The sequence below is a fragment of the Phalacrocorax carbo genome, chromosome 1 (assembly GCF_963921805.1).
Source record: "Phalacrocorax carbo chromosome 1, bPhaCar2.1, whole genome shotgun sequence".
Taxonomy (NCBI): Eukaryota; Metazoa; Chordata; class Aves; order Suliformes; family Phalacrocoracidae; genus Phalacrocorax; species Phalacrocorax carbo.
The window spans coordinates 77,669,332-77,802,450 of NC_087513.1; the positions used below are offsets into that span (position 1 = coordinate 77,669,332).

The 133,119-nt window shown below is 43.3% G+C and overlaps 1 protein-coding gene across 4 annotated transcripts; it reads left to right on the forward strand.

Moving 5' to 3' along the window:
- Window positions 1-5,232: 5,232 nt before the first annotated feature.
- On the forward strand, window positions 5,233-96,581 carry PRR5 (proline rich 5). Of its 4 annotated transcripts, none has more exons than XM_064461181.1 (11): window positions 5,233-5,410; window positions 5,935-6,017; window positions 28,607-28,744; window positions 44,613-44,726; window positions 55,101-55,181; window positions 61,487-61,535; window positions 62,205-62,262; window positions 66,598-66,689; window positions 67,503-67,643; window positions 92,523-92,661; window positions 95,422-96,581. In XM_064461181.1, exons 4-11 carry the CDS (start codon window positions 44,623-44,625, stop codon window positions 95,970-95,972), a joined length of 1,215 nt encoding a protein of 404 aa, XP_064317251.1. In that variant the 5' UTR covers window positions 5,233-5,410; window positions 5,935-6,017; window positions 28,607-28,744; window positions 44,613-44,622; the 3' UTR covers window positions 95,973-96,581. The 4 variants fall into 4 exon arrangements, with proteins under 4 accessions (XP_064317251.1, XP_064317259.1, XP_064317265.1 ...); XM_064461189.1 differs by having other exon boundaries at window positions 5,935-5,953; XM_064461195.1 differs by lacking the exon at window positions 44,613-44,726 and having other exon boundaries at window positions 5,235-5,410.
- The last annotated feature ends 36,538 nt before the right edge of the window (window positions 96,582-133,119 follow it).

Here is a 133,119-nt window from a genome sequence, read left to right on the forward strand (position 1 = left end):
CCACAGAGTACTGCGCTACTGCTACTGTCAGGGCTGACATAGCACTGAATTGCATCATCAAAGATGCTGGTTTTTGAAATGTCAGCTGAACTGCAGCTCCTTTTCCTCTTCTGCCAACTGTAAAGTTGAAAACTCTGGTTTATTTCATATAGGCAAGATTTATTTCTTATGTTGGCCAAAATAACTTCAAAATAAAAAATGGTTCTAATGTCCAAACCTGTCTGTTTACGCTGAATCCTTGGTGGCAGCCATCTACTGCTGTACTGACATTTAACTTACCAGAACACTTGGAGGTATTTTGAAGTTGGAAAGTTCCTGGACCCACAAGAAGCAATATGAGACCAGATACAGGATGTCTAAGACACATCAGTGGTACGTCCCTGATCTGCTATGTGCCCTTCAGCAACTCATACCTGCTTTTACATCTATTTTGGTGTAAGTATGCTTATATGTACATGTATTTTGGTGTTTTACTTTTTGCAGCTATTTTGCAAAACAGCTATCAGTGTCTCAACTGTATGCTTTGAGAGATCCAATTAATGTTAGTGAAGCATTTGGTGTTCTTGGATAAAAGACACTACAGAAAAACAAATTATTATCCCTTACATTGTAAATCAGATTCTACTCCATTCCTAAATACTTGCTTTATCTAAGGCTGATAGCTTGTTGAGTTTTGCTCATAAAAAAAAGGTAAGATACAGTCACCTGAGGGCATCCTTAATCAGAAGATCTTTCCATTTCAGATAAAAGAGACACCTACACTGAACAATTTCACTGGCCAAGAAACAATAAAGAAAAGTCTTCCCATGCTAAGTTAAATAGGTGGTAATTACTTTGTGGCTAGAGGAGTGTGGGAAGAAGGCTGAGACAACCATCCCACTTCTGAGCCACTTAACCTATGAAGGAAGCCAAAGTCCTATGGCTCCATTAAGAATCAGAAGTTGGAGGTCTGCGTCCCAGCTGTCGCATAGCTGAGAAAGTTATTTAATCATCTACTTGCACCTTGGTTGCCTACGTAGGATTCCTCTTCCACTCTCTGCAACAGTACCTTTGTACTACAAGCCCTATTTAAAATTTTGTGATTACGACTCATCTTCACTTCCGCCGAGCTTCCCGTCCTCAGCTCCCCTGACAACAGTCCCTTGTGTAATTTGAGGAGATGCAGCAGCAGGGACATGTAAAAGAAGTGTGCACATAAACCCCATACCTGTGTGCAATAAAGTAAATCCATCCTTGTATTAATTTTAACCAGCTGGTGAAAACTGAGCTTTCTCTGTGCTCTTACCTCATTATTGAGACAAATGATTGGCTGGTGAGGGATTGTTCTTGCAGATGGAGTGAAATTTCTGCCTCCAGTAATATCTGCGGAATGAAGCTGCCTGAAGTGGGCATGCTACAGCTTAACCGAGGACACACTCTGGCACTCATACTCTCTGAGAGTGGTAGTTTTCCACAGCCTTTACCCAGTATCAGGACATCAACCTTTTTCCATTAACTCATCCTTTCTGCAGCTCTGTGGTTTCCTGTGCTTGTTGCAGTGTGAATTTCCTTCCATCCACAACTTTGTTGTGCAGCTTTTACTTCAGGACGCAAGAAGTTTGCCCTTGTTTTGATAACAGTGAATTGCTGAGGGCACAAAAAAAAAAAGTGCTGACAGCTAATGTCCTACATTTCCAAAAGCCCTACATGTTCTTTCTGCTGCCATAGCTGAGACATCTGAAAAACGTGCTGCCTCAGCATATCTAGGCACCAGGAAACACTGGCTTAAAATTAACTTTACCAATCTCCTGTCTCTTCGGCAGCCTGACAACATGAGCACCAGAGTCTCCAACAATGTGTGGATGACCGGATTTCTTGCGGAGGTGTCTCGAACCTTGGCAGCCTGGATCAGCGCGGCTTATGCAGGCTGTTCTCGCTGCTCGTCTCAGCCTTTGCTGCTGCTGCTCAGGCTGCCCTGGTGATTAATATTGCTGGTGGGGGTGGCCGTGCTCCATGCAAATATTCTACTTGATTTTTGCCATCTAATCAGGTTTCCCTTGTGACATCACTAGTGGGAAGGAAACGGACCCCATAAACCTGCTTATCTAACTTAAAAGCTGCTGCTGGTTCTAACCACATCTTGGTTTATTTGTGTGTGATGATGCTGCTTGCTTTGGTCACCTAGTGCAGGAAAACAAAGCGAGATGGAAGTTAGATGAGGTCCTGTCAGCAGGATAGCTCCCAAGACCTGGGCCCTCTTGAGAGGAATCATTACCTTGCTGCTTAGCACAGACCCTCTGCTAGACAAGCTCACTCAGAGAAATCTCATACTCTGGCCGTACAGACTTCTGCCTCCTGCGAGGGCTGACCAAGAGCCTACTGGCGTGTCCAAGGCAGCAGCTGGGGCTTTTGCAGTGTGAAGGTGCCCCACCAGCTCTCACATGTGGCCCGCTAGCAAAGCCATCTTTGCGAGGAGGTGAAGAGCAGTGAGGGGACCCTCCTGCATCACCACCCCAGCCGCCTGGCTCCACGCGCCTCCTCTTTTGCTGGAAGCACATTTTTGGATGGGAACCTAAAACTGGCTCTGGAAAGGGGAGGAACTGAAACACAGAGAATGCAGCTGAGCTGCCTGTTGCTTTGGCTTCTGCTGCCTTCCTGGGCATGCTTTAGCTGATCATTTCTAGTTTTATACAGCCACTGAAGAGATCTTGCTGTGTCCTTTAAGACAGGGGAAATTTAACAATTGGTTCCTATGTACATATAACTCTACACCAGACTATTTTTGCTGCCGTGGGCACATGGGCTGACTACAGTTATAGAACTCCTAGTCTCTTGCTTGATGCATTTATTGGTATTGAAGTGACGGGAGCAATAAAATCAGTTGACACCTTTCTCTGAACTGTTGCTGTCTCCATGTCAGCACTGTTGCCAGTGTACTTATGCCATATTAAACTCTGCATATCACTTCTTGTACTTATACTAATAAAAAGTGTAAGTATGTAGACTAAACCTTAGGAGGAAGATGTTGCGAGTGTGTTTTGGTTTTTTTTTTCTGAAGCAACGGGATGTATTTGGCTGTGGGCAAAGGATTTGAGTGTATTCTGGCTGATGTTACTCCATCTGGCACTGAGGTTAAGTCGAATTCTTTAGTATTTTCTCCTATTGTGAAAACCAGGCATAACTAAATTTTTCCCACACCAAAATACCATATCACGGTGGTATTTCACCTACCCAGAGTAATCATAAATTAATACTGCAAAATGAGGCTCTGATCCCATAGTCATCATTAAAACCAATTGTAAGTACCAATTCTCTCATTTTCATGCATGCTAGGGAGTATGTAGTTTTTAAAGCAAAGCTTCCAGAAATAATGTAACCTGTACATTTTTTTTTTTTTTTGCTTTGTTAAATAATCAAATTAATGTATTTGAGGCTTCTGATGATAAATTCAGGTATCAGTTCCTACCAGACAAGCATCACTTAATAGTGACTCTGGAATACTTATGGATCAAAGACCCAGCTGCATGTTAATTGGTTGTGTTTCAGTCATTAGGTTTAGATTTTTTTAAATGGAGACAACTTAAAACAGACACTGATGAAAATGTCTCTTCCAGGGGCTTTAATTTGTCCTAGACACCTACTGTTTGGAAAAAAAAAAAAAAAAAAAGCCATATCTGGAGAAGAAACAGCTCCCTGATCCTCAGATTAACTCTTCTTTGCATTCAGGGACATTCCTGTCATTCCTCCACCACAGGCTTAGAAGGGCAAAGTTGTCATCCCCAAATTTCTGGGTCAGTTAAGCTGATAAGAAATCATGGCTTTCTTCTATGCAGGAGTATAATTTTATAGGTTACATGACTCTGGGACTACTTAGTTGTGAACTTGATTATCTCTCCATTTAATTGCAAAAGACACCATGAATTCTGCAGGTATAAATACCCAGTGACAAGTCTTGCACTGCTGCTGTCTCTGCAGTCAGAAAATAGGCAACAGTGTACTTATTAATAGCTTTTAAAGTGCGACAACTTGCTCTGAATGCTGGAAAGGAGGACTCCTTTGTATGATCCTTCCTTCTCCTCTATTAGAGTCCTTCATCTGGTGTTACCGTTCAAAGTAATTACAGTCTGAGCACATACGGGATCAAATTGATACGATAAGTCACTGATGTCCAGCTTCCCCTGAAACTGGAAGAAAGTGAAGCACAAACAGCCTCTCCTGAGATCAGAAGACCACATATTTTGAAGCCTATGGTACTGTGACGTGATGTCGTGGCATTAACGCCCAAACACAGCCGTCATTTGACTCTGCTGCTTGGCAGTGCCATTCCCCCAGGCAGGACAGCTGAGGCAGGTAGGAAACCGAAGCAGCGTGCCTGCCAGATACCCCAAATGAGCTACGATTTGATGTGGCTGAAACTTGTGGTGGAATTGATTTGTATAAAACTTCCTTTGGTTTAAATCCCTGCAGGGTGTATTTTTAAATCCCATAACTCAGATCAAAACTAGCAACTACAGACCAGGCGAAACCGCAAGTTTTGATTGATACGCAGCCATAAAGCGAACTTCAGCCAGCCGGCGTTACGCTGTCCCTGCGTGGGATTTCACGCTCCGGCGAAAGCCTGGCCTGGGACCCCCGCACACGCGAGCCCTTGGGCCGGTGCCCGGTGCGAGGTGCGATGCTGCCCAGTGGGCTTCCAGCAACTCGGGCACCGGAGGGCCTGGAGCAGCATCTGCTCGCCCCGCGAAGCCACACCTGCGCTTGACACCCGTGGACGGGCTCGTGTGTACCCCTGCCTCCACCGCACCCCTGCCTCGGTCAGCGCCCTTCCCGTAGGAAATCAGCGTTTGCTTTGCCGCCCGGGTACTGCTCCCTCTCCTCCCCCCTCGGCAGCCGCGGCCCGGCAGCTCGCCGGGGCACGCAGGGGGCTCATCGGCCGGGCTTCGCCTCCGCCGCCGGGGCCGCAGAACGACGCGGGCGGCCGCACGGACCGGCTCGGCGCTGAGGTACCACGCGCCGGGGCACCCTGCCCAGCGGGCCGCCGCAGCGGCGGGCGGGGAGGCAAGGGGCCGCCGTCTATCTGTCTGTCCCCGGGCGGGAGGGGGGGGCACAGCTCGGAGCTCCGGGTGGGATTTGGGGGTTTTGAGGATCCGTTTCTCCCCTCGGCTTCCCTCCCGCCGCTGCCCCTCCCGCCGGCTGGGCGGGCCCCGCCCCCCCGCGCCCCGCCCCGCCCCGCCCCGCCCCGCCCCGGCGCGAGGCTCCCGCGGCCGCGCACTGTGCATCGCGCCGCTGCTCCGGGCGGCATCGCCGGCACCGGCCCCTCTCGTCGGCTGCGGGGCCGCTGGACCCCCCGCCCCCCCCCCTCCCCCGCACACACCCCACGGGCCGGGCCGGGCCGGGCCGGGCATGCGGCTCCTTCCCCCGGCCGCGCGCGGTGAGTGGGGGGCGGCGGGGCCGCGCAACCCCGGCGGCGCGGTCTGAGGGGAGCGGGCGCTGCTGCTGCTGCCGCCGCCGCCGCCGCCGGCGGGTCTGTGCCCAGCCTGCGGTTCGCCCTGGAAAACTGGGGAAGGGAAGGGGATGGGGGGGGGGTGTGTCCGTCTCCGTCCCGGGGGGGGCGTGGCGTGGCGTGGCGTGGCGTGTCCCCGGGCGGCGGGGGGCTCGGGGAGCGGGTCCGGGGACCCGCCGCCCCCCCCAGGGCCGTGCGGCGGCGGGAAGCCGGGGGTTTGTAGCGAGGCGGCTCAGCCTGCCGAGGAACCGTCTCCCTGGTCGAAGTGGGGCTCCCGGCTTTGTTTATTCCTGTGAAGTGCGGTAACACGCAGCCCGCGTAGCCGTTTGGACGGTTTCTGCTAATTCTAGACCTCGGGCTCGCGGCTTTCGCGCACAACGTGAATGTTAAATTAGTGTTTGTGCAGACACTCATCTCCCTTCTTTTTTTTTTTTTTTTTTTTTTTTTTACAGTCTGAAACAGAGCTCTCAGGTAACTGGAGTTGACTCTAAACGTGATTCCTGTGGGTTGACTGCTGTAAGCCTTATTCACGCAAGTAAGATCTGTGTGCATGAGTAAGATGATTTTTTTTTTTCAGAATGATTTTGCATGTTTCCACCCTGAAGTGTAGAGTCTCTGATAGCTTTTGCAGAAGATGGGCTTGTCCGTTTCAATTTGCGTGTGTGTGTGTGTGTGCAGTCGCTGTTCATTTTGGCAGCTCGTGAGGGATCGTTGGTAAAGGGCCGGTGTCTTCGTTTTCTTCAAGAATACATTAAGTTGGATGTTTGCCAGTGCTTTTATATTGTGGAAGGAACAAGAGAGACAGCCTTAGAAAAAGGATCAAGGGAATGATTTAGCTTTTCTAATGTTCATCGTTTCCAGCCAGTATACTCTTCTCTTTAAGCATTTCATTTTAAATTACAGGAAACAATCCGTTTTTGCATCTACCAGCATGTTGATTAATGATGGAAAGGCAGGTCTAAAACTAAATGGTGATGCTTCGTTTAAAATAAATGCTTCTCGTTTTTTCTGTCTTGCACGCTTATTTGCTCTGAGGAAAGAGAGGGATAGTAGGTGATGATTAGGCAGCTTTCCTTCAATTTGAATACAAGAAATAGTTCGATATAGGCCAGCTGTAGAATAATGGGCACACTTGGCATCTGGTGCGTAGTTGGATGTAGAGCTGTGGTGCTGCCTTGCAAAACTCTCCTTTGTGCATAACTTTTCCTGTAGCCAAAGAATAGCATATCGAAAACTTAGTTCTGGGAGTCAGATGAATACTGCATGTAACTCTAGTTTCTCTGTGGTAGACTATTAATGTGTTACTTGCTATGACGCACGTGTTGACAGGGATTTCGTGTTTATAATATAAAGCATTGATTGAATGACTTAATGCTTCATCTTTCTTTTCCTCATTAATAATCTAATTAGGGGAAGACTCTGGAAGCAGTATGGAATTGAGGCACGTTCCCAGTGGGTATGCAGTGAAAAAGACACTGCAAAGCAGACAGTGTAAGAGGAATTTCCAAAAGTACTCATCACCTAAGACAGAGCCAGATTTTGAACTCTCCTAGGCTTGTGTTTAGGCTCCAGAGTAAATTTCTAGATTTTCAGTTTGTTCTTGTTAGTTCTCAAACTTCTGTATCCAGAGTTCTTTGGGGGATCTTGAAGAAGTGGCATCTGTAAGCCAAGTTGTGAGTCTTTCAACGCTTGAGGAAATCAAGCCCTGAGCACTTAAAAAGATCTGATCCTTGCGTTACAGTCATACCTCCCCCCATTTCCATGCTAGAGGCGTTTCCTTTTAATTTTTATAGCAGATAGAATTAGAGCTGTAAAATGCAGCCACAATAAAGCAAGCCAGTAAAATTACTTGAGGGTTTTTTTCGTTTTAAATGTAGAAGCCAGCGGGATTAATGAACAGCTCCATAAATACGTGTGATAAAATGCAAGATTGGTAATAGAAGTATAAGTGGCACTTCATCTGTGAACAAAAATAATAGGTAATGGCTAAAAACAGTATTTGCCGTCTCAACAATAGAGTTAAATATTGTAATGGATATTAACTGCAACAAGGTAGACTGGTCCAGAGCTGGAGGCTCTGACCATTTGTACCGGCTGACCTTCTGTCCTACTTCTTTGTTTTCCTTTAAAGTATCACTGTGTGTTTGGTAATAAACCACAAATGCAAACAAAAAAAGCTGTTCTTTAAAGGCCACAGTAGTGGCACTATAATTTCTGGAACGTATTCTGATCTTGTGTAGCTCAGCGCAAACTGCTGAGCTGCATTCAGGTTGTGCCTAGGTTTGCACAAGTGGTTGGTCCCACGCGTGGGCGACAGCTTCCTTGTGCCAGAAAACGCGCTCCTAGGTCTGGGTCTGATCGTTTAACAGTGTTTCAAGTGTTTCAACATCACTGTTAGAAAAATGCCTTCATATTAAGGTCAATGAAAAATTTGCTTCTCTGGTAGCCCTGGCTGCAGCCTCTCAAGGAACTGTTGAATTATGAGAGTGGGTAATTATCTGCCTACATCTGTGGCCTGGGACTCACTGACACTGAGCACAAAGAAGAGAAGAAAATGACAAATGCTTGTCCAGAAGCATGTCCTCTTGGTGGTGTTTACTTCCACCCTGGTTTCTTAGGATAAGACTGGCGAGTTTGGGGTGTGGAGAAAACAGTGATTAATTAGCTAGTGCATATTTAGCCCTTGGAAGATGGAAAATACTGTATGGGGATGATTTGAATTAAGTACTGGTTTTCCCTGCTATTAAAGAAATTGCTTCCCTGCTCTATGTTTCAAGTTGGAGTTGTAGGTGATTTTAAAGCACTGTGTGAACTGTGGTTTATGTGTCTCAAAGCAGAAAGGTCAAGCAATAGGAAAAGTAATAGCTAAAGATTTTCTTGTTTAAGCCTTTTTCTTAGCTGCAAGATCTGTGTATATGGCAGGGAAGAAAAGGGAGTCAAACGGAGCCGAGCAAGGAGCTGTGGTGTGAGGTAAAATTCTGATATTGTTCTCTCATGCCACCCTGCAAATACATTTGCATTTAAAATTTTCAGGCAAGCCAAATGGAGGGAGCGGCGCAGAATGCTAAACAAAACCTGACAGCTAACTCGGAAAATGCCACATAACGATGTGTTGGGCATTCCCTCGCTCGGACAATTGAGTTGCAGATTGTCTTGCAATGATTATAGATCCGAAACAAAGACAGGTGCAGGAAAAAATGGGACATCAATTTTATTCCAAGCAGTTTTCACTTGAAAGATGTTTACTTTCTGTCGTGTTACCCTGTGACCGCTGGAAGACTCAGAGGAACTGTAAACCCCAAATCCCTTCCTGCCCATCAGCTAGCCACAGCGTACGCCTTTGTGTGGCTCAGGCTGAAATTCATTCTGCCTGGGAGGCTGACAAGTGGTTCTGGGCACAGTTGTGATCTGAAAGATAGTGGGTACGGCCAGGGAGGTACCCTTTACGTCGCTTCTGCAAGCAAGCAGGGCAGCAGCTCTTTTGGGGAACTCGGTGATGCATCTCCTGTAGAAGAATAAAATGTATTTTTGTTCGGTGGTGGTGTGATGTAGAAGCCAGGATGATGACAACCGAGGAAGAGACGTGAAAGGCATCAGAACAGCTTGGTAGGTTTTACCTTTTCATGTGTTAGGACTTGTGTGTCTGCAGTTATTGGCAATGAACTGTCCCTCTGCAGACAGACCGATGGTGCAGAACAGTCTGAGGAAACTGAGGGATGGAAATGGGAAAATAAAATGAATGATAGGTTAACGTGTGTATTGGGTGTGAAAGAGCACACGCAAAGCCACAGGGATGGAATGAATCAAGGGCCTGTGGTCAGGCGTGGCTGCTGCAGTGAAGCAGTAATACAAGGTAACTCAGTTGTCCGTGATAGCCCAGTAATGAATGAAAGAATAACAGGTTTATGTGTGCTGTGTGGATGCATCTGGCTCCCTGGCTTAAATGTAGGACGCCTCCCCTTTGAAAGTTTGAGAGGGAAGAGAAAGAGCTGATGAGGAGAGCAAAGGGACTAATTTCTGAGGAGTTATTAGAAATGCTTAATATAGATTATCTAAGAAGCAAAGATACCAAGAGTTTCAGGTGTGGGTAATCAAGAAATAATCACTTAGGCTTTGCAAGGGGGCGCAGCTAGGCTTAGCGGGCTGTAAAAGAGAAGGTAACGTCAAGAAAAGCTTCTTTATTGAATGAAGCTAAATAATCTTCCATGAAAAACGCTGTTAGTGTTGTTGGTTGGGGTTTTTTAAAGCTCATAGAAAGCCCTGGAAAATGTTCTGCAGAGCTGGCAGCTGAGGGTCACATCTCCCCTGGCTGAACTGTGCCTGGGGATTAGGATGGAGGTTTTAGAAATGAGGCTTTTTAGTCAGCAGGCCAACTCCTCTGCTTGGAGTCAACTTCTCAACTCCCCTGTGTGGTCTGCTGGAAGGGACAGTTATTCTCTGCTAGCTTGGATTATATCCCTGTGGGGAGGGAGGTGGACTGGGTGAATTAATAGATCTTATTCCATCTTTAGCTCATAGGAGCCTGTGATCCAGGAAATACATGAACACTTATCTTGCTGGCAGCTGAAATGCATGTCGTTATTCTGTAAAACAAATGCTATAGCATCTCATAGGCCTTTCTGGTCACATGGCGAGGGAGGATGGGAGGAGGGATGTCATGGAAGACACTTTCCTGTGGCAAGCACAGCAGGCTGGGCTAGAAATATTGCTCAGTTTACATTGACTGTTATTTTGTGTCCTTGGATCCGTGTTGAATTCTCCCCTTGAAGAAAAGCTAGAAAGCAGTAGCCTCAGGGTGTTTTCCTGCTTTAAGTTCCAGCCATTATCGGGGGGGAAGTGTATTTTTGGACAGTAGTTACCTCTTCCTTTGCTGAGTCTTGTAATAGACACAACATTGAGTACTTGCTGAAAAGTGAAGAGCATCTTCAAAAGGGTGTGTGGCAATGCACAAGCAGATTAGAAGGACCACAAAACACACCGCAGTTGGGGGAAAGACTGCTGCTTTGGATCAGCTCCAGCAGTTCTTCAGTCCAAGATCTCATTTTTGCTTATGTTTGGATTTAATCAATTTATTCGGGATTAAGGTATTTTTTTAGAATGTGGTTCCAATAATATAAAGAGGTTGCAATTTTGACCTTAATTAGTTTTATGGCATTACTCTCTACTAGTGATTATTGTCCTGTTCTTCTTTTCTGATATGAGGTGGGTCAGTTTGTGAAAAGTCTGATTAAAGAGACCACTGAACAGTATGATGTATGATAGTACAAAGACGTAACTCTCGCGGGTGGTTTGATGTCCTAACATGTAATCTTTCCTCTAGTGGATTTCTTTTTGTATCCCAGAATAAACCAGAGTTTATGTATTAGACATGCTCTTACTGCAGAACAGGTGGAGTTATAAGTGCTCCAAGATGGTATGTTGTTGCTAGATAGGGAGGAGTATTTTTGTTCTGATTCATAGTGGCTGCTTTAAAAATTGGAGACAGTTTGACTGTCATGAGCATGAATTGTTTATTGGAGGCCAGGCAGGGAAAACATTGACAAGCATTTACAACACTGGCTTAAGGGGTCTCTCCTTTAATTAAGTGTAACTTGAGCCTCGAAATTTCCTCATCTGGTGACTTGGTACCAGCTTTTTACTTCCTGCATTGTCCATTTGAAGTGGAAAGTCAGAAGAAAAGAAGCTATGAAATTTTGTTTTCTTGATTGCAGAGGAAATCAGAAAGCTGAGAAAGATTAAGCATTCTTCCAGAAACTGCATTAACCCAGCTTGGATGTGCTCATCCAGCCCCACTGTAAGCCAGTACTGCTGGCTTTCTTTTCACGATCATATTAATTTTTCTTTCTGTAAAATATTCTTTCAGGCATCTCTCTAGGAAGAATAGAGGGTCATTTCTCTTCCTTTGATTAACTACTTATAACCTGATCCAGAAAAACAGCAGCGAACTGGTTGAATTTGGTGATTTTCATTTATTCCAATGAGTAAATTAATTTGACATCCAATTGTCCCTGTAAGAGGAACACCCACTGCTGTCTGCATTAGTTCATAGGTATGACTTGGTGTATAGTATCAATTACTTTTTAAAGTATGGGCACTGGTGGTTATATGCAGAGCCTCTTGATTCACTCCTGACCGCTTGCTCCACTGGTGGTTACCATGACTTTGTGGTTATGGTTTTGCCTGTTTGTTTTTCTGGGTTTTGTGGTGGGGTTTTTGGTTTGGTTTGGGGTTTTTTTAAATTTATTTTAGTTTCTGCTCTGAGGACTAGGCAAAGGCCACTGCCAGCAGGCTGTCAGATTAAACAGATGATTGGGTTGGCTTGGCACAACAAAACCTCTACTCCTAAATAAGGTATCGTTCCTGGTATAAATTATCCTGTAGAGTATCCTATCAGTGAGGTCTGAATCAATCTAATTCAAAGTGCCAGGAAAAAGACGTTCTTGTGGTAATTCTGGCATGCCTGAAGATAGAAAGTATTGGAAAATTTGAGAGAGAGCTTGTTCTCATAAAATGTCCAAGCCAGTTTTGTATAACTGAGAAGCAGCTTGGAAGGTTCAGATAAGAAGCCAGATGTTGGCCCAAACTTGTGAGATTTGCTTGCACGGATCAAATTTGGTATTACAGCATGCTTCCCAAATTAATTCTGTAATGTTTAGTTCTAGCTTGAGTCAAATTTCCCTTTTATTCTGCATGACTTTTGTTCATTTATCATTATTAAACAATTTCCTGGGGATACTCAGGCTTATATATGTGTTTGTATGACTACCAGAGTTGTCTGTGGTTATACAGACAGGACAGAAAACATTAATGAAGATTGGAAGGTAATTTTTTCCCATCTACAACATTGTATATGCCTTGCTACGGCCATCAAGGATTTCTTAAAATTTACCAGAAGATTTAATTTGAACATCTCAGTTCCTGGCCAGGGACAAGATGCAAGGTTTAAGCTTAGCATACTCATATACAGCAAATTCCTCTTTCTTTTGCTGTTTTTAGGGTCAAGTTTTTAATGTTGATAATACACCACATGCATCATCCCTTTTTATTCTTTTGCTGGGAAAAGATTATCCAAAAGAATATTTATTAGCTGATTTGAATTCAATTAACTTCATTTCCCTTCATGGAGTTTTTAACAATGTTTAATGAGAGATGCAACTGAATTGCAGAGCTATTATCTCCCCCTGAACACATCGAGGTCTTTCTTGAATTCCCACAAAGGTTTCTTGATTGGTCACATTTTAATCCTGGCCCTCATAACTATTTTGTAGCATATGGAAAGTCCTGTAGATGCTAATTCTGGTGGCCTTAGTCATGCCTATTTAACAAACAGTTTCAGTCCCCCATTTGTCTGCCTTAGTACCTATTGTTTATTGGTGATTTGATTATTTTTCTGCCTTTAAACCCTTGGGTTGAAGAACTAAGACCACACTGTGCTAGGCAGAATGCGAACACATAGCAAAGTGCAGTCCTTGCCCTGTACATCAGCACTATTTTTATGACTGAATGAGGGAGATTCCTCTTAACTGATCTGTACTCAGACCTCTCCAGACCCAGTTGCCACTTTAGCAGAATTTAGGTATCCTAGAAAGTAAATCTCCAGCTTAGGGATAACAAATTAATACTGAGTACCACTACTGCAAAAACAAACCTTGTGCTTCTTGGAAGCTGTAAAGATTTAATTTCATAAAGCCTATGTATCATCTGTGTGCTTAGGCAAAAATGTGATGCTCTTTCCTCTCTTCTTTGCCTTGCTTTTCCTCTCATTCAAGCAAATGGGCTGATGAATGCCTAGGGGAAATGTGCCCCTCCTATTGTCTGTCTTGTTTGCTTGCTACCTTTCAACAGCTTCTCTATTCAGAGTTAAACAACAGGAGAAGAAAATCACTACTAAAAATTAAGATATTCTATTACCACATTAACCTGTGAGGAAGGATATCCTGCTTCCCCCACAAATGGTTAAACTAGAGAGGATTTAGGACCTTGCAGGTCCTAAAATCTGCAATGGCAAGAGGGAACAGTAAAAACACATTGAAATTACAAATCACTGCATTGCTGAGCACAAACTACTCTATGTGGAGCACTCTGTACCCTTTGAAGACTACAGCCTGGAGTGTGATTTTGTAGGCAGCAGAGGTTCAGAGGCAGAGCTTGGGATGTCAGAGGGCAGTTAACCAAACTAGGCTCTATTCTAAGCATTTCTTGGTTTTTCTTTGGTTTTCCATACAGGCACTTTTACACATACAGACATATATAGATACACATGCAGACCACAATGTTTAACAGACCAAGCATGAAGGCTGACTTGCTGCTCTTAAAACAGAAGCCACTGCTCTGCACGTTTTGCAACATGTCTTCCCTAGTGCCCTGTGTAACCTTGTATGAGGCATTCCATGGAAAGTGACTCCTGGAAGGATACGCCGGGTAGCTGGATGATGCCTTTCTTGTATTGGCGCAGCTGGTGGAAAAAGTGTATGGGGCTTGTCATTCTTCTGATCCAGGAGAAGGCACGTCCAGACTCCAGATGGCTTCTGTGTGGTGATGCCATCACCAGCAGGTGCTGGGAAGGGTGGATACTTTACACTGGTAGGACATACCCTTTAAGGGTCCTTTTTTCATAGGGAATGTGAGGAATGCTACATTGTCATGAAGACTAATGAAACAGCTAACACATCTATTGGGATTCATACTCTTTCAGCCTGAGCTTTCCAAAGCCTGGTGAGATACATCTGGCAGAATCCTGAAGAGCTCAGAATGGCTTTTTATCCACAAGTCCTACTGAGCGATGTTTACATAATATGGGGCAGGATCCCCTGTGGTTTGACCTTTGGGCATGACCCAACTCTACTATTGTATGATCCCATATAAAATCTAGAGGCATGTTGTGGTTTGGGACGGCCACAGTGATCAGAACTTGTCCTGGAGGGGCATGGGGAGCTTAAGCAACCACTGCTACTGCTTGGGCTGGCCCCAGCAGCTCCGTGCACGCATTCAGAGATCCCAGATGTAAGCAAATAAAAGCCATTTGCTTAGGTTCCACCCCCCACTGCCTTTTTTTTTTTTTTTAAAACTCCTGCATCTGCTGTGTTGCACAGTCTCCTGCCTGCTGCTACAAATGAGACAGTAATGGAGCACATTTATTAAACTGATAGATTAAAGAACAGAATATAACAGTGGATTTAGTGGAATTTGAAGACAGTTTTAACCTCTGAGGAACACAGCATGGTGTGCTGGAATAAGGCTCAAAGATGGTGGTGCCCTTGGTCAGGGTGCCCAAAATCATGGGGAATTTGAGACACTCACTGTGCTTATGTTTTAAAAACACATTGTTGTTTTGCTGACTCTACAGCAAAGCCCCTATCTTCCTACCCTGGAAACAAAGTACAGAATCTTTAGCGTGCTAGTGATGCAAGTCCCTCTCAGACCAACACTCGGTTTAGTTCTGAATTTATTATGATTTTTGCTTACTGAGGGGAAGTCAAATGGATTGTGGTGCTTTGGGTGGTGGCAGGAGGTGTCAGAGAATGGTGAGTCTGGCACTATTGCAAACAAATCTTGGTGCTCGTGGCTTGCTTTGTAGCTGCCAAGCGGGGTGTGATGAGCCAGGGCTTATGCCCTCATGTTATGGAGTGGAGTGAATTCTGGGAGAGCACTCCAGTAAGAAATCTAAGTGCACAGTTTATGTGAACAAGTGTGAGAAGTCAAATAACACCCATGCATTTAGCCTAGCTAAAGGTATCGGTTCATGTCACATTCAGTTTTTAGGCATGAATCTGGTTTATCAGCAGCACCACGTGCCCTTTTCCTTGGGCCTTTCCATGCAAACAGTACTATCTCATGCTGTAGCTGATGCCTGCAGTGCGGACAGCCAAGTCTTGTGTGGGTCCTATTTCCCATCCCTCCCTTTTTCTCACCCCCTCTGATTACTTTTCAGTTTCTTCTATTTAAGAACTGTAAAATACTACAGTAAACCTATTACTCTCTGGGGTTATGTTTATCTGTTGCTGATTTGACTGAACAGAGCTGTGGAGCAGCCTAAAAGATAAGACCATGTGAATTAGGATACTAGGTTATGTTGGGGGCTTTTAGTTTCTACGAAGTGGAAGAGCAAATACTGCAAACTTAAAGAAATACAAGGGAAATATTTACTGCAGCCTCTATGCATGGAATCACTTCAGGGGAGGATGCAGATTTTCCAGCTCTGCTGTACCTCAGTACACCAAAGTGACACGCAGCACAGCTCCCTGGTACCTAAGTGGAAGATGGACATTTGGCACAGCAATGCGTGATGCAGCTACAACCTTGTGCCTTGTCCCAGCAAGGTTGTGCACTGGGGACAGTGGCAGCAGAGAATGAGGACAGATGGGAAATGGCCTTCCAGTTTTCTCTCTTCCCTCCCAGGAAAACCTGGGCCACGTGAAGTGACCCCTGAAGCTAAAGCAGTTTAAAAACTCACTAAGTCAAGCCACCACCCTTGCCAAAGAGCAGAAATCTTGTCTTCATTTCAGATAATTCTGGTTTGACCACCAAAACCCCCTTTGTATTTGTCCCTTAGGGTGATATTCCAGCTATTTATATTAAAGAGCCAGTCTGGTTAATGCCTTCTTGGGGGAAGAACCTTCCTCTTATAAGGGATACCAACCCTGGAGAGTCCAGAGAGGACATTTATACTCAAATAGAAACAAGCAGAGCTTTTTCCTGAATCAAACATCCCCCATCTCCAGTGTGTTTGCTGGCTGACTGCTTCAGCGTCTTATTTGCTGTGCTTTCGTGGCTCCCTGGCAGTGCTCTCTGCTGTTGCATTTCATTGTATGTTTTCTGTTAACACAAAGGCATATGTGTTAATCTCTCATTTTCCAGGCGATTCGGCGTTCTCTTCCAGCCTCTGGCTGTCCCCTTTTTCTCAGCTCTTTCCCAAGGTGGAGGGCAAATCTGGTAAAAATCTGCATAAGGGGGGGATTGACCCAACTTTTCAAGACAGTAAAATTACTGCAAAAGGAAACCAAATGGGCTTATGCCCTTCTTTATTTCTGTTTGACTTTTTTAATAATAGAAAGTCAGATTCAGCCCAGGCTGTAAGTCTCCATGACCATAGTAAGTCAGACAAGGCAAGAGGGGGGGGCTCTTGCATTTCTTTCCTTAGCAAAACCTGTAGCCTTGTGACCAAATCCCACAACCTTAGAAAGGCAGCGAAGTATTTCAGCTCTTAAAGGCCTGCCTGCAGACTGCTCCATCATTGAAGAAAATGCACTTGGGGGACTGTGGGGGAGGGAGCGTCCCCTAGTCTTTGATTTTGGGTTTCACTTTTGAGGGTTATTTTTATCACTTCCTTGAGCATCACTATCATATCAGAAACTAACTTTTTAAAGCATCTTTCTTCTCCTGCCCTTTAATGAACAGATAAGCGCTACCAAACATCATTCCATGAATATTTCATCAAAACCAAGACATTCCTGGTGTGTGTATATAAGGTAAACAAATGGAAGGAAGAAGCAGGATTTTATAGCAATCATATAATATCAATAGTAGGCTTTCAACGTCTTCTGAGGCTTCAGAATTAATTGAAGGCAGGGAAGTAATTTTTAAATTACCTTTAAATAGAGCACTGAAGAATAATAAAAAAAGCTGTGTTGACTCTGCATGGGGAACAGAGCAGCAATGATCTGGCCCATCTTTCTTTGGGGATGTTACAGTCGCCTCGGTGAGGTCTTCAGTATTCAGATTTGTATACTGACTCAGTGTGAAACAAATGGAGTCCGCCAGCCTTTTGTAAAGCCTTTTTTTCCCTCATTGTTTGAAAATGAAGGGAAATAGGAAGGAATTTTCAGGTTTGTTTTTTGAGTCACCTGGCTTGCTGCTATGAGATTATGTGAAAACGCTTTTGCTGCTCTTTAGTTACCCATGAATGATTGTGACTAGAACATATCCCAAGAAAACATATGCTTCTGTTTTTGCTTATGCTTAATTATCTTTTTTGCGCTGCCTTCCCACAGCGCCTACATCAGTCAGGTTTTGGTCTGTGAGTCTATGAGTGAGGCTCTACAGTTTGAGAATAATGCAAAAACCCTCAACAAATAATAATTCAAAAATCCTTAAATACAACTGCTTTTATGCTATTTTGTAGATGCTTAAGACCCTGCTTGATAAAGCTTGGAGGAAAAATCATCCAACTTGTAGTTAATTTTGATTGGGGTGCAATTGCCCTTGAAGCTTGGAGAGTCTTCCCCGAATAAAAAGTCTGAGAAGTGATGCTTAGGCTTGTGCAGTCTCTCGAGCAGCTTTCAAGTTTGGTTCTTGGGGGTTTCCCCTTCTTCATTCTCTTTTCGTCTGAACCGTTTGGCAGCTTTCCAGCATTGTTCTCCAACCTGCTGTGAACAAGTAGAGGAGTGGTGTTCTCACCGCTAATTCAGCAGAGATTGAGCGATAGCATTCCGCAAAGGTTAGAGATGCCAGCTGAGGATAGGTTCAGAGTCACCCACCCGGCCACGTGCCTCAGCTTGTGGTTCCTCCCTGTTGTATGTGCCTGTTTCTTACCCAGTGAAGACAAGCGTTACCAAAGCTGGCCATCGCTTTTCAGGATTTCTCTTCTGATTGCCTATTTTTTCAAATATCTTTTTTATTTTTTGTTACATAAGTGAAATAACTGATGCTCCAGTGTAAATACTGTGGCCCTGGCAAAAGCCTCTCCTCTCTCTCTTCATTATAACTGCTATGCATGTGACTGTGTCTCTGTAAAGCAGAGCAGTGGCAAACAAGACTCCAGGTGAATTCGTCATCAAAACAGTTACCAGCCAGTATTGTCCACCAGCACAGATTTGACAAGCTCCACAGTATGCCTCAATACCCACATTCCTCTTTCTCTTTGGTTATCACCTATTATCACCTATTATCATTCCAATTTTGCTATTGGAATGCAGAGTTTTCATAAGATTCCCCAAAGTTTAGTTTCACACGTAGCAAGTTCTTCTGTTTGGGTTGTGCTGCTGGATCTGAAATCTAAATCATGTTGCCCTTCAACTACTTGTGATACTGGATCTCCAGTGTTTCCTTTGTTTTCACAGAAGCTTGAAAATTCGCCGACTATATAATCTTTTGCTGAATAAGCAATTTTGTTCAATTTTAAATGACTCCTCCTACTTGCATAGGGTTGTTACTTGCTTAGAAAAGGGTTGTGGAGATAGCCTTTGAAAAGTTTGTAGGTTTGCATTCTCCTTGCTCCAGCAGAAAATTGCATTGAGGGTCTGGATGGATGACTGGGATAAGGCACAGCAAAGATGCTGTGCTGCCATCCACTTTGCAAACTTCTGTTTCCAGTTAAAATATGGAGAGGTCCCCTTTCTCCCAGCTAGTTGATAATGCCCCTGCCCCTCTGCCAGCAGTTAGTCTTGCATGTGTCTGCTTAGCAGAATAGACTGTGTGAGCGCTCCCTAACCCACCTGAGGCAAAATCAGAAAGCTCAGGTTAAACTGCAAATGGGAGCTGCTTAAATGAGGATGGCTGCCTTGGTATTGGTGTGGCGGCTGCTCCTCTGCCCCAGGCAGGAGGGATGGTTGGACCTGTGGACTGCTTTAACCCTCCCACTTGCATCCATAAAGGGATCTGTTTGCACAGTGTGATGGTATCTAAGCAGAAGCTTAGACTGGTTTAAATAAATACATTTAACACTAGTGCAGCAATCATATTTTCGCAGAACTACAGCGTTCCTGTGAGCCTGGATAACATGTTAGTTTGCAAAATGTTCACCTTTAAAGTGTCAAGTATTATTTTTCTAGCAGCTCTTTCCCTCTCCTGTGCCTGGTCAAGGGGTTAACACTTGGGCCTTTAATTTATGAGTAGGTTTTTTGTCCACGTGCCTTGGTACATGTTCCCAGAGCTCGCAGTGCTGTGCAGGTAGCAGGCTGCCTGTGGTCTCTCAGCAGGTGATAACTCTTCCTTTGCTGGAAACAAACTCATCCATCCATTCATGTGTGTAAATCTCAAAAGTAATGGAAATTTCAGTAGGAATGAAGACATGACAACGGAAGTCTCTCAGGACAACCTGGCAAAATAAAATGGGGAAGAGAAAGACTCTAGCACCCAGACTGAAAAGGGTCTTATTTTAAAAAGTTTAAAGCTGAGTAGAAGTTCAGCCAAGTTGGGAACCAGTTGGGTAGTCCAGGATAACTCCTTGGTTTTACCAAGTGGAAGAGAACAGAGAACAAATTTTAGATTTTTCTTTTTCATGATGAAATATGGTTCCTTTTTTTTTCTTTCTTGTTTTTGTAAGAAGGATGTTTCCTTTCAGTTCAGGTGACACCAGTTTAGCACTCAAGATGGTCTTGAGGCTTTCATGATTGTATGCTCACAACAGTGGCAGGTTGGGATAAAGCAATGCAGTGATGGATGATGAAGTGATGTCGTATTCTGGCTATAGAATGACTAAAGGGGAGACTCTTGGTTATATTGCTGTTGGTTACTTGATCATGCTTGTACTTAAGCAACATGTTAGCAGAACTATTGGACTTTACATAAGTACATGGAAATAGACACTGAAAATACGTATATATTTGTACATACATTCTAAGTTAACAAACAATAAAAGGTCTGGTAAGATCTCCTTGGAGTGAGAAGATACCTAGAGCCAGTGCCAGTGAGGATGCTACAGCCTCCTTCAGTCACCTGGTAAATGCCATGGTCTAAGTCTTAATGGACAAGCATATATTAGATTTTTCTTTGATTAAACCGCCAGCCATCCTGCAGCAATGCTTCCAAATCATGCTCTCCTCAGCTGATAGGCTGGATTTTCTTCCTTGATTTCTTTGCAGCTGGTGAGCCAAACCAGCATCACACCTGCCTGCCATTCATCCGCCAGCTTTGCTGGTGCCAGACCAGCTGTGCAGTAGCAGTTGCCATCTGTCCAGGGTAAGGACAGATTGCTAGTACAGACACTCAGGAAGTAATTATAAGGCGAATTTAATTTGCTCTTTGAGCATGTTGAGGTCCAAGTAGTTCTCCCTCCCTCCACCAAAAGAACTGGGGGGCGAGGGGGGGAATTAAAGGAGGGAGATGGAGGAAAGAATCAAGCTGAGTCCTTGCCATCTGTCCACTGCGACTCGTGCAGCTGCTCTGCCATTGACAGGTTGCTGTCTCTCTATCCAGTGCAGGCAGCCAAATGACTTGCATCGTGAACACAAACCACTGAAAATTAATGCTAGTAAATAGCCTGGTCAGAATAAACAGTACCCAGAGGCAGAGCCTCTAGCTGCTTGAAAACCTTCAGTATCCTCTTCCTTCTTCTCTCATTTGTTCCTTCTCTCCACCCAAGATGATATAGCACCCATCTGCTCCCTGGGGCTGCATGGTTTTTGACAGTCCCAGCTCCAGGGGCATGCAGAAGGTGTCCTCCTTTTACATGTGAAGAATATGTATTTTGCATCTGTTGCTGTGGAAACATGGCAAACAGGCAAACATGGACTTCAAGGTAACAAATAGTAGAAACCAAACAACAATTCCAAGGGTGTATTGTGCTTTTGCAAATGGCTTTAGATATCTTTCTTGATAGAGAAAGGGGGTGTGTGTGGAGTCCACCTCTCCTTTCAGAGAGGCTCTTTGGGGTGATCTCATAACAACCTGGTATCTGATTCAGTATCTGTTGACATCAATAGAAAAATACCTTGTATACCAATATAAAAAAATCCAGCACAACACTATTTTTGGTTTTTCTCTCCTGGTATTACTAATGATCATAGAGATTTTCCAGAGATTAGTCACTGGCAAGTGTCCCTTCCTGAGCCTGAAGGACCATTCAGGCAGTTGTTAATCCCCAAGAATGACTCTGTGCTTTAGTCATTACTGAAAAATTGAATATTGTTTAGAGGCTCCATGTGTGTCTCATAACTGTTCAGAGAGGTGTCACTCCACCATCATCAATGCTCCCTAATGTTTGCACTGTAGGATTTTCAATTTTTTGTGGCAAGAGCACAAAACGATAGCTGAGTTGAATCCAGGTGCTTTTTGTGATAGTCTTGTAATTGCTGCTACTTCTGTTTACCTCTTGTTTTCTGAAGTCAGTTTATTTCCCACAAAACCCTTCCCTACCTACTGCTTCCAGCACACCAAGTCCTGACATTGCTGCACATGTAGCCTCTGGCTGGTTTCAGTGATGAAGGATTGATGGAGCCGAGAATCTGACGATTTCTGTATGGTAAATCCAAGCCCAACATTCATGTCTCCCCAGACTTTGGCAACAGAGATATTAGAGACCCAGTCTGTCTCCTTCCAACTATACTTTACTCTCTGCTATTCAGGCATATCATCCTCACTAGAGAGGGGTCAAAAACTTCTTTTGTATCCTTTTCCCTTTTTATTCTCGAGGGGTTCAGGCGGCAGTACCCGCCTTTGAGAATGGCAGCAGATGCAGGCTGTGGAGCTGTAGTCTCATGTTACTAGGCTTCCTCGGGAAGCTTTTGACTAAGCAGCTGCCGTCTCGTGTAGTCAGAAGCTGAGTCTGAAGGTGTAGTAGAAACGTCAGAGGAAATTTAAGAAGCCATTGTCTCCAGCTATTTGCTACCTTTCTTCAAAATCTCAAAGGCTGGTAGAACAGAAAGTACCTCAGTACTGTATCTGGCAGCTTCACCGGAACCTCACCTTCTTTGGCAGTGTGGCTGACACCACTGGATTTTGCACAGAAACAGAGTATAACACATCCTCTCTGCCAACTTTGCTTTGGTAGAGCAGGGGAAGAGGCAGAAGGGGTAGTAGTGTCATCATTTCTTCAGTTTCTCTTTCTAGACTTGGAAAACCACTATACTGAGATTAGGATGAACCGCCTACTTATTGTTCTTTTTCTTTTCCCTTTTCCCTCACACTGTTAAATGCAAGTGGTAATTACTTATGCTTTCAGGGTGCATGAATGTAGAGTACTACCATGCAACAATATGAGACTTTTTCTTTTTTTTTTTTTACCCCCCTTTTTTTCCCCCTGCAGTCATAGTGATCCTGGAAATGGAGAATTATGATGTTTCACATTCCTTTTGCCACCATGCCACCCAGCCTAAATTTTCTTTTGCAGCCAGGCCTTTGTGAGCATCTCTTTTCTTGTAAAACTCTGCTACAGGTCCTGCATACATGTCTAATCTGGTGCCAATGCCAGCATCGTTAGGCTTGGTTATCCTGACTGTGGCCATTGGTAACCCCACCTCTGCTCTAAAAATAGAGAAATGTGAGTGGCTTTTGCCCCGGTGTGTGCGTGAAAGGTGCTGAGCCAGAAGCTTGGTGATTTGAGTGGGGAAGTCCATGTTAATGTTGGTGGGCTGTAGACCATGTTCAGCAAAGTCTACAGATCTGTGAAAGAAGACAGATAAAATTGTCGAAGGGGTTTGTGGGTCGTGACCTTGTAATTCCTTTTTGCCACGCAGACTTTAAATTCTTGCTGTGTTGGAAGTCACTTTTGGCTCTGCTCTGCTGTCAGATGCCTCTCTCTCCCTCTTCTGTCACTTCTTCCAAAGCTTGCTTATCGCTGGCCGTGCCAGGAGCAATGGATCAGATGAGAAGGGTGTGATTTGTTTCTCTAAGCTGGTTATGCATCTCAGTTGCCCAGGATCCATCGGTCTCTTAATCCCTCCAATAGAGGGTTGCTGTTGTTCTTAATAGGAAGCTACTGTTCACAGCGGATGTTTTTCACATAGGCTTCAGAAGCAGCTGCCTTAAATGTGGTCTGGCACCTCTGCAGACAGACACTGAGCAGTGGGCTCAGAGAGGGGCTGGGGCTAGGATGGCTGTGGGCAGGACCTCCCTGTGGTGCAGGAGTTGCTTATAAATAGGAAGACAAATTTAAATGCTCCCTTTTTGGTTTTCTGCCTCCTGCAGTTCTTAGGAAGGAGGCGGCCAAAAAGAAATGTTGGTATTTTAGTCAAAAGCAAAGGCAGCTGAAGGGGAATGCCTTTTTTTTTTTTTTTTTTAATGAGAAATGTAGCTGCAGAGATAGTGCCAGGCTGCTGTGCAAAAAATCCTGCCTGGATTTGCTTGGTTTTCAAATACAGGGGTGAAGCAATTGACAGTCCCTGTCCATGAGATTACCTAAAGTGACTGAGGAGACCCAGCGGTGAAATTCTTCCAAAATGCCCTCATTTACACTCACCATATCCTTTCCCAGTAAAACCCATCAAATGCTGCTTCAAAAATTCATACATTTGAGTGCTTTAATGGAAGCAAAGGAGACATCTTTCCATTTTGTCCTGAAAGAGCCCGTGGAAAGTTCAAAGGGAACTTCCAGTGTTTAGTTATGCTGCGTTCACCCATCCAAGAACTCTTGTCCCTGAGTTACTTGAAGTGTTAATGTTTTATTGAAATCACTATGGGATGTTGACTTTCATGTGAGACCTGTAAAACCAAGGCAGTAATATATCAAATATTAATTTTGCTTAAAATGATGCACAGTATGAATAGGATTTTCTAGTCTTCCTGCTGAAATTGTTGAATATTTTTCTATGATTTTCATTAAAGCAGGGCCAGGGCAGTGGAGAGAGATTTAAAAATCTCTGTCTATAACGGCATTATGAATTTGAGGAGCACTGCTGTTGGGAATTTTTTCTTTGTCTGTTTTGTTAAGTCTTGACAAACATGTTACTGTTCTACCTCCAGGATTAAATTCACAGCCTGCTTGCAGTGTGAAAACGCTGGTAGTGGTGCCGTTGCACTTGCATGCATTGCTTGTGAGATGTTTTCACTTAGCCAAATACAAATTAAACTTGGGGTACTGTGAAATCCAGTTCACAAGGTGATCTCTGCAAAATGAAGCATCACCACCTACGTCTGTACAAGCACGCTTGCAGTAAGCTGTGCTCCTCTTGTCAGTGCCATCAATTAGTCCTTACTTTTAAGATTCAGTCTACGAGAAATGAAGAATGAGAAGGGTTTTAAATATGAATTATTGGAGTTTTGAGTGTGGAGAGAATCATAATCTAAGATAAGAGGGAAGATCTTTTGGTGCTTTTAGACTAGGTTAATCCTGTAATGAGCCCCTTGAAGTTTTATTCTTGTTTTTGGTATATTCTAGCTTTTTCTTTGTTTCCATGGAGTTACACTGGACACTTTTTAATGCAGAGCTCTCTGTAACTTTCTCATCCAGCTTCTTGTAGGAGTAACACCAAGGATTTTAAGGAGAAATTATTACCCTTAGGTTTCTGTCTTCGTAAGTTTATGTTCTCAGAGATATAAAAGCAAATTAAATGTCACTATTGCAGCAGAGAAGAAACTCGACAATATATGCAACAAAAACAGACTGTCAGCGAAAAAAAATCAGCTATGAGAAGTCAGCATTAAAAACAATCATCTTATTTGTCTGAAGTACTATGTTGCCCCAGGGAAAGTCAACAGGAGCTTTCCGATCCATTTCTGTAGCCAGAATTCATCAGAATTCATCCTTTAGTTATAATTTGAGTTTATAGTATGAGCTTTAATTCCATTAAAGTGAAGTATTTTTTAAAGGAGAAAGATCAGGGAAGTAAGGCCCAGAAGGCATACTGACATCTTTTTCTCTCTGGGGAAGAAAAGAAAAATATTTTATACCTGCAGATCTTTCACAGGTCTGAAAAAGCGAACTGAGGTGCTTGGGAAGCCAGGTATAGCACAGGCTGGTAACCCCGTGGTCTTGCCTGTTGGGACCAGTTGTAGACTGGCTTGTTAAATGGCCAGGGAGGGGAAAGCCAGAGCACAAAACGCCACTTGCTTTATAGACTGAAATAAGGCTTAGCTAACCTAAAGTAAAATCTACACGTATGTAACTCGAGGAATAAAGCCAAGAGTACAGATGGTATGTTTTATATCAATGTCTTTTCACTTCATTCTTCCTATGTACTTTTTTCCACACTCCTGGTGGATTGAGCTGAGCTTGCAAAACTCTGAAAGTAGTGACCAAGCCTTTGCAATTTCCAGCCATTGATATGTTTCCCAGTCATTGCAGCCCCAAATTAAAATCTTCAATAGAAAAAGGTCCATAATGGTGCTGCTGTGGGTTTTCACACAACAGACCTTGATCACATCAGCTTGCCAGGCTGATTGTAGTTTTAACTGCAATCACCATTTCCAGCCAGTGTGGTGATTCTTGGCTTGCATCATTGTGGACTTCTGTCAGTGAAATGATAGAGCTTATTTGCCACCCACTCAGGGCTGCATTGAAAGACACATGCAGTAACACCCGAAATTAGAGTCTGTGTGACTTTTCTCTCTGGCCATAGCTGGCTGAGCAGTAGGTGTAAGTGGGGCAGCTGGGGCAGCTCCACTGAAATACTGGTGTGCAGCAGCTCTTGTTGTTGGTCCTGAGGAGGAACTGACAGTCTCTTCACTGAGCAAGTTCGTGCTGTATGAAAAATTAATTTCACTCACAAATAAGTTAAAATACAGCCACTTAGAAAAGGAGGGCAGTTATGTTAATGTTTTATTTATAACGCACCTGTGATGCATGATCCTGCATTTTACCCTGTATTTTTGAATACTCACTAGTAATTGGACAACTGGCCTCTCTGCCAGAAGTAGCGTTTTAGATTTGGACAAATGCCAAAATAGCTGTTCTTTTAAGCGGCATCACCAGCCACACTACATCTTTTCCTCCTCTGCCTCACACATGCAGAATACACCTGGAAATTAGACTGACCTGTGCCTCAGAGCAGTTTGAGACAAATCTGGATTTGTGTCAGCTTTGGGATCTGAAAACCTCTGGAGTCATATTTATTTTCCATGCTGGTCAGGAGGTCTCTAAAGCTACTAAGTGACAATTATGTCTGCAAAAGTGTTTTGAGTTGTTCACTGTGGTTCCCCTCAGAGACTTCTGCTGCTTTCCCTATAGCGAGGCAGAGGGATGGATAAGTGCTATGCACCTGAGAAAACTGTAAAGCAGTTCTGAAATTCTGCCTCCGGGAAATGCTGGTTTAAGGCATGGCATCAATACTTGATAACAAAAGGCTACATGAATTCTTGATTTCCTTACCTGCCAAAATAACATACTGATTGCTCAGCTGGTGCAAGGAATATGCTTAATTACAGTCTCCTGGAACTTCTGTACAACAGCATCATGGGTTGGTTTTTTTCAGGCATTCTCTTTTCTCTTTCCCCAGAACCTATAAATAGTTTAAGATATACGGGATATTAGATGAAAGCAAGATAAAGGTAATTTACAAGTTTTAAAAAAATAATTCATACTTCATACATGCATTGATGGAATAGCTGAGCTTTGATCATCAAAGTTAGGTCGATTTAAATTAAAAGGCAGTGAAGTTTTATTCTGAAATAACCCCCTCCAATACTGAAGAATAGCACTGTGATGTTGGTTTATTACCCTGGCTTATCAAATTGTAACAGGTTATAGGCAATTTGGAGGATTTTTTTTTTAATCTGCTAGCATAGAAATGTCAAAGCAGGATCACCAAGCAAAACACTATTTTTATACCTATAAGCATCTAATCTTTTGAGAACCAAATAGCTATTATTACACTTTATGTCCATAATATCTGTCTAAAATCAGTGGGATTTCTCATATACTTTAAATTAGAAGATTAAGAATCTTCGTCAATTTGCCTTTTAAGCAGGGAGGGGTAAAAGCCAAAATTCATGACAAGGCCTGTTATTTTAGATACTTTGATAGTATCCACTTCCAGCTGAGATAAGTTGGCCATAGCTCTTGGAAGACCTCAATGTCCTGACCACTCCAGCAGTTTCGGCAGAAGCTCCTAATACAAACCCCGCTATGTCAAGAAAGCTCCACTCTGATACAGCTTGCTTTGCTCAGAGCAGTTTTTTATGTAATCATACAATGCCTAGCTGCGTCTACAGGAGTTTTTGTTGGTATAGCATGTTCGCAGCCAGTGTACTATGCTCGTGTCTTGTGGTTTTGCTATACATCTCTCACTTCCAATTTGTTCATGTGTCATTTCTTAGATGTGCATGTGCTGCTGGAAAGGTTGCTTTCCCTACCTTTCCCCCAGGTACTAAAAATATCGGTTCGTGGCTCTGTAGCCTACAAGCTGCGGATAATTTCCCCCATTCTGCAGGCTGTCTGCTGAGCTGCTTATGTGTGCACTCCTTAACGCATTGCAGTCAAAATGCACTGACTTTGCACAACACTGTTATTTAAACTAACACCTCTTATTTTGACTAAAATGAGCGATAACAGAATGAAGCTCACACCCGTAGAGCAGACAAAAGGTGGGCGTGTAGGGGGATTACTTAGTTCTCTCAAACACAGGAAGGATTAACCTGAAAATACATACTTTTAATAACACATGCAGTTATTTACATCCTTGCAAAGTGGGTATGAAATGCTACAAAACAAAAGCAAGGGCAGTTTGTAGCCACGATAAACTGAGTCAAAAAGGATATTCCTAGTTCAATTTAGTGGTGTGTTAGAACTGGGACTAATGACTATGCAAGTGCAAGGTATGAAGAACCATACTCAGGAGGTGGATGTGTGTGAATACTGCTGAGTGTCTGTGTGTATGTATGTGTATTTTAATTTTTTCTGATAGTGTTTTGTATTTATCAGTGATTTTTAAAAAAATCTTTAAAATATGAAGATGTTTGTATTGGGATTAGAAGTCACATAATAATAAATTCCGTGTTGCACCAAGATATGCACTCTGGGATTGTTTATTTTGTTAATACTCATCTCAGAGAGGCACTTCAAGACCAGCTCAGGACAGACAGTGATGATATGACCATCATTTGAAGCCCTAAAGAAAGAATTCCCAGTATTTCTAAATGATGCATTTAAGGTTTTTCTGGGCTTTATAGGGCATCTGCTATCCAGAGGTGATCACCACAGGTCATGCAGCATATTTCAGACCTTCTTCTGTCACCTCTTTAGTGCTAGAACACAGAACCACTTGCACTGTGTGCGCTCAGGGCAACTCTTATCCTCTTTAGTGATAAGTGTAGCTCTACCGTTGATATCAATGTGTTGCTTCCCCCCGAAGAAAACAAAACAGAAAAGGGAAAAGTGCAAGAAGAAATGTTTATTTCTGTCAGTGATGAGATGGAACAGCACTTGTTTTACTTCTGCTTGTGTCATGTATGTGCTGATTAGTGCGCTCTTGAGAAACAATTTCTAGAATAGCAATACGTGCAATACTATATTTTGTTCATCTTCTCTTGCAGAGCTGCCTTCTTTGCAAGGGGCTGACTTTTTTCAACCAAATTGTATCATCTGTCAAGAATTTTCATGTGACTCTTGGAAACCTGCTGCAGAGTCTTCCCTATTTGCTATTCAGTCCTGTTTTCTTCTCCCTTTAGCAGGTAAGCACATGTTTCTGCAACACTATTTGCAACTGGAAAATGTTTCCAATTTCAGACACCTGGAGAGTTTCTTTTGTTGGACTCACTAGGGTTAACATTTCTCTTCAAAATTTCCCACAGAACTGACTGTATTTTCTGCCATAGAAAAATATCTGAATAACAATGCAGTACTTTGGGATTTTTAACATCAGCTCATGTCAGTCTACGTCCCTATAGCTTTAGTGCAGCTTAAAAAATGGTATGCGTGGACTTTCAGCTGTGAATCTATTTACAGCTGAATCAGGGTTGTGAGCAAGCAATACAGAAAATTGCTTGAATTTCTGCTCTCTGAAAGGAGCCTCTAAATAACTTTATGTCCTTGGGAAAAAAAGCCCTGAAGTAGAGAGCCAGAATGGGTGATGCAAAAGCTTGGGTGTTATCCACCACAGTGAGCTCAAGCTGAATGAGAGGGTTCAGAGACTGTTCACCAAGACCATAGCCACACAACCACTGCAGAAACAGATTAAGCCGCCCTGTCTGACTGTGCACTGAAGCATATGAGGAATTCTCAAATGACCTATATATGACTGACATATATATATACGGGGTGTGGCAAGAAGCGGCGCTGAACAGCTGAGTGGTAGTAATATCTTACACAGCTGCAGCTATTTCTGCAGAGGTGCTTGGCACAGCCCTCTAGAGTTCCTTAATATTCATTGCTAGAACTGGATCCACATTTGAGATTAAAGGTTTCTAGGAAGGACGAAATTGTATAGATTTCTTGAAATCACTTTCAGTAAAGGCTAGTCATTAATGGAGAGTGTGTGTGGGGGTGTGTGCGTATGCATTTATGTGAAAGGAAAGTAAATGTGCTTAATCTGTCTTTGACGTTCTGTTTTTCTTTTAACATTATCATCGCATGTAGAGGCTCATTTTTTTCAAAGCAGCTTAGAAATTTTCTCAAAAAACAGTTGCCAGTTTCCTCCTCCAAAATAATTTTCTTTCTCAACATGTTAAGAGACTTATTTTCTCTTAAAGATTTTTTTACTTCATCACTAAGCTGCAGAATCTAACCTCTGCCATGGCTTCAGGTTTTTCTCTGTGTTTTTTAAGCAAAGAGGTCTTTTCTAAAGGGTTCACCCTTGAAGACTTCTGTTTTGATTTATTTGGCAGTAATATATGCTGTCTTCTCAATTTGTGTCACGCAATAAACGACGGGAATGCCTATTCCATGCTACTTCATTGCAATGGTAGCTGGATTTTGCTACAGTGGTTTGCTACTTGATCTCATCTCAAGCTGCAGGAGTAAATGGTCCCTTATAATCTGCAGCTCCCACTGGGGCGTGCACCATAATCCAGTGCAAAGCTATGGCCTACAGCAGGATTTAGCTTGGTCTTCAAACTGGGCACAGATGTTTAAAAGTGAGAGAAATAATTTTCACTTGCGCTGCACTTTTTTCCCCAAGGATTTCCAGGGTGTTGTTACCTACTGCCAGTCTGGATTCCCTGAGAAGTGAGTTAACAGCACTGGTAGCAGAGCGAGGGTATTTGATAGATATGCAATGGGAACTTGATCATCCCAGGTCATGAAGAATATGGGTGTGGGCATCGTTCTTCTCCTTACAAGTGATTCCTCTGGAAAAATTCAGGAATGAATCTGAATACAACTCAGTCAGGAAATCCCTGCTACCTCTGCCCGTGTTATTTCAAGCATACCCAGAAAATTTCTGCTTGTGAACTTTACAGCATTCTCTAAAACAAATACCCATGCCTGCTGTTAACTAAGTTAGCAGTCTACCAACTAATCTGTTACCCAATGTGAATTCTGTCAGCAGCAACTCCAAATACTGCTGTTCGGAGTGTTCAGCCATTGCCAGCAGAACTAAAAGTTGCTCTAATACTTTACAGAAATACTTTGAAAAGTCCACTGTGAACACTCCATCTTTTTGTTCGTAGTTAAACTTTTTACTTGTGGTATTGTAAATAACAGCCCCTCAGAGTGGAGAGAGGTGTGCGTGCTTTCTGTTTTCAGTAGAGCATTTGCAAACTATCCCACTGTAAACTCTTTATAGATTACTACGTAATCTGTAACCTTGCTATGATGGTCAGTCAGATCAGAGTTCCCATCACGTGAGGAGGCGTTATTAGACATTATGCCTTGTGCAATTTACCACCACCCTGACAGTGTGCTTGTTGACTGGAAATACCAATGCCTTATGAAAAAACACTGCCTGCCTGCTGCAAACCCAGCATTTTAAAACCACTTGGGTTTTTTTCATTGCAAAAGCCATAACTTCTCCCTTGCTGGCAATATAATAGACTTTAAGTGATGCTTATGGTTTTAAGTGCAGTGTTGTATTCAAATTTTATATTCCAACAGGGTGCCGATTTTCACAGTTACGTTTATTATTTGCTCTTCATCATGGTATGATATAATTTAAAGGTCTTAGGAGTCTGGTCCTACTGTAACAGGGACAATAGAAAACACATACTGAAGGTTTCAGACCCCCATTACCTTACATGTGCAGGCCATGACCTTCATAAATGGTTGTACATAGGTTTTACTTTCTGGGTGTGTAGAGTCCCATATTATTCCATGGGAATGTCAGAGGTTTCAAATCGAGCACATAGAGAAGCCTTGGCATGGCAGGGGCCTAATCAGAAACAGCAAAATAATGTGTTTGCTGTGCTCACAAGGAGACAGAAGTCGGTAGGAGAGTGTTGTGATAATGAAGGAGGTTAGCAATGTTTACTGTGTCACAGCCGATAAGTGCTCAATCTTTTAGTAATTACTGTTATGAAAAGTTCCTGGCACAGCTGTAACTCTGCTCCCTTTTTTTCTCTTTCTCCAGTACAAAGAGGAGAGCCTGACAGTATCTATCTTTATTGTTTAATTCTCCTTGTCCATTGCTAGAGCAGGTGTTACTCTCAACTCAACTCAACTCTTCCCTAAAATCTCAGCTGATTCCCTAGCCAGAAAATGCTCCTAACCAGCAAATCCCATTTCCTTTTCTGTTGAGGCTGTCCCATGAATGCTGCAAACTTTGCCCTTTTCTCACAATCCCATAATGCCTTTGGTCAGCAGCAGACTCTCCTAGACTTACTCCTAATTTAATATCTCCCTACTTGAAATATCAACTGAGCTTGCAAACCAAAGACTTTTCCAAAAGGTCTCTTCATCTAGGGTCAGAGCACGTACTTGAGGAAGTGAGACATTCATTAGCTGGATGCCAGATTATTTACATTTGTATCACGATGAACCAGGCAGTAAGAGACTGGGGATGACATTCATCTCATCTAACTTTAGGTATTTACAGCTTGGAATACCATATCCATATCTGAACTACTCACATTATGTTCTCTTTATAGTCGGTGGAGAGAACAGGCATGTCCCCAGCATGGTTTACCTGACCAGTTTTAAATATCCTTTATAGGATGCAATGAAGGGCACCCTGGATGTGCCTGGTTTTCTCCAGCAACTACAGAATAAGGCCTGGATTTTCCTGTACATCTCTACTTGTACACTTCTCACACATCCCACTCCCAATGTCCATTACCCGATTTCCTAGTAGCTAGTGCTGAACGAGCTTAAAAAATGGAAAGGCCAAGCTGGAGTGACTGAACTTTATCGCAAGAGTGTCTTAATTGCACCTTCTAGTTCTGACCTCCCAGGTCACTACACTGCTGTCACTGTGGTCACAAGTGTCTCTTCTCTCTTCATAGCTCTCACAGAGAATTTAATCAAAAGGAAGAAGATATTTCAAATGTTATTCCCCGTTTTCTTCTGTTACTTATTTGCCATCTTGGTAAAATACAGACAGTAGTAGATAGAAGCATAAATATTCTATCTATTCTATCTGCCTGTCTAACTGTGTGTAAAATAACTATCAACTATATAACAGCTGAAGTCTTACATTTATTACATCTAATTTTGCTGTAAGTAAAAGCAGGCAAAAATGGTATGTTTCTTTCCTCTATTTTTCCCCAACTCCACACAAATGCAACCCAAACAACTTTCATAGAGCTGAGCAAAGGAGGACAGGTTACCTCACTGAGGCTTGAATAATCTTCCACAAGTAAAATAATGACAGTTACCAAAATGCAGCCTTAAAAATCATATACAGGAAAAAAAATATCATGACGTGGGCTTGAAAAATGATTATATTTTTATTTCTTTAGAACTTGTGTTCTGCTTTTGAGCTGAAATGGGACTGTTTCAGCACCTGATGTTAAAGACTAGATAGCATTTCTTGATAAAGTAGTAAGAAAGGATTCAGCCTATACTTAGGCTCCTATACTTTTTTTTTTTAACACTACTGGATACCAACAGTAGGGTTAGAAAGCCTTTTTGCCTTTTAAAAAAAAATGCTTCAGAACATTTGAACGAAGATGATTTTCTGTTGAAAGCGTAGGTAGGAAGCAATGCACTACAGTAAATGAACAGTGAAAATTTCTATTTTATTCCAGCAGAATAAATCTAGATGGGTTTATGTTTCATATGGCATGCTAAATTCTTGTACTAAACCCAAGGAAACCCAAATGGAGTCAATGAACCAAAAACCTGGACTGAAAAAGCTGTTTATCTTTATGCCAGTCTGAGTCAAAAGTTCAGTTCTGGATACTCTCCTACTCTACTTCCTCAGAGTGTTCAAATCTGGATCAAAAAGTTTCTGTTGGAGCCAGTCTCTAAAACAGATGACTAATAGAATTAACATAATAACACGCACATATATATACGCACATATCTCCTTTTTAACATGCAGAGTATTAGCTGAGGGCCAAGGTTGGTTTAGGTTTATTTTATGTATAACGTGATTCAGCTCTTCCGTCCCTGGCCTCCTCCCTTCTCCCAGTCTGGCCAAATCTTTGTGCTGGCTTCTACTGCTGCATAGGCAAATATTGCAGAAAAGAAGATGGCTTTTTTTTTAAAAAATCCTTTTTGGTTTGTTTTTACCAAAATAGTAAAAAGGTTTTACTCTTTCTCCCTGTGTTCATCAATCAAATTAAACAGACAGCTTAAAAATTGATGCAAGCAAATGGCATCCCAAGTGCCCTTGTGCATTTTATAATTGCACCCAGCTGTGATTACAGTCCCACAGAATATATTTTTGCATTTTCTTTTCTTTTGGTACACTTCACTGGTGACTCACTTCCCAGAAGGGATTCACCCCTTTTAGGAGAGAGAGAATTTACTGGTTTCATGACCTTTTATTTCTGCAGTAGAAATGGGTGAACTCACTTGGAATAAATACGAACCAAGCCAAAACATTACACAGGACAAAATTAATTCCAAATCTGACCTTTCAGAGTCTTAGGGGGGAAAAAAAAGGAGGGGGGGGGGGAAAGGGTTGCTTCCCTCCATCTTGTGATCAGTGCCCTACAATTTGCAAGCACCAATATATCACAGCAAGGACTAAAGCTTTATGGATATGTATCATGGTGAAAAGCAGATGAACAGCAAAACTGGAGGACTTGTAGTGTTATGGCTGCTTTTTAGGTTACGTGTCCAGAGCATGGTGGGGGAGCCCCTGCGGCCATCTGGAAATGCCCAGATGCCCTGTCTGGTTTGAAGCTGCCAGTATGCTTTGCTGCTCTGACCTACCTTGCCATGACCGCTCTATAACAGCATCTCTCTTATAAGGAAAGGCTGAGAAGCCTGGGTTTGATCAGCCTGGAGAAGACTGAGGGGGGATCTCATCAATACCTATAAATATTTAAAGGGTGGGTGTCAAGAGGATGGGGCCAGGCTCTTTTCAGTGGTGCCCAATGACAGGAGAAGGGGCCATGGGCACAAGTTGGAACACAGGAAGTTCCACCTCAATATGAAAAAAAACTTCTTTCCTGTGAGGGTGCCAGAGCAGTGGCACAGGCTGCCCAGAGAGGTGGTGGGGTCTCCTTCCCTGGAGACATTCAAAACCCACCTGGATGTGTTCCTGTGTCCCTGCTCAAGCAGGGCGGGGGGTGGGTGGGTTCGACAAGATGATCTCCAGAGGTCTCTTCCAATCCCTGTCATTCTGTGATGACCGCTTGTGGTAGCTGTGGCTCAAAAGTGTGGGAATGAGAAAAGCAGCACTTAAAACCATAATGGTGATTTGTGTGTTCCCCCCTTGCCATTCAATGCTGGGCTGTGAACAGAGCAGAAGCGGGAGGCAAGGTTTTATTTGCTTGTTTGGGACATGAGAGAGTCCTGTAGGAAGCACCTCTCACCAAAGAGGGGTGCAGGGAACCTAGCCTCAGATTTTTGTTCCCCTCTAAACGGGGGGTGGTATGGTGCTGCGCCAGGGAGCTGTCTGAGGGAGCAGGGGACCAGGGACAGGCCCCGGAGTTGTGTTTCCTGAGCTGCCGCTGCCCCTTTCATGCCATCGGGAAAACCAAAAGATGGCCATCGTTTATTAAACAAATCACACTTGAGGAAACAGCAGTCGATTTATAAATGTTTACGGGCCTTAACCTCTTTCAGCCCCGGGCTTACGCCGGCGGAGGGCCCTCAGCGGGCTGCCCTTTTGTGCCGCCGGCAGGGGGCGGCGCCGGCACTCCCCGCCCTGCCCCCGCTGTCGGGGCGAGGAGGCGAGCGGGGCCCGGGGAGGGGTGGGGGCGACCGCTCGCCTTTGGCGAGCGGCGATAAAACCGCTTCCTCGGCAGCGTCTCCTCAGGTCGGGCAGTGGTAACGTGCATCCTGCCCGAGGGAGGCCGTAACAAGTCATGAGGGGCTTTGTCAGGCAGTTAAAATCTGATTAAAAAGCAACGTGCCTGGGAGCATACCTTCACAGATGTTACAGTGCCTTTTTTTTTTTTTTTCTTTTTAATGTTTTTATATGGCTGTTTTCAGGTCTTCCTCCCCTCGTACCCGGTGGGTGGGTGTGCTCAGTGCCACTGCGGCAGCTCCCGTGCTGCTGAGGGGACGCACAGACCCATCACCTCAGGTCTTCGGCCCTTCAGGTATCGTCAGGCTGAAACCTGGCATGTGGCTCAGGTGGGCTTGAAATAAAAAAAAATAATTAGGCTGACACAAACAGGTTTGTCAGGTTTTAAGAGTCAGGGTGAGCAACGGCTGCAGTTTTTGTCCCTCTTCCTGTGATCCTCCCCTCAGCCATCACCCTGTCTCACCATGAAAATGTCAAGTTGGTGAAGTTTGGTACCAACCTATTTATAAAGATCAAAGTATCTTAAAACTCAAGACAGAGATTTGAGCGTGGAGCTTACCACAGTCCAGGCTTCCCCACTCATGAGAGGTTTTCAATTTCTTTATTTTTTCCAATGGCATTCCCAAAATGGATTATGTTCCACAGAAAGTGATTCAAGCAAGTACTGGCTGCAAGCCTGAGACTGCCTGGTCTATTGCTTTCTGTATGAAGGAGCCATACATCCTAGAAACATGGCCCAGTGCTTTCAGTATCAGGATCCCAGTGGTCCAGAGAACGTTTGGGAGCTTTGCTCGAGATAAATCCTTCAATTTTTCTGCTTTGGAGTGGGGCAGCTCTGTCTGCGTGGGCTTTCAAACCACTGGCCATAGAGCAGGGAAGCCTGAAAGACCCTGGATAGCTCACAGCTCTTGATGCCATGAAGCTTAAAACCTTTGTGGTCCCAGCAGTTTTCTAAGGGCGGGGGGAAAGGGGAAGGGGGAAGTTTTAGTTTTCCTTATGTTTAGTAAACTTGAACTATTTTGCAATGAAAAGTTAATATAGGCTGAGTTTGGATAACAGATCATTTGAAATGACTAAAGGAAGCCTAGTGAAGAAGAAAGCTGGAGCAGCAGGACACATTAGGAAAGAGAGACAGAAGGATACCACAAAGCTGCTGAAGACACACAAACCTTCTGAATGACACCCCTGTTCCTCCACCATATCCCTCAGTAGCTTGAGGAGGCTGGCGTTTCTGCTGACTTCATGGAGGGAGGAGTACCTCAACTAGTTATCTAGTTGTTGCTACCTTGTGGGAAAAAAAAATGTTGTCTGGAAGGAAGTGTAATGGAATTTGCCTTACTTCCTCAATAACAAGGTGATAACTTCAATGGTGATGTCATGTTGATGTCTGATTGAAGATTGAGGCTGGCTAATGAGCTGGAGTGAGAGTGAAAGGAGTTTTTCTAAACGTTGTCGTGGAGTCTGAAAAATTCCAGCACTCTGCCCTTTGAGATAAGTTATTTCCCAGAGCATCCTGTGAAAACACTGACGTGATACATACTGGGAGGTCATAGTTCTGGACCTGCTGACTTGGTGAAATGAAGACTTAAAGGTACAAGTGTAATATAATTTGTGTGACAAAGGCCTTTTTTTTACCCTTGCTGTTTCCACTGCCCAGTATCTCAGTTTGCAGGGACTGCCTCAGCGTGTGTGTATAAAAAGATGGCGAAATGTCCCCATATTTAAGTACCTAATGAAAGCTCCACCATACTGAATGCTACAGAGTCCATCTACATAGCTAGATGTTGCAATTTTGGATTATCTCTAAAATCTCTCTAGTGATTTTTCCATTCAGGAAAATATCCTTGTGATGCCAAGGGAGAATGATAAATTTTCTGAAAGAATCGGTTTGCATTGAAGGCCAGGCTTTTGTGACTTCTACAGGGCTACAAGATTTGTTCCAGGGAGCTATAGTACTGTTTGAGTAACAGCAGCATAGTACGACCAGAGTCAAAGTTCCCCCAAATTTGCAGAGCTGTCTTTTGCATTGCTCAGTACTGAAGTGACCTCCCTGACTTACGCACAAGAGGCAGCAGTAATTTCAAGGTATGGTTCATTTTTCCAGCCATGCTCACATTCTCGTCAAGAATATCACACAAGAGGTATCCTGGCTTTGAGAGTAAAGCCAGCATATCACTCGTAACTAACAGCTGGCCACCAGTGCAGCTTATTAGAAACTCAGTTACTGAAGGGGGTTCTTCATCTTGGTGACCTTCCAAGGCAATCAGAGCCTTCTCGGAAGACCTTGAATCAGAAATGTTTGGATATAAGAAAAATAGCACTGCGCAGAACACAATTCTGATCTCCTAGGGTTCACAGATTTGGAAGGCGCTGTACCATATATAACTGTAGAAGACGGCACTGAGATACTGTAGCTGCTGCATCAAGGTCATGGTGTTCTGGGATCCAGTTACAATTATGCAAGATAAGCAATTTAGGAATAAATTCACATAGAGCTCAGGGAGGAAAAAGTCATGTGTTATGAGCTCAGTTACTTTTCGACTATCTCATGGTCTTGTAAGAGCACAAAGTATTATAAACATTTGATTTGCTTATTGATCATAACTCTGAGACCTTGCTTTCTAAATCATAGTTACAGGTTTGACTTTCATTTACCAGCATAGTTGTGGGCTTGCCTTGGAGTATATGCTGGTTGCAATGGGTTGTGAATTCGGTGAGTGGGCAACAGTGGAACCTGGAACTGGCATGCCTGATGCTCGGAAACCCACCTCCTTCCCTGGAGGTGATGTGAATAGAAAAGGTGGCAATGCTACAGGTCCTGTAATCCAGAGCATTGATCCTTGCCTCCTCCAACATAGCCATTGTGCTCATTCAGATCACTGTGCTGTCTTTAATTTCCAGAACCTATGAAGTGATAATGAGGAATGATACTGCGAGCTAGGGGAATTGCCATTTGATGGAAGGCTTGATATTTTGGATGGGGGTGTAACAGGCCTATTCCTATCCTTATTCTCTCCTGAAGTACAAGGATAAAAGATTTAGCTGTCTACTGTATTTTAAGAACTGCTTATATTGTTATGCTCTGTAAACCAAAAACTGCTGCTGGCAAAGGGGATGGGATTTCATGGGTGCTTTGAGCAAAGGTTTCCTTACAGGTATTGCTAGATTCATGATCTGTGTTAGATTAGGCTGGTGACGGGGGACTTATTCTGAGCTCAGCGCCCCGTTTTGCTAGCTGGAGTACAAACACGGAGTGAAAAGGGTAAGGAAGAGCTAAAGAAGAGCTCACAGTCCAAACAGGCAAGACAAAGATTTGATTCCCTTAGAGCCAGCCGAAGATAGTTTTGCAAACACCGTGTTAGTAGTACCACACTTTGGTCTTCTTTTTCTTTTTCCCTTTCCTTTATACTTAAAAACTTTGCCTGGGGAAGAATTAGCTAACCAAGAGAGATAAGAAAGGAAGAGGGAGCACAAGAGCAAAGGGTGACAGAGGACCAGGAAAGGAGCGAGGTGGGGAGACTGAGAGTCAGTGAAAAGATAAGAAATGTCATCCAGCAGAAAACTGTGAAAAGAAACTAGACATGGATGGTTGCTGCAGTTGGATGGTCCTTTGTTCAGATGCAGGTGTCTGGTTCTGCTGAGAAAGTCTTCTAGGCACATTCATGCTGCTGTACATCACACTGAACAAAACTGGGAAGGGAAGGTCCAGGAAATCGGCCCTGATCCTCCGCAGGTTGCAGTGATTACAGGTGGCCATGTTTGGTGCAAGCTAGTGTTTCTCCAGGGCAGGCAGTGGAACTTCAGCAGCCGTGACTGCCTGCGGGTTGGTCTGAGCTTTGTAGGACGGACTGCACTTGCAGGTGTTACAGCAGAAATGGCAAGGGAGGCAGAGCATACCTTTCTGGCAGTAATCAAAGGACTCTTCTTAAGTGTCACCTTCTGCTTGCTTAGGAAGGAGATACGGTCTTGGGCATTTCTTCTTTTTCACAGCATAAAAAAGAAAGAAAACCCATGTGTGGGTGCTACATAGAATCATAGACTAGAATATCTCAAGCTGGAAGGGATGCAGTTGAGGGAGAAGAAACCCAAATTATATCTAATGGGAGGCAACTGGTCATGTTGGTCACAGGATGCAGAAGTAAAGTAGTACACAGGTGTTTCAGAGATTGTGGAGACTGCACAGTAAGCCCAGGTCCGCTCCTATAAGTCAGAGCTTGACTGTGGTGAGGGTAGAAATAAAGCAAAGGAATAGCAAAACCAAGGCTGTCCTGTGACCAGCCTCAATAAACGATAAGCAGAAACTGTCCTTGAGAGCGCCTGTATCTCCAGAGGTTGTGGAGTCAGTGAGGTGGGTGGGAAGGGTGCAAATAGTGCCTGCTCAGTTTCATACTGTCTTTATTCTCTTTATTCTTTGTTTTCTGTTGATAAAGGAGCTTTATATGGATGTTGTAGCAAAGGAATTGATGATTCATAAGGTTTGCAATTTCATTTCCCCCTCTGCTCCTTTTATTTTTTTCCCAATACTCACATCTCCTCCTTCCCTCCCGCCTTGCCCCTCCTCTGCTGGCGCAGCAGGACGTGCTGTGCCTTTAAGAAGTGTGGTTTTTCAGAAGACTAATTCCTGAGCTTTGGCATGTGTTGAGGCATGCCCTAAGTTTTGTGGTGTGGTTTATGCAAAAATAAAGTGCATTTGTCTAGGGAGGTTTTTAACTCCTTTCTGCCGTAGATACACTTGACCTCTTTGTTCCTCGCTTGCACAGCGTACACCATTCAGCATTTCCATAGGGATTTCTGCTGCCTTGTCCAAAAGAGCAGGGGAGATAAAGTGAAGTAGCAGGCTTTTTTTCCTCCCCCAATTAAAATTTATATTTATTGAGTTGTTTTTTACATGGCAAACCTCTAGTGAATAAAGCTGAGATAGCAAATTCTCTTTCTGATTATATTCTCCCACTGGCACCAATATCGCTGCAGTGTTAGCCTGTCATTGCAGTAGCAGAAAGGTGTAGCCAAAAACACGTTGACCTGTAGCAGTCACAGCATTGGCAGCTCTATTATGAATTTCATATATTGTGAATTTCTTAATGTTCCCGTACATCAGTGTTACTTTTTGCTTCCCTTCCCCTCTCATCACGGTCAAAAAGAAACTTGTAGGAAGACAATACAATTGTACTGTAAAAATTAACACAGCATTATGTAAATAAAATGTAGGGGTTTTTTCTTCTTTTTTTTTTTTTTTTTTTTTTCTTTTTAGCAAATCTCATTCTTTTGAAACCAAGTGTATGCTTGGGGAGGTCTGCCTGGAATTTTTTTTAACATTTTCTGGGGGCAGCAATGCGATCTTTAAACTACAGCTCCCAGCGAGAATGTTGCAGGCGTTACAGACATACCAGTAGGTAACTACAGAGTTACCCTTGGTGATTATTTTAAAAGCCGTGTTTGCTACGAGGTCCTGGATCTGCATGCTAACGTTGTCTTGTAATACCAGCAAAAAACCTCTTGGGCTGTCAGCCTCTATTCATGTACCTGTACATTGTTTTAGGCCTCAAGATAGCAAGCAAGTCCAGGTGAGCAGAATTCCCCTATATCTCCGGCACTGTGGCAGCTCCGGGACTTGCTATGCCATCACCCGCAGGATGTGGGCCCCACAGATGAAAGAACAGTTTCTAGTAGAGACAGGCTTGTTTTTATGTGGAGAGATGTTGGAGGGGAAGGGCGGGAGCAGGAGCTAGGGCTGGATGTGCCTTCCACACTGAGGTGGTTATGTGGCTTTGATTAAATCACTTAACCTTTGAGCTGCAGGTTTCTTTTGAGTGAAATAGTGGTATTGGCATCGTGTACGGCATGCTGGGATTAAATGAATTAATGTAAGAGTACTTTACAAGTCTCGGCTCTGTAAATGTGCTGAGTGCAGTTGTTCTATTTGAGAAGCTTGTAGAGCTTGTTACTGAGCCTACAGGAGGGCCCCTGCCAATCCCCCATCCTCCCCTCCCTCCCAATTAGTCCGGTCAGCGTTCTTATCCCTCTCCATGACCAGCAGCGAGCAATCCCTGCCGCTTAGCCTCTCGATCTTGAAGCAGAGCTGTATTGCAGCAGCTCTCTTCACAAGTAGCTACAGGGGAACGGCCGCACCGCGAGCCCTCTCTTCTTCATCGCCCTCTGGCCACCCGAGCCCAGGGGGTACGTGGCTACCCAGTCCCTGCCACATTCCCTCATTAGCGTGCTGCAACAGGAGGTGGAGGTCCTGGGATCTCTTGACATCTCTGCCACCTGCTCACGGGGTGGCCTGGGCAAGTCACATCGCCTTTCTCTTCTTCACTCTTAACACTGAAGTGCGGATCGTATCTTTTACCTTCATACCCAAAAGCTGCTCAGGGCTGAATTAATGAATGCCGTGAAGTCAAGGATGTCCGTGGATGCACAGCACAATGTAAATGTCAAGTATTACTCTGTAATTATGGGTGCAGAGGTAAACCTTGTTGAAAATGATTTATTTTATCATAAATCAACATTTGATCAGGGGGAATTGTAGGAAGGAGGAAGAAGTGTAGAGAAAGCCTGTCCTCTGTTAGCTCAATCCAGAATTTTTGAGGAAACTAGAATGTTGCCTCTCCCATGTGTTTTGTGCATGCGTCGGCTCTGAATCTAGTACCGGTTACTGAGATTGATGGGGTGGCATAAAAATAGTCCAACTTCTATAGGTGTAATATTTTAACATACAGATGGAAAGAGGTCCTTTTTTTTTCTTTTGGGATTCAGCATTTTGTGAAGAGGCACAGTACTGCTTTTTGCAGCATTGTCTGGTGTGTCCAAGGTTGACACAGCAGCTCCTTGGGTTCAGTCAATTAGCAGGTTGAAGATTTTAGGAAAAAAAAAAAAAGCAGATTAAATGTTACTATATAGCTGTTGACGTAGCAGCATCATCAGGATACAGTTCATAAAGTCTCTGCTGCTGCTGCTGGATCAAAGAGTTAAAAATTCCAAGGGTTTAATCCAGTATAATAACATTTTGCAAGGCCTGTCAAATTCACAGCAAGTGAGAAGCACAGAAGCAACTGAGCTAGGTGGAAAATGAAATTAGATGGAATTATATTGCCACAGGTTTATCTAACTAGTTGTTTCATTGAGCAGGGTAGATGCATGTTTATCTGAGCCCTCAGCAGAAGCTCAGGCTGAGTTGTGCTCCCCTGCCCTCCCAGGCTGTATTACTCACAGAAATGGAGTGCCCTTCATCCGATTTGAACAAAGCAGTGTTCTGCTGCATCTATTTTTGGTCACTGATTTGTATGCTGTAGAAGCCATCTCATTCCTTAGAATACAGCCATATACTGTTGGGTTTGTTTTCCTTTTGCTGCTGTGTACATTGTGGATTGTTGTTCATTTGTTTGAAGGATTTAAACATCTGGAAGAGACCGGGGATAGCAATGTCTTTGTATGTAGGTTAGATGTGGAGCTGCAGGTCCCTTTCAAAGAGAAATGTTATGTGCAATCTACTCTGATACTGGAGGGTTTTGATGTGAGAAGGACAATCAATAAAATGTAAATCCAAGCAGTTGGATAAAACTACTGCTGGTAAAAGTAGCACAAGGAAAAAATGGATTTATTTCCCTAGGTAGTTCTGCAACTGTTTCCCATGGAGGTAACACCAAATATAAATTTTGGAAGTAAATATTTATATGCAATAAGCTTAGCTGAGTTTGGGCAAGTAGTGAGAGGAGTTAGATTTTACTAAAATAATGTCAGTAAATGATGCACATAGAGCAGATCTCACTGTGAGAAATTCAGTTATCCTGTAATGTAAGCTTTGTCATATTATTTGGACACAAACAAATACAATTATAGCCTGAATCTAGACAATAGCTTATCACAGATGAAAAATGTAAGTAGAAAACGGGGAAAAAAAAGAAAGGATAAGTTTGTCTGTAGTGCAGCCCCCTTAGAGTGAGTGGAAGGTTACCCTGCAAGGAGCCTTCGTGGCTTTTACCAGACTATTAGCAGACCAGTGCCGTACCAACAGAAGAGCAGTTCTTACGCTCTGGCTCAGTGTATTGCAAACAATTTCTTTTCTGAGAAAGCTAATCGCTGTTTTGTTACATTTCTTCCCAGCAGATGAGCCGGGCACTCCTGTATTTAAAACAGAACCGCGAGTGAGTGACAGCGAGCTAAGCACAGGCTGGAGTCTTGTAGCAGCATATCCTTCAGCTCCAGTGCTGCAGTCAGAGAGAGAAAGATTTTTCCTTTGAAGATAAGACACCTGGGGCTTTTGTAGAAACTGAGTCTGCCCCAAGTTGTGCAGCTTTATCTTGATTAAAGAAAAACAAAAAAAAAAAAAAAAAAAAAAAAAAAAAAAAAGGCAGAGAAAGGCAAAGTGGCTCTTCTATGCACCACCAAAAATTCCTCAAAATGCTAAAACCCAAACCAGCACTTTTCATTCTGTAGTTGTGTTGCTTGTGAATACTTTCTGTCTTGTGGCTTCTGTGACACTTTGAGCCGAAGCAGCCTTGCAGGCGAGCCGTGAGGGTGTGCTGTGTGCGTACGGGAGAGAGGGAGTGCGGGAGTGTGCGTATGTATATGTATGAGCGAGGGAGCGAGAGCGCGTGTGTGCAGTGTCGTAACGTGGCAGGGCACAGCCAGTTATGAAACTTTCCAATAAAGTCTCAGTGCGTCAGTATTGGTTGCTTGGGTTGTTTGTTTTTTTTTTTGTCTGATGCCCTCCAGTTTCATTTCCATTTATGAGTCCAGAGAGAGAGAGGGAGAGGTTGAGAAATGCTAGCAGAGCCCCCCAGGCCACTGGAGGAGCCGAGCAGTTCCCACGACAGGTGGAGCACGCCGCTGCGGCGCTGAGCAAGATTCCCCGGTCGTGGTGCCCGGGGACAGGGGGAGGGGAAGCCCTCGCACTCGGGGCAGCTGCGGTTGCACGGGGCCCCTTCAAAGTGCTGCAGCAGCAGCCAGAAGTTCGACTTTTATTTTTTGAAAGGACTGGAGAAATTATTAACCACAGTTGATGACGTCAGAGTTGATCTGATTAAAGGTTTGTTTTCTTGCTGGCAGAGGTGTGCTCCGTAGAGACTGGTTCTCTCTTCTTTTTTTTTTAAGTTTCTTTTTTGAACAGCAAACGGAGGGAACTGCTCGCATTGCTGCTGCTGCTGCTGCCGCTGCTCCAGCTGCGTGTGTGTGTGTGTAAACAGGATGGTGTATCTGTAGCTGCCACGCGCAAACACACATTTGACCATGAGGACTCTTCGCAGGTTGAAGTTCATGAGTTCGCCCAGCCTCAGTGATCTGGGCAAGAGAGAGCAGGCAGCCTTGGATGAGCGGGGGACCCAGCAGCGACGGGCCTGCTCCAACGCTACCTGGAACAGGTAAGGTCTCGCACGATGTGCCGACGCCCCTGCAGCCTCTCCGTGTTCCCACGGCTGTGATTAACGTGCAGGTAGCCGCTCTGTCAGCTTGCAGGAAGGGCTGCTTTGCTCCCAGCTCGGCGAGATTACCGTACGTCAGGCTTCTGCCTCGGTGCGCTACACGTACCGGAGTTCGCGTTCAAGTAAAAGACAGGAGCAGCTTTTTTCCTGTTGCTGTTAACCTTTCTCTGAAGGCTGATAGCAAAGAGCCTTTCCTGCAGATGGCTCAGCCTGCTCATGGCTCAGCCTGCTCTTCCTTGTGACAGACAAGGACTTATTTCAAAGGCTCCAGCTACAAATGTGTCTTTGTGTCTGTCTAGATATTCTCATGGAAGGTTGGTTTAGTTTAGTTTAAAAAAAATTACATATACACAACTATTAAAATACATTATTTTCATTTGCATCGCTATAAATTGCTGTTATTGATACAAATATGACAAACTACTCAATTTACTTTAACAAAAATATCTGTGTGCCTGTATATATGCACATGGAAGCACACCCGCTTTGGACAGGGAAAAATAAGCCCTGATTGTTTTCTTTATTGTATTTATACCTCTAAATTTTATTAGTTTGATCAAAAGAAACCCAATCAAACATTTTGTTGAGAACGTGTCACTTAGCAAAAGTATTCAGAAAGCATCTTAATGACCATCTTGGTGAGACCCTTAAAGATGAGTCTAAGTCTCTAAGTCGTTAGGAATTATATTATGTCCTTTTTGAAAATGAAATGTAATCTCCTGGGTCACAGCTTAGAAAGCATCGTTTGTTATGTTTTATAATTGTATGGCGGTACAGCTGTAGGAAGCAAAATGCCAGTGAACTATAGACACATTTGCTAGAGGTACTTGAGTGCTGAGCAAAAAAATAAAAATATAAAACATTGCATCTTCTGTCCCTCTCACCACTTGATTTGTAGTTTCATACCTGCATTATGAATTAGTTGTTTAATGCCGGCAGCACACCAGGCACTGAAAGTGTACTGGTCACAGTAGACCAAGTTTCTGCCCAAATACTGTGCTGTTTATATGACCTGGAGTTGCCCCCGAGGTCTGGATGGTGGTGGTAATCAAAGGCTAGATTTGGCCACCTTGGCTCGTGCCAGTTGGGGTTTTACTTGGCCAGTTGCCCCACGGGAAGCAGTCCTCCGTGAACTCCCCGTGAACCAAGGTGACAGAAAATGGTCCCAAAAGCCTTTTTGTGATGGTGTGCTGGTGACTTTTGTCAGCAGGGATTAGGGTTTCCAAGTCTTGCTTGCGGGGAGGGAGCCGTGGAGGCGGATGCAAATGGAGAGCAGGTCAGGCACTAGGCTTGCTGCGAGGGGGAGAGCTCCAGGCTTAGGGGCTGCTGATACTCAAATGAGAGAGTTTTCCTAAGTGAGCCAGAGCAAGTGTTTGTTATTTTTAGTTCAGACAGGTATAGCTCTGGCCGGAAGTGTTTGCCCGTCAGCGCACTGGACTTCTGCGTGTTTCATCCAAACAATTAGACAACCATTCCATTGCCTGTTCCTGAAATAAGTGTCCACAAGTCATCCTGTCGCTGCTTTGCATGAACTCGGGCCTAACTGTGCTTTCCTGCCATGGGTTGCCTTTTCTCTGTGCCAGGATCACCGGGCTGCCCTGCCTTTTGGTGGCACACGCTTCCGAAACACTTTGGGAGCACTGGCAGAGCTACTGTCGTGCAGTGGCAGGCTGGTGTTACCTGTGGTGGCAAGTCAGGTGGGCATTGCGTGCCTGCACGAACAGATGCCTAAAGCTATGGCAAGTAACGCAGATTATGAGCCAGTCACGCTGCATGGGCGAAGGGAAGGCCCTTTATTTCTTATTTAATGATGCAAGGCTTTCTTCTGGGTGGAAGAAAGAGTGAGGGTAATTCTTCTTAGGCGCAAAAAGGCTTGTATCCTCTCTGGAGCTTATCCTCAGGAAAGCCAGGGCTTAAATGACGTTGGATTAGTTGTATTAAGAAGTTATCCACTGTAGCTTCTGCCTGTCACCAGTGTGTGCCCATCTTGGCATTTGTAACAGGGTCTGGTCTCGAGGGAGTCAGTGTTCAGCTCTCCTGGAGAGAGCATAATGTTCATGTGGCAAACTGGGTGTCTAAACTTTGACTCACCAAAAATCTTGGGTGGGTTTTGAAAAATCTTGGGCTGTAGAAGGTTTTTTATTTTTCCCCTGAAAAATAAAAACACCCCAACAGAGGACTAGCATGCCATATTTTGGTTTATGGGAATATTTGTTCTTCCAAATGAAAGGATTGCCTGTGCTGTTTCATTCTGTGCAATATCAAGAGTAAGAGCTTGCTGACCAAGGAAGTCGAGGTGCACCAGCAGAGCTCTTCCTTCTCGCCAAGCCTGGCTGTTCTATATTTAAATGTCTGCTGGTTTCTTGCCTAATGTTAGCAGCTGTGCCTGGGTGTGGCATGTGTGTATCTGCTTCTGAAAGAGGCTTTGAAACAAGTTCATCAAAACTGATGTGGAGAGAGGTAAAGCACAAGCCCACGGCAGGCCCTGTCCCACATGAGACTGCTGGTCCCATGCTGGAAGTCAGCCCTTTGAGGTGGAGTGAGGGTGCTCCCTCAGCCCTGCTGGGGACCGTGCTGAAACGCTGCCGAGCCGCAGTTTTGCTGGTGGGGTCTTCTGCAAGGTAGCAGCTCTGTCACCACGGGCTTTTTCTAAGGAGGATGTGCGGCTCCCCTTCAGTCAGCTTGAGTGTGGCTGCAGTCTGGATGCCCAGTGATGTCCCCTTCGCTCTGTTCAGACCAGTCTCAGCTGTCAGACTCTATACCAGAGGATGCCCGCTGCTTTGTGACACTGAGGGAGGGCAAACTGCAGGAGCTTAATTGCAGGGTTCGGTGTGCAGGGGGCACACTGCACTCAGTGCTGGCAAGGAAGGTCTCTTCCTCCCTGCTAACTTTCCTTCACCTCCAAACTAAAATGCTGTAAAACTTCTTGACACTGTTAGATCGAAAGGAAATTGGTGCTGAGGTGCTGTCTGCTGCTATGCAAATTAGACTTTATATCACGGCTTTTTTGAGCTTGCTTTCCCATGAACCCCAAAAGATCTGTACAGCAACACACTGGCAGCGCACGTTAACTAGCAACCAACAGCAACACAGTGGAACAATATAGTTTCGTTACAGCTCACATAATTTGCATTGGATTAAAATAGCTTAGATTTTTTCACTAGCATTGTCTTCAATTCCTCCCCCCCCCCCCGCCCCTTTCTGCTTCAGGCAAAAAAGTGAGGGCTGAATGCTGACTAAACCAACTGGTCTGAGAAACCCGGGGTATTTAATCTCAATCTTGCAAGCCAGGGGGGCCCCTTTCAGGGCAAATAAAATCCATTGCAAGGTTTTCATTCTGACTGAGCTAGCACAGACTGCCTAATCGGGAGCTGATACTGTCTGAGTTGTGCTGTGGGAAAGCCTCTAGTCAAAGGCACTTAGACCCTCTTTGGTGTAAGAAAATGGGGAAAATTCACAGACACATGAAGGAGTAGGAGATAGCAAAGAAAAGGCAAAGCAGACACAGGTCAGATGCCTGTATTAGTGAGATCAGCAGCAAATCCTAGGAGACATATGGAATCAGAAAGAGTTTTATGGTTTGGGCTAATTTTTACAGGGTTGTAATAAGCACAATAACTTGCTGTAAAGTAATTTTTACAGTCATGGGAACCATATTTCATCTTCTAATGAAAAATTAATGTTTTTTTTAGATCACAGGGAGGCTTTTCTGGTGGAGAAAACATTCCTGGCCAGCATTTTTATCTATGTCTTCTCCTCAGAAATTTTCTTTCTTCCAATATTTAGTGTTTATTTAGAAATACTTTGAAATATTTCTGTCCGTCTGCAGCAGAAATATTCTTCTTTTTCCTGACCCTTTATTTGGAGTCCTCTTTGGAGCATTTGGCCATATGTGTGCACTGGGGGCCAACAGAGCTGAGCTATGAGGTGGGGAGGTGAAGGGGACTTCTCAGCTGGTCAAGCCACCACTTGTGCCGTGGAGCATGTGCCAGCCTTGACTACAGTAATAGAAAGCGGTGGTGGAGGAGAATTGCTTCTTCGTATGTAAGAGTGATGTTTAGAGTTGGTGAAATTAGTGAACTAATGCCTCTAAAACGCTTTGAAGACAGAGTTTTGCAGACCAGATTATTTTCACTTGTATGATCCAGTGCGTAATTGCAGCCTATCCCTCTTTGCAGATTGCTTTACCTTGGGTAGAAATTTCAGAAATATAAGTGGACTAGCAGCTTCAAGCTTATTTTGAAAGGGTCAAGACCTCATGGAAAGCCTGTGGAGTTGCAGCTGGACTGAAGCTGTACTGAAAATGGGCTCTTCCCAATTGAATTAAGCTAATTCAGGAAAATGAGGTTTTATTCTGCAGCAAGGGTGTCTTTCTTCAAGGAGGTTTTGATGCAAGTATATCAGGTTAGTTATTGTTAATTAGCTATTCCCATAACTGGCCAGAGGAAATGAGCCCCGAGCCACTTAGTCACTTTTGAAAATGAAAATGTTGCCTTTAACTCCCCAGTTCTTGCAGGGTGTGATTATTCACACAGCATTGTTTTCGCTGGTGGACTTCACCTGGAGCATTTGCAAACACTAAATAAAAAACACCGTGATATTTTCACTCGTGCTGTTTGCATGTGGAGGTAGTGACTGCTTTAGAGAACCAAAATTGCCTGTGTGCTTGCGTGAATGAAAACATGGGCTGCTCCACCTGTTCTGCCAGCAAATGCTGAGCTGGGAGGGCCGTGGTGACAGTTGAAACAAACAGGACATCGGGATTCAGACAGATATTTGCGAGCCCAGCTTTGCAGTTGTTCCACATCAGTGTGGACAAATTGATTCTGACCTGGCAGAAACCGGTACTTTACTTACAATAGCTTTTCCTTCTTGGCTTCTTCAAAACATCAGTGAAAGAACAAGGTGATAATTCAGTGCTGGGTGGAGCCACCCTCCCACCCACCAAAGGCAGTGGTGTCTGGGTGGACAACTAGCAACTCAAGGGAAATGTATGTTTTGGTGGTATTAAGCTACTCAGGCAGTGGCTTTCTATTATGCAAAAATCATAATAATAAACTCCACCCTCTCCATCCTGGCGCTCAGGCTGTTAGGCTGGTTGGGAGTGCCGTCAGTGAGCATGCAGCTTTGTACTCTGGGGATTTACACCTTCCAGATCCCGTCGTGCCACAGTCAGCTGTGCGAAAGGTCTGCCCTGTGTATGCTGGAGCTGTCATTCCCCATGTTTCAGGCAGCCAAATGGCAAGTCCTGGAGCCGCTGCCTCCTGTGGAGAATTGGGCAAATCTAGAATGAGTAGTCTGTCCAAAGAGGTGACATTTCTTCGGCTGCTGCATTGATTTTTGTTGCTGTGAGTGCCACCTTGCATGTAGACAGTTTTCTTTTGGCAATCTGTGGCCACTGTGGGATAGAGAAGTACAATACATTGCTGGAGCCATTTTGCCTTAATTCTCAAGGCAAACCCACCCCCCCCAAAAAAAAACAAAAAAAAAAACCAACACAAAAAAAACCAAACTGGCCTCTGCAGTTTTCTGATCCTGATTTTTACCTCCTAGAGCCAGCCTGGTCTAGCCATGCTTGTGTCTTCCTTGCCCACCCACCAACCTGTGGGAAACCTCTTCCCAGTCTTCTTTCTGCCTCGCTGCTGGTCTCTCAAAATGTCTTCTCCTAGCCATAGTCCTCAGACCAAGAGTGGCCCGTGGCATTTGTTTTTATGGAAAGGTGCTGGCGCAATGTATCTTAGTGTTTGGACTCAGGTTAAATAATACAGCCACAGCCATTCACCCCAATTCATACCAGTTGAGGAGCTGGCTAATGAACTGGTGCTGTGTTTTCAAGAAATGCCATAATCCCATAACTCAGAGATTTGCCTTTTCTCACAGTGTGATGGTGGATGAAGCTTGTTTCAACAGTGCACTGCTCAGGTACACAGAGCTTCCAGGTCCCCCTTGTTCCAGCAGAAGATTCTGGTGGGGGAGTGTTAGAAATTGGTCATTTCCTTAAGCAGGAGAAAGTGCAGCACTGAAGGAGTAGGAGGTTACATCTGTGCTTCTGTGGAAGATGTATCTGTTGGTGCAATACAGCAAACCAGAAGCATTTATAACCCTGGATGTACAGTATGGGGCCTGGTCTTAATTGGAAACTGGAAGCTTATTCAGCACTGAGCATGGGCAACTGAGGAGCTGACCCATTTTTTGGGGCTCTTTTTTTGTCTCCTCTGCAGTGCTGTGTTCTTGTGCACACAGCAACTACAGGGAAGGTGTTCAGAGTAATATCAGTGCATGAGTGCACCCATTATTAACTTTCATGTTTAGGAGAGTTACAGAAGGCAGTTTACAAGCTATTTCCAATTCAGGTTACCTATTAAAGTATAAGTTTAATCACATATTATTGACTTAAGCCTCAGTGGAGGCTGGTCACAGGTTGAGGCACCCAACTTGAGCATCTTGCAGGACTTTTGTGTGTAAGCAGCAGCTCAAATATTTTTTTACAGTGAAAGATGGTACCATTCTGACTAAACCCTTTTAAACAATCACTTATTATAGAAACCATAGCATTACTTTAATTTAAACAAGGGTTGGGTTTGTTTTTTTCATTAACTTACAGTAACTAAGAAGATTTAAGATAGCTTTTTATTATCCTGACAGCAGCTTATGCCACTGATAGCATCCTGGTTATTCCAACTGCTCTTTGTTGCCTCTTGAGCAAGCATGGAGGACCAGATCACGGCAGCATTCCCACGCCGCCTGCAGCCTGGGACCGCATGCCTGCATCCTGCAGGCAAGCGCTGCTGTCTGTGGTAGGAAAGGCAGCTGGTCAACACAGAAGGGCCAAGGCTTGTTTTCCGGACAAGGCAGTTGTCCCTCACTACAAGGCAGATCCAGGCAGGTTAAAAGATCAGCACTAGGATGTTTTATGCAGGTGCAGTTCTACTACGTGGGCAATAACTTAAAGGCTCACAACCTGTCCCCGTAAGTTCTTGTTAAAAAAGCTTAATCTCTCTTATTTCTTTGAGGAATAATAATGGACCTGTTAAGCTGGAAAGAGAAAACCTCCCCCTCATTTAGAAAGGAGTGCCAGAGAGAAGGAGAGAGAGCATGCTGGCTTCTAGGAGAGATACTTAGTCATTCTTCTCTGCAGAAGGCTGGCAGGGAACATTGCAAAGTTCATTTCCGAGTTAGAAGAGCGTGTAAAGACTGCTTGTTTTATTCACTACATTAATCGTACTTTACATGTTACTCATAATATTAAAATACCCAAATCGCTTCACTGTATACCAGAGACATTTAGCTGCCAGTTTTCAAATAATCGTAAATTGAGTGTGTCTGTTCAAGCCAGCCAAAATAAGCTGGGTTAGATCGTGAGTGTATGTCTGTGCACGTGGGTGTAGGGGGGAAAGAGGGACCAGCATGCTTAATGCTTTGGAAACATCCTCAAAGGAGCAAAAGAGAAAAGAGGATAATGGTTCCTAATTTGATCTGCTTGTGTATTTCTCCACAGTGGGTCATATCCTTCACCTGCGACTTCTAATTTCCTTTTTTCACAGATGAACATGGCTGAGCTTTTTTAGCAGTGCACGTCTTTGCTGTTCAGCATTGTTGCGTGCCTGCCTTTCGAATCTCTCGGTGAATAACGGTGGTTTTACTTTCCAGCCCAGTCCTCTGCTCCCAGCAAGCACTGAAAGGAGTTGTCTTACCAGGGACCTAGGGAGGTTTAACATGGGTGCCTGAGGTCCACATACACACTCCACTGCCGCCTGGCATAACACTTGCAGTGGCATCCCCTTGCAGTGGGAGCAGCTGTATGTGGCTAGATCTGGCCCTGAGCCAACCAAGCTTGTTCACCAGGAGGAATCAGGCTTTCTCCCTCTGGAGATCTTATGAACAGATACCACCTTTAGCTCTTCTTCATAATGCAGGGCAACCCCAAATCCTAGTACCTCCAGGATGGGCAAACCGGGTCCTGGTTTTGCTTTCCAGAGCTGTGAAGCTGGTTGCTGCTCCATTGCACCAGAATCCAGTGCAGTGTGAGCAGGGGGAGGTCAGCTGCAAAGCTCTGAAAAATTATGTTGCAGAGTCACTGGTAAAACCAGATCCCCTGGAGGGATCTGCATGCTGTAGCTTCTGATCCTTGGAAGATCTTTTCAGTAGATGTTCTAGGGGTGTGTTTTAAGTCAGTGACCCCTAAACAGACCTCCTGAGCAACTCTGTGGCTGGTTGTTACTATTCCTTGCTCCAGCTGAGTACAGGCCAGGAGGTGGTTTGCAGAATGAGAGCCACCCAGGGAGACAGTGTGGAGCAGGAAGACTTCTGCCCTGTGGGTTTTTTAATAAGCCTTAAGATATCATCTCCCATTCTCAGGTGTAACGTTGAATAGGGGGAGGCACAGGCCAATATCTTGCAATCAGGAGGATTGGGGGGGGAGAAAAACAGTGTCAATGATGGCACGTATTACTGCTATTGATAATTATGCTTATTGCTTTTGTTATGATTTTCATAAATAGATCTTAAAACACCCTTTAGTGGTCACCGTCATCATCTTTATTTTACACGTGTGGTAACTGAGGCAGACAGAAGCGAAATTATTGGCAGTCACTGCCAGTGGTGGGAATGGTTATTTCAGTAAAAGCAGTCATATTAGAAACCAAGTAGCAGTAGTATGAGCAGTGGAGCTGATAAAGGTTGCTTCCGTGTGTGGTAGGGTCAGGAAGCTAAAGCATCTGTGTGCATGTTGAATGAAGACCGAGCTCACCCTGCAGTATGTTCTTGGTCACTAAAAGGTGCTCCTTCCACCCCAACTGAAACCTGACAGACCTTAATGTTTTGGGGACTTCCGCTCCATAGTTAAATGTGGTAGAAATTGTGAAGCAGTTCCAACAGTGGAGGAGTGAGGATGAGCTGACAGATGGAAGGACCACATGAGTTTTCTTGCCTTTTGGAGTCAAAGCCATGAGGCTATAAAAAGTGGCACTGGGTTGGGGAAGGGGAAGGCGACTTCCACTCCCTTCTACTAATGCTGGAACAGGTTGGTCTCACCTTTCACTGGCATTTCTTTACCTTTGTCCTCACACCTAAGCTCAGTCATTTAGGCTGATGTGTCATCAAGCTAATTGTGTCAGGTGTATTTCAGGAGCACGTCAGGGTTTTGTTTTGAAGCACGTACTCATTTCAGTAACCCTTTGAGGTGCAATCTTGTTAAGTGGACCAGTAAGCATCCCTGCTAAGCACATGGATTGCCAAGTACCTGCAGTAAGTGGCAGGCTTTTACCATTCAGCATCCTGGAATTTATGGGGCTGGTGGCCATACGCCCCAGGGATGGACAGTGTTAGGTATGTGACTTTCTGTTGAGCTAGAGAATTTTGTGGTCTCAGTGCTGTCTTGGTTTGTGTCTGACTGCAGCAGAAAGACACTGCCTCTAAGCAACATCTGCTTGCACAACAGTTAAAAATGGCATTGAAAATGAAAAGGGAGCATTTTTGTAGGACAGATGGCTTGCCTATGCCTAGCACATTGCTGCCTCTCTCTCTGTCTGCCTTAGAAACTCTAGACTTGTTCTTTCAGTGCAGCCGTGGTTTTTCTTTAGCTGGAGCAAGAGCGTAAATCTTTGAGAAATGAATAAGTGATAACAGAAAACAGTCTTTGTAACCTATTGGTCCTTTTTCTGTTGTTTCATTTTTGAAAATGAGTGAGAGATTGGTTAAATTGACTTAAAATTCATAATTGTCCAGTGTTTCTTTATTTTTTTTAAAGAACTAACCATTCTTGAGGTTCCATTCTAGTAAAGGGTATGCCATATTTGTGGGTTAAACTTCAGGTATAGTGTCCAGCCTGGATAAGTGCTGACTTGTTGATAAAGGAATCAAATAACGATAGCTCAGACAAACATATGCCAACAATGGGAATAGGATCACTGATCTGATAGTGAAGCTGTTAATTGTCCCTGTGATGAGCGTAGAGACAAAAATATATTTAAAAATGCTTCAAATATCCTTAATATATGAATAGATTAAAATTTATCCTTAATAAACTTAAAGTACCTAAAATATATAAGCCTAAGCTTTCTGAAATTACTGATTTCAGATGTGCAACTGTTGAAGTTACCAAGTTGGAACAAATAAAAAAGAACTGATTTTCAAAGATGTCATCTGTTTCCTAGGCAGTAATTCCCTCTAAGGCATCTGGGATGGGGTACCAGCAGCCATCTATGACTTTTAAAAAGGTACTGCAGTGTCTAGGCAGAGATATTAGGCTTATTGTGGAAGTGATATCCTTATAAATGTGATTGGGTGCTAATGCCTCCTAATGTCCTCTTTCAGTATCCACAATGGAGTAATAGCAGTGTTCCAGCGTAAGGGTCTCCCGGACCATGAACTTTACAACCTCAACGAAGGAGTCAGGTAAGAGACTCAACTCTATGCAAAGTGTTATTAGCCAGCGTGCACAGTACTGTTTGCTAGCACTCGTGCTTGAAAGCTTGTACAGCAGTATTATGGGGTTTTTTTTCCCAGTGATAGTTTCAGCTAGTACAGTCAATTTGGCCTCAGTGAGTAGCTGTTGCTGATGTGTGTCAACACCTCGCTGTGTAGCAAGAGCTGTTCTCCTCCTGCAGAGGAGGTATTTAGCCATGAGGGGGATGGATTATTTCAGAGTCTGTCTTGACATACTGGATTGAAACTAAGGAAGGGAAAACCTGGACCCCTCTGGTAATGAAGCCATGTACCACTGCAATGATGCTGGCCTTTCCATAAGTGCCAGGCCTAGCCCTGAGATGCTTCCCTTTAATCTGTGGAGGATGTAAATCCTCCAAGCGCTCAGTGCAACATGTCAAGGAAGGATGTCCTGCCTGGTGGTCCCTTATGTCTAGCTGTTCCTTCCACACAGGTTGTATATGCTGTAGATGTTATAAAGCTGTTGTGTCAGCACAATGACCTGATTAATGCAGTTTAAGGTTCCTATTTCTTTCTCATACTGTGATGACACTGTTCATAACAGACTAAATACAGATCAGTGAGATGTATACTGGGAACTCTTTTTCCTAAAAAAAAAAAAGTGAAAATCCTACCATTCGAGTTATTTAAGTTAGAGCTGCAAAGAGAAGTTTACTAAGAGATAAACTGATATCTGGATTTACAGCATTTTACTTTTTACTACTTTTTCTAGCACTTACTCTTTGACTGACGAGGGCAAGGCAGCAGATTTCCTTCTAGAAATTTGTCCCAATGCTTTGAAGAATAAATGGTGGAAAAGAAGCTGCACTTAAAAGAGACAGACAGCTTATTACATTCCCTGGCTCTCTTCAGATAAGAACCTCAGTAATTCCCTTTCCCTTACTGTTTATTCCCACTCTATCCAGGCACTGGAGTCTGACAGAATCCACAGAATATCCAGATATTCAGGGATTATCTGTCCCTGTCTGGTTCCCAGTCTGGGATAGCTGGCCCAGTCTGGTTCCTTTAATTGTGTGTATATCTTTGGAGAGGTCCAGATGAATGATATTTGGCCTGTGATCTCTCTTTTCTCCCCTCTCTCTGTCTTTCTGAAATTAAAAGAAACTTATTCTCCAGTTATTTCTTACTTCTCTGGGGAGAAAATGACATACAAAGAATAGCTTTTTTAGGATGGTTGTCAGGATGATCCATCAATCATTTTGAGTTAGCTATTGGAATAATGGTTGATCGTTATTACTGTAAGTGCAGTTAGGATTCTTCAGCTTTATCTGAATGACAAAAAAATGGTAGTTATCAGCTGAGATTTCCTGGCCCAATGGATTTGCTTCAGGATGCTCATCTGCTGGTGAGGGACAGAAGAGGCAAAATTATCTGCTGATGTGACAGAGACAAATATAATCTTGTATGAATCAACAAATAGATAGATAGATAGATGTTATTTGGTGAATCGTGCTCAGATTTTACTTTCATTTACCTGGGTATAAACCCTGCACCGTGACGATGCTTGCTAATACAGTTCTGTTGAATTTATTGCAACATTCCAGGCAGCCAAACAGGCAAGCTGACTACAGATAGACCGGTTTTTTTTTTTTTCCATTTTACGATGGGCTTTGCTGCCACATGCAAGGCCCACTTCTTTTTGTCAGGGTAAGGATCACGCTGCTTTGTTGTTATCTCAGCTGATCGGTCAGTTTTCCTTTGCTTCCTGGAGAACAACGCTTGGTGACTCATACCTGAGCTGATAGACAAAACAGTATGAAATCTAGGCCAAGCAAGAAAGCTGCTGTTGTAAATGAGGCATCAGCAGCGTAACTCTCATGGGATGACAAAGCGTTGGGTGAGATGCAGCATTGCTTTTCAACTGCTTCTTGTCCACTGCTGCTTTGAGGTTGTTTCCCGTGGCCTCCGACTTGGCCTGAACAGCCATCTAATTTATTGCCAAAAGTTGTCCATCCTCTCGGTGATAACTCTGAGTTTGTTTTTGTGAAGCTTCTGGTGTGTGTCCTGCTTGCTTCATTCATACAAAAAAAAAAATCTAAGATGACAAAACTGCAAGCAGGCAAAGAGGACACAACAGCCAAAAGATCGGTCTCTAGAGGAGAGCGTGGTAGTGGTTATTTTTTAAACATGCCTGTTCACACGTCCAGCCATGGCTTCTTTCCAGAAACTACTGCACTCCTGCTGTGTGCTTCATTTTACTGCCGACCACAGTCAATAACATTTTAGGGCCTCCTGACTATTTGCAACTGAAGCCCTTTTGCCTCACTTAAATTAAGCTCAAAACCTAACTAAGAAATTACTGATTTGACACATACCAAAAATATCTGGCTTACTACTGTTGTTATTTAATTCAGAATAACTTTTTTTGGGTTAATGCTATTACTGAATGCAAAAATATCTGATTCATGAACATGACCTCAGAAGTGGAACTGCCTTAGGATTGTTTTAGGTGCATTTTCCCCACACGTACATAAATAAAAAGAAACAAATAGCTGTTATTTCCACTGGGCGGAATTTGAGTGTGGAAGTGTTCAGGTAAATGGCTAGTATCAGTAACTTTTTTCAACAGTTACAGGACAGTAAAAGAAGTTATTTTATTTTACCACTTTAATTAGAGCAGATTCTGAGATACTTTCCATAATTAAACCTTGAATATCCAAGTTAACTCGCATGCCAAGTGTGAATATTTGAACAATTATGTTATGCCCCCAATATTTGCACACCATCGTTTTAACTCAGCAATGTCAGTTATATTCAACTACTGTAGGTGACATACGTGCAAACACATACGTATAACTTCCTCTTCTGAACACACATCTCAAGGCTTTGAACCCTGATTATGCATGCGCAGATTATTTAAGAAAACATCAGTGGGTACAAATCTGTATAGTACCGTTTGCTTTTCTTCTAGGTTTGGCTCATAAAAGCTGCCACTCATTTACACCCGTGCCTTTTGACACCATTCTTGCATTCCTCTGACATTAGGAAGTGGCCTTAAATATGGAGTTATGTAGCGCTCAGAAGCACTACTACTAATACAATCAGTGTATCATTCCAGTCTCTTTCATATTGCTTTAACTCCTGAATAACTCTCCTAAAGATAAAGGAGTACAGTAAGGTGGTGAGAAGATTCTCCAGTAACTGGGAGTATCATCAGTGTACGTCTGGTACATTACTACTTCTGAGCCATTACTAGGTGATTTAATAGGGGATTGATTCAAAAGTCAGGTAATAAAAATCTATATGCATAGACTTACTGTTAGTATTTCTCTTGGTATATGTGTGTGATATTAGTAACCGTATAGTGTTTTTTCCTTTTTCATTTCATGGACCATATGTCATTTCAAAGTGTTTATTTACACCACTTGTAAATAAGGAAGAAAAAGAAGGAAAGGGAAACACAGTGGAAGCAGGATGTCCTGTATTAAAACTAATACATATTTATAGCTGCCTCTTTTCTGAGTTTCAGGATACTGATTTGATGTAAACAAAGCACATTTTAGTGGCATTTCCTCTTTTATAGCAGGAGTTCAAATCCAGTGAAGTCATTTGTTTCCATTTAAATTTATTTAAGAGATATTATACAGTGTTAGACTGTCCATCGTGGGTAATGCTGCAAGAATTAATTTCATGACGTCCACATATCTAGATAAGGTTATTCAGTTATCTGAGTTGAATTATCCAGAATCTGGCAGGTGACAATCTGACAGATTTTTGTTAAGGGAAATGAAGCAAGGATGAAAAAAATTGCAAGCAGTGTCTTGGGTCCAGTTTTGTTGTGGTTCTCCTTTAAGTGAATATGGGTATAGAGAACATCAAACACCAGTGTTCTGATGTGCCCTGAAGGCCTCACTATTTCACAAGAAATTAATTAAGCAGCAAGAAGTATCTGTATTATAGGGATTCAAAGAACAAGATGCATTAATTGTGCTGTCAGTTCTTCTTCCACCTTGTAAACAGAGATGCCTGTGTAGCCATAGTGCTGCTTGGTGTGATGCAGTCCTGTGCATATACTTAACTGCAGGCTAGTTTAGTTCATTCACAGCTGAAAAAATGGAAATGTGGTGGGATTTTGGTTTATCAGATGGCTAGTTATTGGATAAGTAGAACATAATTTTGTACTTCCTGCCCTAAATGCCAGGAACTGTCAGTAGAACCTAAAATATGAAAGGAGAAGATGTTTGCAAGACTATGAGGAATCCAGGACTAGACTTCAAAGAGCTGCTAGCTTGAGGAGAAGGTAGAAAATTAAGGAAAACCTGTCAGCATAAAGTATCAGTGGCACAAAGAGATATCTGGGAATAAATTGTCTCTATAATAAGAGAATTCAAAACTGCAACTTTGGGTTTTTACCCTAAAAATGGTTTATCTATCCATGGTCAAAGTAAGAAAAACCTTTAGTGCTATCACTTGTGATCCAGAAAAAAATCACACCACTTGGACAGTGAATTACCACTTGGAGTGAGCGTGGCATGATTTGGCTATAGCATCCTTGTACTCACTGACAGTCTTTTCAGGCTTTAAGACTTCAACAGTCTTGCAGGAGGTGGGTTTTAACCCTTGCCAAGGGCTTCTCAGTGGGTACCATTGAGGGTGGAGTCTCAGGGCATTGCGAGGGTTGCTCTTTCCCATATGTTATAACAGCATGCCAAGGGGACTAGCCATACAGTGGCCTTTCATGGCAATGAGAGACCTATGGCTAAAGCCTGACTGAGCTTCAAAAGCTTTTGTTCAATGATAGTTTGTCTGAATTAATTAGGTTTCTAGCAGAAAAGGATTTTGATGCTTAGGAGCATCTGAAACCCCCCTTCCTTTTGTTTATTTTCTATTTAATTTATGCCTAGAGTGTTTCCACAGGGTGCTATGAGGTCAGTGTGAACATGTGCTTAAGGATAAATAAATAAGATATTGTAGTTTGGCCTCCTAAAGATAGACCTGCTCCTCTGTTCCCTGAACTTTCAGAAAATCTCAAGAGGCTGTGCTGAAGCATGTGGTGTTAAAACATCAGATCCAACTCCTGCAGACTTTTTCATGGAGCTCAGAGATATGCTGGACTTTTTAAACCAGACATGTATTTGTCTACTAGTTAAATAATTAGATAATTAGTTATTTGTTAGTCTTTAGGCATAGCCCAAAGGGATAGATGATCACATGCTACCTAATATATCATTTACATAACGACCTTAATTGAAGTGGGTGTTAAGGTTTTAAATATAATTTAACCTCATTTCTTCATGGGACCTGAGGTTGTCACACAGGGACAGGTTTTCAAAAGAGCTCCAGGGCAGATCTGCAAATGTTTAGAAAACCCAGCTGAGACTACATTTTCATAAGGTCCAAGCTCTCATGTATGCCTCTAAATTGTGACCTGAATACAGAGAAGTACATCTAGCATCCAACATGTGAGACTTAAATGACATACAGCTCTTTAGCAATGTAACGAGTTTTATCTGGATACCAACATTGGGCTTGCAGATCAGGCTGAATTCGGTTTCTGAATTTGAGGGTTGTTTGTGGAAATTTTTTTGCATGTGAGTTTGGTTTTCTCTCTGATATTGCTTTGTAGGTTTTAGTGTGGAGGAATCATGAAAGGAGAGCTAAACTGTTAAATTCCTACCTGCTTTTTCACTGAAACTGTATGAAACTTCAGCTGTCATGAGTCTCCTGACTGGAAGATAGTGACCCTTTTGATGAAAACTGGCCAAGTTTCATGCATGCAAAAGAAACCCACAGAATATCATCCTGCTTCAGGTTTCTCTCTAAACGTTTTGTCACAGCTCTTTTTTTCCACCTTACACAGGACAGAGATGATTTGGCTCTGAACATGTCAGCCAAGTCACATGCTCATTTTTTAGCTTAGGCCCATGGATGAGCAGAGAGGGCCAGGAGTTCATCCACATTTGCAACAGCAGGCACCCGTGAAGGCCTGGCACAGCAGGAGAAAAACTCAAACATTTTTTAAAGGATTAGATATACGATGGAAAGCATCCTCTTTTTGTCAAATTTCAATTTCCTTTCATATGTATTTTTGCAATTGGGCCATCTAAAAGCACAGCAGATTATCTTTCAACACATAGAAATGTTGGTTGAACTGGTATCATTGACGCTGTTTGCTGTTTCTGGTTAAGCATTATTGACAGGCTCGGTGCTCATATGAGAATAGTTTCCTAGTAGTGACTTCCCCTTTTCCATGCAGCGCACAGCTAATACGATTTGCTGGTTACACAGATCCTTTTCTTATTCTTTTAATACAGGCAATTATTGAAAACAGAACTGGGATCCTTTTTCACTGAATATCTACAGGTATGCATGTGTTTTCTTTCATTCAAATCAGATTTTGTTATATGGTACTGAGCAAAATCATTTCACGCACTCCAAATGCTAATCTGGAGCCCCTTGAAACTATTCAGAGATGTCCACTGACTTCTCTGTGTTCTGTCATTTATGGACCAACGAGATCTGGATTTTATATATACATAAAGTTAGATAGTGAAAGCCCAAGCCATAGAACAGATCTCTGCAGTCACTATGTTTCTGTGTGATACTGCTGTCTTTCAGTAGACTTCAGACATTCTCTTTTAACTTAAAATTTAAGTTCCTGAGTAAATTCACTGTAGTATAGTTAATAGGTAAGACATTTAGTAGTAAGTACACACTCTGTATTGGAGCAGTATTCTTTCTGCTTCTCTAAGACAGTACATGCTTTGTGGGTCAGCCATTTGAAGTTTGAGAAGCCCATTGTACCACACAGAATGCATGCGGTATCCTGAAAGCAGTAGGTGATTATGTCATCATTTGACAAGTGCCCCAAATGATTTAGTCAAGGTGGACACAGGAGGAGGCCTTTGATGATTGATCATTAAAATAAAAGACCCCGTTTATTGTCAAAAGTTAAGAATGAGAAAAATGTGAAATATGATGGCTGTAGGGAAGTACAGAACCAAGTAAAGGTAGTCTATATTTTATTTACAGAATCAGCTGCTCACAAAAGGCATGGTGATCCTAAGGGACAAGATCCGGTTTTATGAAGGTAACTTGGATTTTAGCATGGCTATCTATGTCTGTCACAGGAGTTTTAGCAGATGCATTCTGGAGGCAGTGTGATGCTTTCCACTGTCTTCCTGGGACTATGGATTAGTTTGTATGAATTAATTCTTGCAGTTTCTCCTTGTGTCCTGTCTTGGTGTTCCCATTGGCTTTCATCGAGGAGAGGTGATTGCCTAGAGCAGCAGCAAGAGAGTAGAGGAAAGATTACCTCCACATGGACACTTCCTTCTCCTTCAATTATAGCCTGCTCAACATTAAGGAAAAGTGGAAGAACAGAGGGAGATATCCTAATAAACAAAAAACTGAGCACTAAGATCCCTGTTAATTGAAGTATCTGTCTAAGTCCAAAATAAAAGGTTGTTTTATGAGTTATTCAGGATTCAAGCTTTCATAAACAAGGTCAGACACTGTCTCCTTTTTTACAGTCAAGGCTCTATTTGTTTGTCTGCATCTTCTGGAGGTGTCACCTTATGGAAGTAAACATTAAGTAAACCTTTACCCAACATGTTGTTTTACAGTCACCCTCATTTTGTCTCCTATGCTATTGTGGAACATTTAGATGTGCTGTTAAATATGCCATTTTGTCCTAGATGTAGGCATACAAGTTGTACCAGGCGAGGTTTAGATTGGTTATTAGGAAAAATTTTGTCACTGAAAGGGTTATCAAGCATTGGAACAGGCTGTCCAGGGGAGTGGTTAAGTCACCAGCCCTGGAGGTATTTAAAAGATGTATAGATGTGGCACATAGGGACTTGGCAGTGTTAGGTTTGTGGTTAGACTCAATGATCTTGAGGGTCTTTTCCAACTTAAATGATTCTATGATTCTGTCAGTCATCAGAGGGTAAAATGATTTCAGAATATCTTCAAGACTTATTGCCCATGTAAACAGTCTGAAGATCTTTGGGGAGTCTTGAGGCAATTTTAAAGAAATGCATCTTTCCTTTTCCAAAGCTGCAGTCATAATACCACTTAGTCTAAATATACTGTTTAAGCAATAGCCTGGAGACAACCGTTCCCATTAGTTTCAGCTATCTATAAATCCTAAATGTGACCTTTCGTTATTGACAGTACAGTTGATCAGATTAAGATGGTGCTATGAGACCCAGCTTTTCTGATGAAAGACAATAGCCCTGAACACTGCAAAAAGAGAACCATTTCACATTTAAAAAGTACCCATACTCTTCTAAGCTGAGCACAGAATTCCTCAGTTATAACAGCTTGGAGAGAACAAGGGGACCTTGGTTCTCAAGACCTTTCTAGCTGCTTTGTAAATCACAAAGGAAGTTGGTTTCTAAGTATCAAATCAGGAAATGAGATGCAGAGACCTACCAAAGTCCAACCCGTTTTTCTTCTGGTTTTAGTAGCTTGAAAATAAAAAATACTGTCTCTGATGTTTGAGATGAAAGCTGAGATGAAAAATTGAAATGTGGGACCACTAAATAGCTTTCAAATGTAGGAGCATGTTTAACAAATACAAAATTTCAGCAAGCTGTTAAGTTTATTTTAGTTTTTAATTAGGTATATCATTTTGTGGTTGTCCCTTAAGATATGGTCAGAAATGCTGGTAATGTGAGGGTTAAATCGGTCATGTTTTTTCCAAGTCTGTCCTCAGAAATGTCAGCTCACTAAAACTGGCAACTTACAGGAGGGTAGCTGTAATTTAGGAATCTCGTTCAGAGGCAGAGGTCTTTCTGACAGATAGCTTTCTGTTAGCTTGCCTGGGGAGCTGCTGATGGGGAGCTGAGTTTCCAAGGTTGGAATTTGGGTTTCCTGGCAGCAGAGGCAGCAGCACCCCAGCATCCATCCTGTAGTCAGTGACTCCATGGCTCCCAAAACACCTGAGACAATGTTGGGAGCACAGAAATCTTGGGAGCTCCCATTCTGAGCCAGGCTCCTTTCCTGGGTCTGCAGCAGGAGCGGTCCCGCCCTCAAGTCTCATGTTGTCCCACATGCCATGGTTTGAGTTTCCTTACCCAGTTGGTGTTGAAGTTGTCAGAAGAGAAAAAAACATCACTTCAGAACACACTTTGGTTGGTTTTTGTCCTTTAGGAGGTTTTGAAGATTTTAGCTTTTGTTCTGAAACTATGATTTTTTTATTCTTATATTTCTTTCAGGAGTTTCAATTAACTTTTAGAAGCACTGTGAAAAGTACTACATCCATTTTTAAGTCATACAAAATCGACTATATTATGCTTCATTAAAATCAGCATTTAGAGTAACCCAGCTTCTTGGAATCTGGCAAATGCTTATGGTAAATGCAGGGATCTTTGCCTGACAGTAAAACAAACATATTCTTGAAAAGACACGGAAGTCACGTTCCTCCATGTGAAGAGTGCTCATCGTCAACAAACCATAGGAATTCTTCCACAGCCCCCAGTAAAAGGCCTGCCTGGCAAAAGGCAGTTACCTCTGCAGCCTTTCTGAGCTTCTGTACAGAAATCCATCACTTCACAAAACAAGCTGCCCACAAGATGAAAGGAGTGTGTGACAGAAAGGCATGCTTATCTCAACAGGGTAATTTGGCTTCATGCAATTCTAGCAGCAAGATTTGAAATGTTCAGCACCCACACCTGGAACCAGATTTGTAAGGACTTAGTTTCCACTTAACCTCAACTTGTGGGCAACTAATGTCTTTAACTCTTTCTAAAACTCTGCCCTCAAGGCACAGAGTGGTTGGGCTTCTCCATGATCGGATTTATATGTTTGAAACACTTTAGTGTTTCAGACAGTAGCATATGGAGGTTATAATGGAATGGTATTGATTATTATTATTGCTGCTACAGCTGCTAGGTATTTTGGACCTGGTTCTCTGCTGTATTTCGCTAGAACTAATGCAAGACGAATTTTTACAAAATCGAAACTGAGAACACCCTTTTCAGTCTTGTGCACGAGTGTATAGGACAGAGAGAACTCCTGCCTGGTGCTGCAGAAACAAAGACCTTGGTGTGATTCACCAGCCAGCAGCTGCAGCATAGCATGGTGATCCACATTTGTCACTGAAAGCACTTAAAAGTCATCAACCCAGGAATAATTCAGGAGTTTCAGGTGGGCCAGAGCTGGTGCTATTTGTCATGTGCTTAAAAAGGCAGGGAGATCAAGTATCCCATAATAAAGGTTGGCACTTGCTGACTTGGAGTGTAGATGCTTTCATGAACAGTTTCTTTGCGATGTGTGTGTAATTCTGGGCAAAATGTTCCCTGCCTGAGGCCGTAAGTAATGCTGTAATACAAAAATTCAGAATTGTATCTGATTCTGACACCAATAGTAATATTGATTGATTGCTCTTTAATTTGCTTCCTGATAAGTCATATTGTCTTCTTTGAATGCCTCATAAACATTGATGTATTTATCTCCGTAATACTTGCTGGTGGAGGTGCAGTGGCACTGCTGTCCTTTCACGGTTGGGTTAGAGGCACAGGGGTGCTAAAGAGCTTGCCCAAGGTCACACAGGCTGTTTTGGGGAACAGGGACTTAAAGCCAGCATCCAGCTATCGAGCCAGACTTCCTCTCCTGTAGATCTCAGCTCCTGCATTTGCTTCTGTGTTTTACAAAATGTTCTGTAAGGAGCTCTGTGTTCAACCTGATTTTATGACCTGGCCAGAGCTTCTCCGTTCCCCGCTGGGGAGGCTTCCAGGTGGCTGCAGCTGGGGAAGGGATAGAGAGGGAGGTGGCATCGCTGTGAGGACCACGGGGAGCTCACTTCATAGCTGGTTTTGACTGCATCCTTTGAAAGTTACAGTAAAAAGCAGAGCCACAACACCATTCTCTTTTTCCATAAACCTTGGGTAAGATTTTCTATGTAAGTGGAGATACAGGGAAGCTAAGGGATCAGTCTGAGGGGATGCTTTGTGGAGGATCTCCACAGATGACAGTTTGCTCTGCTGGCTTATGGCTTAGAGGGCAGAGGGGAACATGGTGGGGGAGATTCCTCTGCAGGAAAGTTTCCATCTTTAACCTGCTGTGTCCTGCTCCTGCTGCTCTCCTCCGCAGTCTTGTCCAGTAGGTATTACTGCAAGGAGAAAAGGAGGTATCCTGAGCTGTTATTCTCCATTCTTCATGGGGTTTTCCTGAGTAAGCTTTAACCTCAAAGTCTCTGAGTTTACTAAGAACATTGGATGTGTCATCTGAAAAGACGCGAATGCTGAAAGATCCGATACAGTGAAAGGAATACCACTAATACCATACTGCTAATAGTAGCTGTTACATGATTCATCTTTGTGTATAATAGCAGATCAACATTGTTTCCTGCATGCTTTAGTCTTTGCAATTAGCTGGTTACTACCTAAACGGTTCACTAGTTTGTTTTGTGTTTTTGCAGGACAGAAACTACTGGATACCTTAGCTGAAACCTGGGATTTTTTTTTCAGTGATGTCCTGCCCATGCTTCAGGCTATTTTCTATCCTGTGCAGGTGAAAAATTACTCTGTTACTATAAAATCTTGAAAAACTGGAAAAAGTAACTTTACTGGTTCATCAACAGATTGATGCAATCCTTAACTCTTTCTCCTTGGGCCAGCCTTGCAGTGCAGCTGTTGTGTATAGTCATGTCATGCAAATCTGTTACTTATGCAAACCGGTTTGAAGTGCTTGGGTGAAAAAGATGAAGGGGAACTTTGAAAACAGGAGTGGAGTGCAGGGAGGATGGCTAGTCCTTCTGTCAACTCACACTAAAAGTCAAAAAGGGTTACGAATTACGAACTGGAATATGCACACATTGAAATAAGTGGAGCTGTGTTGACTTGAATGTATACATTTCCTTCTCTGTGATGTGAATTAGTCTTTGAAGCATCTCCATTTTTTAAAAGGAATTGTATTTCCGAGGTCAAATTCTATGCTACTATAAATGAACAGCATTAGTCAGTGAAGTTAGACCTATTTACATAGGCACAGAATTTTACTCCATTAATTTTAAACCCACAATGCATACTTGATCTGTTTTGGATGAGGCTCAGTCTTCTAACTTAGTGATGGCCAGAGCGTTGTTTATCACTTAAGTCCCACAGTCAGATTCAGTCATTGTCTGCAGTGTTCATTACTGCCAAATCAAATTCACTCTGCAGATTTGTAGGCTGCTCTGTGTCCTTTGTCATGTTCCCTCTGCTTTTCATTTAGGTTTACCATTCTTGTAGTCCCTCAGAAGTGGAGGAAGGAATTTTGACAGAGGGTTTTGAAACTCATTTTCACACTGCTCATAATCCATCCTGTTTTGCTTCTCTTTCTAAGGGGAAGGAGCCCTCAGTTCGGCAGCTGGCTCTTCTGCACTTTAGGAATATAATTACCCTCAACATTAAATTGGAAGATGCGTTATCACGTTCCAGAGCCAGAGTTCCACCTTCTATTATTCAGATGCTGTTAATACTCCAGGTAAATTGGTTACTTTTCTCAAGCTGTTTTCTTTATCTGTCTTTCTGTATGTATTGCTGAAGTCTTCTTAAGCAACCTCTAATTTTGCTCATTCATTGAAAACTTCTTACCCACAATGCCAGAGCTTCTGTGCAATTAAACGTGGTCCTAATATCTAAAAGTAGAGACTGCAGGGTTCAGATTTCATGCCTGAAGATCCAGAGGACCTGAGAGTAAAGAGTCGTTTTGAAAATGTGGGCCTTGAAATACAAAGTTTTGCAAGCAGACCAGTATATGTGGTAATAACATGACTTCCATGAAATGCTGTGTGTTGCTGCATTAGCAGATCTGGATATGAAGCTTCACATCTGGAGTAGGCAGCAAAGTGAATATGCAATTTATGGTTGAATCACGGTCATACTTGGTCACTGGAACCAAATTCTATCAAAGCTGTTGATAAAAAAATATTACAACCAGATATTTTTTGAGTAATAATGAGGAGAAACAAAACACAAAGATGAATTCCAGGCAAAGGCAAGTTTATATTTTTGGGGGGGTTGGTTTTGGTTTTGTTTTGTTTGTTTTCTTAATTAATGAAAAGCATGAGCTTGTGATGAGAAGAAGGGGGATGAGGCAGAAGGGAGGGAGAGCGCCAGGAGTAGAGTCTCAGGGGGTGAGGAAGTTGAGATTTTTCTAGCTGGTGATTTGGTTGTTTGTTTTTTTTTTGTTGTGTTTCTTTTTTTATTAAATAGATTTACAGTAAATGAAAGTGTATAGTTTCTCACACTTAAAATGATTCTTTGCTCTTGATCACTGTATGTATTAGTTCTGTGTCTGGAATTGTTTTAAAGAGCAGGATAATCTAGAGGCCAGTGTTGAAAACGGGGCAAGGAGTAAGATTCTCTCTGCTGGGTGAAGAAAGGGGTTTCACACCTGCTATCGCAGTGTACATTTGTTGGAGTGTATAATGGTGCGCTCAGCCTAGTTTTCTCAGAAAAAGATATTTATGCGATATGACTGCCTGCTTGTCCCTTGTCACCCTTCTCCCTGACCTCCAACTTGCCAAATGCTTCTTGAAACTGCTGGCTGATTGTGGCACAATGACAGCGATATCGGGGATATTAAGAATCCTAGGAGGTTCATGGAAATTAGTGTCTGGAGAGAGGAGAAGAGCCTGGGGGAAAACTGGAGCATGGGCTTAACTGCATAATGAAACATCAAAGAATTCATGTAATTGAGCTGCGAACCCAGTTGTACTAATAGACAGCAGAGACTCCACACAGGAGAGAACCATCACAAAAACCTTAATCACAGGGAGGTTGTCTGTCAGGCCTCATCCCTTCTAAGAAGTGAGGTAAACTGTGTGTTCTAAACCAGGCTTCAGCAGTGTCGTTGCTAACAGATCTGCTAGCTTTTTTGTGGTTTCTTCTTTAGAGAGACTGTGTTGGCTATGGGCAAGATCCGGCTTCAAATGAATTCAGTGGTGAGCTGGGAACTGAATAACATCCTGATTTAGAAAGTTCACAGGAGGTGATGTGGAGCCGTTTGCCAGGATTAGTGCTACAAGAAACAGTTTCTTTGCAAATCTGCTTTCTTCAACAAATGGAGGTGTTAATAAGGTGGATGCCTGGTTAGGGTAAAATGCCACATCCATTCTTGTTGCAAAGCTGTTGATGGAAATCAATAACGAAGTGAAAGGCAGTTTGGCCCTGGGTATTTATTTCTGCACATGTTACCTACGGTTCTGTGGTGGGATGGTGAAAGTCCTTTCTCGGCAATAGCTCTGCCAAACTTGTGGTTTAAAATCTAACGGAAATTACAGGAAAAGATCGGAAGAGGATCTGGGAATAAGCTGTTTACATGCTTAGCAGTGTTAGTCAATAACTGGATTTCAGAACAAAGGCTTTTTCCCAAACTCAAATGTAATGTTAAATAAACGCAAATTTTGTACATGTATGGCATAATAATGGAATTTCCTTGACTTAGATTAGCTCAACATGTGAATAGGGCTGGAAGAGAGATAACAATTCAGCTCTCCCAAGAGCACCTGGTGGGCTTGTGTGCGTGGATTTCCCAGCCTAAGAGATGATGTCTTGGTGTGGACATTGTCTAATCCCTATTTATGTCTACTATGGAGATCTCTTCCATAACAAACTCGGTGACACTGGAGCAGACTCCCATGTCTAGAAGATTAATCTAGTGATGTCGACCCTGGCCCACGTGTTAAACGTGGTGCTAAATTTCCCCATTTCTGTCCTTGACAGCCTTGTGCAGCTGTGTTACAAAATTAAGGAGTAGGTCATGTTCTTCAAGACAGCAGCTGTCATGTCAGCTGAAGGTCACAGGTTGACAAAGGCCCATGCTGACATGCACCAGTCTGTCCTGTTAGACTGGATTAAAGTGGCAAAGGTTTGGTAACTAATGCAGGGTGTGTCTGGTATTGCTCATGTTTCAGCTTGTCATGGTGTAGGGGAAGACCTCTGTCAGTATGTCAGGAGAAGACACTTTCCTTATGGAGGGGAACGGATATTTTTTAAAGAGGAAATGGAAGCTGCAGCAATCCTTGGACTTTATTCAGAAGGTAGGGGCTGATTCAGCAAAGCTCAGTAAGCACACGTTTTACCTGAGAGTGGGTTGGCTTCGTTGGCCTCAGCATGTGAGCGATTTCGTTGACCTCTGTGAAGTTACTGACCTACTGCAAGTTGCACACATTCCTTGCTTGCTCAGCTGGCTGCGCTCTGGCAAGGAGGATAAAACAGCCCCTGCCAAAGACCTCCTGAATAAAAGGGCCTGAAATGAAGTTGAGCCCCTTACTTCATTGTTTGGGTGGTTGGTTTTCCTTCTTTGCATCAAACTTTTCACCCTGTCCACAGTAAACTATTTGTTGAAAGTATGGAAAAAACAGCCATGCATTTCATACTCTAGCGTGCGATACAGCACCCACAGCAGTCCTCTGGCATACAGTGACATGATAGAGGATATACCTTGGGACAGAAGGGATCACCAACCTGACACATACCTCACAATTTTCCCAGAGAGTCAGACACCTCCATTTCCTGGCATCCAAGACAGCAAAGATCTTTTTTTAAAAAAATAGAGGGGCGGGGAGAGGAGGGGAGGAAAATCTCACACCTCCTCTATGCAGTCCCGCTTTGAAGGAAAGAGTCTCCATTTCTAGGATAAAGCTGTTACAAGTATTGCAATAGCAGATTGTATATCTGAAGCTTTGTTGTAAGAAAACCCTCATTTAAAGGATCAGAAATTATTCCTCAGGTTAATTATTAGACTTGGGTTCTCCAATCCAGTAAAGCCATTTCTGCATTTTACCAGTGCTATAACCTGGACTAATTACAAACCAGTAATCTATTGGGAAAGAAGCGGTCCCCCAGAACTGGAGGAAGGAGTGATATTCCCATGGTGTTGGATGTCAGTTGGAGTTTTACCACGGCATGAAAGAAGGGCTTTATACCACTCAAACTTTCTGTGCTGGCATAGCCTGACCCAGTTACAAAGCACAAACTGAAATGTTAGTCCTTTGTGGCCACTTACAGGCAACATAAGCTAAAGTACCTCCAGGATGCTCCTGTTTAACTTTTAGGGCCTTCAAGAGCAGAGTCATGATGGAGGGAAGTAAAAGAAGAGCTAAAACTGCTTTTGAGCACAGAGAGATGCTCGGGAGCTCATGTAACTACACTGAATTGTCAGTCTCACCTTGATGACCTTTCTCTTTGGGTGGATTTAGGAAGCTGGAGGGAGAGGGATAAACAGAAGGAGACAGAATTTTCTCCATTATGATCTGTGAACCAAAGAGAGCAAAACTACCACCAGAGGATAAACAATCTGACTTACTTCCCAAAATGTGCTGTTGAAGACCTTTGCCACTGAAACTGGAACACGTTACTTCCAGGTATCTCTCCTGAGATCTGAGAAAGTTTGAAGAGAAGAATTAAAGAGTGTTTATCTGCATCTTTTGGTTAACATCGGGATTATTTGAGTTCACAGAATCTCTCTGGGTGACCCGAGGTATTTAAAAACCCTACAGAAGCACAACACAGTATCTGTCATGCTGAGGGATGAGGCCTCACTAAACATAAGCTCTGAAGAGGAAAATAAAACCTGTGGTTTCCTTTTTGGTTTCTCTGAGCTTCATTTGAACTCCCTTGCCTGTTGTCTTTCTCTATAAAGGAAGACAAAATAAATACATAAAACTGCCTGGTGGAACCTATTTGTTATCTCTGCAAAGTTCCTAAATGTAGGTTCAGCTCCTTGCACTTTAATAGGGTGGAAAAGCACATTGCAAAAGCTGAAAGCAAGTGTACAGAGTGCTGTTTTTCCATTTCAGCAGCCACAACAGCAAACCAAAGACAACATAGTGCTTGAAAACAAAATGCCCTTTGCTATTGGAAAACTGCAGGGTCCTGCCTGTGGAACAACAGATTTGCTGTAACACTGCAACGCCTGTCAGCTGAGGTCCATTCTTTATGGCCGTAGGGTTTCAAATTTGTTGGTTGCTTTTGATAGGCTGTCGTACTAAGTCTTGGACCTGAAGCAGAGGTTGAGCAAAACGGTGTGGGCGGGAGGTTTCAACATGCTTTTAATTCCTCTGTCTTTTTCTGAATTCCTGGTTTACAAGACACAAAAAATAGAAACCTATAAAAAAATGTGTTGTAGACCCTATTTAAATACAAATCACCATATCAAAAATCTGTGCTTCCCCTGAGCTGTGCATAAATGTGCTTTCTTCCTTCCTGGTAAAAAGGGTGGCTTGTCTCTGTCATTTGCATCAGCTCCATAGGCATGTAAGGAGTCAGGTAAGAAATCTGCCTGACACAAAGGGAGGAGTCCTTTGCTTTGTACTGACATAGGCGAAACCGAGAAACTGACCCTCAAGATTTACACTGCAGAGTACTTTGTAGAAACAGTGTTCGCTTCTAAGCAATATCCTCTGTCTTATTCTGTCTTATTCCTTGTCTCTATCAGCACGTGCGGTTTGCAGTATTTAAATTGACACAGGTTTGTTATCCTGGTATGAATTTGTATTGCCATGAGAGCATAGCATTCATTTGTTGTGGGAAAAAGATCCTTTTAGAAGAAAATCTTGACCTTTTTGCTAGTGAGGAGTACTTGTCATTTCTGCTTTTTAATTTCTTCATCTAGTTTTTATTATTGTGCTAGTTTTCTGGTGCTGGGAATCATTTCTGCGTGGATGCAGCAAAAACTCTAGAATTATTAAATCTGTATCTTGGGGTATTGCCTCAAGCAGGTTGGGATGTGCTGTGTCCATGAGTATGAACCAAGAAGCTGGGAACTGACTGAAGAGTTCAAAAAAGTGGCAGCAGCTGTAGCCTGAGTGCAACACAGGGGAACCAGAAAGGTGTAAATGTACATTACAGCTGTGCTGACGCTTCAGTCAGCCGATGGTGCCAGGTGGGAGTGTGAAAGACACTACTTGTACTAACCGAAGTACCGCCTTCACTTGCTTGCATGCCAATCAAGAACAGTTCCCCTCCCGTAACTTGGGATGTTGGTGTCCTAAGAAGGTGTCAGTGGCAGTCGATGGCTAGCTGTTTTCCATTTACAAGCTGTAGGCTTATATTTAAGGAGGGAAACCACATCAGAGACATTTTCCCTCTATAATGTTTTTAGCTCTGTTTCCACCTGGCACTTACTTCACAGCTCACCACAAGTATGTTTTCTCTAGGGGCAGAGATAGGTGGAGCGAGCGTGGTTGCTCTTAACCATTCTGTAAGCCTGACTGACAGGGGGCTTTTTCAGTAGTAACTCCAAGGCAGCCAGCATTTCTGCACCATGGACCTTGAAAGATCTGCACTCATGTAGACCCTCTTTGTAACTAAAGCCCATGGAAGTCCATTGCCATATGAAAAGAATATTTTGTTTTGAAATCAAGTACTCCAAAACTAGCTCTCAACATATTTGACAACGCTACGTGTTGTCACTTCTGTAACCTTAAGCAGCAGAATAACAGGAAAGCAACATGAGATGTTGCAGTTGTTTTGCTTTGTTATATATGAACCTGTCTCGTGAACACCATGGTGTGGTAATTCAAATATGCATCTTGCCCCTCCTCTTAACAGAAAGACAGTGTTCAAGGGAACATGACCACAACCTTCTCCATACCAATTAAACACAATTGCTTTAGAAGGCAATTTGCATTGTGCAAACTCCCTTTGGGTGTACCCTCATAGTGCATTTTAAGAGTACCTTGCATTAAGTAAAATGTCACTTCTGTGAAGGATACCAGTTAGTTAACAGAAGGTACAGCTTCAGATGGAGTTGGTTGAACACCACAGCTGTTGTCTAGACAGCCCTGAGTTATGCTGTTACCGTCCATCAGGTGCTGAGCAGTTACTGCCCATTTGCTGTCTTGCACTGTGGTAAGTGAGAAGCGCTTACGTGTCCTCCTTCAAATTACCCAACACTTGCCTTGGGGCTAGAGTGGGCATGCACAGAGTTACGGTGGTGTAGCTGCTGCCTACAGCACCCGAGACTACCTTAGTCCACAATAATTTACTTGTGCAACCCAAGTGTGAGTAGTTTCAGTTTGAGTCAGTTAGATACACGTTTAACTTCGACTAAACCAGGTTGTCCTTATTCAGATACATGTCAGTCACCTGGAGTTTGCCTCCCTTAATGAAACTGGCCTGTTAAAACCAGTACAAGTTCATTGACAGGCAAATCCTTAATCCTTAACAAAATAGTTAGATCAGTAAAATCGTTCTTCACTTGAATTAGAATGTCCCTGCAGACCCTGTAATTTTATTGAGTGAAAGGGAGGAAGTTTTAACTAATTGCATTAGTTCATACAGTTTTATTTTGTGGACCCATTTGGGCCAGTAGACTAAAACTGGCATAAAAGATAGCATAGAAATTTTCACTATAGAAAAACTCTGAGCAGGAAACATTCCCACGGTACAGGAATCCTTTGAGGCAGGGTGCTTTAATACTGTAATTCATGGGTTGTCTACAGGGGAAACATAAGAAAGTTAATCTAAGCTACCTTTTAAAGAAGATTAATTAAACCTCATTAAAACTCTGTATGGACACTCATTCTGAGAATTAAAGGGGTAGGAAGGGAGGCGAGTTAAATTAATGACACTTCAATTCTACATCAGAAGCCTAAGCACAATTTATCTGAACAGCTTTCTCTTCTAAATTTAGTGAATATAATTTCATTTCCCAGAGTGTCCCCAGGTAGACAAAGCCACTGGGGAATCGCGGCTGTTGAATTGCCCAGGGCACTATGGGGGCGTGTTGCAGGGTGTCCCCCCAGGAAGTGGCAGTCACTCCTTGGCTGTTTTGGCTAACCACAGACCTGAGAGCCATCCCCAGTGCCACCGGCACCGTGGGTGGTGTCTGCCAGCTACGTCAGTGGTGGCTCCTGGCACAAAAGGGGAGGACCATTTGCTCTCCATTACCAAGTGGTGTCCATGCAGATAGCAAGGCCAGCCGATGCTCTGGTTGGGGTCGCTGGTGCAGCACCTCCTATTCTGCCCTGCTGGGATTCATCTGGCCCTGCTCACAAGAGGAATGGCAAAAGTCACACTTCCAACAGAAAGGCTGTGCAGGGTTGTATTGTAGTGATGAATATGTGGGTTTCCCCATGGGTTTTGGAGACAAGTCAACATCGGGTTCCAGTCAGATCTGGCCTGAGCTGCAGCTGGGTGCAGAGTGCCTCGGGTACCACTGTCTCCCTGCCTTCTCACTGCCTAAAGCTTTCCGGCTGAGCCCAGGGCTAGCAGAGTAACTTTCCGCCAGGAGATTTCAGAGGCAGCCCATGTGCCCGTCCTCCTCCTGCTCCTTGAGCCTTTCCTGTGGCAGACACGGGGCTGGCGGCAGATATGCGGCTGCACAGTGCTCACTGGATTTTGAACACGGGTGCTTGCTGGTAGCAGAGCTTCTCCCATCATCTCGCTGGCTGCTTCATCACCTTTTACCTTCACATATGTTGCCTTCTGACTCTTCTCCCCTGACCCCATCTTGTTTTCCCACAGGGTGGGAGGGAGGAATGCAGAGAGGGAAGTAGCTGGCAGCATGTTAGTCACATGGAGGACAGCTGGAAGCTTGTCCTTGCAGGCAGCTCTTTCTCATCTCAGTTTCCCCCTCCTGTCTTCGATTATGCTCATAAACTGGGTCAAGACCGAGTAGCAGCCAGTTGCAGAGTGCCAGGACACACAATGGGGGGAGCTGCCTGCCCGTGGGCCCGTTAGGTGGTTGTGACTGACAAGCATCTCTCAGCGATGCCTGAATGGCTGAGTCCTCTCCGAGGCAGTGGCGACCTGAGCAAGTTACGGGGACCCAGGCTGCAGCTAGTGGAAATGCAGATGCTGTGAAGCTCCATTTGCCATGTAGGCAGCGGGAGCTGGAGCGGGCTGCAGTCTCTGGCGGGCAGCCAGCTGCCCATCTGGTTTGGGGACAGAAGGAGGCATGGCCAGTGCTCCTTGCCCTAGGAGGGGGGTATCCCCCAGCAGCAGGCACCGGGTGGTTTGCCCACACCAATGTCAATGGCAACTTTGTGGAAAAGTCCCCTATAATTAGAGAGGAATGAAACAAATGGTCTCCTGTATGAATTGTTTGGAAGCAACTCTGGCAGGTGATTGCTCTCCGTCAGGAGTGATTTCTCCTGGGGTTTTGGTGTTTGCCTGATTCTCCATCTATGCTATAGAATTTTATTATTATGGAAAGATGTGTTTCCATTGAAGCTGACATGGGGATTAAAACAAATTATATAATATGTCCTAGCCTCTGCCTTCTCCCGAGAAGGTGCACTGAGAATGGAAAGAGTTGTGAAGACTATGGAAGCTCCTGCTCTGCCATGCCACATGAGCCCCATCCCCAAGCCTTTCCTCTCCCAACCTGTGGTTGGTGGTGCCATGGCCAGCACCCTGTGGGGACAGTGTGCACTAGCCTGGTGGCACAGGGACTTGTGCAGAAGGTAACTAACTGCTTTGTGGTGTATTTCTTTCAAAAATAAAAAGGCTGTGCTTTGCAATCTGCAAAAGATAGGGGAGTGAGTGAATGAGTTTCTCAGAGGCATCCTTTCTCCCACAGTGAGTGGACAGGGTTAATTGTCTTCTATCGGTAATTTCACAGTCTTACCCTTAGCTCTGCTGTGGCTACAGAAGAAACAACCATGTGGCACGCTGATATGCGATACGTACTGTGAAATTCATTAACTTGCCACTGCCCAATTACTACAGGCAATTAAAAGGTAAACAGTTAATCATGTGACAGAGCAGGATTCAGATTACATTCTTTGATTTAAACTGTTATCTGTTGGGAGCTTTCTTCTGTTTCCAGTGAGCTACTGGATGATAGCAGCACAATTTCTGTAGTAGAAGGTGACAAAGATGTGACACAGCTTCGCTGTGAGCAAACCAGCTGGCCATAGTGGCGCGGTTTTACTGAGAAGCAACCATCCATCAGAAAGAGGGTGGGAGCTGTGGTGGGGCAAGCCAGGGGTGCAGGGAGGGGAAGGGACCGCTCCCAACTCATGTGCACTTCAAAATGGATCCAGCGGCCTCTGGTTTGAAGTCATTAGGCAGGGCATTGCGCTTTAGTGCTCTCTGATCCAAATGCAAAGCAAGAAGCAAGCCTGCTGCAATCAAGCTGGCACTGGCAAGAGGAAGAGCTGTTGTTTAGCCTGGCTGAAATCTGTCAGAAAGGTATTTTGCAAAATACAGCTGTTGTACCCAGAGTGGCTCTTGCATAAAACCATTTAAATATCTTCTCTTTGAGCAGCTAAGAGCTGTCAGCTGCTTCTATTACCGGCTGCCGTGGATCTCCAAGCCTCCTTTCTTGCTAGTGTGGGTAGACAAAAGCCTTCACACACTGGGCACTGTATAAACACAATGAAAATATGGTCTCTGCACTAAAGATTGTGCAGCATGCTGCACGAGGCAGTAGATGTATCTGGATAGACAAGCGAGGAATAGAAGGAAACAAGACAAACTTACTAGAGTGACTTTATGACAAATAATACATCATTGGCTGTAGTGGTCTATATGTCCTCTAGAGACTAAGGGCAATGTGATCCTTTTTCTTCTCCTGTAGGTTGCCTGTTGGGCTCCACAAAAGAAAAATACATCCCTCATTCCTCACTCACGAGCCTTTCTTGTGGTTTCCTGGTTCAGCTGAAGAGAACAAAACCTTGGAAGGATCAGGGGGGTATTTCCATTGTTTCTCAAAATGACTGAATCATATGAGGACAGATGTTTAGGCAGTACAAAGCTAATGCAACTCTGCTAACACCCATGTATAGCAGAGGAGGAACTGGGCAGTAGTTTTGTCTGAAAAGTTCTAAAATAAGGTTGTATATTTAGCAGTGTTGTTAATATTTAGAACAGAAGCAAGGAGAAGGCTTGCTGCAGGGAGGTGGCTGTGTGATGTTATGTGAATTAAAGCATCAGCCGGCTTTGGGGAAAAAAAAACCCTTTTGTCATATCTACAAGAGGTAGGTCAGAGCGCCTGTTGGTTTCAACCACCCAGGTTTCCATTACATGTAGATCTCCCACAGTTGTTGCAAGAATTGCTGAATGCTGCTGAATTTTGCTAGAACGTGGAGTGCATGTCCCTGACGGGTGATGGGGATGAAGGAGGGAAGGTCAGCCCTTTAGAGCCACTCATATGGTTACATTCCTACTCCGTGTACTGTTTGCATTTGGGGCATACACTGCTTAGTGCTCTCTGGCCGTAAACTCAGATTTTGTGTCCTTTTTGTCTTCTGCACATTGGGTTGCTGAGAGAGGGTTTCTGCTCTAAATCCAGTCAGTTACTTTCCAAATATTTTGAATTGGCAAGGACTTTTTAATTGAAATTGGATTGTTCTGTAAGATTTTGTTGCTTTCAGCAAAGCTTTTGCTGCAAGCTACGAGGGCTCCCGCAGGCCCGGGCTGCTGGGCAGCTGGGCTCCAAAACTACTGTGTTCAGGGATTGTTGGAAGCTCAACCTCCTTGTGCATGAGAATAACCACAAAGCGCTTGCTCAGGAATGTGCTGCTCAGTTCCCAGTTGTACCAGTGTGTTGCTCCCTGCTTGCACAAGCAACAAGCTGAGGGCAAGCAGCTGTCCTGAGTGGCTGGTTGCCCGAGCAGGCAGCTGCCTGCAGGTGGTGACTGAGCCAGGCACCTTCTTAAACTAGGGTAGATAGGTGATCTGGAGATGGTCAGCTGCTTTCTGGCTCACAGGGATGAGTTGTTGGTGGTGAGAATCGTGTCACTGCCAGAAATAGTAAAAATTTTAAAAATCCAGAACACACAGCTGACAACCTTTGCTCAGCCTGTTCAGGTGTATTTCAGAAAAGAAGAAAATTTGTGGAGTAAATTCAGTCATCTGCAAAGGATGAAGCAGCGTGGAGGATGCTGAGGGATGAATGTTCATTAATGATTTAAAAGGGGAGGGTGGCTGTGAAAGGCAGTATCAGAAATCCTCACAAGTAGGTAACAGCAGTCAAGTTAATGTTTGCAGCTCTTCAAAAGCGTTTCTTGGATGTCTCTTCAAAAGAGCCTGGATGCACTGAGGGCGGGCTCTGCCTTCCTTTTTTCTGTTTGAGTACCCACCTGAAAAGAAATGTAAGATGGCTTTTCCAGTAATGAATGTTAAATGAGAAAACACTCAGAGCCAAGAGTAGGTAAAAGGCTTGAATTCTCGGAGTTAAAAGTCATGAATTCCCCAGCAAGGTTAGATTTGCTTAATGTGTATAGATCAGCAAGAACTTCATGAGGGAGCCTGAAAAGAAATGAGAAGCTTTATTGTCTTGGACATTAAGCATCACATCTAATTATTTGGTAACTCGCAGGGTGATCTCCGCATGGGGCTGCATATGCACGTGTGTATTTGCCCATGAGTGTAATGTGGCAGTGCCAAAGCATTTGTAAATGCAGATAAACTAACTCCAGCTCAAATCAAGTTCCATAAACAGCTTTTCAGAGACACTAACCCATGCACAGATTCATTTGGTGGGTTGTTTCAAAGTCTCATTAGCTTATTTGACTGAGATGATTGCAGCTTTTGTCTGTGCCCAGGGGAGCCACTGAGCGAGGAATCAGACAACCTCTAGCCCTAAAACTATGAAAGGCAGAAATGCATACCATTATTTTTGGTGGATCTTTATTAGTGAACTGGCTATGCAGCTTCTGCAGGATCCTAAGCACTGTTTTTAAAGCCTCAAAGTAACTTACTTCTAATTATTTAATCTTTTACTTATCTTCAGGCTTCCTCATCTGCTTTGTCTTTTGCAGTCTCATATAAAATGTTTAATATCAGTTTAAAGAAAAATAATACATTGGGTTTCTGTGGGTCAGGGGAAGACGAGCCTGTTTTTAGTGTTTGATCCTTTCTGGGAAGAAAAATCCTATTGCTATCTTTCTGCAGCCGAGCCATTTGAAAAACTCACCAGCCTAACACAAACCGTGTCTGGGTGTTTTGTCTTCCTTATCTTTTGTCTGTGTCTCAATGCCACCAATGAAAGGGAGAGAGAGACAGAGCAGCTTCTCACGCTGACATTGACACAACTTGGCACTTGCTGGAGATTAAAGTGAATATGACAAGATCTTTATTTCTGAGGCAGTCACAGGGATCTGAAGTGCTGAATTCTGTCAATACAGCAATGGCAAGCCTCTCTGCCTCTCCCTCCCGTGAATGCTGTTGCTATGAGAAAAGCAAGAGGCAGAGATGAGACGAGACATGATTTAACCCTTCAAATATTCTAGGCTTTACCAGTATGCCAGTGGCTTAGGGTAAAATGGGGAGGAAAAAATAATGTGAGGCAACGCTACCAAGGGCTCGTAACGTTATGAGCACGAATTGTGCAGCTGCATCTGTCCAACACGTGCAAAAAGGGTACTGGTGCCTAGGAATGGACATGTAATGCATAGGGCATGGCTTCCTGTGGTTGTAAACCAGTATAAAATTATTAACCTAAGACAGTTTATTCTGACTTAAAGCAATTGAGAATTTGATGTACCAGTCCTACTTTTCACATTTTCTCCGTCCATGAGGTATACCTGTTTGTGAACACATGTAGCATAGTCTTAGAGGTTTACTGCAAATGAGTCTGTTGTGAATTCTTAGCCACCTCCACCGGGCTGAGATATCACTCTGAGTGGGGAAACTGCTTTCTTCCAGCTTGTTCCAGTCTGCAAGGTGTGCCCTCCATTTCCCCCCATCCCAGGCACATTTTCTCGTTCTCCATTTGGACTGCTGCAGAGAAACCCCCGTGGGGAAGAGGGCAGACATAGTTTAAGTGGATCGGGTTTGGCTTAGTCAACACAGGCTTGGACAAAGTAAAATTTAGTCCCTGCTTGAAGCAGTTTTGATCCTGTTTTGAGTCTGTTTCTTAAAGGCTAAAAAATGTCTGAGTTCTCTGCTTGGGATGAAAGTGGCATGAATCATCAGAGAAACCCACAAGGAAGCACCTGAAATTTTCTACCCTGGCAAACACAGACAAGTGGGCTAGAAGCAGGAGCAGGAAGATTAAACTCCCAGTCCTTGACCCCTTCCTGCTCAGAGTTAGTTGGATGCAGGGCATTTCTTTTTATCCAGATGTCTCTTCAAAATGGATCAATTGATCTTGTAGTCCCTCTAAGTGAGCTCCCAGAGTTTAACTCAACATTTTTATGGGACTGGAAGCTCTCGGATGGAGGGTCCTCCAGAAACACTGAGACCCATTGAAGCTAGGAGAAGAACATGAGGCAGCAATATGCTCATGCTGTAAAGGAGGTTAGCGGTATCCTGGGCTGCATTAGGCAAAGTATTGTCAGCATGTTGAGGGAGGTGATCTTTCCCCTCTACTCAGCACTCGTGATGCCAGACCTGCAGTGCTATGTCCAGTTCTGGGCTCTCAGTGCAAAAGAGACACGGACATACTGAGAGAGTCCAACAAAGGGCCATGGATATGATAAAGGGACAGGAGCATCTCTCATGTGAGGAAGCGCTGAGAGAGCTGGGACTGTTTAGCTTGGAGAAGAGAAGGCTCAGGGACATCTTATCAATGTTTATAAATACCTGGAGGGGGAATACAAAGATGGAGGCAAGCTCTTTTCGGTGGTGCTCAGTGGCAGAACCTGAAGCAATTGACACAAATTGAAACACAGGAGGGTCCATCTGAACATAAGGAAACACTGTTTTACTGAGAAGGTGACTGAGCACTGGCACAGGTTGCCCAGAGAGGTGGTAGGGTCTCCCTGCTTGGAGACATTCAAAAGCTGCCTGGACATGGTCCTGGGCAACAGGCTGTAGGTGGCCCTGCTTGAGCAGGAGGTTTGGACCAGATGAATCCAGAGGTCCCTGCCATCCTCAGCCACACTGTGATTCTGTGAATGTCAGGGTTTCATCAATATAAGTGGAAAAATTAATCACTCTCTCCATGTCTCATATTTTCACCCTGTTTTCACTCTTTCTGGCTTGGGCTGGACTGCCAGCTGATGTCACTCAGTATGTTTCCACTAACTTCAATTAATGTTCAGGGTTAAGCTGAATAATTGTTGCCAACAGTCCGGTCCTTCTCTGTTGGACAACAGAAGGGTTCAGCATTGCACTCGCGCACCTGATAAACAGGAAAGCTGCAACTACGTGAGGAAAGCACTTAGTGAAAGAACCAAAGAAATCCATCCTCTTCCTTTTTTAGAGATTTAGTAGTTAGGCTTGTTCTTTATTTCTGGATACTAGTTATTCTATCAATTGTTGACTGTCATCATATTGTTGGTTAAATAATTTCTAGCACAGATTGTTTATGCTTAAGGGCTACTGCAAAGTCCGTGCAGCAAGTTTTTACATCACTATTTGCCAGAAACACCAACGCATTCTGCAAGAAAGCCTGCACTGAGCGTGCCCTTTTTCCTCTGTTGGGTTTTTGGTTTTCTTTTTTCTGCACTTCTCCTGCTGTCACATTTAGCAAGAAAAATGTTGAATTCAGTTCACTTTTGGTCTGATACTGTATGGCTGATTCTACGCACTCTTACCCTTCGTGTCAAGATTGTGAAGGCTGAGAATCCATTATCACATTTGATACCTCCATGAGTTTACTCATAAGTCTGCGTTTACTCCATGTGTAAATGGAATCCAGATGCTGCTCCACACATGTAATTCCGTTTGTATAATACTGGGGGATTTGCTCTGTGGGGCTGACTCCCAGGGAACAAGGGGGCAGTTGGGGGTGAGGAATCCCAACGTATCCACATGCTTGTGCTTCCTGATTTTGTTTTGGAGCCCAGGCAGTTGCTGCAGGGGATATAAGAGCTGGATCTTTGAGTTTTTCCATAAAGTGTTGTGCAAGTCAGCTGAAGAGGGAAGAAATGCGAGCAGGAGGCTCCCATGATGATGCTCTGCAGTGCGGTAAGAGCAGCAGCTCTGAAGAGCTGTGCGCAGGAGGATGGCTTCGGCTTTTTGGGCAGCAGTTGCTGCTCCAAGAGCCACTATAGTCTCCTCCAAAGCATGAGGCTGGGTGGGCTTGGTCAATGAAAATGCCACAGTGCTTTAGAGAAAACAAAAATCCTACATAACTGGGACCACTCCTGAAGCCTCTTCTCAACCACGTAATCCAAAAGGTAACTTTGCTGCCGTAGGTTTGTGTGTGAGCATTACAAGATCAATAAAAATTAGATGATTAGGTGTTAGGTGATATTAGCTATGTGCCTGCCCTCTTCAAAGTAAGATGGAGGGATGCAGACCTCTATCCAGAATGTGACCCATAACACACCTGGGAGCACGTGCTGTGCTGCCAGTGGTGCACATGGCATGGAGCGATGGCCCATTTTTCCCCAGTTCCTTGTCACAGTGGTTTCATGCCTGCCTTGAGACCAGTTTGTTCTGTGTTGCTCAAGTTTTAGAAGGTCAGCTGTGATGCAGTGAAAGGTGTTACATGTGCCAAAGTGGGGTAACAAGTAGTCATGGCCTGTAAGGGCACTGGTTTCCAAATCTCATACAAGCAAGGCTGCTGCTAGCTCTTGGACTAAAATAAGAACCAGATCTTGCTGTTTATGTCGTCACCAGGGTGTGCACTGCAGTCTGCACACCCTTATCAATTCTCCACCAGCAGTGTTGGCTGAGTAATGTGTGTTTTCACTACAGATATTATTCTGTGTCTGCCTTGTGGTATGTCTTGTGACTTTTAATTTCAGTTTTCCTGGTGAGTATTTGGGCAACTTTTATTATGCAGTATTTGTCAGATTATCACTGCTGCATCTGTGTTTCTTTCAGTCATATTGATCTGATCCATTGCCAGGTAAAGAAAGAAATTCATTTCTTAATGGTTTTTTCTTTCCTTCAAGGAATCTCCTGCTTTTAAGCAGAAAACAGTTATATTTCTGTGCTGTTTTCCTGTGTGGTTAAGAAAGGGCAGTACCTGAGGCCAGGACCTCACTTTGAATTTGGGCTTGACCCTGTAAAAGCTTCCTGCAACACATTTGGTTTCGTGTAGCAGCAGGTCAGGACTGCTTCAGCAGTCGGTCGTGGCTTTTTGTTGGTAGACCAGGTGGAAGCCGACTGTTAAGGACGCCTCAGTGGACCCAGGCTGAGCACACCCCAGCAGACTGAGGTTCAGGCTGTGTTATTTGGCCGTGAGCTGAGCCGTATACGGCTGCTTCCTGTCCCGTGGGCAGAGTACTTCACTCTTCTGGGTCATCAAGTCACCAATAGTAATGATTGCTGAAATTACTTCATTAAATCATCTAGAAGTCTGGCTTCTACTTCTTTCTTTCTTGAGTCCAGAAGTTGGTAACCCCTGATCTGGCTCACAGCTGTTCCTGCTTAGTGTCCTCTGTGGTGGAGCTGCTCCCACGTCAAGCACCAAGACATGCTGTGCCTCCCCCAGTGCCATGTCTGCTCCTGGCAGGGTGCCAGCCTTGGCTCCAGAAGGGCTGCTTGCTTTGCCCACCCTGACCTGGGGGAAGGCAGATTTTATTTTGGTTTTTTTTTTTAGTTCTAATTTTTTCTATTTTCTTTTTTTTTATTCTATTTTATTTTTCATTTAAAAGCTATCCATCAGTTTGTCAATTGAAATAGGAGGCAGTCTTCTACACCAGTACTTACTCATATAAACATGCTGATCAGCTGAAACATTAAAGCTGAAGTTGAGTGCTACATCATTGACCAGTGTATACTTCAGCACACCTACAGTTGCGGGTGGGGGTGAAGTAGTTCCCACAATTATGTCCAGTTGTTAGGATACAGTTAGGCACTGGACATATCTTTTCCATGTATAATTTATTAGGTAAATGGTCCTATAATACTCTGAGCTAAAGAGGGAGATGAAGAGCAACTGAGTGAGACCACCAGTTCTGGGTGTTACTAGTGATGGGTGCTACTAGACAGAACTAGAAACTGTAAAGGACCTATGACCTTAGTAAGTACTCAGCAAAACACTTCAGTTAATCCTGGTCAGTTAAAAGCAGTTTGGTGTTTAATAGTGGTTTATGATTATTTTCAGACACAAATGAGTGAGGAGTTACCTGGGGCAACTTGCAGTTGTCTGGAACTGAAGCAGCCTGCAGTAAAGATGAATACAGGGAGGCTCATAACAGCAGAGGAGCTCAGCAGATGACAGAGCACTCACCCAGGGCCTCAAAGAGTAGGTCAGGGTGGAAGCGAGGTATTACGAAACAGCAGATGTCAAGGGGACAAAGAAAAGGGTTAAAACTAAAGGAGTCAGGCTTGAGAGAGTGACGGCCACATGGAGATCCAGCCATGACACTGGAGTGCAATAACAAGAGCTAAGCATCAACAAAAAGCAGCCAGGAGAAGCAGGTACCAAAAAGAACAGCCAGCAGCTAGGTTTGCATGAGGCATCCCCTTCGGGTGTGCCTGATAGCCAAAGAATGTGACAGCTTTAGCTGTAGCTCTTTTGTCTCCAACCGTTGTGATTTATGTGCTCAGTTCTCTAGTCTGGTGCCTTGCCTGCCATTAAGGGGGAGATGCATTGCAGGATTTTTAGGGTAAATAATTTTTCAGTCAGTGTAACCAACCAAATCCCAAGATTTCAGGACAGTTGGATGAAGTGGTGAATATACCATTCTTCTGCGGGTGGCTGCTTTGCCCACCAGGAGTACCTGAGAATAAAATTTAATCTTTGTTCTGCTAAGTCCTGTGCAAGCAAGCACTTGCGAGTGGGCTGTGATTCACAGAGAGATGGGGCAGAAACTGATGCAGCCTGCTCCATTGCCCAGGAGCAGTCTCTGCTCCTAGGGCTGTATTTCATTACTGGTCTTCCTGGGCAGGCTGTTAACAGTGGGGACTTGCCACCAGTTTTTGCCACCAAAACAGTGAGGTTTTGCCACTTCTTTGCTCCCTAACTCAGGTAAAAAGGAGACGTGCAGCTTCGCATCCAGTTTTTGGGTGAGAAGCAAGAGGCATAAGCAAATGATACGCAAAGCTAACTCCCTTTCTGCCACATGCCAGGGTTTCACAAGCCAGGCCTTTTCCATAAGATGTCCTACATCTGCTCACAGGAGCACGGGAAGCCTAAAATTCTGCATCCTAATTTAGCCAGGCTCTCTAATGAGACATATGGGACCATAGGCAGCCTAAATAGTTTTTCATGGCTGTGACTGTCTTTGGAAATTGTTTCATGTCTGGGTTTTTTTCCCAGAGCCTGAGGAAGTGAAGTAGTCAACACCAAGTGAAAAGTGGTGGGAGGTAGATGATTAATTTCTGGCCTCCTTTGCAACTCACAGCCCGAACACCTCCCTGATGGGCTAGGCTTGGCGCAGGAAGGTTTATGGTCATTTTAAAGCATTCGTTTGGAAGTGCTGGTACTATCCAGTTATATTTTACATGTCTTTTTTTTTTACAAAAAATTAAAGGATTTCAGTTATGGTGATGAATAAAATTATGGAGCTGGATCCTCAGGGGTTATGCAGCAATGACTGCTTAGTTGCGCTGGGGCAAAGGCTGCAGGCAGGCTTACATCTGACACTGAGTTGTATCAGCGGCAGCTCTACCCGCCTGCATGCTACTGTCACTGTTCACTGCCTATGAAGAACAGGGTGTTAAAAATTAATATAATAGGATATAGGAGTAAAGAGTTGTGGTTGTGATTATTCCATTGCAATGGTAAAATAAAGCAAGGACACTTGATACTTTTTTTGGTAGGAAAAATTGTGCCAAATGTTACCACTGTAGAGATTAGGTTTCTGACAACTTTGCAAGTCATGTAGCCTACACTTAGACACAATGTTTATAATGGCTTAATGCTATTTCTTGTTAAAACACATGTTCATTAGAAAAAAATCTTCAAAGCAATCCATCTTTGTTGCACAGCATGCACCAGGTTAAATATATAAATCTTAGCCTTAGGCCGTTTTTAAGGTTGTGTTTGAGGGGGTCTCTTCAATCCCTTAAATGCCTGCCTGGGGTGGCATCCACTTTAGGACTACTTTGAGGCTTAGAGAAGTCCTGTGTATTGAAAAAGGAGGCTGTGGCCATATGTGGGGTTACTAAACTACCCTACACACCCCCACCCCCCGCTATCCTTCTGAATGTATCTGTTTATTAGCACTGCCAAAACATGAATTTATTTTTTCCCCTGTGCTTTCAAATAAAGCCCTTGTGTTCTTTAAAAACTCACTAGGGGAAAGAAACCCGAGCAGTTCTGTGTGTCCATTCTCGCTAGAATGACTTATGGTTTAGACTCACCAGGTTTTGTTCCCAAACGCAAGGAATGTTTTGTTCCAGCAACACACTCCAGTGCAGCAATGGGGGGCACGTACGCAGCTGGTGCTGCAGTTCAGCAGATGGGGCACTAACTTCATAAAGTAGCTGCATCAATAAACTGTAATCTTTAGGGTATATGGCACTTCTGGGAGGGCCTACACATCTACATATCAACAATAGTAGTGCATAGGATCCTTTTAATACTTTCAAACTACTATACACAATTCTTCGTTTCAAAATTATTTAATTACAAGTTAATGAAGTAAGGAACCTGGATATTGTGTTACAGGCAGAAATATATGCCTCCCCCTTCTTGATGCTGAGTACAGCCTTTTCCATTTGCAATGGTATTCGCGTACTCAGGACCTATCCCCATTATCCATTCCTTGAGAGTAGGGCAGACTCTTGTTATAATATTACATCACAATCCTTCCAAAGATAATGAGGTGACTCTTGTTGCATTTTAAAATAGTGTGACTAAGATCCAGCAGCCTCACTCTTCCAGAACTACTAAAGTACTCACAGCTGTTTGATATTGAGCTATTTTGGCCCTCAATTGAGAAATAAATAGGTCAGGCAAGGCCTTTGAAAGGAATTTAATAGATATATCTAACACTTGCAGAGAAGCAAGTGCTAAAATGAAATTGGGTTCATGGAAAGGTCATGGTTATCCTTTAAAGTAAGTTTTTGCATGTCTGCAGAGCAAATATTGCATTAAAGACAAGGGTAGAGACTCTGTTTTACAGATAATGCTCAAAGTTTTCTTTTTTCCTCCAAATTATGGTATAGCTTCCTGCAACCTAAGCAGCCAGCCTGCTAGATCAGACTTTTGCTTTATCGCTATATAGTGATGTACCAAACTACTAAGGCATCAAGCAGTAAGCACAAGAAAAACTATGAGTTACCAAAATAACAGGAAAATACTTTTTAAAATTATTTTATTGGTGACTTTTAAGTCCTGCCATGTGTTTTTCAGAAACTATTGTGATGTGGATAACAATCCCAAGTTGGCTTTACTCTAAAGCTAATTTTGCCTTTATAAGCCCAGTCATTTACAAATTTGGGAAAAGGTCTAAAAAGGTCCTCGTGTGTCTTTAAGTATATATAGATATCCATGTAGATAGATGTATAGATGTCTATACAGGTATATCTGTCTGTCTGTATTTACATATAGACATAGGAAGCCGTGATAACCACACTTTGCCCCATCCTAAACTTCCACCAGAAGTGCCTTCCCACTGAATGAGAAGGTGTCACACAAACAAGTGATTTTGCATTTGGCACAATGGATGGGGTGGAAACCTCTGGCAGAGAAAAGAGTTTAAATGCGCCCTTAGGGCTGGCAGCTAAAGTGAAACAGAAGCTTCCCCTGGCCTGCTAAAGCTGATCTGCTTTCAGAGGTGTCCATCCTTCCCTCTGAAGCTCCTTGCCCCCCTCAGCCCCATACCGTGCTGAATTACAGTACCCTCTGAAGTGAGGTTTGCATGCTGCTCTGGGATCAAGAATTGGCAGGTCAGTCACTGTTTCAGACCCCTTCTCTAAACCAGCTACGCTGGATCCCAATATCAGTGAGGCAGTAACGGCTGGGACTCTGCAAGCCCCTCCAGGGCCATGGGATCTGCTGGTTGCTGCAGCCCCTGTTGCGGTGGGCTTGCTGTTCCCTGCGCCCCAGTCCCTGCTGGCTCAGAGGTGCTGGTGCCACAGCAAGCCCCACTCTGGCTGCCCTACAGCTGCCCCAGGTACAGCACTGGCCATGCCTGGGGTTCACTAAAGAAGCAAGATTGGAAGAATTGCAGAATTGGAAAGCCCTACTTTCTCAGATAGCGTTGTGGGGCACACCTGCCCCTATTAATACCTTCGATACATCTCAGCTAACCTGCTGTGGGCTGATGTATGAACCTGCAGCTACCCCTGTCCTGGGCCATGATCTTAAAATCTCATTAAGAGCAGGGGGTGCCTTATACCCCATGACCCAACCTTTGACAGCCTACAGCCAGGACCCTGGGGTCAGGACACTTCCTGGCCATGTCATGTCAACACAGCTGCAGCAAGGACCACCTGGCTCTGGGTCAGGGGACATTTGGCTTTGTGAGCAGCAGGCAGTGACTGCAGTGCAGTGCTGCTCTGCTCCTGGGCAGGGGCTGTGGACAGGCAGAGGTGGCCCCAACTTGCTCTGAGCTTGCAGACACTCCTTTGGGCCACTCAGGCTGGGGTAATTTGTAAATAAGTGATGGTGTCGTTCAGGTCTTATGGAAAGTTTGCGTTTGGAAAGCTGAGATAGTCCTTACATGTGTACTTGCATTTGGTTAAATAGAGGCCCAGAGGATGATTGTCATTGAATAACACAGCAGAAAGAAATCCAGGAAAGACACTCTTTCACAAGTTCAGGACATGGTCTGCAGCCTGTTACACTCTTGTTCTCACAGAAACACCACACTGAGAAAATGGCGTAAGGGAACTGCCCCATCAGGCGCCTGCAGGAAGGCCTGGAACAATGGCTAATGCAGGAAGGATGTTGCAGGTGGGTACGGCACGTTTGTGCCAAGGGTGCAGAGCAGAAAAGAAGTCAGCACAGCTCTAGCGGATACCAGATGTTTTATGACTTTTCAGTATGTTTTGAAAAGCATCCCGTGGATGATCACAGAACCGAGGAATAAGACTAATGACAGGCTGTGTTAATACTAGGTGGGTTTACACTGTAAAGGTGCTATTTGGTGGCTTCTTCACTTCAAAGGTGGGAACTAAAACGGGCTGAAGTGAAAAGGGGGGTGGAGGTTAGCACTGCTCTTGGGAGAGCAGGAATGAAGGTTGAGGGCAAGACTGAAGAAGCTGATGCAGGTGGTTAGGGAGTTGGGATTTTGAGAGAAAAGGGTGTTCCTTGGGAGCAGTGAGCCGATGGGCTCTCCAGGCACAGCAGCTGCAAGGCAGTGGTGGCGGGGACAAAGCAAATCTGTGTCCCAGCACAGCCGCTCCCCAGCCCCATGATGGAGGGGTGTCACAGCAGCTAGAGCTCGGGGGTTCAGCCTCCTTCCTCTCTGCTCACCCCAGGAGCCTACCGCAACCCAAGGGAGCTGATGGAAGCCTCCTTGTTTCCCCACCAGAGCAGCAGTCAGAGCAGAATACAGCTCAGGCTTTTGAGGTGTTCATTAGGGAAAGAGTGTATACAGGAGAACAGATAACTCAGAACCAAGAGGCAAAACAAAAGAACTTTTTAGGCATGTAAGGCTGACAGGAAATCAGACAGTCTTAAGATGCCACCAGGCAAGGACACTTGTATCACTCATACAGCGTCGCTGTTCTGCTAGTGGTAAGAGTTACTGGGTTTTGTTCTCCACAGCTGATATTTAGCTACCCTCTTTCACAAGTATTAAAAATACTTAAGTGGCAGAAAAGTAAATAAAGCCTTACCACAAAGTCTGGGCATGAGCAATGCTAAATATCACTGGCTTTTGCCACTAGTATTATACATCACATTTAGGAAACCGGTTCTGGAGGTAATTGGAACGGGAGCCTGGAGTGGATGGCCTAAGGTGCTGGCCTTTACCAGTGGGTTATGAGCTTGATGTGGCCATGAATATGTAATAAACTAGCAGGCATGTTGTCCTTCTGAGGGCTGAAAAGATCTTGGCTAAACCCAGCAAGACAGGAGGGGAAACCCTGGAGCAGGTCTCAACACGATAAAAATTGTGACCTTTCCTCCTGTTATTTGAAATGTTTTCTCTGATATAGGCCAGCAATGACTTTGAAATAATACGTGTACCTTCACTAAGTCTTCTGAATTATTCTTATGTTATTTTTGCTTGGTCTTAAATGGTTAAGTATCTGTGGGCTCATTCTGCTGTTACTTAGGTGTTTGCAAGCTTTCAGATTCAGTGCATGTGCCCTTGTGTTCGTGTTTGTATTTGTGACTCTCCCAAAGTTTTACAGGACACAGCACATCTCCAAAGTTTGTTATTCATTATTTAAAACCCGCTGAATCGGAAACCAAATTCTATCCATTCTCTGTTGGCCATTATTTATTTTTCATTCATAAACTTATATCAAGTAATGCCAGGCGGCATTCAGGCAGCACAGCAGCCAAGAGGTGAAGCCATTCACAAACAGGTCGCAGGCTGAGAGTCACCCCTAGTCACTGGCTGGTGAATCATACTGAGCAGTGAATACATCCTGAACGTCAGAATCCTTTCACATGCTGAAGGAAGTGTTGCAATTTTACTCATCTGATCTGCATATTGCTCTCTGGAGGCTTTCTTCTCAACAAGTTTCTTTTTACAGTAGTTCAGGGACATATTGTGAAATCTGGAATCCTGCTAACTTCGAGTAAACTTCTTGCTGAATATGACATTTAGGATCTTAATTCTGCAGCAAGATATGCCAAACATACTGCTACATAGCAACACAATAGAATGTGAATTTACTTTGAGTTGCAAGAGGAGTCCTACACACGAGTACGCAGGGCTTTGCTCAGGCAACACAGGAGCGCACACACTGCAGCCGTAAGTGGGAGGGAGACTACAGCTCCGCAGGGTTTTCTTGTCACCTCTGCAGCCTTATAAGCCCAATTGTGGCTGAAAGTGCAGAATTGACAGCTAAGGACAAAAGATTTTGCCTATGGGTGAATCTTACTATGCTAGTTGTAATGTGACTTTTGCCTGGATAATGGCAGGTGCCAGGGAGGGGGTGAGGAAAGAGATACAAACCTCTTCACTACAAATATTTCTCGTTGAAAATGTCCTGGAAGAAATATTTCTGAGTCTCGGTTTCACCTTTTTCTTAACCCTGTTGGTATTGCTTAGATGGCAGTGACACCCTGTGGTACCAGCCGCAGGTGCAGCACCCAGCGGTAGTTCATTCAGGAAATCGGTACAAGATTCCAATAACAAAGTGTCCAGGGATGTTCTAATTTATCTTCACAGACTGCACCTTCCATCCTCCCTGACTGCCTTTGCACTAAGCAGGATGTACCTTTCTGGATTTAAATGTCCTGGAGGGAGCTTCTGCCTTTTTCTGAGCCTTTGTGCAGTGCCTGCAGAGTGAGTCTCTCTGGTTTGACTCACGTATCTTGGCTTTACAGTAAGGGGAATCAGCTGTAGTAACAAACCAGCATTGCATCACGGGGCACCTTTGCTATATAACCTAGTGAAAATGTTTGCTGCCTCTTTGCTTGCCCTGGTGATCAAGGAAAGCTTGTGGTTGGAGGGGACAGTGCTCATCTTGGATATTTTCTCTCTTTCAGGGGGTTCACGAGTCAAAAGGTGTGACTGAAGATTATTTGAAACTGGAATCTCTGATCCAGAAAGTCGTTTCTCCTTACTTGGGCACATATGGTCTGTATTCCAGTGACGGACCCTTCACGCACTCTTCCTGTATCTTGGGTAAGAATAACAGAGACTCAATTTGACAGTGCACAGAGGGCTTCACCTAAACCTTGGTCCACAAAGGGCCAAGGCCCGCTTGAGAGGAGACTGCCAGTATTGATCTGAAAACAGATCATCATAGCAGTGCTCATTAATAAATCTGTGAATCTAGACTGGTTTTAGCACTGCTACCTGTTAATGAGAGACATTTAACACAGGATGCTTTATGGACAGTGAGAGGAGGAAGCAAGAAGCCATTTCTAGAGTGCTGAGTTGTGTCTGTTCACTAGTGCACAAAGATGATACAAGGCTGTTTAAAGCAAGGAAGAGAGGAGGAATTTGTCTTTGAGAAGACTAAGCAATGAGCCTTCAAACATGTAAAAGCTTTCTGCCGAGTGGAAGGTAATAAGTTGTTCTCCATCCTACTGGAGATAAGAAAAACAGAGTGAACCACACATAGCAGGGGAAACTCAGATTACATGGAAGGAAAAATCTTTAATGGTACATAAACCACCTCTGGAGGGTGTTGAATCTTCACTGCTAGAGGCGCTATATATGTGTCACATATGTAGGCATCCAGAAGGAGCAAGGCGGGTGAATGTGGTCCTGCCTGGTGACAGAGGCTGAGTGAGTGACCTTCTTGAGTCCCCTCCAGCTTATTTTCTATGATTCTTTGAGTTCTGAAGCACTCAGTGACTTCTGTGAAGGCAAGGTTTGGCCATGATTAATGTCTTCTAAATATCCCACGTAATAATTCAATCTGTTGAAAATGCAAGGGGGGATACTACCAGCATAAGTCAAAAAGGAAATGTGGTGGTACCTGAGAATTTTAATGTAAATACTGTAATGGTCTGCTTCAATAGAGAAAATAGAGCAGAAAATAAGTTCAACTGTGTGTTTTCTACGCAGTCAATTTAATCTGTTTGCTTCTCAGAAATGGTCAATAAGGTAGTTGACTTCCCCTGGTAGCTGAATGGAAAAATGGTCTTATTGCAGTGGGCATTTAAGAAAGAAGTCTGGTTTATGTGAATAAGTGGAGGCCAGTTATTTATGGAAAATGGTTCGGGATTACTACTTTGTATTCGTTGCTTGCCATTAAAAGGCCACAAGCATTTAAATGGAGCCCCAGACTGACATTTTCTGAATATAAGCTACTGTATGTCAGGACAGAAAAAATGCACCCAAAGGGAATAAAACTCCAGTGAAGTGTGTTGTTAGAAAATAAACGTTATATTATATGACTGCAGAAGATAGGAAGGTTTTGATGGACTGAGCACTCCCCCTTGCTGCGGTCTGTGGAAGTACCCCTGAAGAGGTCGTTCTATAGTCATTGACCCTGGATCCAAGGGAGCTGAGTGCATATGCCTCTGCTGCTTTGAAACTAATGCATCCAGTTCTGTCCAGCTATTTTGGTAGCATGAGTTAAAGCTGTGACGTATTTTCCTTGGGACTGGTGAGGCCTCTGACCCCTTTTCTTCCCCGTCTGGCCAGCACACCCAGCTTTCCCCTCCATCCAAGCCTTGGCATGACCAAAAAGCCAGGGTTCCTGTGGCAGGACAGCCGCAGGGAACCTTTCTCTTTGCCAGGTCAAACTCCTAACAAGGAAAACGTCCAAAAGTGAACTTGGCTCGGTTGATTTCACTGCTGAGGCAGAAACAACTGCAAAATGCAATCCTAAGTACAGAAACTGGGTTTTTTAGTAGTATAGCATATGATTGGGGTTTGTGTCCAGGTAAGTATAGTTTTAGAAGAGACTGGTATTTGTAAAGGAAATTGTGTGGTGTGGAGGGGAACGTATACCAGCATCCTCATTTAAAGCCGACAGTTTATATGCGGTGGCTGTGGTTGCATCCAGAGTGTAACCCACTTCCCTTCTCCAGCCGTGCCCCTTTCATGGGGATGGCGAAGTGAGAGTAGCAGGGAGAAAGCTTCATAAGTGAGACCTATTATTCACACCCCTTCTTCTTTTTTGCATAAGTGAGTCTGAACAATGAAGTCTGCAAAAAGTTTTCATGATGATCATTTTGGTCTAGCTGCTGGAGAGCGCTCCAACCCTAAAACACTGGTGGTGGATCTCCGTGCTCACTTGCTGCCACCTGCTGCTCATTCTTTGGAAAGAGCCCACTCGGATAACAGCCGCATTCGTACAATCACTGCCGAACCGCGTGCAGGTTTGGTCCCCAGAAAGGTTGCAGTGGACACTGCCCTCCAGTTAACATTTCCAAATGCTGTTGGTGCTCCGTCCTCATGTGGTCTCTAAACGATGCTTTGAATCTAAGTTTTTCCAGAATTATTAGTAAGAGTGCCTGTGTTAATACTTGTGCCCCAAATTAAATTCAAAGAGATCTGATTTTCCAGGGTGGGTGGAAACGTTAGTTTTCAACTACTACAAATCAGTGATGACCTTTACAGCCTGAACAAGAAGAGGATTGCACTTTCCGTTCTTGTCTAAAGAAAGTATTTGCAATTGTATATCAGGTCTCCCACAGTATTTACTGTTCTACTCCAGCTGCCGAACTTGTATGAATATAGGGGTATCTCAGCTATTTACATGTAAAGATATGTTTGGGATCTTCATTATGCTACAGAAATCTAGGAAATCTGAATCCTATGGATCTATAAAACCGGAAAAGTGTATTCTTTTTAAAAAGTTTTTGTCATTCAAGAAAAGCTCATGAATACTCAGACTTTGACTTTTCTTTTGAACACTTGTAATTATTAGTATCACAAAAATGGGAGACTTTGTAGATACTATTCTGGATCTTTCTCTATTTACAGAGAAGCGGTTCTTCAGGCGTTCAAAATCGGGCGACATCCTTGCCAAGAACCCTGTGGTGCGATCGAAAAGCTACAACAATCCACTGCTGACACCAGTGGCCGAGTATGAAACCGAGGGCATGGCTGCCAATGGAACGGGCATCCGAAGGCACTCCGTTTCGGAAATGACCTCCTGCCTGGAGCTACAGGGGTACTCCAACCTCACCACCATCATGGACAACGGTTCCAAGAGCTCTATGACGGCCACGAAAAGCTCGCTGTCAGGAGACCAGGAGCGGCCCAGCACCGGGTCAGTGCAATGCTCTAGCAAACTCAGCACAGCTGAGCAACAGAAAGGACTCTTCCACTCAATGGACGACCCACATAGGTCTTTTGAGCTTGACAGGGACCCTTCCTTGATTCCAGTTCCCTCCTCCAGCCCTGAGAACATAGTGGATCAGATTTTGGAGTCGATCGACTCTGATTCTGAAGGCATTTTTATTGATTTTGGCCGAGGCTGTTCCAATTCATCAGCATACAATGTGGACGTGAACAGACAGAGCATCATGTGAAGGACACTGGGAGACAAACTGTGGGTTTTAATATTATATGTGAAAGTTACTAACGCATTGAGTCGGACTATGGGCAAGCTATGTATGTCTAGGGCAGAACCTCTGTTGTAGGTCATCCCAGCTGTACTGAAGTACACGAACACAAGTTTACAGCAGGCGGGAATCTGCTGCGAGGGGGAGGAAACTCCAACCACTTCTCCCTGTCCCCGTCACTCTGCAGTTGGATTTCCTATTGTCTTTATAAACTTAAGGGTTCACAAGTGTATGGTGTATTAGTGCAGCTGGCAGTGTTCGTTAAGTAAAACAGCCTAGCAAATAGCTGTGTTCATTTTAATTTTCTTCAGAGATTTCCTGTAGATGGCAGGTTGTTCTCTGAACTGTAACACTTCAGCCAGAGTAAAAACATATCCTTTTAATAAAAATAAAATAAAATTAAAAAAAAAAACCAAACAGAACAGAGGCCGTGGGCCTTCATGCCACAGGATACAGTGATAAAGATGTCTCTTTTAATCTTTTTCTTGTACATCTTGTATGCACTCCTTTGCCTAATGGTGAGTAAGAGTTCTTGAAGAAAGGCAAATAAACAGAAATGCGCTACCTGATGTCACATGATGCCTCGTGTCTCATGTTCTGTTTCACAGCCAATACCTTGTGTCTGTGAGAGAGTTGTCTCGAAACTGTCTTTCAAGGCCGTGTTACTTTGCTCTGAACGTGGCGCTTCCAAGTAGTCTGTGCGCTGCTGACTCCTGGAGCATCCATTGTATGGAGAGATTCCAGCAGAATACAACGTACTTGTTTCCTAAATAATAAAAATATGGGCTCTTGGTGGAAATAGTCATTATATATTTATATTCTTTAAGAAATACAGTAATGCATATACTGTCAATTATGTATTGATATTTGGGGAGCGGGAACCTCGCAGCTCTTCTCATCCTGCGCACTCCCAGCTCTTTGATTCTCCCTCACAGTAACATGGTGTCATAAGAGCTGTGTCAGCGGTTCTACAGAGGATGATGCACGTGATACTGAGGTGAAGTAGAAATCCTCATGCCTGATGCGTTTTTGATCAGATGGTATTACGGTGCAGAAAGAGCTACTTGAAGTCACTCCGTTGTAGGCATCTCCTCTGGAGGAGAGAGTCAGTCAGTAACTCCTGATCTGCTCAGCAGAGACTGGCCATCAGTTTGCTCTAGTGGCACCTGGTGCTTAGCTCAGGTGCTCAAGGATTCTCCAGCTTCACTCTGCACTTGCACTGCTGACCCCAACATTTGCCAAACTCTTCCCCAGGTTTTGATTACCTTCCTAGGCTCAAGGCCCCACTTCTGATACTTAATTTCCTTTGGCCTCACTACTTGATCTTTCGGAAAGCGTGAGCTCAGATCTTCTGCTACCACCCTGCTTCGCTGCTGGAGATTTCAGCTTCTGGATAGATGTGTGGGCTCCCCGTAACACAGATTTGGGAACCTCGGAAGCCAGCTGAGGAAGGAGCCCCATAAATGAGGCAGAGGTTTAGTGTCTGGTTTGCTTCCTTGTGTTTGGCATGTTCGGCCGGGCAGCCTCCCCTACAGGTAGGCACTTAAGTTAGGTCATACTTGAAAGTTTCTTCTACACAGATATAAATAATTGCTTCTATGTCCCAACAGTCTCAAGGTTAACAGCCAGGGAACGCGCCTGGATGCGACCATCTGATGTGGGGCGGAGTCAGCGCAGAGGTACTTAACACCAACTGGCAGAAATGCAGGTGCAGCAGAACATAACCTCAGCAAGAGCAACTCTGGTGCCTGGGGAGATCCTTGAGGTCCAAAAAAAGAAATGGCTTAGGATGTAGGCACCTAAGTAGCCCTCTGGATGTCCAACTAGAAGTTGCAGATTATCAGGGCACCCATGTGGCCGCTTCCTGGCCATGGCTATGCCCATACGATCCTGCAGTTGTGCACCAGGGCACCCTCAGGAGTACTTAACTCCTGATGGGTCTGAGTAGGTTGGCAGCTTGCTCACATCTGAGGTTTATCAGGTTCCTACCAACTGGTGGGTTCCTGCAATGGGTGTTTGCCCACCCTCTTCTAGCTGGGGAGCATGGTGAGCCCGCAGTCTCAAGGCACATTTGTTGCCACATTTGGCCCTGTGCAAACCACAGAAGAGAGGGAAGAGGTCTCACTGAACTTGGATCCAATATATGACGGTATCGGTGATTTCCGAGAGTGCCCTAAAGTGGTACAAGCCCCCACGCTGGCACCCTCAGTCTCCACCCTCGTTCCTTCTGACAAATGCTATTCTGTTTCCTGAATTTTTATTTAGGTTGGAGAAAAAAAGAATATCCATAGCCTTGTTCTAAGGACACAGTGCAGGGGAGGAGAAGAGAGATTCAAACCCCTACAAGAAAATTTTAAAAATATAGTGGATCAAGGCCTCTGCACACCTTCTTCCCTTAGGGAACATTAATAATAATAATAAGAGTTATAAGCTTACTTAATTATTGGGGAATATTAAAGTACAGTTTCAACGGAGAAGAGAAAGGGACTGCTAGGACCCTTCCCACCTGAGCTTTTGCATGATTAGTGCCCTCCCCTATGATAGGAGCCCTTGAATCCCCTGATGCTGGCAATGAACTAATCTCTCCCACCTCCCATGCATGGAGCTAGCGAATGAAAATCCTCCTCTAGCTGTTTTAGAACATTATTTAAAGATGGGGTTCAAGACAGTGACTGCATAAGAGTGTTCCTAACAAACAGCCACCTCAGAAAACCTCAAAGAGGAGCCTGATTTAGGAAATAGTCTTGTCTTGAGCGTTTCCTCTTGACTGGCGCCTGCTGTAAAAGCCTGTTCTTGGACACTTCGCCTTCCCGCATGTGCTGCGTAGGGAACCAGCTCTCCTGGAGCTTCTGCTTGCAACCGAGCTTCTACATTTCTAACTCTTATGCTTAAAGTGGGTTCTTTAGGGTCAAATCTCTAGCAGCTGAAAGATCTAATGTAGACTTCCCTTAGCAGCACGTAAAGTCTTCAGCAGATACAGACCATGCCCTGTACACCAGGACCACTCTGGAGGATGGGAGAAGAGAAAATCAAAGCCCAGCTCAGCCCCACCACACCCCACCCCCAAAACTGTGATTACCAGCTGTGATGGGGTTAAATGAGTATTTTAAGGAAGCTGGGTTCAGGTCTGTTGGGATTCATTGCTTGTTGTTGGGATGTTCTGTGGGTGCTGCTGAAGTAAAAGGCTTATATTTATCCTCTTTAGGATGAAGAGGCTCTCAACTGGCTTCAGTTAAAGTAAGTTAACCTGATGATGCTGTAATGGAACAGGCTGAGCTCTGCTGTTGTGTGGTTTAGAGTTTGCAGAACTAAACTTGCCTCTGCTAGCAAATGTGATACAGAGTGTTTGGTCTGCTATGCTATACTGCTGGGGTAATGACTAAAGAAGGAGCAAATGCATTCTGACTCTAAGGGTTCAAACTGCAGTTTCAGGGCTATTTTTTAATTAAAGAAAACATTATAAACTCAGTAGGCTTCCTGTGAAGAGCCTGAAAATCTGAAGTCAGAGTTAAGTTCCCTGCTGCAATAGTGATAGGGTAGCGTTTTCTGTCTCCTTCAAGTTTATGTTAAAATATGTAGGCAGATATGACGGTAAATTGAAAAACTGGGCATGGTGGTCTAACTAATTCCTGTGAAAGCCACCATCTCCATTGTCCTCAGATGAAGTTTCTCACCGACTCACTCCCCAGAAAGTGGCATGACCGAGGGCACTACATACTCTGTAGAAAGATATCGGTGGAGCGGTGCTCTAGCTCTGTGCTTTGAGCCTTTGTGCGGGTCTGGTTTGTAGTCGCAAGACCCTGTGTGTGAATGTGCAAGGTGTGGAGGGGCATGGAGTCAGACGTCGCCCTGGGAGGACAGATCACACGAGGGGTGCTGAGCCAGGTGTGTGCGGGCAATCAAAGCCCAGTGTGCCGTGCTTGGTGACTTTAATTGCCACACAGATGCGAGTCTGCCCTAATTCATGATCCTTCTATTAGTAATCCCAATGTAGACAAATCAGGTTTGTGGTCATCTTAGAGACAAATTATGGAGCCATTGCAAAGGAAAAATGTGTATCAAAAAGAACGGTGCAGGTTCTTGTCAAAATATATTTATAAAGTGATAGTTTTCAGCTTTCCAGTGCTGCCACATGGCGGTGTCCCAGTGCACCAGTGATACTGGAGCTTTGTCCCTAAGTGGGCATTCTCAGTAGGCCAGTTATTCCTCTCCACCCTTCCTTTCTTATGATAAACAGTGACTTTTTATATCCTTATACAAAAAACTGAAAGCTCTCTGCTCTTTCCCTGGTTGGGATGGGTTCCAAAACCCTATGAGGGATAATACAGAGCCACAGGTAGCACTTACAGCTTCTGTCATCTGGCACTGCAGGGTCAATGTTATGCAAGTAAAAGGAACTAGGAAGACACTAACCTAGTAAACAGCTGCTAACCTCTGTGGAGAAGTAATACAGCTCCCCAGAGCACAACTGGAAATAGCAGAGTAATTGGCTGCAAATAATGCTGCCCAAATAGAGGCCCTGTTGCATAGAAATGGGGAAAGTTCTTTTCCATTATTTTTTTAGCTCCTGGCAAGCTGTTTTTGATAGTGCTTTTGACTAAATCAAATGCACTCGCTGATATTGTCTGAACCACTAAGCTGTGGTGACAGAGGAGCTATGGGCCACCTTCTTCTAGGGTCACCATACAGACATGCAAGTATATGAAGATACCTGTTCTCTCTCTAAAGTTCTGGTTAGAAATGTATGGTTTGCCCCTTCATTAGGATGATATCCTGTAAGAACATCTTGGAAATAAAGATGTCAGAAAGCCCTTAGTGTTATTTTTGAGCTCTGGTCCGCAGAGGTGTAACTGTCATGTCAGAACTTTTCTCAAAGTACCAAAATTTGGGGGGAGGAGGAAGCAGAAACCCAGATATCAATTGAGCTGGCAGTGCTGCAAGTAACATATGCAGCCATTTTAATAATAAATAAATCCTTGCCACCAGGAGGATAAAATGCTTGGTTTACAACTGAAGTCTTGTTTGCACCTTTCCACAAAGGAAAAAATAATCTTCTAAAAGATGAATAAATATATTTTTGCCTCAGAGAACCTTCTAACATGCCTTTCCCTTCACGTGGTGTGGTAGCCACAGCAGCAGATTGCTGTGCTCAGAGGTTTGCAAGTTCCTAGACTCCTCTTTCTGTGCGACGCGAGAAGACAGTGCTTGGGGCTTAAAGAGCAGGCCAGCATCTCGAGCTGGGTGCAGGGTGAAAGGTGCCAAGAAAGCAGCTGTTCCATTGTGTCCTCTAAAATCCAACTCAGGTTAGAGCTGCTCTGGGCAGTTTACTTGTCTCAACTGGCAGCAGGCTTCAGAAAACCACAGACCACCTGACACTTGTTGGGCTGCTGCGGGTCGGCTGCCAACCCACCCTTCCCAGGAAGGTGGTGTGGAGAAGACCTGCTGGGGAATAGCATCCAAGGTGGCTCCTGGCCCCTCCCTGTGGCCTGAAGGACCTCAGGCTTCTGCCTGTTTTCTGATGTTACCAGCAAATTAGGGACCTCTGAGGAATTGAGGTTATACCAAATGGTCGAACTCCCTAAGCTATTGAAAGAAGTGCCAGGAAGTGGTTCAAATATTTTGTGTGGCCCCAGGATACTGCAAACAAGTGGACACAGACTGTCCCAGGTGCTCTGTTGGCATCATTTGTCTATCAAAACTGATGGTTAAACTCAGACTCAGAATTAAGCTAATGCGTCGTGTCTCTGAAATCCCCTGCCTGGCTTAAAGCTGCTGCTTACTCCTCTGTGTTGCCCTCAGAAGCTACATTTTGGGGAGATCTGCAGAAAGGATTTAGCTTTGACCTACTATCTCGATGTCATAATTACGCTGGCATTTTAATATTCTTCAAGCAGGTAACTTGACTAGTAATTAAATAATGAAAATAGCCTATTCTTTCATAAATGGTGCACCTCTCCGGTCTTGTAGTGCATAATTGGGTTAGAAAATTGGCTGCTCGCCTACCTATAGCAGGATTGCCTACCCGAGAGAGGCACTGCCGGGATGCTCCGCCAAAGCCAGAGGAGAGGGAAGGGAAAGCTGGGCACGTGAACAGCTGTGGAACTGCTGGGCTAATAAACCTGCCAGAATTTTATTGCTAGTCAGTTGCCTTTGTAAAATGAGGCAGCAGGGTCTAAGTTTACATTTCTGTTACTGAGACGCTGTGTCAGCATTTTCACCGAAGGTTGCTAATTTTTCCAAAACATATTAATTCCCTAATTATTTTAGGATTAATTTTTTTTTCCCCTTTGCAATAGCAAATAGTTAGTCTCGGGAAGAGTTTTAGCTAGATTTCAAAATACATTCTGTTTATAAACCCTAGCCCTCTGAACTCTGGGTTTGGAAATCAGGATTTAAAGGGAGTTCTTAGGGCACTGTTGTTGCCTTTACAATGAAGATCAGTCTTGGGATCTGATTTCTGGACTGGAACTCAGAGGCTGGAATGGCTTAATTCCATGTCCTCCACAGGCTTTTTTCATAGACCTAAGTCATTTAATAGCTCTATACCTCTTCAGAATATGGGGATAATGTTCTTATCTGTCTTCCTCACATTTTAAATTGTTGAGTGGATTGACTGTTGCTTAAAGGTTTCACGATAAAGCATGCTCCACAAGAGGAAAGGAGGCAGTGTATTGGAGAATGACTGAGTGTAAGTTAGCAATGCAACCTTAGCTTTTGTGTATTTAACTTTGTTGCCACCATATCCTTTTAAGGTAGCTGCACTACAGATTTAGGTCTATACATGCTAATTAATTCTGATTTATGATCTATTTCTTATCTATCTTCATGCCTTGTTTGGCTTTCTTCCTCAACAGCAGTCTTCACTGACATGTTTGCAATGGCACTGGGCTCTGTTTCTTTCGCTGATATTACCTTTTTAATACTCTGTGAGCTTTGAGCACTTCATGGGGTTTTTTCTTCCTTTCAGTCCATGTTAGTTTGTTCTTATCAGTGTCAAGCTTCTTATTGCCCATTATGCTAAATAGCTTAGGTCCCTCTGAAATTCCTCATGTTCTCTCCTGAATATACTCAATAACCCCCAGGAGCAAATACCTCTGCTTCACGCTTCATCCATCTCTTCCAATCAAAAACTGGAAGGCATTAGGCTTGATTTCCAACGAGGAAAATTTATCTTCCCACTTGGAATAGTTTTGTGGAAAATTGAGATCATAATGTTCTGTTCTTCATGATCACTTGAACTGTTTTTTCCCAGATAGAGATGTAAAAGTTGCCAGTTTATCAGTGTTTGGATCATACCCTCAGGCTTATGTTAAAATACAGGTATGGTACTTGTACTCTCCAGTTCTCTACAATAATGTCTGTCTTTCATAAATACTCTGTTTGCTGTAAATTATTAAGCCACTTCATTCTTAAGCCTCATGGGGTGCAATCATCTGGCATGGTAACATACTACAGGAAGCTGGAGAAGCTGGTAACCTCTTGGGGTATCCAAAAGCAATCTCTTGACATGGTAAGATAGAGTAGTAAAAGTAGAAATGGAAGTCTGCACCCTAAAAATTGGAAGCAGAAGGGCACACGGGTGCTAGAGCAGGCAAAAGATGCAAACTGTTTCGCAGCAAAACTTAACTGACTTCAAATGCACCTAAGATCTCACCCCACATCTGCACCAACAGCTTTGCAATGTCCCTGTTGTTAAACGTTGATCAAGCCTCCCCAGGGGAGGAGGGTGAACAGAAATTATTCTGAAGAAAAAATTTTACAGAGCTCTGAGTGGAGAATTTTGTAAGGCTTGTGAGGGGACGAATTTGTCAGGGTAAGGGTGGAAAACACTTTCAGTTTCACTGGTTCAATTTAAATCCTGATTTGTCATACAAATATTCCAATTCTTTGGCAAAATTGGCTTTTAAAAATACTTTTAACTGGTTTTTGTGTCATCCACTCCAGGAGTGAGGAGTGGTGGCAGTCTAGAACATTGTACTGCTAGCAAAGCAGGCAGCACTCAAGTGGATAACAGCTTTCTGAAGAAAACTCCAGATTTCCAGGGCACGTTGACCGAGAGGAGGAAGAAAGGGCTTTGTTGCACAAACATTTCTGCAACTCCCCAGCTGCTGCTGAGCACAGCGAGGGGGAAGGTGATCAGCTGCACTCTCTGGGTTATGATGAACATTGCTGAGGAAAAACAGCCTTGCGATGTTAGTTATTTTCTAAATTCACTTCTCCCTTCCTTGGGTCAAACACCAAGGACTCTGTTCATGCACAAAGTGGCATTTGGGTGCCAAGATCCAAGGTGGCATTTGATGTTTTAATCTGCCAATATGTCCAAACACATCCGGGGCAGCGCTAGTCCCTCTGCCTCCGCTTTTTCTTCTACTTCCTATAAGCAAGTAATTACTGGTTATTGACAAACAGCTCTAATATTTAGAAATTGGCCTTGTATGGGTCAAGCCCAGAAGCTACTACATAGGCATTCACAGTGTCTGAATCCATCCAGATACTTCCACTAAGCTTGTCCATGGAGCATCAGGGAGCCTTCTGCAACTGGAGACTGCAAGCATCAGCGCAGCTTGGGATCTGACCCTGTTAGTCTGGAATTAGAAAATTAAGAAGAAACAGAGGAAAACTGATGCCACGCTTAGCAGGGAAAGAAACTGCACGTTGATGCTTCCAGTTGCCATGTGCAGTCTGGAAGGACCATGCACGTGGTTACTGTGCAGATTCAAGTGAATCCAACTTTCTGTCAGCAAGAATTGCTTAATGATTTGCTCACACTGAAGAACTAATTTGATATTCTACCTTTTGCATCTTCTAAAAGTTATTCCTTAAATGTTGTGCGTGGGTGGAGGTTCTTGGCTGGTAATGCTGCAATTTAAATGCTTCATTTTTTAAATGCTCACAGCGGATGTATCAGTCTTGGTTCAGGTTGTAGGAGTATTCAAATATAGCACCAAGTCACTGCCAAACAGTCTTATGCATAAGACAATATTTTTTTTTTCCTTAGTCTTGAAACTGTCATGTATTTTCTTCTTACTGGTTATATGGAGTTCAGGGATTTATGTGTGTGGTGTGTGGGGGTTTTTTACTCGTTTGGTTCTTTCCCAGAGGATGCATTAAATCAAATCTGAAGTCCTGCTTTTTCTGCTCTTGGCACATGCTAGGATTATCTCTCTGTATTCTCTTAATACAGATGACTATGCTGTTCTTACTACTTCTTTTGTACAGTAACCCTGCCAGCTAGCTCACTGGGACATTTGGTGACAAAAGCTGACCACTGGCTTCACATAAGGGGATGCTCCCTCAGCAGTATGCCAGTGGCCAGGCTGCATGGTTAAGAAGGGATAAATAACTGTAAACAGGACTGACTCAAAATGGCTATGCTGTTTGCTCTTTCCACTGGAATTTCACTCTTCCCTCATTAATCTAGCTGCTGTTGCCTTTCTGACTAATGTTTTTGATTCTACAAGCTACAAAGAAAGACACCACAATAATCTTCTTGGGGTTCAGGATCTGTTTCTTGGGCTGCTTTTTGCATGGCCAAGAAGCCTGTTGATGAGGGAGGTGAAGATGGCAAGGACATGCACCCAGAGCTGAGTGGCTCCTTGGAGGTACTCCTGTTGCAGCCTGGCTTGCAGAAGACAATCTCTTATCTCATATGGTTGAAAGTGGTGAACAGCTTCCTTCAGCAGTAGCGCCTCTTCTCTCTTCTCCAGACTAAAGCATAAGTAAAATCTGTCACAGAGTAAGGAGTCTGCTCAGCATAAACACTTCCCCTTCCAGCAGAGGCTTTTCAGGAGGGCTATGCAGTGCAAGGTTTGTTCAAGTCACTGCCACAAGCTGACATTATCCCAGTGCAGGAGTTCTCAGAGGGGACATCCTTCCTCACAACTGGCTGGGTAGCAGTCAATCTTCAGCCTAAGATTTTCTACAGTCTCTTTCTGCAGGATTTCTGTGGCCTCGCCTCTGTGATTCCTTGGGTGAGCAGTGATATCAAGCCTACACCTTTTCCTGTAGGGATGAAAGGATCCTACAGGTCTTTGCCTTTCTCCACGTGCTCTCCAGGCCAAAGCACCCAGTCTATAGCAACTGATCAAATAAATCCACATTCCTGCCTCCAGATGCCGCCCCTCATAAAATTAGAATGTTTAAAATGTTAATTTATTACTGACAGTGGCAGTGCTAATGCCTTCTAGTCAGTGGGCCCCTTCCTCGTTGGAGGGCTGTTGTGGAAGCAGTGTGCTCCCTGGTCTGGGGTGCAGGTCCTCTTCTGGGACATGCTTTCCACTCCAGAGCGGTGTGGTGCTGGGCTTGGTGTCAGCATGTACAGCACGTGCACTTAGCACCACAGTGAAATAAAAATCAGAAAAATGTTAGGGGGCCTGTACAGTTTTGTGAGTATGGGCCTTACTGCTCCTAAAGAAGAGCCGCCCCATTTAATGATTCCAACAGCTCAGTCCTGAGCCTCTCTTATGAAGATACATGGATCTTCTGTGCAACCCTTAAGACCACTCATCACACGGAGACATCACTGCTTCTCTGCAGGCTCAGAGGTATTGCAGCTCCCTTTAGGTGCTTCCTGGTTCTGCAGTGGATTAGCACTTGTACAGTATTACTGTGTTACTATCCAAACTGGCCACTGGATTGCACCATTGCTCCAAATAAATGCATCTGAAAGCAATGCAGCATCTGAGAGCAAAGGAGCCAGCTCTGTATATAAAAGGCCTTTTGTATTCTCACTTTCCAAAGTCCCTCTGAGAGAACAGCAGCAACATGCTGAGCTTGCTACATGAAAATCAGTCTCTGATCAAACTTGTGTCTTCATTTGTGGGCTGACAGGGGCTGAGAAACATGACAACCTTAGCACCATTTGACTTCCTTGGGCCCTGGTTCCTGTGGCATACTCAGCCACACACAGTCTGGTGATGAGCTGGGCAAGAGCCGCTGTGAGGTGTTTCTGAAGAATGCCCCTTCCGTGTCCTCTCATTTCATGGTGAAAGTGAGAAGACTGAGCAACTTTAATAACTAATTGCTTTTTTGAAAGACCCTGGTGAGAGGAAGAAACAGCAGAGGCGTAGCACAGAAAGGCAGAGTCCAGGCTGCCCAACAGCTGTCACAGCAGGGCCGTCTCCTGCGACATGGAGAGCTGGGATGTGGAAGGCCCTTTTGATGAACTGGAGCAAATAGGTCTTGCAAACTATTGTGCTTCCACCCTGCACGTCACCTCTCTAACCCCAGGCATGCATAGAGTTGCTGATGTCTTCCTTAAACCCCAGCACAGGAGCCAGCAGCCCAAGACATGGGCTGCTGAAGCTTGGTAACTAAAAGATCCATTTCTACAGAGAGATCAGATGACTATCCTACAGATTTGGACAGGGTTCCCACATGTAAATCCCCTGCCTCAGGCACTCTGCAAGTCAGGGAACTCTACCGTCGATGTTCAGGTCCACCAGTGGGTCTCCTCTGGGGTCTTTGGGAGAGCTTCCCCAAACCTGACCTGCCATAGCTTGTGGTTATATTGGAGGTCTCTGGTCATCCAGTCAGATCTTTCTTTGTCTTGCCTTGGTGCCGTTCAGTTGTCATAAGTTTCCAGTGGACCCTGACTGTTGTGACTTTTGATTGGCTGCCTTGCAGCTATAGTTCGTTTCATATCCTGCCCATCACCTTAAAGCCATAGTTTAGGCATTTTTCTGGCACATATAAGGTGTCCAGGGAAGGCCCTGCAGACTCCTCCACAGGTCCTAGGCAAAGCAAATGGGCAGGTTATAGGGAAGCATGGAGGGACTGGCATGGGGTTGAGAGCTAAGGGCCAGGGTGTCCCCATCAAGGAAGTCTCTTGTTCCTTCCCGTGCATGAGGTTTTCAGGGTGCAAAATACTGTTAATAAGCTCACAGGCACCTTGCCTCTGAGAAGCAGCCTCCCCTGATCTCCTGTGGTGGGTTGACCCTGGCTGGATACCAGGTGCCCACCAAAAATGCTCTATCACTCCCCTCCTCAGCTGGACAGGGGAGAGAAAATGTAATAAAAGGCTCATGGGTCGAAATAAGGGCAGGGAGAGATCACTCACCAATTACTGTCATGGGCAAAACAGACTTGACTTGGGGAAACCCGTTTAATTTATTACAAATCAAATCAGAGTAGGTTAATGAGAAATAAATTCAAATCTTAAAAACACCTTCCCCCCACACCTCCCTTCATCCTGGGCTCAACATCACTCCCAATTTCTCTACCTCCTCCCCACAAGCAGCACAGGGGGATGGGGAATGGAGGTTGCAGTCAGGTCATCACACATTGTCTCTGCCGCTCCTTCCTCCTCAGTGGGAGGACTCCTCACGCTTTTACCCCACTCCAGCGTGGGGTCCCTCGCACAGGAGACAGTCCTCCACAAACTTCTCCAACGTGAGTCCTTCCCACGGGCTGCAGTTCTTCACAAACTGTTCCAGCGCGGGTCCCTTGCCTGGGGTGTAGTCCTTCAGGAACAGGCTGCTCCAGTGTGGGTCCCCCATGGGGTCACAAGTCCTGCCAGCAAACCTGCTCCAGCGAGGGCTCCTCTTTCCACAGCGCCACAGGTCCTGCCAGGAGCCTGCTCCAGTGTGGGCTTCCCAGGAGGTCACAGCCTCCTTCAGGCATCCATGTGCTCTGCCATGGGGTCCTCCTTGGGCTGCAGGTGGATATCTGTGCCACCTTACCCTCCATGGGCTGCAGGTGGATATCTGCTCCACCGTGGACCTCCATGAGCTGCAGGGGGACAGCCTGCCTCACCACGGTCCTCACCACAGGCTGCAGGGGAATCTCTGCTCTGGCACCTGGAGCACCTCCTCCCCCTACTTCTTCACTGACTTTGGTGTCTGCAGGGCTGTTCCTCTCACATATTCTCACTCCTCTCTCCAGCTGCAATCGCACAGTTGTTTTGTTTTGAGTGTTTTTCCCCCACTTCTTAAACATGTTATCCCAGAAGTGCTACCACAGTTGCTGATGGGCTCAGCCTTGGCCAGCAGCAGGTCCATCTTGGAGCCGGCTGGCATTGGCTTTATCTGACATAGGGGAAACCATTAGCAACTTCTTGCAGAAGCCACCCTGTAGCCCCCATGCTACCAAAACCTTGCCATGCAAACCCAGTATATCTCCCTGGGTACAAATGGCATGCTTTCTCTCTAAGTGGTGAAGAAAAAAGGTAGCTTTGCCTTTCAGCCATGAGGTAGTAGATTTTTCTCCATTCCACAGCATCTTTACTTGAAACACATAGTTCTGTATCTGCTGATCGTGTATGTGAGACCAGTGGTCTTTACTGTGCTTTCTGTCTGGCACAGCATTTCAGCCAATTGCTTAGTTCTCTTTCTTTCTGTGTGCCTGTGCCAGAGCTGTGCCCTCTGTGCTTCTGCATATCTAGGCTGGGCTTTTGTGTCTTCCCATCTCATCTGTGCCCTGCTTATACCCCACAGCTCAGCACAGAGTATTACCTATTTTCCTCTGGTGATGCTGTTCCCCTCATGAATATGAACTTGACTGCTTGTGTCTGAAATCTGTGATATTAACTCTGTGAACCTTTTTGACAATGAGATCACCATCAAAGACTCTGTTATGCTGAGCAAAACCTTAATGATGAGGAAAACCTTAGCACTGATGAGCCACCTTCGTGACTTTTCTGAGAGATGAGGAGGATATAAGGCTGCTTACACTGAATCAGTTCAGCTGTGGGAGTGGGAGGTGACACTGAAAACATGACAAGAGCTTTGCTTTGCTTCAGGTGGTGCATTGGGCCAACACAGCTAAGGGACACCCATTCCCAGAGTATGCAAGAAGGGGAGTGATTATAATTGCATCTCGTTGTTTAGCTCATATATAGCTGGTCTTAAGGTGAGGCAGACTTCAAAACAAGTTCAGACTGAGGTGCTTAACTCATCTCTAGCAAGACATATTAATTGCTTTACCACTGTGCCCTAAGACCTTGACTAAATTTAAAAAAAACACTTAATTCCAATGAAAATCAGTGGGATATTTGTATATACAGAGAATCCAAGAATAGTTATCTGTACAATATACTCCATCACTGTTATTTTAAGAAAAGAGGGTACAATGTGTATTTCTTTCACTGAAAACCAGATATATTGTGCAAACATGAAAGTTAAGCTTTGCAGTCATTGTTGAGTTGTAATTTAAGATGCCCTTAGGAAATGCTGAGTTCAAAAAGAATCTGTAAGTTTAAAATATATCCTCAACGTAGGTAGGAAGTAACCTAGCTTTACAAGTTGCCAAATATCTGTGATTGTTTAAGAGTATTTGATACAACTGTTCCGTCGTTTTCAGGGATGCTTTGGATGATTCAATTAGGCTTGCAAGAAGGTTTAACACTTAGTTGTTGATAAAAGCTCTATTCTGCTATCTCTGGCTGTGATACAAAGTAAGGTCTACAATATTTGTCTGATGAATGACTGAATTTAGTATATATCTTAAAGCATGAGATAATAGGGTTTGTGCTTTCAGTTATGTGCCATTGGTGTGGTGTAATATATCGAAATGCGTAGTAGTTGTTTTGTTTTGCATACCTGGCTTAAAAAGCAAAACTACAGTTAACTTGCTGATGTTGTTGGATCAACATATTTTATATACTATGAAGGTGAATATTGTGCTCAGTTTTTTTAAATCTTTAGACATGAAGGGAAGGAAGGTATAGGTAAAGGCAAGGGCAGATATAGATCTCTGCTGCCATTTTACAGTATCTAGACGTAACCTGGGACAGCATTCTTGTGCTTAGGCACACTGTAATATTAATTGTGTCCTTTGGGAGTTTCTATTATTACTCTTAAGTAACCAGCAAAAATGATCCAGAAGTTCAAGGGCTTGTCCAAGGCTATAAAAAGAACCTATGTACATTTGTGTTTGAGCAGATCATTTCAAAGTCCAGTGGACACAGAGTCCTCCAGGCTCAGACATAAAGCAGAGACCTGGGAGACACAAATGAGACCCTGAGAAGCGAAAACCTGAGGACACTTGTAAGGGAATTGCAAGGAGCTCCCATCAGCGGAGAGAGCCTAATTCCTAGAAAACCAGATCCTGATTCTCTACTCTTTCAGAAGTCCTTCCTTTTTCTACCTGTGCTGGAGGCTCACAGCAAGGCAGCACAAGGCAGCTGCATCAGACAGTGCCAGAAGATTCTTCTGCCAGCTTCACGTGTTTGCAGTGCCCGGGCACCTTGGCTGACAGAGCCTACGTTGATCACTGCTTGCAGTTTCTGCTCTCAGTGCCAAGCGAAATGGTACACACCTGAAATGGCACATTCACTTTGCAGACAGCCTTTTGGGGCTCTTTTCTACCCTGAGCCACACGAGGACAACTAGGAAGAGCACAGATGAAGCCTCTCACAAATGGTTTTCACCAGGCTGGAGTGGCAGTGTTCAACATTGTTCTCAGTTCAGGAGGTGACATCATGCATCTTCCCAATTAAGGCCTTCCTCTTCCAGAAGATGCTTCTGACAGATTCACATGTTTCCAGTGCCTGGGCACCTTGGCTGACGAGCCCATGTTGAGCATTGCTTGCACAATTTCTGCTCTCAGTGCCAAGGACAGACTGACCTCTGGCAACCATAAGTGAGAATGCCCTAAGATATCTCATGGCAAGGTATCACCTTTCTTTGGAGGAGACCATGTTGGCTGAGTCTCCTGGAGAAGGAGCATCAGAGCTGGGGCATGGGACTGCAGGTATTTCCTTGTCTGGGAGATTGAGCATGGCCCTTTTTGAAAAGGATGGAGTACAGTCATTCTTGAGGACTCCCCAATGGCATGCGGTGATATCACTACTTGGAATGATGCTCGGTGAAGAGGTCACCAAGGCCAATGTGTCATCTTGGGGGTCTGGGAGAAGAAGATGGGAAGCAGGATATTGAGCCCTGCAACTAAAAGCCTCCCAAGCTCTGACTATTGGCAAAGGCCCATGGCAAGGACCACTGCTTACAGAAGAGCTTTTCAGGGGTTGCTTTTCCTTGAAAGAGCAAAAGCAGTCCAGTTCATCTGGCTGGTGTCTGCCACCCAGCTGGGTCTCTTGGCTCAGTGCAGCTCAGAAGTCCTCTGCAATGTGGACTCAGAGGTCATGCAAGGGCCTCTGCCCTTGGTTCTTTGAAGAACCATTCAGTCAGGCCTTGTTCAGCTCAACCCAAATGTCTCTTGTTGATCCAAATCTCTCTTGTGTGAGTGCAACCAAACTGCAAAAAAGGGAATCAGCTCTTGCCAAGCACATAGTCAAACCACAGCTTTCCTTTGATCCCTGCCTGCTGCTTCCTTCACAGGCCTAACCAAACTACAGAGAAGGCAGTCCAATAGAGGCTCCAGATTATCTTTTGCTCAGCTCCTTTCAGAGTTCCAATGGCCATCCATCTCCTGTGCCAGGCTATCTAGAGAGCCTTGCTCAGTGTGGTCAAACAATTCCCTGATTTGTTTTCTGTGCCTTCATATTGTAGTCTAGGGAATACACCCAGCTCTTGGATAGAGGTGGTCTGAAAACAAAGTTAATAGAACAAGTCTGGCTTTTACCTTGGGGATAATTTTGTCCCTCCCCACGAAATCATCATAACTTTCCACAGCCATTTCCTCGTTCTTGTATCTGTCTTGCCTCAAGCCCAGCCCTGCAACCAAGTCAGGTGGGAGGAAGTTCATTGTGCCTGCACAATTGCACTGAGTCAGGATTTTCTCAGTTACTAACAAAGTCATAGAGACAGGCAGGTGGCAGCAACCCATATGAGCAAAAGTAATTGTATATGAGAATATTATAAGGTCCTTTCCAAGGTAACAGCTGTTTCTTGTTGCCCTATAACTTACTCTATTCTTGTTTTGCATTAATTTGTTCTTTAAATTTTTCTTGCGTTTTTCCCATGTTTGCACACACACACACAGACACACATATATACCAGAAAAATTTCTGTTAGGATCCCCACCCCCTAGAGCTGCCACTGTATGGCAGTTTAAGGCATTGCCATGACCTGCTCTCCTCCTCACCTCTCTGCTGACCTCAGAACCCTCCAAGGTATCCAGCAAAGGCAATACTGGTGTCTCCTGTTCTTATTTTCAGGGCTATAGTCAATACTAAAAAGGAACATATGCTTTTGCTGCAGTCAGTTCAGAGTTTCTTGTTTTAAATTCAATAGGCTCAAGCAACTGAGATATGAACATATTCCCTGCTAAAACAGCATGGGCATGAGGAGAATGAGGTGGAAGTGCGGGAAAACAGACAGCTGTTCTAAAAGCTTCCTAAGATAATCAGAGCAGGATTTATCAGACTTAGCAGTTTTCAGCTCTCTGTGGTTCAACAGTGCAGCATATCCAGCTGTGACATTTGCAGGGCCAGACGAAAACTGCCACAGCCATGGGATGCAAAGTGCTGAACTAACATTAACTAACTCTACTGGTCACATTTGTTTTAAAAGTAACTATAAACCAACTGGACAATAGCAAGGTGGAGCAGGGGTTATTGGTCCTTTTACACCTAACATGAGCTCTGCCTTGTGTGCCGGTACACTTGACAGAAATGTGATTAATGCTTGCCACAGTCTGTATTTTTGTGGTTAAGTGATCTGTTCATATGAAGGTCTGGCATTACACTGCATGGAATCATGTGGTCCTACAAAAGCCACTTTGCTTTGTACTTCCAAGAGAATTTGCGACAGGGTTTTTCTAAAAAGCACATGGAAAAATACTTCTAATCACAAGCACTTGCTGTACGCCGGACTAATTAACAGCATAAGCGATATGGTGGAATTCTTTAACCTTGTGAACTAGAAAAGGGCTTGTAACAAACAAGGACAGCAGTGTTTAATCCATGCCCTTACTAGGAAAGCACAGCAGGAGCATCGAATTGCACTCCCTTGGATAGACTTTGTTCAGCCAGACATCAAAAATGCAAAACGGACAGAATATCAAGTGGAAGTAAGGCACCCTGAAAGCCTTGGAGTAGGAGCACGCTGTGAACCCAAAGCTATGCACATCAGATCAGACTTTAAGTTGAGATTTTTCAGAGAGACTGAAAAAGGGCAGAGTGGCAGTATTGCTTGTTCTTCATCTGGAGCAGACCAAGTCAGTCTCAGGTGGGATTTTTCTAAGGTTTCTAATCCGCAGGGGTTTGGTCTCTTTTCTTCCACTGAGCAGTAATAGAGAGGAGACATGCGTGGGTATGGCCAGCAGAATGTTTTATTTTCTCTTTACAAACGTGAAGGCTGTTTTGAGGCAGGAACTGGTCAGTGTCTGATAGTTGAATTTGGGGGAGGAACAAGATGTGAAACTTGATTTCTCATTTATTTTGTCTTCAGAGCCTTCTGAAATGTTGTGTACTTTAAATAAGGGCTTGGCTCTGTTTCCCTCTAGGAATCTAACAAATCATTTGGGTTCTCAGCAGTACTGGGTCAAAGCTCTTCAGACTCATCATCTGGTTCTTGAGTCAGAGAAGCAATCACTTTTTTATTGTAGTCTCAGTGTGTGTCATATCTGGCAGGGGCTGGGTAGTACCATTAAAGGCTTTGTAAAAACAAAACTGGCTGTTAAGCAGTAGAAGCACGTACATCTGCCTGCATTTTGTTCAACACAGGAACACCAGCTGCAGACAGATGTGGATTCTGGGAAGAGTTTCTCCAACCACGTTTCCCAAAAGCATTCTCCTCTCATCCTGCCTAGAAACACCATGTGAGGAAAAGCTTTCTTTGGACTAGCAACTATTCTTCAATAGCATCCAGCTTAGAATTTTATAGGTGGAGTGTGGACCCCTATAAAGCTACTGTCAAAAGTGTGACCAAGGGCTCTCTGCAGAGAACCTTTGGTATTTTCCACTGCTTTTATTTCCCCAGATGCTGGGGGTCTGTTGGATTCAAAATAGAAAATCCTTTCACTAAAATGCACTTGTAATACATGCTAATTGCCACTGAGGTGTGGGGACGTGAAAAGGGATCTAGAGACAGTGAAGTAACAGAGCAAATCATTGGGTTCTCCACCCTCCCATTGCAACTAGCTGCAAGAAGTGATACAGAAATCAATGCTGCAGGCTGCAGACATTCTCCCAGTTAAGTACACGATTTGAAATGAAGTTTATTTAAAGGAAAAAGTTCCCCTTCATCCCATGAATCTGAGAGCCAGTGAGCAAAGATGTCAGTATCTTGCTAATTAGTAACACCAAATAAAACTGTATGCCCTGGGCATGTTCCTAACCCAACCCAAGAAAGTCAGTGGATTAATTCTACTTTCTCTCTTTTTTTTTTTTCCTCCCCATTTTAAGTTCAGTCATATTTTAACGTGTAACAATTTTGGGAGAGAGAAAGGAAGAGAAACATTTTAGTTGTGGGGTTAGTTTTATGCCAACAAACAAGAGGTAAAACCATGGTGAAAGGTCAGTAGCTAACACCAGTTAATAAATGAAGATAAAGGCCACAGAGACCATGGTACTTAGGAACTACTTATTTGAGGTATGAATCTAGTCGTCTACTTATATTGGTTACACCCTACTTACACATAGTAAAGCCCCTCTATGGGTTTGGGGCTTTTTCTTTTTTTTTTTTTTTGTTTGTTTGGTTTTTGTTTTGGGTAAGTGTGGTGGGGCAGGAGCTCATACAGTATCTCAAAAGCATGGAAGTTAGATGCTTATTCTCCACAGGTGATTTGGATGGTCAGTAGAATAGAAGGAGCAATTCAGAGCCACAGCCTAACTTAGGTGGTGGACCCTGCATCTCATTTCTAACTGCATGGGGATCCCACAGAGTCCACCACAATCTTGTGAGGTGCCTATTGCCCTGCTTCCTCTTGTTGCTCCACCACAGAAAGCTTATCCTTCAAGAATGACCTTGATAAACTTTAGACAGTTTCTGGTGACATCCCTATCTTGTGAAAGCGCAGCTATTAACATAGTAGGATGCTCACTGAGGGGAAGGGGAGAAGAATGCCAGTACCCTACACTTGGGGCTCAAATCATATCTTGTGTAGGCTTTTGTTGTTGAAGACAAGCAACAGTGCTGATGGGGAGAGACAAGGGATGAACTGACTGAATCCCACAATCACACTACCTGTATCTTCTTCGTCATGAGCAACAACTATAAAAAGGAAACCCAGCTTGATTAATGGATCCTAGTACTGTTTAACCTACTTCTCTGAAAGTTACAGACAGTGCTTTAAAACTGCCTTGAAGAGAAATAAAAATGTACGTCCCTTAAAGTATGAGACCCAGCCTGAGACTTTCCCAGCGGCTCCACACCAACAAGTCAGATAAGGCAACTGATTGTGCTTCAGATAGCTGAAAATAAGAATCTACTGATCCATTTGTCTAGTAGGATTGCCCTTAAGTCTACAGGCTATTTCTCACACCTGCTGTACACGTGCTTTCTCTCACAAAGCAATCGTGCTCTGATCACTTGCTTTTTAAACTAATTGGTCAAGCTGTCTGCATTACTCTAACCTGGCACTGATTCTTCTGCCTAGAGTTAATCCACCCTTAACTGAAAACTTTGCATTAAGTCCTTCTTACATGGCATGAAAAGTGAAACCGGTAAGATATTGTGAAGGAAGCCAGGGGAGACCTAAAAACCCCATAAGAGTAATAGTTGTACACACTTTCATTTTTGCTGTGTATGGGAAGTAAAGTAAATCAAGCAAAATAATTTAATTGGAACAAAAGTGGCAAAATCAGGGCCATTTTCTGACTAGCTGTCCACAAAGGCCTGATGTAGTTAGTTCCTTCTGAAGTGAATGGGGTGTCTTCAATAATTCGAATGCAGTCCTTCACATCTGAAGGATGGAAGACATGAAGGCTTCGGACTGCTTTCTGTGTGCCCTCATAGATGAATCAGCCAGTATTCCATCTGTCGTATCCCTGTTATAGTCATGCCAGGTTATACTGGAGCCAAAGCAGACAGCACTGAAAGCAAAGGGAGCTAAGCTATGCAGTGCTTTATTTGTTCCCTTCAACATGTTCCCTTCAACAAGCAGAACACGTTTAGCAATTTGTTTAATGCTAGTGGCTCTTGAGAATGGGAGAGAGGGTTGTTGCTACTGGTTTTTACCAAAGCTACCTGATTACAGAATAAATTGTCTGGACATTTGTATACCTAGGCATGGATCGACCAGGGCAGGGGACAGCTGGAAAACACTTTTTCCATTTGCTCTCCCCTCACGTTTTTTTCTACTCACCCATTTGTACTATATCCTATGCTCCATGAAAAACAGGAGCAATCAGAAAGTACACGCTACCTCTATGTACTCACCTGCCCTGGACCAGACACCTCCTAGGCAGCAGCGTCGTCTTCTAGCATGGACATGGGAATGTTGGGTTGCTGGTAATAAGATGAAGTTACGTTTTATTTGAACTTGTCAGTCCTTGAGATCATTATGCTGGAAGTGACTCAGTAGCTTAGGAAGTTTAGGGACAACTGAGGCAAGTATTGCCATGATGTTGAAATGCTGCACTCTGTTTCAAGTGGTTGATACATAGCTGTAATGCCACAGCCTCTTCCCAAATGCTGCTTCCACTTCGAGCCTCTTTGCAGTCACCTGTGCATGGTATCCTTGAGCAATAGCAGGACGTCCTTGAGAACCATAATTTCTTCTTGGCACTCTTCCATAAAGCCACACATCTCTCCTCCAAATATTTCTACATGACCCACTTTATTGCAAAAATATCTCTAAGAAATCAGCAAGCCAAAATGAGCCATAATTACTGAGAGCAGATGTTTCCCAAAAAGCCACGTGAAGACCAAATCTGAAATTGCCTTTGGGACAGAAGAGTTACACAGCAGCTAACCTCCAAGACCATTTGATTTTTATTTCCATCCGTCATTCTTCTTTTTGTCATTTCTTCCTTTTAGCCTCTTGTTCTCAGTCTAATTTGAGATGTTTTAGGGCAGAGTATGCCTGTGTATGAAGGCTACTGCACCTAGCATGTTTCTGCTCAGAGCCTCTCCCATACCATCCTCTTCTTCCCTTCTCTTGCAAGGACTCTTTTTCCCGCTTCCAAGCTTTCTAATGAATTGCAGTTGCCTTCACTCCCTTTCTAACTTTTTTGGGATTTGGTTTGGGGTTTTTTTCCCCTATTCAGTACCAAAATTATTAGGGTTTCACTGGAAGCCTAGGTGCTAGAAGCATCACCTGATGCTTCAGAATAGAGAGGACATGGCATTCCATAGCTACCACGTTAAGCAAAGGAGTGTTTCCCATTTGAGCGTTCTGCCTCAAACTATACTTGGACAAATAATATCAAGCATCCATGCATACAACACTCTCTGGAGATCTTCCCCCTTTTTCTTGGGCTCAGCTGCACAGCTGCAACTTTGAGATGCACACTGCCACACAGCTCTGTGCTGACTTCCAGCTACAGAGCCATGCCACGGTATTTCAAACTGTTAAATGATGATACATGGAGCCTTGTGCCCGGAGCTCACTGGTGCTTGTCTCTGGGCATTCATCTCCACAAAATAAAAAAAAAAGCACTTTATAAAGATAAAATAACACTGTCAGAAGGGTCAGTGTTGGAGATGGACTGCAGGGAGGGAGAGGTGTTATCAAAGCTTGATTTCTTTTTGGATTCTCTCTTGTTATGAGCTACATAGCTCTTCCTCCTGCCCTTTAAATATTTGGCAGCCAAGTACCATGTGTTGGGATTATCCTTCTGTAAGGCCATCCCTTGTGTACAGACTTTTTTGGATCGGTAGAAGACACCTTAAAAATGGCTTAGTGACTTTTGACAATGACTGGGAAGGGAGAATTATTTTCTGTCAGTATTACATTATATGTCAAGTAACGACAACAAAGAACTTGCTGACAATTCATCATTTGGAGGATTTGTTTGGTTGGTTGGGTTTTTTCTCAGTGTGAATTCTGTCCTTTGAGAGGAAGAAGTGAACTAAAATTTCTCTTCAGAGAAGAGGAGCAGAGTGGCAATCTCATTTCCATTGCCCCAGCTGTATCACTCTAACATGGAACAAGAGACCTGTTTTTCCTTTGGTGTCCCTGCTGAGGTCGTTGCAGTAGCTGGTGGTTGTGGTTCTCTTGGTATAGATTACAGCCTTCTAGAACTGGATTGATACCAAAACAGATTGTATTAAATCTGTCTAATTATCCAGTTGATATCATGGTACTGATGCCTTACATAGTCCCTGAGCCAAAGCTCTCAGATGCTATAGCTGACTTGACTTTGGAGGTGAGGCAAGTGACTATTGTGTGTGGAAACAATAAATTGATTTATGAGCCAATGGAGCTTTCCTATCCAGAGTTTCTAGGCTCCTCCAGATGGTCAGATTAATCATTAGCAATACAGAAAATGTGGCATTCATAGGCTACGGTTGGCCTTTGATAACCCATAAGCAGAAACAGAAAATAATTTTTACCTGTATTAGGCTATGTTGCCCTGTTAAGAATAAAAAGTAAACTGACATATTAGGCTGAGAGGAATTTTCACAAATACTTCTGGCAAACTATGGAATGAAGTCTCTTCTCTGACTCTAAATGGAGAGTACGTTATCTATGAGAAAAAAAGAATATTTTATGCATTTCCTCAATCATGAACCCGGGCATAGAATGACGGAAGTTTAAAAAAAATTTGTTTTCATCCTGTGCTGATTGTCTTGAAACCACTGAGATTTAAATGGCCATTATGCAGAGGAAGAAAATCCCATTCTTTGATGTTTGTGCAAAGAAGTGCACAAGAAGCCCAAGGCAGGGATGAAATTTGGAAAACGATATCCCTTACTCCATTAGGTATTTCCACATAAGTAGCACCAATAACACACCAGCACTACACGTGAGCATATAAGAATCTGTTTGAAGGAGGCGGCTCCAGTGCTCCCTGCCTGCGTGGACCCGTTCCTGCCATTTTCTAAATGGCAGGCCTGGTTTTGATCTCTACATCGAAGCACAGCAATGTTTTTGGGTTGTGGTTTTTTTGTAAAGAAATATTTATCTCTTCTAATATGCTTCTTCCTCTCCAGAAAACTTCTTAAGCTGTATCTCCCTTTCATCACCAAAGCAGGATAGTTGCTTTCATCTTCCATCTCTACTTATATTTCTCTCACTTCATCTTTAAAAAAAGCAAAAAAATCCCCTTTTAGTAGCAATGCTGTTCAGGACTTTGCTGGGCAATTTTTTGTCCTTGGTAATCTCTCTGTCTCCTGAAAGAAAACAGGTAAACCCTCTAATTTGAAATGGATGTGATAAAATATCTGTGCTCAGCTTGTGGGAAGCACAAAGATAAATATATACTCTGCAATATTGGCCTACACCACCTAACAACTGCAAAATAGGCGATGTAAACCGCACAGCGGGGAATCTCTCATGATAGGAAAGTAGCAAAGATTCTCCTAACAACTTTGATAATTATTTTGTTTTACCCCCAAGAGAGAAAGAAAGAAAGAAACCAACCACACAAAATTGCTGGGGAATCTGAAAGTGCCTTCGCAGCACTGAGGGCAGCCGCACTAGTTCATATTGCAAGAAAGGGGATGTTGGCTATTTCAATTTTCCGTGTTGAAAGAATAATTTACAAAATGTCAAGGCACGTGCAGATGTTCATCCTCTTTGGCCTACATGATGTATTTCAATAAGATCGTAAATGCTTTTCTTGTATTTGCATTACTGTGGAGCGTCTCCTCAGGGGTACATAACACTCGGCTGGTGGTAAGTGAATAAAGCGCACATTTCCCTAATCACTACGAAGCACTAAGGGCATCTTAAAGATACTACAACACTGAAAAGAATAGCAAAAGGAATAGCCTATTGTTGTTACTCAGGCAGTTTTCTCTACCTTCAGAAGACACCATATTTGTGACTCTTTATCTACCTCTAAACAGCTTTTCTATAGCTTGGGTGTTTTTTTTTTTTCTGTTTGCTGTTGTTTTTCATATGTCCCATACGTAAGTGTCAGCTATACAAATAACACAGGCCCAGCTCTTCTCAGTATCTTTTAATCAAAGTCTTGTAGGCCAGAAAAGAAATTTTACTGGTTTGAAATGCACACTTTTTTCTAACACTTAAAATTCTGATTTTGGCTGTACTTTATTATTTTAGTTTATGCCATACCAGGACAAACTGTGCAAAACTGTTGCTAAGTCGTATCAGCTGAGCCAATATAAACTTGTTTTCAACCAGAGTAAGCACCCAGGCAGCCTTTTGCACAGGTTTCACAGAATCTGTTTAAAATCATACATCTTGGTAGATCTCATTTAAATGAGATACTTAAGAGTGAAAGGCCTGAGCCTGGGCTCTGGGTTTCTCTGCAGTGTTGGGGCCTGACTACAGACAGGAAAGCTAAAAGCGCAACAGCAAAAAAATGGAAAGAAAATTAAGACAGAAGTATCTGGGATACCTATTTATAAACTAGGTCCTTACTAATAGTTTAATTTAATTTTTTTCCTAATAGAAAGTGTTTTCTATATATTCTATACATTCTTGCCTTACAACTAAATGATGCTTCCTTCCCACTCCTGCAAGCTTTTTCCTCCTCCAAAGCCACAATGCCTGTGACCTTGAAGGCAGGAAATACCAGCTGAGCCTTTTTTAGCCTCAGTGTAAATAGCTGAATTCAGTGCTGTTAAATTTCTTCAGCTGTGTTTTACAAGATTTATAGACATCGAAATGATACAGCATATTTAAACACTTAGATCAGTTCAATTGTCCTTATCTTTTTGTTTAATAAATACACAGTGTTAACTCTGCTTTGTCAGGTTGGGGTATGTGAATACACGTGTGTGAGAGGAAATTCAATGAGCTGCAATGCTGAGAGCAGCAGATTATTTTTTGGTCTTCTCAAAGCAAATAGCTGTGATTACAGTTCATACACACACACACCCCCACAAAAGTACAGGGTCTTAATGTGTGCCAGAGCCTGGATTTCCAGTTTGCTGCTTTGACACCAGACACAGACAGAACTGTGTGGTATTTTTAAATTTGTATGTTGGACTTTGAGCAACACTCACAGCCACAGTGATGCTCTCTGCGCGCTGCTGGTTAGCAGCTCAATATAACAACTTTGCATTCGCCTAGTGGGTCTTGCACAATCAGAGGCAGATTTACTGAAGATAAAAATTTGTTGCAAAATTCTAATGCAAAATTCTGTGTATTGAAATAATCTCAGACCCGACATAATTCAATAATGTCATATGAGTTAACAGAAAGAATCTTCCATTAAGTACAAGTTTTTATTCTGAAGTAAATAATAATGGCATGAAACAAACTACATTTTTGAGGCATAAAAAAGCCATTAAGATTTTAGAATTCTAGATGGTGAATTTTAGATCTTGAGAGGTACAGTGCAGTACAAATGTTGTTATTACTTCTTTCTTTTTTAATAACACTATATGGTTTTATGGGGAATGTAGTTAGAAAATCAAGATCTGGTTGAATTCCGGGGCTTACCTGGCATTCCAGGACAACTCAGTAAACCCTTTATTCCCATCCTGTAAATGCATGCATTATCTTCCTAATTCAGTTTTGAAGATTGCTTCCTCATATATTGCCTTAACACCTGATTGACACTTTTGTTTTTACTGGCCCTATTGTAGCATGAGCTGTGTGTAGTCTATTTTATTTGATTGCCCTGGAGGCCAAGATCTGCTTGACTTCTTCCTTCATCTGGCTTTGTTTGGTATAAAGCTAAATTGACCTCAGTCCAGCAAGATGCTGAGCCATCTCTCACCAGTGAAGGCTATCTGATTTTGAGCAATGGTTTCTACCTTGCAGTACTGAGGTCACCCACCACGTGCTAAAATGAAACACAGTCTGGGTGATACGAGGGTACTCGTTTTCAGAGGTTGTTACTCCAACGTTAGGGTGAGACTTCAGCAGCATTACAGCAGTCCCTCTATTACTATCTTCTGCAGATGCTGTAACAGAAGCAGGGTAAGCATGGCATGAGGGGTGCCACCTCTCTCCAACCAGCAGTGGGGAAAGGGGGTTCCCTTGCAGCACTCAGCAGCAGTTTGGATCCAACAGTCTCTCCTTAGACCATGTGGTGGTGGTGAAACACTAGAGGGAAGAGCCAGACAGCGCCAGCAGTCAACAGAAATAGGGGAAGCATGAGGTCACAGACAACTAACAGCTCTTGCTCTGTTTTCTCTCTTTTCATGCTACCTGGCCATTGTTCAAACCCTGTCTCCTATTCCTTTCATACTTATCTCTCCAGAGTTCCCTTTATTTTTCGCTTTGGTTTCCGTACACCACTTCACCTCCAGAGTAAACCCATGACAGAAAAAAGTCATAATCGTCGAGTTGATGCTTGCCGTCACCTTGTCTGTTTAGCCCACAGGGCTCTAAATGTGTTCTGCAGAGTACTTGGCAAGGCAAGGATCTGTCCCTGAGTGCTTGTTAGGCACTGCTATCCTAATGTTCATTAAAAACTTTATGCCAGCTGAGGCTGTTATTATTAGCACTAATTGGTGCAACTCAGCTTAATTCACTTGGCGTGAAGGCAATCGACAGTCTCCAATGTTTAAGAATCATTCTACTTGTAACAACACTGCACGCAACATCTTTGTACATCCTCTCACATCTGCCAGAGGCATTTGCAACGTCATCAAAAAGCCTCCTCTAACTTTTGTTCATGGTAATGATGCTGTATGAGTTTCAGCAAAGAAATTTGCTTTTCTTAAATAGGTTTCAGAATAATGCTGCCTTTCATGACACTCACTTTCCTATTTTGAAAGATTACTTTGCAAAACAAATATCCCTGGAACAGCAATATGTGAACTGAGATTAATGTTTTACATCCTGGGACAAGTCATTTCAACTATGCCTGTGTCTTGCCAAAAAATAACAAAGCTAAATGAAATTGATAGCATGAAAATTATAGCACTCCTCTTCTTTTGCCAGATGCTCATTTCTAGCCCTGTGTGCCCTCTCTTACAAGCTGTGGAGTCCTCAGCAAATCACATTTCATCTTAAACATGGAAAAAGAGATTCAGAGGCAGGGAGTCTTGCCCTTTTAAAGCATTAATGAGAGACCAAGTGTTAACATAAATGAACGGGACAAACCCAATATTTCAGCAGAATCTATGTAACACATGAAGGACGGATGCACTTCAGCTTTAAATAATTACAGACCCGTTTCTGTTCATAGTTACTTAAATTACTTGAAAGATGGGTGAACTCGGTACTGGGGGTTTTGTCTAAATGTAATTGATGATGAGCAACTTAAATAGGCTTTTGGTCTGTTCTACAACTTTCAGTGCTTTTCTCAAGGTGACCGATCGTAATTTACAGCAATGGATAGCAGCAATTCCTAGAAAGCCGGTAGAGCCACTGATTTTGACCTAAGCTTTCAACTGGCAAGCTACCTATTACTTCTGTAAAGGTTTCAGCTCCTCTGTATGGAAGCACACATGACACTGGCTCTTTGAAAATTTGAGATGGCAAGATAGCCAATATATCAATTCTCTACTATTGATAAAGCTCCTGGGCAGTAGCTGCTGTACCCTACTTCTATATCTGGAGATTTTTGATCATCTCAGATTTAATGACTTCCCCAAGTGGAGAACTTAACATGCATATATTATTTAGCAGTAATACCCAACTGGCAACAGACATAATAGATACTGATTGATGGGCTTACAGAGAAGTGTACTAAGTATACAGTGTGCCCAAAAATTCCCCTTTCTTTTTGGCAAAGATGGATCAAATGTAACGTATCACAGGAAAATATATCAAAGTATACTGGGCAAATCTTGAATGAAAATCTAATTGAAATTCACCATACAATGCTTGATTATCTGTAGAGGCTTAGCGATTTTAGCGCAAAGTGAAAGATTTATTTACATGTTTGGAGTCTTGCTTTTTGTTTTGGCCTTTTTTTCTTGGGTACCAAGCAATTTATCTAGCTTACAGCTTCTAAAGACACTGTATAAGTGGTTCTAAAGCTACCAGTAATCGCATAAGCAGATTTGTAAAATCCTTTCTCTTCTGTGCAAAGATCTTCATCAGACGTACTATTCAACTACTGCCAAGGCTATTTGTGGTTATCTGCTATCACTGGAAACTCCAGCTATCTTTATTGCTGGAATCAACCTTAAAAAAAAAAAACACAACCTGCTATCATATACTAAAATGCAGGCACATATACAGGATAAGGAATATTAGTATGACACACAGATGAGCCTTCCTTTAGGCCAAAAGGCATTTTTAAGTTACCTGATCATAACTGTATTGGTTTGGAGATTTTTCATAGGGTGAGATAGAAGATAGTAATTGGCCTGCACTGGTTCCGTTCTGTTCTGCATTTGTGAAGATTCTAGTACAGTGAAGCCTGAGGCTTGAATTCCTCCAATGCATGTAAAGAAATAAAAGGCTATAGCCCAGAGGTTGAGTAATGCCATCTATAGAGTATGTAGAATTTCCCCTGTAGTTTTGGGACTTTCTGAAGAAAGCTTCTGCATAAGTACAGAGATTTCCAAATAATTTCTAAGCATTATACACCTTCCTTTTAATTTTTCCTGCCTTATTTCCAATGGCTTTTGGCTTTTTCATGTGCAGTGGTTCTTCATAGTAATAACCCCTAAGAGAAAAGGCAGCATAATGCTTCTGAAAATACAACAGATGCTTGTAATATCATTGCCCTCTCTACAGGGACTTCTGTAAACTGATTCCTTGCTACACTCAGCATGTTAACATCCAGGAGCAGAATATTGTTTGTGGAATTTATAATGGAACCAGGGATTCCAAAAATTGATCCACGGGGTCTTATAACTACAGGAGCTCCAAACTATACATTACCAAGCTGCCTCGACTTTGCTGGTTTTCAAACACAACTCAGTTTGCATTTACAGCCTATTCTGAATAATCCTCACTTGGTACCTCCTTACAAAGAGACTGTCAAGAACAATGATTATCTGCCAAGTACTGATGTGTTTGGGAATATTCCGCACAAGTTTTGGTGTGTCATTTAAATGAATGACTTCTTTTGTCACCCTTGAAATATGCATCGTCACTCTGGCAACCTCTGTATCCTGGAAGGTGTGCAGCGAAATGAGACATATAAATGAACAAGAGGCAGGCAGAAAGGCATACATGATGAATGAGAAAAATAAGTCATTAGGAAAGCCTGGGGTAAATGCAGAAGGGACACACAAAAAAAAAATCTCTCGCACAAGGGTGAGGTGGGAAAATTGGATTGGTTTCATTTCCTTCTGTCTTGGCAGATTTCTGGGAGTGCATGCAAGGGCTTAGAGTAAAAATAGGCATAAAAAATGCAGAAGTCCATGAAAAAACATAAACTCCTTGTTTCCAACGTTCAGTTCTTTTATGGCATTATTTTGTCTTCCCCGACTCCCTGTAATTTTCCACTGATTTCTCAAACCTTCCAATGAATAAAGTGTAACCCCACACTGCTCTGCCAGGCTTTGCAGCTGCAATCATTCTTCTGGTCCAGAAGCCCCTTCCTCCCCATGAGCTCTTTGGTTATAGAAAATTATTTTCAGCCATAGAAAACTTCAGCGGGTGCCCACAATCTCTGTCGCTGTATTCCTGCCACCTCCTCACCCCACGTGCAGACACTGATGAGTATTAGCTGTCAGCAGGCTTATTTCCAGTACATTGGCTCTAATATCCTGCTCTGACCTAAGTCCCATCATTGTCTTTGCATACAGCCTCTACCTGTTTGAGGGGGTATATAACAAACCTGTTTCCCTCAGGAACTGAAGGGAGGCAGGCTTGCATCCCCTCAGCTAGCATTTCCTGTTTGTCCTGATCAAAAATATTATTATTTCAGTACACAAAATGTACTGATAAATTTTTTCTCTTGCATTTGGGTTTTCTTTAGTCTTTTTTTTCCACAGTGGTGTCTTTAGATCAGGATTAAATGGATGAAAGGAAATCTTCTTCATATTAATCTTTTATCAAAAACTCTGCTACTGGAAAGTGGGATATTTCTGTAATAGTGTGCAACTTAGAATTAATGTTTTCAGGAATAATGCATAATGCTCATTTGCTTTTCAATTAATTATGATTTTAAAATTTACAGGTTATAAACTTTTACAGTCCTGTAATTTGGAAAATTAAATCCCAGTGCAAATCTGTGCAACATTTATTTATATACTTATTTTTAAAAATTTATTTATTTATTTTAAGCTCACCTACCTTAAATCTGAACTTCCTCCTTTTGGTACATGTGACTACTGACTGGGTTCTTGAATACATACAGGGAAAATACATGAATGTGGTCTAAGCTGTTGTTTTACCATGTGGGGGTTTTTTTTGTCTGTTTGTTTGTTTTTGGTTTTTTATTTTTTGACAGCCCTAAATGCTGTTGTGGAAATCCTGGTCTTTTATGAAACTGGTAGTGCATGGGCAGAACACCGCATTCCTATTTGTATCAGCATCCATTTCTGGAGGTGTTGTCCTGCAATAAGTATATCAATACTACTAGAGCAGTACAATTTTTTAGTCTTGGTAAGATGTTACATGTCATCTTGCTGGGATGCATTTTTGCCAGTTAGACATATAAAAAGTCTCAAACACCATAAGGCTTTGAACTTAGCTGGGGCATGCATGTACTTGCTATTGTTAATACAAAGAGCACCAGTAGTACCACCACCTTCTATATGCTCTTGTTAATTGTCTGCTTACCTCATCCGCATGCAAAGTCCTAACTCCATTCATCAGGACACTTTAAGTCAACCTGCAAATATACCGGGAGACTTCCTCCGCTGCACCTTCTCATCCTACAAAATCACATTGTCCAGCGTAGCTTTTTCTTGGTCCTTTTTTTCTTCACTGACGGATTATAGATATCGTCCATGTTAGTCTAGCTGCTTATCAGACATGCTCCCAAGTTTCCCGTTATCTCAGTTGCACAGTTACAAGATCATTAGACTGTCTAGCATTGCTTTGGCCAGCTCATGGTATTTAGCTATAAGTACATATATTCCCTTGGCTTATGAATGCTTCTTGTCTTCTGAATCCCTTTATTATTTTTTTTTTATAAAAAATGAATATGTTTTAGGGCACTGCAGGTGGGATCCAAATTTTTAAAAATTGTATGACATCACCACTGGGTTTTGTAAATACTGCAATATTTTTCATGTGTACCAGAAAACCAGAACTGCCACCCTACTCCAACTGTTCCCAGATCTAAAACCTTCTCCAAATTACATTTGCAGAAAGATGTTCCATGGCCAAAATGTGTGATAGAATAAAGGCATCATACAGACTAAGCACAAATGTATTTGGGAAGGTATTTTATTCTCCCCTTCAGGATTACAGAGTCTGTGTCTAGGGACTGCTCCTATGCTTAGCATGCCAAGTGCTTATGCAATTCGTCTTCCACGCTCACGCTCTGATGTGTCCTCATGGGATGCTGGAAACTGGTCCAGAGCGGAGGGGTGTTGGACAGCCTGTGAGTCTGAGCTTTGTCCTTTTGTATTATCTTTCTTATCTAGGCATGCTACTTTGAAATTTAGGCAATCAACTTTTTAGAAATTTCTGACGAGTGGTTCACATTTTCTCAACAACAACCCCTTCAAACCCCTTTCTAAATGATGGTTTTGACCTCTGTAATTCCTGATAGCACTAAAGTATCTACCTTTCTGCTCCTCAGCTTGTCCCTTTTTGGGCTGAGGCTGCATAGGTAGGAAAACTAGTGCCATATGTGTAAGCACGTTCAGCAAAAAATGCTAATAATCCCACAGCACTGGAGAGTGATTTGTCTTTTTGGTTTCTTTTTGGTGAGGCCCTGAGGAATTTGCATAAATTGAGAGACAGGTAGGCATAAAATGGTGACGAATGGCTCCCTTGGCTTGAACGCTAAGCAGCAGCTCCAGCTTGAGTGATGAACGAAGGGTATTAAAATGATACTTATACAACAGTAAGATATGTCTTCTCAGGATGCTTCTTCAGCACTGACAATTACCTCCGTTAACGACGCGTTTGCAGCGGAGCTTACTGGACTTCTTGGGACCCAGCTCACCCCAACCAGAGCACCATCAGTGTCAGTGGAACTCTGCCCATCTAAATGAAGCCAGAGCTTTTGCACCGTGATTTTACAGCACGTGCTGCTTGGACGAAAGAGAATTGCTGTTGTACACTGGCTTTTAAAAATATTTTTACTCTTGAAAGAAGCCTGATTGACAAAGAATATGAGCCATTGAATTATAACGCACCAGATTTTACTAAGAACACTCTAAATATGCAAATTTATGGGAGGGGAAGCAGTATTCTTACTCCTATTTAGGATGGGTTTGATAGACAGAAATAATTCTCTTGTCACTTGTTACAGAGAAGAATTATTAATTTTGCTTTGTCTGTAGAAAGGCAAAAGCCAGCAATCATGTTACGAAGTGGGTTGCATAAATTGGTTGACTTTCAATGCCTCTTTCCCCATCACATCTTAGGAAGAAGAAAAGATTTCTTAATGGTGCCAGGTTCCATTAGAAGAGTAGTGCAACATAGTTTTATTGACGCTTACCATGTCTTACGAAAATAACAGGCAAAGTCCCTGACCATTCAATTACCATATAAATAAGAATGTGCATATCTCCCCTCATATCAGCATCTTGCTTTTTTTGTTGTTGATGCAAATATGTTAATGGGTAAAAGCAGCTTTTCATTTGAATAATGACTTAATGCTTCTGTGAATTTCAGATGGTGGATTAAGCCCTTTCTTTAAAAGTTTGCAATATCCCCATAGTTCACCAGCTGCCTTTGCTGAAGGAAAAAAAAAGGCAAATGGGAGACTTCAAACCTCAGCACCTGCTAGGGTGCTGCTGCAGTTTATAAATCTGTTTAGGGAAATGAAGCATGCAAGTCCTCTGCTGCCTTTTGTTCAGACGACCGTCATTGATGGGAGAGAGGAAAAAGCCCAGTGGTGCATGTTTTATGGCATAGATTAGTTCTCTTTCTTTGTGCCTTGCCAGGTGGAGGTGATCCTTTGCAGGTACATGTTTCAGGTTTACAAGGAAAGAAGCAGCGCTACCTTGTTTTGACTTGACCATAGGAGAGGCACTAGATATGAGTCAAAATCAGTTACGTGCAGGGCACTAATGTTAACTGTTCAAGCAGGTAATTATTTACAGGGAAATGGTACTAGCTGTGGTAGTTGCATGTGACGCCTCTTTCATCCTGTACCACAGGCCATTCCCGCTGCCAGAAGTTTCATTTTCTCCCTTCAGTTTTCTGCAGAAGGAGGATGGAAAACTCATTTCCTTGATAGTCAGTGGATCCCAAAGAGCAACTGCCCCCTTTTCACTTACTCTTTCCCATACTTAGGACACCAGACATCAAACTCACTTCGATCCAGCTGAAAAAACAGTAATGCTAGAGTCAAAATGACAGAAAGGGTGGCCAGTAGCACTTAAACCAACCATGAGATGTGTCTGAGAGTATATAAAGATGTCTCCAGGCCGTTCTCAATTTCTGAAGGAAAGCTCCAAGGTCAAACAGGTATTGCAGTTCAAATCACTTTCCTGTTTTGGGAAGAAAAAATAAAGCAGTACCATACTCCCCACACCTCATTCCTGAAATAATTTAAACTTGAACACTGACTGCTTAATCGGAGTTTTAGGCATGCCAGGGAAGGTGAGAAAGTGGTTTGACGCTCTACTGTGTATCAGTAGAGCATCCCAATTTGTGGTTATATGCTGTGATATACAGAAGCACAGGGCTCTCTGAGTGATGGTGCTAGACGAAACTTGTTCTTAAAATCACAGACAGTTCTGAAGCAGCTGTTTAAAAAAAAAAAAGCATCCACTAGATAGAAGGTTCTTCCTTCTGCTTTCTCCTCATCTCTTCCCCCTATTCACCGAGTCTTGGACCTAAAAGCCACTGTGCTTTGATTGTACCCCCATGTCACTCGGAAAAGCACTTACACTGCATTGGCAATTCACTCTGCAAGGGCCATCTTCTACGTCTGATTTTCAAAAGGTGTACTTAACACATCTGTCTGAAAAATCCCAAGTGTTAATTATTAGTTCCAAATAATATTTATGTTCAGGCTGAAAGCAGAAAAAGCATCAGGCTTTTCAAAATAGTGATTTGTTTCTCCCGAGTGAATTCCTCGAAGTATCTATGTCTTTCTATCCCTTTCACTGTGGAATAAGAATCTACGTCCATGTGTCTTGCTAGAGAGGAAAATAATCTGTTGTACTATACACTTAGAATGGTGGAGATAAAGGAATGTGTAAATAGATAACTTTGCTTGTATTTGCTGCCAGCAGCCTTTGTGTTTCTCTCCTAAGGTTCAGTATTGCAATAGTGGTGCTATAACAAAAGGACCTGTTTCGTTAGTGTAGAAGAGGCTCTTCTGGTAGTGGAGTAAGATTTAGCTTAACCATCTTTATCAAACAGAAAAAAAAATAAGTAGGGTTCAAGCAAGCATGACGCTGATATAGAAAAAAAATCCATATTAAAAAATCCAGTTTATGTTCTCTTTACAAATCTTCTGTACTTTTGAGCCATTAATAGTACACTTGGATTCCTAATTTCATACATCCATTTTGAAAAGCAAACCACTATACTCCATAATAGCGTATGGAGAAGTTTCAGCACAATAGACAGAAGTCAACAGAAGCCATATGGAACATGAATAGGATTGCCTTGCTTTGTTGCCCATTACCATCTTGGTCTAGTTCCATATGGTGATTGAGCTCTGTTTACTTGACTTTGATGTGTAGGCATCTATGTTATTGGAGCTCTTAACCAATTAATAAAACTCTGCTGCCATATGTGCTGATTCTACAGTTCGCTGTTTTATTTGCATTGGAAACTGATTCTCATTTCTGTTCTGATGATAATATTGTCCTTTTATGCAGAGATGGCACTCACAGTCGCACTTCTAAGTTGTGCTTATCAAAAGGGAGCTCTTGACGTGAACTGATGCAAAGTTCTGGTAGAAATTCAGATCCAAGCAATTCATGACCTAAAACAAGCCAGTTCTTCTCAGTTCCATGACTTGGGAACAAAGTCTGATTTGAGTTCTCTGAATCAAACTCTGAATGAATGCATTTCAGAAAGCAAGGTTTAAGTCATCACCGTATCTGTAATTCAGGTAGGTGCTAAAGATGCAGTAGAAAGAAGCTCATGAACAGGTTTCTGGACAAGGGCTGCTGGAAATGATGAAAAGAACTTGATTTTGAGATTATTCATCATGTTAAAAAAATTAGAAAGGCATTTAAATTTCACACTTTGATTGAAGACCAGATCTTTTATGGATCCCATTAAAATCTTAATGAGGGACAGGTTTTGTAATGTCTTCCTTTTAGAAAGCGTGCTACTTTTTTGACACATCCGGTATGCATTGAGAGGCAGGGCCTTGGTTAGGTGGACCACTGCTTGAGGCCAAGGGGCTTCTTTCTGAGGTCTGTGGTTGTGGAAGATGTTTCTCAGAAAATCCATATCCATAATCCTTCTCCATTGATCTTTACTTATCTCTGCCCTCTAGGAATTACCAGCCAGGCTCACTTTGCTTTTTGTTGACATTACCTACCAAAGCAGCAAATGTATTTGTACAGCAGTGCTTCACTAGTACTTCTGGGTCATACCACGCTACTCTTGCAGTTACTCTATGCCTCATAATAAGCTTGTTTGAAATGAGGGTATGGATGATTTGCCAAAGTAAATTGTTTTGCTGCTGAATTCAGTGACCCTAACCCAGCAAATAAAGATTTGGCCTATATTAGCGTTTATTTCCTTTAAAAGGGAATGACTTTGGAAAGAGCCCTGTGGATTCACAGGACTGCTATTACCATAGCTCACTAATGATAAATACTGTGGAATTTCCTGTTTGAGGAAATCCAACTGTGAGTTCATAAACGTGTGAAAGCAAACGGAGAGGAAAAACAAAATTCAAACAACTCTTCAGACCTCTAAATCTTGCTTTCGATTTGCAGCTTTCCTTTTGTGTTCGATTCTATTTTTGTAGTAATGAAAGGCTCTGACAAGTTGCCTGAATGGGGAAGTATTAATGAAACAAAACCAGAAACCAAGCATTTATTTTTTATTGATGTATATTATTTTTTACTCTTAAGTGGTGTAACAGGAATTTCTTCTTGCCTTTTAAACTAAAGTTTTTGCCTTATTATCCATACGGTAGCACTGCACTACCATTTTAGAAATTACAGAGGTGTTGAAAGAATACTGGAGGTTCCCCTGAATCTATGTATTTATGTTGCATTCATCGTGGTAACTGATA

What these genes read in the sequence shown, in the direction of transcription:
- PRR5 (XM_009508943.2), top strand. Translation starts at nt 44,596, where the DNA reads ATGAGGACTCTTCGCAGGTTGAAGTTCATGAGTTCGCCCAGCCTCAGT. An exon ending in CAAGATCCGGTTTTATGAAG is followed by an intron (nt 62,263 to 66,597) that starts GTAACTTGGATT and finishes GTGTTTTTGCAG; the next exon opens with GACAGAAACTACTGGATACC. An exon ending in CTATTTTCTATCCTGTGCAG is followed by an intron (nt 66,690 to 67,502) that starts GTGAAAAATTAC and finishes TCTCTTTCTAAG; the next exon opens with GGGAAGGAGCCCTCAGTTCG.